Genomic DNA, 144179 nt, shown 5'->3' with positions numbered 1-144179 from the left:
TCATGTCCAGATCACATAAACTGCTTGCTTCTCAGAGTCCACTAGGAACAATATTTATTATAATAAGATAATGTCTACAGGCCTCAAAGACTGAGGAGTTGCAGAGGATTTCTAAGTCATTCAAACAGAGCACCTGTTGTGTCCTGAGGTATTTGCTCAACTGAAAGGACTTTTGCTCCTCTGTACATTGACTGATCTAAACTCCCTGAAATTCCCCTTTATTGTTTTGTATGGCTTTTAGAATAGGCACGACTAGTCTTCTGCTCAAGGAAGGTAGAGGGAGAAAGCAAGGCAAACGTTGGCAAAAAAAAAGCACACTACAATAAGTTAAATATCAATAAACTTTCTCCAATGAGAAGCTGTTTGATCTATGTAAAATTTGGTAGCCATGAGGTTAACCAATATAATAAATCCCATCTTCCATCATCTTCTTGCACCTTCTTTATAATGTCCTTAAGATGGTCAATTCCCTTTAAGTGGGGTTATTATTATTAGATAAATGTAAACAACACATATTATTAAATTATGATATCCCTTATGATGTAACATCAGAAAATAATCAATAGCCACTTTATTATCAAGAATAGATTGATGGATCCAAGATGGCAGACTAGAGGGTGACTGCATCTCCAGCCACTCCAGAACCCAGGATTCAAGAAAGGGAGGCAATGAGAGACTTAGACTAAAATAGAGCCACAGGGTGAGTCTTCCCCACTGGGTGAAGCTTGGCCTGGTCAGCAGGCACGGATAGGGGCAGCTTATCAGAGAAGGGCAGGACAGATAGACTCTTCCCCAGGTAGCCCTGCACACTCTGGTGGTGGGATCCTCCCACATGGCAAGCTTCTCAAAGCAGGCCCCCCAGTGAGACCCTTTGCGCACAGCGCCAGCTGCAAGTCCTGGAACCAGTAGCGGGGTAGCGGCAGCTTTCTTTGGAGGCACTGCATTATCAAGTTCCTCCAAAACTTCAGGCTACTGAAGGCTGGGAGGTGATACACTGAAAATCTACAGGGACACTGTAAGCCTATAGAGTAAATCTGCAATATCTCAGAGTCCCCCAGACATCAGACCAATATGAGAAAACAAGGGAAGAATGTCCCAAACAAACCGAGATACTATATCAATAAAACCCAATGACAGCACAGCAGAAGAAATGTCCGAAAGCGAGTTCAGAATGTACATAATGAAAATAATCAGGGAAGCAAATGAGGAGATGAGAGAGCAAATGCAGGCATTGAAGTAGGAGATGAAAGTGCAAATGTAGGCATTAAATGATTGCACCAATCAACAGTTAAAAGAACAAATACGGGAAGCAGGAGATCATTTCAATAGAGTTAGAGATACTGAAAAAAAATAACAGAAATACTTGAAATGAAGGAATCAATAAACCAAGTTAAAAACTCCATAGAGAGAATAACCAATAGGATACAACACCTGGAAGACAGAACCTCAGACATTGAAGACAAAATATTTCATCTTGAAAACAAAGTTGACCACACAGAGAAGATGGTAAGAAATCATAAACAGAATCTACAAGAATGATAGGATATCATGAAAGGCCAAATTTAAGAATTATTGGGATTGAGGAAGGCTTAGAGGAACAAACCAAAGGAATGAACAATCTAGTCAATGAAATAATATCAGAAACTTTTCCAAATATGAAGAATAAAATGGAAAACCATGTACAAGAGGCTTATACAACTCCAAATATACAAAATTATAACAGACCCACACCAAGGCACATTATTATGAAAATACCTAACACACAAAATAAAGACAGAATTTTAAAGGTCAAAAGAGAAAAGAATCAAATTACATTCAGGGGGAAAACAATAAGAATAACAGCGGATATTTCAATCCAGACCCTAAAAGCTAGAAGGGCCTGGAACAACATTTACCAAGTCCTGAAAGAAAACAGATGCTAACCAAGAATCTTATACCCAGCAAAACTTACTTTCAGATTTGACGAGGAAATAAGATCCTTCCATGATAAACAAAAGCTGAAGGAATTTACAAAAAAAAAACCGGCATTATAGAACATTCTCAGAAAAATATTCCATGAGGAAGAGATGAAAAACAATGATGCAAATCAGCAATGGGAGAAACTAGCCTAAAGGAATAGCCAAATAAAGGAGAAACCAAATCATGTCAAAAAACAAATATGAGTCAAATGACTGGGAATACAAATCATATCACAATAATAACCCTAAATGTTAATGACCTGAACTCTTCAATCAAAAAACATAGACTGGCAGATTGGATTAAAAAGAAAAATCCAACAATATGCTGCCTGCAAGAGACTCATCTCATAGAAAGAGATACCCATAGACTAAAGGTGAAAGGATGAGAAAAAACATACCATGCACACGGACACAGCAAAAAAGCTGGAGTATCCATCCTCATTTCAGATAATGTGGACTTCGAGCCAAAACTAGTCAGAAGGGATAAAGAAGGACATTACATACTACTTAAGGGAAGCATAATCAGCAAGACATAACAATCATAAATATCTATGCCCCAAACATTGGCTCATTCATGTACATTAAACAAATCCATCTCAATTCAAGAAATCAAATAGACCACAACACAATAATACTAGACAATTTTAACACACTTCTCTCACCACTGGATAGATCTTCCAAACAAAAATTGAATAAAGAAACCATAGATCTCAAACACAATCAACAACTTAGACTTAACCGACATATATAGAATATATGATCCAACGAAGAACAAATACACTTTCTTCTCAGCAGCACATGCATCATTATCTAAAATATACCATATTTATGCCACAAAGCTACTGTTAGCAAATAGAAGAAGATAGAGATACTACCTTATACTCTGTCAGATCATAATGGATTGAAATTAGAAATAAATGACAGAATAAAAAACAGAAGCTTCTGCAATACGTGGAGATTAAATAATACAGTATTATATGATGAATGGGTAACAGAAGACATCAGGAGGGAAATAAAAAAAATTCTTAGAAGTAAATGAGAACAAAGACACATCATATCAAAATCTCTGAACACTATAAAAGCAGTACTTAGAGGAAGATTTATTTCATGGGGCCCATTCAACAAAAGAAGAAGAAAACAACAAATAAACGACTTAACACTACAGCTCAAAGCCCTAGAAAAAGAAGAACAGACCAACACCAAAAGTAGCAGAAGACAGGAAATAGTTAAAGTCAAAGTCGAAATCAACAAAATTGAAACAAAAGAAACAATCGGAAAAATTAACAAAATAAATAGTTGGTTCTTTGAAAAAATAAACAAAATTGATAAGCCCTTAGCCACAGTAATAAATAGAAAGAGGGTGAAAACTCAAAGTACTAAAATTCAGATTGAACAAGGAAATATCATAACAGACACGAGTGAAATGCAAAACATAATTAGAAGCTATTTTGAAAATCTATACTCCAATAAAACAGAAAACCTCAAAGACATCAACAAGTTTCTAGAGAAATATGAATCACCTAAACTGAACGAGGAGGACATACACAACTTAAATAAATTAATTTCAAGCAATGAAATAGAAGAGGTCATCAAAAGCCTACCAAAAAGGAAAAGTCCAGGACCAGATGGGTTCTCAGTGGAGTTCTACAAAACCTCTAAAGAAGAGCTAATTCCAATATCTTCAAAGTATTCCATGAAATAGAAGAGGAGGGAACACTCCCAAACTCATTCTATGAAGCCAATATCACCCTAATAGCTAATCCAAACAGAGACACATCGAGGAAAGAAAATTTCAGACCAATATCCTTAATGAACATCGACGCAAAAATTCTCAACAAAATTTTAGCAAATCACATACAAAAATATATTTAAAAAATAGTGCACCATGATCAAGTAGGATTCATCCCAGGACTGCAAGATTGGTTCAACATCTGGAACTCAATAAATGTCATTCACCATATCAACAGACTGAAAGTTAAGAATCACATGATTATTTCAATAGATGCAGAAAAAGCATTTGATAAAATACAGCATCCTTTCATGCTCAAAACAGTAGAAAAAATGGGGTAGTGGGAATATTCCTTAACCTTGTAAAGGCCATCTATGCTAAGCCCATGGCCAATATCATTCTAAATGGTGAAAAACTGAAAGCATTCCCCCTAAAAACTGGAACAAGGCAGGGATGCCCTCTTTCAACACTTCTATTCAACATCGTCCTTCAGACTCTAGCCAGAGCAATTAGACAAACCAAAGAATTTAAAGAGATACGAATTGGAAAAGAAGAACTCAAACTATCCCTGTTTGCTGATGACATGATTATATATTTAGAGGAACCTGGAAATTCCACCAGAAAACTTTTAGAACTCATAGTGAATTCAGTAAAGTAGCAGGTCACAAGGTCAATGCTCATAAATCCAATGCATTTTATACATAAGTGATGAATCTTCAGAAAGAGAAATTAGGAAAACTACCCCATTCACAATAGCATTGAGAAAAATAAAATACTTGGGAATCAATCTCACAAAAGAGGTGAAACACCTCTACAATGAGAACTACAGAACAGTAAAGAAAGAAATTAAAGAAAACCTTAGAAGATAGAAAGATCTCCCATGTTCTTGGATAGGCAGAATTAATATTGTCAAAATGGCCATACTACCTAAAGTGATATACAGATTCAATGCAATTCCAATGAAAATCCCAGTGATGTACCTTACAGAAAGAGAGCAAGCAATTTTGAAATACATCTGGAAAACTAAAAAACCCAGAATAGCTAAAGCAATCCTCCATAGAAATAGCAAAGCAGAGGGTATTGCAATACCAGATCTTCTACTCTATTACAAAGCAATAGTAACAAAAACTGCTTGGTATTGGTACGAAAATAGACAGGTTGATCAATGGTACAGAATAGAAGACATGGACACAAACCCAAATAAGTACAATTTTTTCATACTGGACAAAGGGGCCAAAAACATTCAATGGAGAAAAGATAGCCTCTTCAACAAATTGTGCTGGGGAAACTGGAAAACCATAAGAAACAGAATGAAATTAAACCCCTATCTCTCATCCTGCACAAAACTCAACTCAAAATGGATCAAGGACCTCAGAATCAGACCAGAGACCCTGCATCTTATAGAAGAAAAAGTAGGTCCAAACCTTCAACTTGTTGGCTTAGGATCAGACTTCCTTAACAGGACTCCCATAGCACAAGAAATAAAAGCAAGAATCAACACCTGGGATAGATTCAAGCTAAAAAGCTTTCTCTCAGCAAAGGAAACTATCAGTAATGTAAAGAGAGAGCCTACAGAGTGGGAGAATATCTTTGCCACTCATACTTCAGATAGCGTGCTAATTTCCAGAATCTATAAAGAACTCAAAAAACTCTACACCAGGAATACAAATAATTCAATCAACAACTGGGCTAAGGAAATGAACAGACACTTCACAGAAGAAGATATACAAGCAATCAAAGGATACATGAAAAAATGTTCAACATCTCTAGTAATAAGAGAAATGCAAATCAAAACTACCCTAAGATTTCATCTCACCCCAATTAGAATGGCGATTATCAAGAACAGAAGCAACAATAGGTGTTGGCGAGGATGTGAGGAAAAAGGTACACTCATACATTGATGGTGGGGTTATAAATTAGTGCAGCCACTCTGGAAAGCAGTATGGAGATTCCTCAGAAACCTTGGAATGGAACCACCATTTGACCTAGATATCCCATTCCTTGGCTTATACCCAAGGACTTAAAATCAGCATACTACAGAGATACAGCCACATCAATGTTCATGGCTGCTCAATTCATCATAGCCAGATTGTGGAACCAACCTAGATGCCTTCCAATTGATGAATGGATAAGGGAACTGTGGCATATATATACAATGGAATATTACTCCACCATGAAGAATGATAAAATTATGGCATTTGCAGGCAAATGGATAAAACTGGAAAATATCATGCTAAGTGAGATAAGCCAATCTCAAAAAACTAAAGGAGGAATGAGCTCGCTGATAAGCAGATGATGACATATAATGGGGGTGAAAGGAGTTAGCATTAGGATTAGAGTTAGGTTTCGGTTAGGGATGAGGAGGGTGGTAAGAATGGAGGAAGGACGACTGTATAGAGGGAAAAGAGGGTTGGGAGGGCTGGGGGAAGGGAAAAAATAACAGAATGAATCAAACAACATTCCCCTGTGTAAATTTATTATTACACAAATGGTATGCCTTGACTCCATGTACAGACAGAGAAACAACATGATCCCTCTTGTTTACAATAATAAAAAAAAGAATAGATTGATGATACAAACTTCAAAATAATTAACAATTTTTGCTAAGTACTGGGGCACCACCAACAAGGATACAATAACACAGAAATAGCACAACAATAGTCAGCATAGTTGTAGAATTCTGGGTAAGTTTGGTAAACAGAACTATAACCTAATTTTCCAGGCTACATTCTAAATCCATCTGGGCTAGTAAATATTGAGCAGATGTTGTTAAAATCTTTATATTCCCCAAAGTCACTAGATGGTAGAAGACTGAGGTTTTCTTGGGCCTCTTATTCTTATTGGATGTTTCTTCTTTAAATTAGGGTCCTCTTCCTCCAGGATCAAATAGAATTTGGGAATCAGATTGAGAAGTCCTTGCTGCCAACTCATGATGATGGATGGATCTCACACATCTGGAAGGAATCCAGACAGGACCTATAACAGCAATAATAATATCAGGAATAATAACAGACAGGACCTATAATAGCAATAATAATAACAGGAATAATAACAGCAGCTTATTCCCTTCCTTTTGTAATTAAAGTTACAGGGTCCTGCCATATTGGTTATGGTGGAACTTGGTATTTTACCTAAATCTTTGTAGGAGTTCCTTAGGGGAACAGTACCTGTCCAAGACAGAGGACCAACAAAGTGTATTATCTTCATACTGTGCATTAGGAGCATTTCTTGTGAACAAGGCAATATTGAGAGCATTATTAACATGAGCAAGTCTATGTTCCCTTTTTGTTTTCTTTAAAAAGGCACATTTTAAGTGTGCAATGTGCATGCTGAAGTAAAGCCTGCCCAGTAGAATTTTGAGGAATTTCACAGGATAGAATTATATTCCATTGATATCAAAACTTAGCAAAGGAATTAGAAGTATAAGTAGGAGCATTCTCAGTTTTTAAACAATGAGGTTTGCCCATGGTGCAAAGGAGCATGTGAGAGATACAGGCTAAGACTTTCTCTGAACAATGAGCACTGGCCCATTTAAGACCTAGCGATTTGTCTGTTGTAACATGTAAAAAGAAATAGGGGTGAAAAGGAGAAAAATGAGTTACATTTACCTGCCAAAGAGCATTATAATATAAACCTCGAGGGTTTACAGCTTCCCAAGTGGGGAAACAAAAGAGTTTGAAATGAGAACAATTATTAACAATGATATGGACGTGTTGAGAGGAAATGGAAAAGCATTTCATTAAACAGTGAACAATTTGATGAAATAAATGTGTGATACCATGGCATCTGAAAAGAGAGGAAAAAGGGATTTTATAGCAGCATCAGCATGAGTGAGTTGTCCAGAAATCTTAGTGTGGCTACATATATGAGGAAGAATACTGGAGCTGTATAATCCTGTAAAAGAAATTGAAGAGTAATAAACAGGGATAACAAATTAGAGTCCAAATGAGGTGACCAAACTGAAAGAGGAAATATGAGGTATCAGTTTGGCTATATACTGAGAATCTGTAATGATATTTAGTGTTGTGGGATACATATAAAGGGCCAAAATAATTGCAGCTAATTGCTCACTGAGGTGAATCTTGAGGCAATGTGTAATAATCAGTCTATTTTTGTCAGTGAATATAGATTATAATCCTGTTGTTTTCCTCCATCAGTATAGACAGTAATCCCACTGGAAAATGGAATGGAGGAGATTATAGAAGGAGCATGAGAGGCTTGACACAAGGAAAGGTGTCCATCCTGAGGTACATAAAAAGCAATAGGATCTAAAAATTTAGTTAAGAAAGCTTGAGAATTTGAAGAAAATTGTAAATACTGTAAATGTTGTCTTTCTATAAGTAAGATAAAGTACATGAATATCTGTTTTTGTATGAGATAAAATATGATGACCACTGTCTGAGATCAATTGAACATGTATATCAGCATAAGGGAGGACATTTTTTCCTGAAAAGTGAGAAGAATATGACCATTCTATTACATACAAGATTTTATGATGAATGGCAACAACTGCAGTAAAGGCATAAGGCTTTCCTGTAAAGATTATTAGAGATAAAAGAACATTGAGTGTTGGGAGTCTAACTATAATAAATGTGAATAACTTCTCATTAACATGCTGAAGAGCTGCAGTGAGTGAAGCAGTTAACTGCAAAAAACTGGTGGGATTATGTTGTTTACTCAACAGCTGAAAAAAAGGTGACAACATATCTGTAGTTAAAGAAATATATGGTAAAACCCAATAAAATGTCTTAATAGTTGCTGTAAATGAACTAAGAAGAATTTGAAAGAAAGAATTAGTTTTGGAACATGAAGAATGGAATAAAATTGGAGCATTTTATGTCCTAATTAGTTAATAGAGAGTTGTCATTGAATTTTTTCTGCAGCCACATAGAGGCCAGATTATAATAGAATGTGTTGTAATTTAGTTAAAGTGTGTTCTGTAATTATTGGCCTGGAAATCAAAATATAATCCATATAATGATAAATGAGAATATTGGGAATAATTGTCAGGAACACTGAAGAGTCTTATTCACAAAATGTTGATATAATGTTTTTCTACTGAACATACTTCGAGAAAGAACTTACCACTGATATTTATCAGCAGGCTTATGATGATTGAAAACAGGAACTCTGAAGGCACATTTTTCTCAATCATCAGGAAGAGAAGAATAGTAAAAAAAAAAAAACCAGTCTTTTAAGTCTATTACATATAAAGAAAAATCTAGAAATTAAATTAGGATCAGGCAATCAACCCACATTGAAGTGGACCCATATGTTGTATACATTTATTAATTTATCTTAAATCTTATAATAATCTCCATTTCCCTGATTTCTCATTTATGATAAAAATGGGTGTATTCCATGGACTAGTAGAAGGGTCAATATGTCCCTAATTTTAACTGATATTGAATGAGAGACTCTGCAGTTGCCACCTTCTCCTTATACAATGGCCATTGTTCTACCCAGACAGGAGTGGTGACCTTCAATTTAATGGCAAGGTGGTCATTTCCACAGAGGCCCCTATAAAAAAAGGTGACTCCATAGGCATTTGTAACTTGTGTAAGATGTCTTTGCCCCTTATAGGAAAGTGAATAGCCATAATGTACGGATAAATGTGAGTAATAACTTGTGTGTTGGAAGGAGTTAAGCATTGCAACCATAGAGATCTTTTAGACACTCGTTTATTATTTCCTCCAATGCCCCAAACTGGGATAGCCCTCTGAAAGAGCCATGCATAAGGCCACATTGAGACAGGTACAACTGTTACATCAGCACTGGTGTCCAATAACCCTGTGATTGACTACTCATTAAAAAAAAAAGGGTTAATTTTCATCTATTTTCAGTAATAGGTAAACATGATCCTACAGTACTGGAACCAAATTCTGTATTTCCTCTTTCATTTAGGGGTTGTTGGGCAGTAATATAAGGAATGACAATTAATTGAGCTACGGAGGATCCTTTGGGGAGAATTAAAGGCATATGAGACCAAACTTGAATGTATATTACACCGGTGTAATCAGAATCAATCACTTCAAGAATTATAGATTTTCTTTATTTAGCACAGTGATAGAGGGGCAAAATTAAGCCAAAATTATCTTTAGGTGGAGGTTCTGGAGTTTGGGTAAGAATTTCATAAACTTCCCTGGGGAGACATATTTGAGCATCCTCAGGAGTAATCACATTTAATCCCTCTAGCAAAAAGGAAGTATTTGTGGAAGGAGCTTCTCTTTAAAGTGGAAACATCTGTGAAGGAGACATCTGCATCTGCAGATGAGAAAGGTTCCTCCTCATTTGGCCTTGGGTCGGAAGGTGACCCATAATTAGGTTTCTTGACATGTCTGTTTTAGATCTGCATTAATTAGTCCAATAAAATACTTTATGACAGATTGGACATTTCTGATTGGGCTGTATTTGCAGGTCCCCCTTTCTTATCTTACAGTCCTTTTGAAGATAACCTGGTTTTTTATAATTGTAATAAAGTTTATCAAAGTCATGTCCACTCCTGGGAACTTAGGTGAGTGCAACCAAACTCTCTGGTCTGGCAAGGGGTGAAGGGGGATTGGAAAATAAATATTCACAGACACAGACCTTGAAGATTAAGCTGCGATCAGGTGGAGCTCTGCTCTCTGATGGAGATGCAGCTCTAAAGAGTTATGCCAGCAATCTTTATTTATATATGTCCCATTATCAGATTAAAGACTATGCAATTCTTTATATTCAGGAAAGTTAGAGAAATTAGAACATCCTATGTAGTTTTTCTATTGTTGCAATCCACAGTTGGAAAGTGCAAAGATAGGAGTGTTGTATAGCTCTCAAGAAAGTCCATTGTTAAAAGTTACTATATGGCAGGCAGCAATCTGGAAAGCAGAGCTGGTGAAATAGTGTGGTGGTCTAGCATAAGAATTTCTTCCTTTTCTGGAGCTGTGTACCTGAGATGAAGGTCAGAGCTAATAGGACTCTTGCACAGAACCTACTCATGCAAGGCATTTCCACAGCAGCTAAGCATCCTGTGCCTTGCACAGAAACATTACCAGGCTCTGGGCATGCCACAGCTATGTGGTTATCAGAGACACCCAATCTCAGTGACTGTTCTCCCATCCTCTGTCATGGCTCTCCACAGTAGGGGTTGGGACTCATGGTGCCTCTTGTTGCTAGGAATGAAAATACCATTTGTATTAATTTCTCATTAACAGTTACACCAACTTTGCATGTCACTATCAAGCACAGAGACTGCAGGTGCGTGCAGAGCAATTCCCTGGGTACATGCAGGGGCAGGCCCACAAGCCCTGGGTACAAGACCCACAGCATTCCCTCATCCTACCTTACCTGTGAGGGTCCCACCTGGCCCACAGCACCTGGGCACCCTGTCCATTCAAGCCAGGCCCTCAAGCCCTGCTCTGAGCCCGACCTGAGATGCAGCTGTCTGCAGTGTGCGCCCCAGTTCCCTAGTGTTTAAGCCTGCATGGGTATCTGCCAGATGAGTGCCAAGTTGCAGGTGGGCAGGAGGGAATGAGTCTGGGTGTGAGTTGCCTCTCTGGGCCATCTGCTTCGGCACAAGTGTTGCCTGTGAAAGGATCCTGAATGGGGATTGGTGACTGCTGCCCAGGGAGAGGCAACAGTGATCCAGTGCTTTCTTCTCAGCACTGGTCAGGGTGAGGGTGACTGGTGGTGGCTGCCAGTAGTGGTCAGGCAACATGATCTCCTGCAGGGAAGCTGCTGCATCCCTGCCCACTCTGGCACCAGGGCGCAGGGCTCTTGGTGGTTTGATACAGCATGGTGCACCCCAAACTAGTGGGCTGGAAAGGCTTCGGGGAACCTCCTGGCCACAGTCCAGCGCCAACACCTGGGATGCTAGTGCGAGGTGGTGGGTGGCAAAATTCAGCCCTGGTGGATTTTGGGTGCTGCTGGCGCTTCAACTGCTATTGTTCTGGGAACCCTCAGAAAGTTGGTGTGTACTTGACACTGTCACCACTAGGGGGCATGGGCCTGTTTGTTGGCCAGGCATGGTGGATGGGGGTGGGGTTCACAGGCTGGGGCATCACCTGAATGGCATAGGGTGGGTATAGACTGGGTGGATTCTCTATCCAGGTTGGTCTCCTGGGCGCAACATCAAGAACTTGGTGCGCATGAGCTTCTGGGTCCACACCTTTTCTTCAGAGTCACTGGGTCAGGATAGAGTATCACTAGGTCTGGAGGCCATGGGTTGGTTAATGCAGTGTGCCTTTAATCCGAGAGGCATCTGCCAGAGGGAAACTGAGAAAGTAGTGTGTGCCATGTTGCTGCTTTTTTTCCTTAAAACCAAAAAAAATCTTAAAGCTGCGACCCTGCTCTCTGCTCCCTCAAAGAATGTGGGAGACCCATCCCATTACTCTGATTAATTGTGGGTTGATTAGTGTCTGAGTCTCAAGACTGCAGAGTTGTTATCTAAGGATGACTGACATTCAATGAACTTCAAATATCAAGTGCCAGTCATCACCCACCATTTCAGTCCTCTCCACTGGGTCCTGTCCTCCATGTCCCCCAAGGTCTGGTTTCCAATCACAAGTAGGTAATCCCTGGATCAAAATTTTCAGTCTGCAGCTTTGCCAGTCCACTTTTTCTCCCTCTGTTGACTTCTATTTAGAAAACAGAGGTGAACTCTAAAATAGAGAAAGAGGATCTGCTGATTTCAAATGACCTTTTGAAAATAGAGATGGCAATCTCTTGTGCAAGAGCTTTCCAAACTAAATCTGAAATTCCCATCTCAACTTTACCAAGTCTGTTAGGTTACATTTTCTTTCACAGAAGTTCACTCTTAAAAAAATGTTAATACTTCTCTTTGGTTGGGTCTTGGAAATGCATGAGTGAACGTGTTTTGCTGCTACCTGCTTTAGAAAAAATAACTGTAGTATATTCATTATGTGTATTCTGAAATACTGCCACACTACAAAACTGCTTACTCTGGGTTTAATGGAAGTTGCCAGCATTGGCTTTGTTCTGTGTCAGGTGAAGCTGTTTCAGGTGAGTCAGTGATTTCCTTTTTAGTAAGTAGAGGCTATCAGGTTATAGAGGATATGCTGACCATAGAGGCTGTGCATATTTTGCAAGATACTCAAGAAATAGAATCTTTGTAGTTCACAGAGGCTACACAGGTCATAGAATTTACCTAATGCCAGGGTCCAGCCCTAGCAGGAGTCCATGGGTTCCACACCGGTAAACGGGGCATGGGGCAAGAGCGTCAGCAATGGATGGAGAATGAAAGACACAGACTCTAGTTCTGGTGCAATCAATCCCACTTTATTCTGGGGAAGGCTGGTTTTATATACATTTTTCTTCAGGCTATAATGGCAGTCTTGTGTTTAATATTAAAGAAGTTTCCAAAGCATAGGCAGAAATTGTTTTTAACAAGGAACAGAAAAATTATGAGAAAACAATAACCTTACAGATTATCCTTACCTAATCACAATTGTTTTAAGAATATCTAACTATGTCGATGAGCTAATACAATATTTACTTCCTTAATATCTAAACTCTATGTGACCTAAGACTATTCTTATTATTCTCATGGTTAAAACAATAAACAAGTAATCTCATGTGACTATCTCTACTAGGTCCATCTGGTTAATATCTAAATTGCTGAGTTAAGGGGTACAGTAGGGCAGTGGTCCCAATTGTAATTGTGTACCAACGCTTATTATAGGAGTGACATATTCTTTGTAGGAAAGAAGGAATGTTATGAAACCTTATTCTCTTACCTCACCACCACACATGAACAAAACCATTGTTAAAATTTAACCAGCCTGTTGGAGACAAAGGCAGATCTATAAGTATTTTCTACAGAGGCTTTCAGGGACTCATTGCACGGTTGCAAAATTATTTTTAATTTTGTTAGTGGTAAAGACCCATTGTTTTTCAGATTGTAGGTAATATTTTCTGGAATTTTTGTTGTAGTCCCCTTGTCCCCTTAAGCAATCCGTTCAAACTGAAATGAGTAATATATTATCAGAAAAACACAGCAGAAAAAACACCATGCTTCAGAGCAAAACATCCAGCAATTCCTTTTAGGATGAGCCTTTGCAATCATCCTCCAGAGGATCTTTGTCAAGCACTGGATGGAATTCCGGACGCCCCCGCAACCTAAGTCATAGATGGTAAACAGGTCATAGAAATAACCCATTGAAGACACAGTGACTATGCAGTTTGTTGAGTCAACACAGATCACAGAGGCTACCAGATCATAATTGTTCATAGGGTATCAATATTACAGAAGTTATTTATACTACTCAAGCCATGAAGATGATTTATACCATATTGTTTATGTGCAGCATAGGTCATGGGATTACATAGACCATGGATACAATGCAGGTTATTGAGACTACTCAAACCTCAAAGTCTATACAGGTCATAGAGTCAATGATGTTCATAAAGCCTACATGGGTCATAAATACAGTGCAAGACATATCATCTAATCATGTCATAATTTCAGGGCTTTTCATGAAAAAGAGGCTACTTTGTTCATAGAAGAAGCACAGGTCAGAGAAATTACATTGGTCATAGAGACTACTGAGATTATAGGACAACTAAAATATTAGGCTACTCAGGTCAAAGAGGCTACGAAGGTCATAGTGTCCACTAAGTCCATAGATATTAGTGAGGTTTTTTTAAGATACTCAGTCTGTAAAAGTTTTGAAGGACATCAAGTCTACTCAGGTCATTTGTCTACTCAGACCATACAGGCTGGGGTCTTAGATATTGAAGAAGGCATAGAAATTACCAAGGCCAAAGTATTTACTAAGTTTATATAGGCTACTTAAGTCATAAAGGTTGCATAAATTATAGAGGTGACATGGAAACAAAGGCTAAGCATATAATAGAGTTTATGCAGATCATAGAGATTTTTCAGGTCATTAGAGACTTCTAATGTCATTTTGGTTACTCAGGTCTCAAAGTCTACAGAAGTCACAAAGTATATTAAAGGCATTTAGAGTTCTGAGGCTGCAAAGGACTATGGACCTGAAAATTACAGAGTCTACTCATACCCTGTATATAAACAGGACATAGGATATTCTCATGTCATGAAAGATACATAAGTCATAGATGTTGTGAAGGTTATACGGGCTACAAAGGACAGAAAGGCTCTTCAGGTTATAAAGTCTACCCAGATTATACAGGCTATGGTGTCCATAGAAGCTTCACAAATCATAGTCACTACTAAGGACATCGAGGTTACTCAAGCCAATGAGGGTACTCAGGTTAGAGTTGTAAACCATGCCTCATACTACCCAGTCATTAGGAGTCAACAAGATCATAGAGGCTACTGAAGTAATTTATGCTTCTTTGGTTATAAAGCCTATTCAGGTCAAGGGTCCTTGGTCATAGATGTTACAATTTTATAAGGTATTAAATAATAGAGGATATTCATTTCATTTAGAATACTGATACCATAAAGATTTTGCATACCATAGAGATTGTACAGTTCATAGAGTCTCCTCAGGTCAAAGAGGTTACTAATGTCACTTAGTATATTTAGGACAGATAATTGAAACAGGTCACAAGTGATATACTTATGCTAGAGAATATTAAGGCCATAAATTCTCATGGGTTCTCATGTATTTAGGCCATGAAGTGTAGACAGGTCATAGGAGTTGCTAAGTTAATTTTAATATCTGAGATTATAGACACTATGCAGGATATAAAACCCACTAAGAACACAGAATCAATATATCACATAAGCTTCACCGATCATGGAGGTCTCATTGGTCATAGCGCTGCTAAACTCTTTAGACTTATCATGTCATTAAGTCTAAGAATCTCATAGAGTTTGAGTACATTTTAGATAACACTCAGTTATTGAGGATCCATGGGTCAATAAAGATGCACAGTTTAGTGATGATACACATACCAAATAGACCACAGGAACTACAATTGAGATAGAGATGAAGCAGGCCATGACATTATGTAAGTCTTAGATGACACTCAGATTATATGATATGCATTGGAAAGTAAAACTGAAGAGGTGATGAGAACTTTCAGTCTACTCAGATAATAGAGGATCTGGCTATTCAGGCTATCAATGTTCCCCAATTAAACAACCTATGCATATCATAGAGATTACACAGTAGATAGAATCTACTACATTCTTTAAGTTACTGAGGTTGTAAAGGTTACACATGTTATAGAACCGTCACAAAACAAAATCTACTCAGGCCATAGATGCTTCAGATGGTATAAGGTCTACTAAGGGCATATACAGTATAAAGTTTATTTAGGTTATTGAGAGAAAAAAGAAACATATTTCAAAGAGGTCTCACAAGTCATAGAGGCTACATATGTCATGGAAATACATAGGTAATAGATGTTATGAAGGTTATAGATGCAACCAAAAAATGTAGAGGCCATGTAGATTATGGATGCTAAGAGAGTATAAAGGGGACAAAAACATACCTTTGACAAAGCAGTCTTTTTAATAAATTGTGCTTGGAAAAATTGTTATTCATATGTACTTTAATGTGAAAATAATCTTATCTGTCACTGTGCATAAAGTCAATTCAAAATGGAATAAAAGCTTTGAAATGAGGCCAGAAACTATGCAACTCTTTGAAGAAAACTTGGGATCAACACTCCAACCTATAGGCACATGTAACAGTGCTCTCAGTAGTACTCTCAAGACTGAAGAATTAATGTCACATATTAGTAAGTATCACGGAATCAATGTTAAAATGTTTGAACAGCAGAAGAAGAAATTTAGAATGTGGAGAACCAACAGAATGAGAGAAAATCATTGCTAGGTACTTTTCTTAAAGAAGATTAATATTCAGTATATAACGATAACTAAAATTACTTAACATGAAAACCCCACAAATAACCCAATTAAAAAATGGTCAAATGACCTATACAGTCACATCTCAAAAGGAAAAAATATGTCCAAGAAATACATTAAAAATGCTCAAAATCATTACTAATTATGGTATGCAAAAAAAATTATACTGAAATTTTATCTAATTCTAGTCAGAAGGGACATCATCCAGAATGCAAATAAAAATAAAGGCTGAAGAAAATGTGGGAAAAAAGAAACACTTTTCACAGTTTTAGTGTGATGGCAAATTAGTACACCATTAGTTCCACATCATGGAAATTTGTGTGGGAATTTCTAAGACTAGGAATAGAACTGCCATACAGTCAAGCTGTATCCCCCCTCAGTGTACATTCTAAAAAATTATTCATCATAATATAGCAAAATCTATGTGCCCCAAATTTGTAACAGCACAATTCACAGTAATCAAACTACAAAACCAGTCAAGGTATCTATCAGTGGATGAATGGAAAAGAAAATATGGTATATGTATGCAACACAATTTTATGTCAATAAAAAAAAATAAAATTATAACATTTGTATGTAAGCGGATGGAAATTGAGAACATTATGTTATGTACAATAAGCTACACTCAGAAGGTCAAGGACCATTTTTTTTCTCATATATGGAAGCTAGAGAGTAAAAGTGAAAAGAAGGTATGTATCTGTGTGAATCTCATGAAAATTAAAATAGTTGAATAATTTAAGGAATGCAGGTGGGAGAATAGTATTGATCAAATCATAGTGTTATATTGTGTGCATTTTTGAATATGTAAAAAATCCTACCATTATGACAAATATAGGCACAAATAAACAATTGAAAAATTTTGCTTTAAAAAAAGAAAGATATAACATACACAGAGTTTACAGTACTAACACTGGCTACTCCATTAATACAAGGTTCTTGTTCATAGAATATATACAGGCAATAAATGATATTCCATCCATGCTAGGAAGGTCATATTGGCTACACAGACAAAAATTATACATAGGCTTTAATGGCTAAAAGTATCAAAAATATATGCAGGTCATGGATGGTGTGGTCATAGAGTCTAATGAGGACAAAGAGGCTACAGAAATATGTAGAAGGTCATAGAAATATAGTGAACACAGAGTCCACACAGGTCATAGGGGATTTCAAGTAAATTTAGGCTATTAAGGCTGCAGTAGTTGCTAAGCTCATTTATGATACTGAAGCCAAAAGGGCTAAACATATACTATGTTGGTTAAAGAGCCTCTGGCACATATACAGGATAGGCAGGTCATGCAGGTTATATAGATTAAATTTGTCACTCAAGGATGTGGAGGTTATGCAGGCCACAGGGGTTATTCATTTCTTAGAAGATAATCAGAATGTGAATGCTACAAGGGGCTTACAGAAATATATCAGTGATAGAGATTGTATACAACATAGAAGTGATACTGGCCATGGAGGATTACTGGATCATAGAGATTATGCAGGACAATGAAGTTACATAGATAACAGTGAAAACACAGTCTACAGAGGCACCTGATAACATAAAAATTATACAGTTTACAGAGGCTACTGAGGCCAAAGAAGCTATGCACAGCATACATGCAATGTAACTCACAAATAATATTCAGGTTATAAGCCATGAAGAACAAAAAGGCTACTCAAGTCATAGAAGCTATGCAGGTCAGGGGCTGTTAAGGTAATTTTGGCTACTCATGGAATAAAGGATATTCATCCTCCAGTGCATATCTAAGACATTAGGCTGTAAGTTTATAGAGGCTACTCATTTTTTAGAAGCTATTCATGTCATGAAAGCTATAAAGCCATAGAAGTTAGGTTGATCATAGAGTCTGTTTATATCATAGAAGGAACAAAAGACACAGAGGATATTCTGACTGTACAGGATATACAGACAATGCAAGATATATATCTCATAGTGTAGGACCAGCATAGAGGCTACAAAGACCATAGCGACTGTGCAGTTCATAAAGGTTACTGAAGGCATAAAGATTTCAAAGGTCATAGAGTATACTGAGGTCAAAAAAGGATACTAAAGTCATTTAGAATACTCATGTCATAAAAACCATGAGATCACAGAGCTAAAAGGCCAAAGAGGTTATTTCATCCATAGAAGTTATGCAAATCATAGAAGCTATTCATGCTAGAGGCCTCAAAGTCATACAGTTTACCCAGGTAATAGAGACTACTCATGGCACACTGGTTATGCATGTCATAGAGAATAGTAATGTTATTTAGGATACTAAATGTCTTGGAACACAAAGACAGCACAGAAAACATCCAACATATACTTACAATAAAGACTTTTCAGGTCACAGACAATACATAGATCACAAATGCCACTCAGACCATTAAGTCTAGGAGGATCATAATATCTATTCTGACATAGAGTCTGTGAAGATAATAGTGAATATTTTAGGGTAAAGATGTTGCACAGATAATAGAAGCTATAAGGTCATACCAGGTAAGCAGTAAATAGAATCCATTCAGGACCTAGAAAATAGGCAGGCCTTAGGGGTGCTTCAACTCCAAGAGACTAGGCAGGTCATAGAGTCTATTCATACCAGAAAGTCTGCTCAAGACATGTTTATTGAGGTCATCCAGGCTCTACAGATCACAGAGGCATTGAAATTTGTAGAGAAAACATAGGTCAGAGAGGCAACTGAAGTCATAGAAGCCATGTAGTTATTAGTGTTAATTCAGGTCATAGAGTTTATGCAGTTCTACAGAGTATACAGATTATGTTTGCTCATAGATTTGAGACACATAGGTGCAAAGGTAATCCTGAACAACTGAGATAATAGAGGCTAATAAGTTCACTTAGAATTTTCAGGAAAATAGTCTGAGGCTATGTAGGTCATACAGACTGTAAATACCACAGAGGATATATAGATCATAGAGTCTATGTAAATCATAGAGACTACACTGAGTATAGCACCTACAAAGTTTATTTAGCTACTCTTTTTTAATTTTTTTCCTACTTAGTTATACATGACAGAAAAATACAGTTTGATTTATTTAACACAAATGGAGTACTGTTGAAACATAAGATAACTAAGGATGGCAGGGTGCCCCACCTATGAAGCCAGAAACTCAGGAATCTGAGTAGGTGGATCAAATGTGAAGCCACCCTGAGCATCATTCAAAGACCATGTCTCAAAATAAAACAGGAAGAGAGCTTGGGGATAGCTCAAAAGAGGACCCTGGTTTCCAGTCATGGGGTCTTCCTCACACTGACAAGGGGGAGGAGCAGAAGTGGTGATGGACACAGGGATGGGTACAGGATGAGATTGCACCTGGGACCTGAGGAAACCATGAGCTTGGGGCTTGAAAACTTGAGGTTTGGGGACACTGCAACAATGATCATCACCAGGTACCAACAGTTTTTGATAAATTCCAGAAACACTGATCAAGAAGGAACAGGGAGTGAGGAGGGGAGAGCATCTGGACAACACTGCACCAGGCACCAAGAGGTGTGCCTCTGCCAGGTAAGAATTGAAAAATGGTAGAGGAGAATGGGGAGACCAGGGGTCCCTGGCTGAGCTCAAGAATACAAGGGTTGGGGCTGGGGAGATAGCTCAGTTGGTAGAGTACGCGCCTTGTATGCATAAGGCCCAGGTTTGATCCCCAGCAGCAAAAAAAAAAAAAAAAAAAAAAAAAAAGAATACAAGGGTTAGCCTTAGGTCCCTGTGAACAAGGTGGGACAAAGAGAACCCTGGCTTCAGCAGGACTTGGATGTGAAACTGAGCCTCTATTACCATGTCTACACAGTTACACAGTCAAAGTGTGACCCCACCCCTGATGCCTAGGAAAACAGCCCCAAACCAGAATTTTCTGAAATGGGGACAAATGGATCAGAAAGAGAACTGGAGCCAGGCTCTTCAGACTTCTGACTTCTGGCAGTACAGTCAGAGACCATTAGGTCCATGGAAAGGTTATGCTGGAAGACACAGTGAGTCCTGAGGGCCCCACACACTCTTCAAGACCTTGGTAGAAAAAAGAACTGTTCCTGTCCCTCCCTCTAGGCCACTATGACATCACAGACTGTATGGACATTAAGGAGAGAGGCTGAGCAGTGCACCACACACTGCTGGACACTGTTCCCAGACCACCAGGGGGATATAAAACTGAGGAGTAGAGAAGTCAGAGAAGATTTCATGAGACCAGAGAGCAGCAGCAAGGTCACATAAAAAGGGGACAATTAGACAATAGTTAATGATACATTCACATGAGTATGAAGGATATAAACTGTCCTTTGAGCCAAGTCAACACTCTTCACTGTCCTGGGCCCTGTGGGTGAACAATACTCACCTAGGAGTTCTCAGTGTGCTCTGTTCCTACCCTTAATTTCCCACTCACACCATTGATTAGGGTCCTATGTCCTGTGGGTGAACATCCCTGTCCAACCATTGCTCAGTACCCTGTGGATATTGTGAGTGAGCAGACTTCTGCCACCAATACTCACTCTCCAATGAACACTGGGCACCTCAGTACTCTTAGAGATTTCTCTGGGTGAGCCCCATTCTGGCTAATGTCAGTACAACATCTCTGGCCTTATCTGCATGTCCAGGGCAACATTAATATGAAAACTTGGAGAGATGTGGATACTTATTTTTCCAACAATCTCAATAGCACTTTGGTGATGCCATGGATACAGGCTCCTCACCAATATCTGAAAAACTAAGCCAGTTTTAAAAGACGTTAATGCCCAAAGCACTGAGGACTTTATTTCAATACTCATCATCCACAATTTCCACACAATTTCTCAAGTGACTGAGATTGTATGAGTGATGTAGCAAACCCAGGTTTTTGACATCTTTCTGAAAAGTGGATGGAAACATATATTTAATTATTTTCAGGATCTTGACTGATATGTCAGTGGTTAGTCTATTTGACAAGAGAGGAGGAATTTTAAGTCTACTTAGTGAGGCACAATGCACACCTTCAAAATATAGTGTGAATTGTGGCCAAGGACAATTTCCATCTTTATGGAGGACTTCTTCAGCACTTCAAAATAGGATCATTTTGACCATAAATGAGGTCAATAAAACTTTGGACCAAGGAATTACTCTACAAGAGGTTCAAAAGACTCAGAATCCTATAGGTGAGAATCCTCTGCAAAGACTTCTGTCTCCTCTGAATCCTGTATTCAAGCATTGTTTATCTACTTTTGCCTTGTCTTCTCATGTTTCTACCCTAAACCTCCTCCCAACCACCTTCGTTCAGAGTCTTCTGATTGAGCACCCATCTCACAACAGTTTTCAGTCTTCTCTGGGTCCTGCCCTAAGTTTTTTATAATCCACCATTGTCCAGGGTACTCTGATTCCTTTTGATAAGCATACTCACCCACTAGAGTTCTGATTCCACTGGGAACTCTTGGTGATAGCCCCTCTCCTAAAATGCCTCCTTTCTTTGCTTAAGCCACTGGGTTCAAATAACTTTTTCTAACTAACTCTTCTTTGGCTACCGTGGGTACGCAACACTCACCTAACAGTACTCAGTCTTTTCTGTTTCTTTTTAATTTTTTTTTTGAGTTCCCTAAACATTCTTTACTCATACTTACCTGGGTCCTTTTGTTGAGCACCCCTCATATTTTAACATCCAACATACACTTACAATAAAGACTTTTCAGGTCACAGACACTACATAGGTCACAAATGCCACTCGGACCATAAAGCCTAGGAGGATCATAATATCTATTCTGACATAGAGTCTGTGAAGATAATAGTGAGTATTTTAGGGTAAAGATGTTGCACAGATAATAGAAGCTATAAGGTCATACCAGGTAAGCAGTCAATAGAATCCATTCAGGACCTAGAAAATAGGCAGGCCTTAGGGGTGCTTCAACTCCAAGAGACTATGCAGGTCATAGAGTCTATTCATACCAGAAAGTCTGCTCAAGACATGTTTATTGAGGTCATCCAGGCTCTACAGATCACAGAGGCCATGAAATTTGTAGAGAAAACATAGGTCAGAGAGGCAACTGAAGTCATAGAAGCCATGTAGTTATTAGTGTTAATTCAGGTCATAGAGTTTATGCAGGTCTACAGAGTACACAGATTATGTTTGCTCATAGATTTGAGACACATAGGTGCAAAGGTAATCCTGAACAACTGAGATAATAGAGGCTAATAAGTTCACTTAGAATTTTCAGGAAAATAGCCTGAGGCTATGCAGGTCATACAGACTGTAAATACCACAGAGGCTATATAGATCATAGAGTCTATGTAAGTCATAGAGACTACACTGAGTATAGCACCTACAAAGTTTATTTAGCTACTCTTTTTTAATTTTTTTCCTACTTAGTTATACATGACAGAAAAATACAGTTTGATTTATTTTACACAAATGGAGTACTTTTCATTTCTCTGGTTGTACATGATATAGTTTCTCTTGCTATAAAGGTCACATAGATCACTTAGTCTACTCAGGCCTTAAGAGCTATGAAAGTCAAAGGCTATGCCAGACATAGACAGTTGAATGTAAGAGACTATGCATGTCACATATGTACAAAGAGGATAGAGACTATGCAATCATAGAGGCTTTGCAAGACAAATTTTACTCAGAAAATACAGCCTACTGAGGCAGTAAAGTCTAAAGATGTGTCATAGAGACACCAGAGGTCATACAGTCTACACAGTTCATAGAGACTTTTGATACTACAGAAAGTGGGCGATAGAGAAACTTGTCAAATCTTAGAAACTATGTAGATCTTAGAGATTACTCAGAGTATAGAAGTTATGAAGGTAGCAGAACTGACAGAGTGAAAACTATTAACACAGTGAGGTCACAGTGGATACTGTGTAGATAAAGTCTATTGTTATCATTTAGATTTTTCAGGCCATAAAGGCTATGTAATTGTTATAGTCTGTGCAATCAATTGAGTGTCAGGGACCAAGAAGAAGTTCTCATTCTGAGAATGTTCTGACCTTTACAATAAGCAGCAGTGCCACTCCCCCCTCCTGGCTGATAGTTCTGACAAAATGGCCCCTATGGTCCCATCCCTGCTTCTCTTCCGGGATTTCACCTTCCTGCCGGCACAAACTTGCACCCTATCAGGAACCCAGTAGAAGAACACAGTCAACCAACCTGCACCTCATCATACCCCTCATTCCCTCAGCATAAATACCCGTGAGAACAATAAAAATTTGCAGCTTGATCAGAATTCCTATCTTGCTGTCACTCCCTGTGTCTCTTGTCCCTTTCATTCCTTCTCTCTTAGGTTCGCCATCCTGCATTAATGTCCCGTGGGTCGGGACAATTGAGGTTGTACATGTTGTGGTGGTTACACTGTTCATAGGAACTGCTCAATTTATTGAGGGGACTTGAATCAAAGAAATGCTGGCATTATGGGCTACTAAGTCATACATACTACCCAGACTATATGAAATACTGAAGCCAAGGAGACTTTGTTCATTATAAAGTCTACACAGGTCATAGAGGCTAAGGCCATTGAGGCTAGAGGATCAACTAAGGAGCAGGCTTCTTTATCCTTGTCTGGACAGGCAGTTGGATGGGTATGGAGAGCAGATGTCTGTCCTGCCTGAGGCCATTTGATTTTCACAAGACCCCCAGCTCTGGAGGATGAGACTGGGATCCCAAGTCACTCCTGACTACCACATGTGTGGTCACAAGGTGTGATCAGATAATAAACACTTCTGGAGTTCAACTGGATTCCACAGACTGTGAGGGGACCTGAGCCATGGACTCAGGACCAAGGAATCAGGACCTTAGTGGATGTCACCCTCCCTGATCCTGTGCACCTCAGGAGCCAGAGGAAACAGGCAGCTTGCCTGCTTCTGATCATGGCGACTGTCAGTGAGCTCTTCCAGCCTCTCCAGGGACCCCCACCCCAGTTGGGGGCTCTGGGAATAAATTGCAGAACACTGCTCTTTTTCTGTGTGTCCTTGGTTGACTATATTTCTGGTTTCTGCCAAGACTCTCAAGGCTGACTGGGGTCTGAGCCTCCTTGTGCTTCTTGCCATGGGGTTGGGAAGAAGTACCCAACTGAACTGCTGAAGTGTCTTTCTTCTTTGTCCTCAGGGTCCTTTCTTGATGTCACAATGTCTATCCAGGAGTACTTGAACCTGTGTGCAGTCACCTCACCAAGTGTCCCATGGATCTAGACCCTGCCCTAGGCCATGCAGCTGGCAAAGTTTGGTGGGCTGGTGCAACCCAGGTCCTCAACTTTCCCAATACAGGTGGCAGAGCTATTTCTCCTGACCAGTGAGTGGACAAAGATGAATCCTTCAATACATGACCTCCACAATGGGAGAGAAAAGGTTAGAGGCAGCCTCATTTGGGGTGTTGAGAATAAGTGTCCCTTTAAAGTTTTCAGTTTCAACCAGCCCTGTGTGGCCTGACTGGTTTCTGGTTCTGTCAGTCAAATAAATATTCCAGTTGCAGAGTGTGGGAATTTGATTTTTCTTTCCAACTACAAGGATTCTCCATTGGAGTAAGGGGCACATTTCATGGGAAAGTAAACTGAGGACTTGGGGGAATGTGACTAGCCAGGTCCCACCTGGGGTGAGGTCTTCCCTGCACTCATAGGAGTGAATCCTCCAGTCTCTGAGGAGACAGACTTCCTCATTGTTGTGGGCTCTCCTCTGTTCAGTTTGGGGACACTCACCACCTTCCTGGAACCCAACTGCAATACAAACACTGGTGACCTCAACAACAACTGAGCCTGCCACATGCTGATAGACTGGTCTATACTCCTGGAAACAGCCTAGCTGCAACCTCTTGACAAAGCCTTGAACTTGGTCAGCAACCAGTCTCAGTGGTGACAGGATGGACAGACCAGTTTCCAGAACCACCCCAACTCCTTTAGTCCTCCCAGTGTCCCAGGAGAAGGGCTGTCTCCATTGTCTTCCCTGACAGGGAGCTCCAGCCACCTTGTTATGTTTATGTGCCAGTGGGAATTGCCAGGGGTCATCCAGGAGGAGCAGTATTCTCCTGTAAAGGATCAGGACAAGAGGTGGACTCATCACATTGACCCGTGTACAAGTTCTGCTTGTTTTCTGTGTTGTGACTAAGCTTCTCCCCAGGTCACCTGCATATTACACCAGGAAGCTTACAATTGTGCAAAAAAAAGAAAAAATGCCCCAGAGACATTCCGGTTCTGATCCTCAGGACCTGTGATCATCATCTGACCCCTCAAGGAAACTTTGTAGATGGAATGAAGTTAAGGTTCTGAATGTGGGGAGGTGATCCAGGAGGCCCAGGGGGCCTGTTGTCACCCAAACTTCTTACCACATGGAAGCAAGAGGCTAGAGGTCAGAGACAGACCAGATAGCTGCTCTCCTTGCTCCAAAATGATCCTTCCCACACCTGTGTCTTCAGACCTGTAAGGACAGGAAGCCCAAACCAGCCTAACATGTCTGGGTCTCCCTCTTCCTTCATTGGCTTGGTCCCAAAATTCCTTCCACCCAGAATCACACCTCTTCTTTCTGCTACTGGATCTGCTCAGAGCAGCTCTGGTGTGGCAGGGACCCTCCTGTTTTGGTCTCAGTACCCCTATCCCCTTCTATATTACTGATGCATGGCCTCAGACATGCTGGCACAGAACCTCTTGGTGTCCCACTCAGGGCACAGGGTCCACCACTTGTTCTGTGTGCTTAAAGTCCTGATTTCTTGGTTATAATTAGGAGATGGAAATCCAAATCCAGTATGCCTGGTTCTACCCAGCTCTGCCACTTACTACCTGGGTGAAATTGGGTTGGTTATTGAACTTCCCTGGACCTCAATGGCCTTATGTGTAAATGGGGTGTCATGAAAGAACCTAATTCCTGGGTCTTGGGGGAGTAAGTCTGATGCATACAATCCCTCTTAAAGTGTCTCTGTCCCCTGGTGTACCCTATACAAGGTGTATAGTTCCAGCACCACAACATGACAATTCCCCAAATTCTGAAGGTCTGCTGCTAACTGACAATCTGGGTATGGGTGTGAGGGTCTTACTCAAACCCCTGCTGTCCAGACTGTGTAGGCCACTTGCTCTGCTGTGGCCCTGGAACTTGGTTGGCAGCACTGTGATGAGCACAGAATCTGGACTGGTCTCAAGAACCTCCAGATCTTGAATGGCCCTTTCCTGGGAGGGGTGCCTTCAGCATGCTGCACCACAACCAAACACTGTGTGCCCAGCCATATCCAAGGGTCCAAGGAACAATCTTCACATGCAACCTTGGCCACTCAGTCACTCCATATGCCAAGGAGGCAGGGCCTTTCCACAGCTCTAGGGCAGGACTCAAGGTCAGTAGCCTCAGGAGCATTTCCTTTACCTCTGGCTCCTGTCCATTCCTATACCCCACTGCTGAACACAGACCCAGAGGACTTTGAACCCTGGCAATGCCAGAGGAAACTCAGCACACCCAAGAATGCCCAGGGTACCTTGGAACATGGGGTTGTCCACATTACTGGGGATGCACCCTCTCCCTTTGGATGAGACCTGAGGCTTCAGAAGTAGCCCAAACACCACAGGCCCTTAAGTTTACACTGTACACCCACACCTCAGCCCCTCCCACAATGGCAGAGCCCTCTGGCCTCACCCAGGCCCTATGCCCACACTCCACACCCAGTCTCAACTGCAGAAGGAAAAGGACAGCCCAGAATCCAGAATCACAGACTGTGGTTCACTGAGGGTCCCATCCTGGACAATCACCTGCTTCCGTGTGCTTGAAGCCTGTGCTGTGTCACCTGGGAATTGCAGGTGACACAACATCTAGGAGGCTATGCAGCATGGAGAAGCAGGAGTTCAGCAGGGAGTGTGGCTGACTCAAGCCCTGGACATAGGTTCTGTTCCTGGACACAGAGGGCTGCCTGTGGAGGCACTCCCTCTCTTCCCACCCCTGCCTCAGCTCCTCCTTCCTCTCTTCTCCCTTCCTCTTTCTTTCTGCGCTCCTCTCCAGGTGGCTTCTTGCCTCCCACCAGAGTGATCCCAACTCCCAGGTGTCTGAGCAATCTTCCAACCCCTTTGAGGCCTGAGCCCCTCTTGCATCTTTTCTGGATATTTCTCTGCATCCTCTGATATTGCCATGGTTTCTTCTTCTCATCACTTAAAAGAAAAAGGAACAGAAATGGGAAACACAGGAAAACCCTAATTAACGGTACCATGGACCTTCACCAGGATACACCCAGGAACATTCTCCTGAAGTCCTCCTGCCGACCCTGCCCAGTAAACTCTTTTTAGGATATAGCGTCAGCCCATGTCTTCTCCATTCTGGAAACTTCCATGAGTAGAATCAGGAGTGGTTACTGCTCTGAACTGGAGAGGGCTTGGTGATGTGCAACTGAGTTGAGGGCCTGTCCACATTCTGCACTATGCTACTGTGTGACCTGCTCATGATGAGTATGTTGAAAAGGCTCCTCCTCTCTCCTCTTGGACATATTGGACCCACCTTCAAGAGTCTCCTGTCTCTGTGGTTTGGACAGCAAGCACTGGGCACAGGGAGGCTGCTGTGGAGGAAAAAATCCAACTTCCCAGTCTGTAACAAAATGCCAGAGATCTGTAGGTGGAAGGGTTTGCTTTGGCTCTGAGTTTTAAAGATCTCAGTCCAGGGCTGTTTGTGGCCAGGGGTGAGGTAGCGCATCATGGAGGATTTCATGGCAGGGCAAGAACCCCACCTCATGTCTGGGATGCAAGAGAGAAACAGGACAGTCCTCTTCAAGGACACACCTCATGGCCCTGAACCTGCACCAGGCCCCACCTTCTACGTAATTCATCTTCCCAGGAGCACAATCTGGTGACTGGCCTTTAACAGGTACTCTGTGGGCACTCTGTCCTGGAAGCATTCCTGCTAGACTTCACTTCTGTTGCTGCCTGAGGCACACCCATGCTGAGAAAATTACTAGGTTTCACCAGGCTCTGACTGACCAGCATCCTGTCAGCAGGGTGTGGAAAGCAGCCCCTGGTCTGTGCAGGGTCTCTGTCAGAGTCACTGGCCAACTGACAGGGTGCTGGTCAGCAAGGAAGGAAGGTCCAGCACCATCAGTCTAGTGCTTGGTCTTTATCCTGGGACAAAGTCTGAGTCCAGCTCTTTAGGGTTGAGTGGATCTAGGGGCAGGACAGAGGCCTCTGGGACTTGGCCAGGTCTCCGACTCCCCTGCTGTCCTTGGCATGCCCCATCTGCCCCTTGGTAGATGTCCTGCTCTCTGGGTCAGAGCCCACCCAACCACCTAAATGGGGGCTCAGACTCTTCTCTGGGCAGTGGCAGGACCCCCTACTCTCAGCCATGGCACCCACCCTGCAAAGTCCACAGGAAGACAGGTTTTGGAGACAGTAGAAAAGGATGCAAAGAAGGATTCAGAGCAGGTGGGCATCTGTTGGGGTGTCAGTTGTGGTGTCCCAACCCCTGTCTCTTCTTCATACTCCATGGCAATCCTAGTATGTAGGTGTTCTGGGGCTGCCCAGTGGACACCAAGAAAAACCATTGAGAAAGAAGACATTTCTCTCATTAGAGAGCACCCTGGCTTAGGAACCCAAAGAAGGGACCCTCTGGCCCTGTCCTGTTCAGCAACATTTACTTGAATAGGTTTCACACTGGATGCTGTGGGTGAAGCTACCATGCTGGACAGCCCCCTGGGACTCCCTTCTGGAACCTGGACAGTGCCATTCTCTATCTCAACTGGGAGGCTTTCATGGTGGAACAAGAGAGGGAGGGTGTAGAAAGCAGCCCCTGGTCTGTTCAGGGTCTCTATCAGAGTCACTGGCCAGCTGTGAGCACCCTCACTTTCTACTCTGGCTTTCTCTCCTGTGTGTGGGCACTGGAGGCTGCAATGTCAGAATCCAAACACTACAAACATGGCCACTGAGTTCACAGCATGGTCCTCAACACTGTGGCCTTCCCAGTACCACAGGAGAAAGCTTCTGGGGTCTGAGATCTTGGATTGAGAAGAGTTGTGGGTGGCATTTTTGGAACTGCCACAGAGAGGGCAGGGTGCTTCCAGCCTGTGCTACACTGGGTAGAGAAAGTCAGGCTCCATCTGGGTACTAGCCTTACCAGCACACTACCATCTGGACACTAAAATTCTGTGGAGGAGACTTGGGCCTTGATTATATGGCAGGCTCAGAGCTTCCTTGTCCTGTCCCAAACTGTCCTGTGCACACAGGTACAGGGGTAATGCCATTGTCATAATTACCCCTGGCCACAATAGGGCAGGGTGACAACAGCACTGGGTGATCCTGAGGGCCTGGCACTGCAAGGCTCAGTCACCTTGAATTGAGGGACAAAACATATAACACATACTATGTGCACACACACCTCCTTACACATCACAGAACACACAGCACACAAAACATGCACACACACACCCTTACACATCACACATCACATAGCATACACCACATGCACATATACCTGCTTACACATCACACAACACACACAACTCAACTCAGCAGATACAACATGCACATACCTCCTTACACATCACACAAGAAATACAACACAACACACCACACACCACATGCACACACAACTCCTCACGTATCACAGAACACACAACTCAACATGGCATGCAGCACATGCAAACATAACTACTTACACATCACCCAATACACACAAGGCAACACAGCACTCACCACATGCACATACACCTCCTTACACATCACACAACACATGAAATGCAACACAGCACACAGCACATGTACACACACTCTTCACATTACAAACACACTTGATACTACACAGCACACACCACATATGAGCAACCTTCTTACACATCACACTGCACATCCACTATACAACAAACAGCACATATCATGTGCACACTCGCCTCTTTACATATCACAAAACACACAATGGAACACACATTACACACCAAATGCACACACAGCTCCTTACATATCACAGAACACACAAAATGCAACACAGCACACACAAGTCCTTACACCTCACAGAATATATAACACACAACACAGGACAACCACATGCACACACCTCCATTACACATCACAAAACAGCTACAGCATTACACAGCACATACCTTAGCACACACACTCTTACACATCACACAACACAATGCAACACAGAGCACACACTGCATATTCACAAAGTTTCTTCTCTTCAAAAAACACACATGATGCAACATAGCACACACCACATAGAAAAAAAATCCTTACATATCACATGACAAAACCACTATACAAAAAGCAGCATACATCACGTGAACACATACCTGCTTACAAACCACAAAACATACACAATGAAACACATAGCATATACCATGGGCACACACACCTTTTCACACATCACACAGGACACTCCCAATGCAACACACAGCATACCTGATGTACACACATACCCCTTTACACATCAAACAACACATTAAATGCAAGGCACAGCACACACCACATGTGGAAAACCTCCTTACACATCATATAACACAGAGAATGCAAAACAGCACACAACATGTGCACACAAACATCCTTGCACATCATACAATGTATATCAAATCACACAGCACACAACAGTTGCACACACATCCCTTAGACACCACACAACATTGATCTGAAAATAGCACCTGCCACATGCACACACACTTCCTTTCATATCACACAATGTACTCACAACACAACACTCTGCACACAAAACATGTAGACACACCTCCTTACACATCACACACAGACACTCAACACAGTAAAAATGCCACACAGGAACACAAAATACACAAAAATGACACACAAAATGTATAGCACCCACTGTCCACAACAGAGCAAGCACAACACATGTACACCCACTCACACACTATACACATATCAAGTACACACACTTCACTACACACCCACAATGTTTTTTGACTTTACTGGAGATTATCATGGCTCATCACATTGTCAGTGTTGGGAAAGGTGTGTGACATGTGACCTCTGTCTTCCACTGAACATAAGGTTTCTCTGCTATGGGGAGGCCCTCAGTGGCCTTGAACTCTGGAGAAGGGGCTCAGTTCCCCTTGGGCTCCCCACCTGGCCCTACTGAACCCCTCACTGACAGTGGCCATTGATGATAAACTGAGGGCCCAGAGCCCAGTCCAGGTGATGCCACTCAGCCCAGACACACCTGGGTGCCCACAGGATAATAGCCATGCCCCATGGCTTAGCATCACCACAACCTAGAGCTGTGGGGTCCATTAACCCCTCACCTACACAGACTACATCTGCTGGCCAGGTTCATGGAATTCCCACGAAGGACTCTGCCCCAAGTCCTTCCATTTCTCCCCTGGGCTGTGCTCCAGATGTGGCCTCCCAAAATGAATGGGGGAGGGGAGACTAAGCATGCGGTAGACCACCAGGCTCACAGTTCCTTCCCTCCAGAGTCTCTCTCCAGCCCTGACTGTGTCTAGTAACCTACCCTGAAGGTCAGGAGACACTTGGGGTGGGCTGTGAAGGTGGGGGCTACAGCTCATTAGCAGGAATCACTGTGGGGACTGGCACAGGGAGAAGGAGTGTGGGGAACCCAGGAGGGAACTAAGGAGACACTGGCAGCTGGGACACCCCTGTCCCAGGCTGCTGATGGCCATTGACTGTGAACAGGACATGAGCAATTCCTCAGTGAGGAGCTGAGGGTCTGCAGGTTGGGGACCCACTGGAGTCCCCACAGGGAAGTAGGCCCTGGGGAGGATCTTGTCTCTTCCTGGGGCCAAAGAATCTGGAATCTTTACTGACAGGAGTAGGGCCTTGCCATCATCAGAAATTAGATAAAAATGAATTTAATCACAATTTGGTCAAAGCGAGGAAGAAACTGTCCTGCCAACACTGTCCACAACAGCACTGCTATGCACATGACCAGAACTGGGAGACTCCCAGGGGCCTGTAAGGAGCATATCAGTGCCCCCAGCACTGCCTTTCTTCCTTCGTGGGCCAGGCTGTAGTCATCCCAAACTTTTCTCCTGGGCACGGGATGGTTGCCTGCAGGGAGTTGGGGCCTTGGCAGCAAATGTCAGGCATGGACAAAAAAACAATTTGGGGTTTCTTTGAAATTCTTTCATTTTAATCAGACCTTGTCACCACCTTCCTTCTAGTCCATTCTGCAGTCTTGAGGAGTGTGGGGCTCCCTGTCATCTGGCCCATTAAGTGGGGTTGGTATGGATATCCCCGCAAGGACACCCAGAATTTGGGACTGTGAAGAGCCAGCAGAGAGAGCTGCCTGGAGTTTTCCATAGGGAGCAATGGGGGAACCTGCTTGGGAGCCTGGGTAGCACCTGGTTTGGTAGTGTTGGCACCGAGATAGCCTTACTCTCAAAATTCCTCCCTCCTGAGCAACTGTTTTTAAAGACATTGCTGATTGTCCACCAAATAATCTGGGCCCATTTTGCCTGGATGGACATATCATGTCCTTTGGTCTAAATGGGTTTCTGATCAAAGAGGAAGTGACAGACTGTAGGATTCAGTAGAAAAGATGCTTTGAGACAAAGTGAGCACCAAAACAGGCTCAGAGAGAGTGGTTATTCAACTGATCATAACCTGGAATTCTGTAGCATGTGTCTAGGGTGTGCCTGGTGGTGCAGCAGGTTGGGCTTGCAGTGGAGAGTGGCCCTGGTCAGCACCTGCCCTCTTACCCATCACAGACTCCAGGTACCCTGACTGCAGTCTCTCTCTTGTCCAAATGCCCAGGACCCCCTTTCACTTCATGGGACCTCCCTTCTCCCACAACTCTTTGGGTGTCCAGCATAAAGGTCCCTGTGATGCCTCTGAGGACTTTGGAGTCACAACAATTTTTCAGAAATACCTACTATCTCACTCCCTATCCTCCCCAACCTGTGTGCATCCAGGGATTTGCTATCTGAGCCCTTCCCTCTCCTCATCCACACCAGGGTACATACACCTGGGTGCAGTCCCAACCCCAGACACTTTCTCTAAAGGTGGAGCTGAGAGCTCCCACATCTCTTCCTCATCTACCCCTTCAATCATGTGACTCCTGCAGTGCTAGCTGGAATTCTGTCTGTGATGGCATCAGGCTCCCAGGTGGCACACCTGTGAGGTCAATGAGGCATCAGCATAGTGACCAGGTGACACTAGCTGCTACCTCACACTGAGGACCATTGGAAAGGATTACAAAACAGCAACCATTGTCATGAAAACATTGGGGAATGTGGAGAAGATAAGGTATGAAGAACCAATGTCCTTCATGCAACTCACCCAAGAAAAGCACCATGAACCATGGGGCATCTCTGTGGCTTGCAAGAAGAGAGATGGAGGCCAAAGGAAGCAGCAACACCTCACATATTCCACTGCCAATGCTAAACAGAAAGGCATATGCAGATGCTCAACTCCACCTATAACCAGCCTGGACAAGAACTTGACCTCACTAACTTGGCAGTGCTGAGCCAGGTTAATTTCAGGGAGTTCCAGGTACTCCTGCCATCTGGGTTTACCAAAAAAGTTCACACTGCTTTGCACCTGAAGGGAGACATATATTTCTATTGAACTTTCACTACAACCTTTTTCTCCCTGCCTGGGTGGGAATGCCTCAAGTCAGTGTCATTCTTCAAACCATCAGGGTCAGATATTTTTCTCCAGTTATGGTCCCCATCATTCTGTCCATTTCACCTATGGACTGGACAAACTGCCTCAGACCTGGGCAGGAGCAAAATCTGTAGTCACATTCCCAGCAAAAGAAAAAAATGCTTCACATCCCCACTGTCTTTCAGAGACTCAGAAGATCCAGAACCTGCCAGAAGGGCACACTACACAAGAGACCTCAAACCTCACCCTGCCATGTGCATGAGTCTTTCCCTGAGTGTGGTCACTGGGTTACAACATCCACAGAGCATTGTGCAGTGGCCATGTCAGTAATGCCAGCTACCAGGAGTCTGAGTTTCCAGGATCCCATGTTTGAGGACTGCCTGGGTCACTTAGTGAGACCCTATTTTTAAATTAAAAAAAGAAGCCAGCAGAGAACCCCTGGGATCAGCACACCATACCTCAAATCAAGAAATGCATGCATGTTTTTAAATATCAATAGATGGATATACCAAGAGCCAGCATCAGGGCCCAGGATGATGCCAGACCTCCTGTTGGGGAGGTGAGTCCACAGAAGAACCAACCTCAACCTGCCTCACACACCTGGCCTTGCCCCTGACACAGCTGTCACCTGAACTCTGCTGGTTGACTGTAGATGGGGTTGCCCTGGTCCTTATCTAGGTGTTGGCCTCAACTTGTCAAGTCTAGGCTCAGCCCTGGATGAGGTCTGCAACTGACCTCTGGCCTTGGTCTTCCTCTCCTTTTTATATACCAGCTTATCTGTGCTCCTGGAGTTAAAGCTAGGAATGTCCAAGTCTCTGAATGAGCCCACTATTCCATGGGGCTTCCTCTAGGACAATGATTTGGCAGACCATGCCTCTCATCTCACTAGCCAGGAAGAGCAAAGTTGCAGGCCATAGGACAGGCCCAGACCTCACCGACCACCTCCTATCTGCATCCCCTGGAGGATGCTATACCAGGCAGATTTTGGTCCCCCGACAGATAAACCTGAGTTATGGTACCTGGTCTGCACCTCATTGCTTGGGTACCACTCACCAAGGGACATCAATCCCCTGAGTGTCCTCTGCCATTTGGAAACTGAGATGATCAATACTCCCTTACAGACTTAAGGCAGATGTTCCATGACCCCAGGTGTGTGGAGCATCGTGCAATACTCAGGGCAGAACAAATTCAGCAATTAAAACTCTGCCCTCGTGGCTCCCCAGCAGGATGGATGTGGGAGCCCATCCTTCCCTTACACCTTCAGGTGGGATCTCACACGGATGCCCCTGTCCCTCCACAATTCACTTCCTTCCCCACACCCCCATGTGCTGTTTTCCCACCTTTTCTGCCTCTCCACCCAACCTCCACAGCTTGGCTCCCCCTGGAGAATCAGAACACCCCAAAGGAGGCTGAATCCCACTGCTTGGGTTTGTCTTCAGGAGGAGGCCAGTCCTGCATCTCAGAGGGGACACAGTCTGGCCTCAGGGGTGATGGTGCCAGCTTTGTTGCTATTTCCCTTTAGAGTTGGCACACAGGCCTGGACTGGGCAGGGCTGAGGTATTGGACCTTTCAGAGGAAGTTCCAGGGTTGCTGGGAGAGTGCAACAGGGACTGGCAGAAAGCAATGCAGTGCTCTCTAGGAAGAGGCAAACAGTCAGAGCAGAGCACTTTATGGATGACTACTGCCTATTGTGCAGCATACAAGCAAACGTTCCCCAGAGACCCAGCTTAGGAATGCCAAAGTCTTCCACTACCACTTACCTATACATAAATGTACACAAATCCAGGGTCAAACTGCAGAACCACACATGTGCAGAACCATGGATGCTTCAGCAGAGTCCATTCCAAAGCACCTGCTACAGCTCCCAAGTTGTTCTCTGTAGCTGAACTGTGGGCCTGCACTGCATCCAGTTTCTCTGCTGCTTCATCTTCACTCTTCACCACTGGAGTGCTTCCTCCCTGGTCTGAAAAACAATTTCCACATTGTGTTGTACTGCACTTCATGGAGCCCTCTTGCCTTATGCAGGAACACCTTCTCCTCCCCTTTCAAGTGCTTCCCAATTTCTAGACGTGATACAGTGGCAGAGCTTCATCTGATTGCTCTGTCTATGTCAGTGACCTCAGAATGCTAAGCTTGGGTCTGGGGCATGTGCTTCTCCAATTTCCAATGAGCTTTCCAAATTCTTCCCACTGGCTCCTAGGACTTATATGTTTGCAAATGTCCCTTTCATCTCCTCCTCACTGGCATTTGGTATTTTTACTTTAAGAAAGCACTTTTCCCACCAGGAGGGTGCCATATGTCTTTCTGGCCCTATTTCTATTTGTTGCCAAGGGTTGGTTCTCAGGCCTCACAAGGTTGGACACCTGTGCCTTTTCTCTCAGTATTCAGTGAACTCTCTTTATCCTGAAGTCCCTGTGGATTGCTCTGTATGGAGGCAAGTGTGATATTCTAAAGCTCTGACTTCAGGTCCAGAGGAGGTGAGCAGAGCCAAAGTCCAGCTCTGACCAGAATTTGTGTTTCTCAAGAGGAAGGCACCAGGAAGGGCACAGAAGAAGAGCAATGGGAGGAAAAAGAGAGTAAGAGGAGCCTGGGGAGGACAGAAGCCCTGGACCCTGTAGGGGAGCAGGAAATTCAGTGGCTGGAGTAGGCTCCACAGTTGGGATATTGACAGTGATTCTTACAGCAAACCAACCCATTTCTGCTGCACATCCCTAGGTGCCATGTGTGCCTTGAAACTTGTGTACAGAAGCCAGTGCTGTCCATGAGCAGGACTGAGCTCTTGGACCTGTCAGCTGACTCTGAGCTTCAGAGGGAGGAACTGAGTGAAGATTCTCTGGCCTTCTAATCTCAAACCTGCAACCTGAGGATTACTGCACACAGTCCTGCTATCACCTCTGCTCAGGACTCACCTGAATCACATTCACTTACACTCAGTCTTGCTATCACCCCTGCTCAGGACTCACCTGAGTCACATCCACCATCAACCAGTCTGGCTTTCATCCATAATCAGGACTCACCTGAATCACATTCACAGAAAAACATGACACTGCTTTATTCTGGTCCCTTTTTGGCCATGCCTAACCCAGGTCACATGAGGATTCTACAACCAGCCACTGCCTGCTGTGGGCTGGTGTATTCTTCATTGCATTAACTCCATTGAAGCAGTGATTGAGAAAAGGCTAATACTGCAGGAATGTGTGCCTAGAATTTGCTTCCTGCACTCCAATGTAGCAGCCATTTCATCAGGAAGAGCCAATTGTCCTTCAAAATGGAGCCAAATACAACAAATGTTTCTTTGATTTGTTTTATGTTATTTATAAATGACATTATCCACCAACATTCTTGGCAGAACTGTACTGACCTATAAGTCAGTGACTGCTCAGGGCAAGTCTCTGTAAATAGAGAACAGTGAACACTTTCTATGATCCTGATCTTGTCCTTGGTGTGTCCATGGACACCATCAGCTAACTACAGACTCAGGAGTGCAGCCAACAGGGAAGCAGGTGGTGATAAGCACTTGATCCTTGGAATCCACCATGGAGAGATGGTGTCTTAAGTTAATTAGTGAAGCCAAGGTCACACATTATCTACACCAGGGAAGTTAATAAGGAGTTTGCAACTGCTCTCAGAGAGCCTAGTGATTGACATCCATTCACACCCAAGTAGGTTCAGGTGAGGAAACCTGGGGGTCTCTGAAGTTCCAGTAGGACTATGGGGCATGGAGCAGCACAGGGAGAGGCCCAGAAACTAAGCAAGTCCTCCATCCAGCAAAATCACAACTTTTCTCAACACGTGTGCTTGGTCTGGGTATCTGTAGCTCTCCTCAGTGCTGCTTCTCCCACTGGGTCAGAGCACAACATGAAATGACCCCAAAACACTGTAACTAAACATGGGAAAGGAGAAAACACACTGAACACTCAGAAACTTCTGCAGGGAGAAGCTGACCACTATGGGAAAGAGTCCAGGAGGATGAGGAGGTAGACCATAAGGACAGTGGCTCTCATCACCTTGAATCAGAGCTCTTGAAGGACCACAAGAGGGTCTACAGGAGAACAAAGAGCCTTCTCCCAGCCTTTCCCAGGGAAGGCTCTGGGAAGAAGGCAGACTATTCAGAGGGAGTGTCAGTTGTGGGTGCAGGAAATTTCTACTTCAGGGTTTCTGAACCTCAGCACAGCCAGATCTGGCAGAACTAGGAAAGACACCCTGCCTGTCAGCAGACTCAGATCTATCCACTAAGTGAGAGGACAGCCTGGGGGGCCAATGTCTCCATGAACCACCACAAGTTGGGCCATGAAGTGCACCATGGATTTAGAAGCACTCCTGCCCCACACATGAAGAAAGCAGGACAGAACATTAAACAGAAGCCCAGAGTCAATCCCCCATCCAGCTCCACCAGGGACAGGCAAGACAGGAAAGACTCACTGAACCACAAAGATCAAGGGTGCCCAAGGAACTTGAAGAAGACCCTAATGATATTTTCATAAAGAAGTAACACTAGAGAGAGGGTGGTACTCACGATCAGGTGACTGAGGACAAACCGCAATGAAGAACAACTGGGTCTTGCATAGGACAGGGAGGATCCTGGACTTTGCTAGGTGAAGGCACTCATCCACAGACCCAGAGGAGACTGAGCCCTGGTGGGTAAGTGGCACAAATGCAGAGGACCCAGAAGATCCTGCGTAGTGGTGGTCAAGGGGGCACTAATCAGATGATGAAGAAAGAACTGAGAACAGAAGGTAGGAGTTTATGGGTGATTTTATTAAGGGAAATTGAGCAACTGTGTTCAAGGGGTTCTCACCACAGGACTCAGAAGACCCTGAGCAATGTTGGGGAATGTGAGTTTAAGGGAGAAACCAGAAAAGACCAAGCATCAGAGAAGGTTAGGCTCTATACACTCACACACGGTAGCCAGATGAGGCAGAGAAAAGACAGGGAAACTTGGCATATGGTCCAGATGAGAATGAGGACTGCTGGATGACAGTGTTCACTCAGAGGTCCAGGAGAATACTGAGCACTACTGGATGAGAGAACATAGAGGGGACATGGTACTGGAGGGTAAGGGGCACTCCATAACAATATTCAGGGAGAAAAAATGTGTACCTGTGTGAGAGAGGCACTCATCACAGGACTCAAATGACACTGAGAAATGTTGTGTGAAGGGAGATTAAGCACAGACCCCAAGAACATTAAACATTCTCAGGTGAAAGGTGCTCATCCACAGGACCCAGAGGTCTCAGCAAGAATTACCTTAGAGAAGACAGAATAAGACAGATAAAAGACTGAGTAGTATTAGGTTAGGGTGCTCATCCAACTGATCCAGAGAAGAATGATCAAGGAATGTTTAGGGAACTCAGAAAAAAGTAACAAAGACTGAGCACTATTAAGTGAGGGACACTCATCCTCAGAACCAAAATAAGACTAAGTAAAGATAGTTTAGGTGAACTTAGCAGCTTAAACAATGAATAATTAGCCACATCAGGACAGGGGCAATCAACTGAAGGACCCAGTGTAATTGAAGCACAGTGGATGAGGGGCACTACCCACAGAACCCAGAGCACCCTCAGCAATTATGGGTGAGGGAAGACTTAGGACAGGACCCAGAGAAGCCTGAGCAATGTTAGGTGAGGTGTTGTTTACCACAGGAGTCAGAGGGATATATTTCTTGTTCACTTTAAGCTTTTATAGATTTTCCACCTCTGGGATGATGGGACAATGTTTGTTGGGACTAATGACATGTTAACTAACTCAGACTGACTTCTTACTCCCTGGCGAGTGAGCAAGATCAAGGCCTCAAAGGTGATAGCAAAGGTTAATGAAAATAAATCAGACTACCGTCAGGGATTGGTTAACAATAGTCTTGTAAATGCGATCAGCTTGTGCTTGCCATGTAGTCCTATGGGACTCTCACCTGTGTGAACCCCCCCATGCCTTTCTGACTTTTAAGCTGATTGGTTCCTGCCTAGACTTCACCCTACATAAAAGATGTGTGATTTCCTCAATAAATGAGTTCCTGCTGTGACTGGTCTCCCTGACATGTCTGATTGTCCTCTGCCTGGAGGGCTGTGAGCAGGCAGTCAGTCGGTCCTACCTATCCTGGTCTGACCTTGTTGGATAGTGTTCCCTTCCCTTGCCGCTGGTCGAGAAGAGCAAGGGGACTTAAGACCCTGAAAAATGGTGAATTTGAGGCCTGTCCTTTGTTGAGGGACAACTGGGTTTGAGATGGCTGGAGAATCCATTATTGGCAGGCTAGGTCCACAGGATAGGTGGAGTGAGGGGCCTGGTTGTATAAGAGCCCAAGGTTGATTGGAAGGAGATACTGGTAAGTGCTTAGGGTTAGAGGGACCCCAGCTTAGCCCCAGGGGAACATCTAATAGGGAAACTGTGCACCCTTTTCTCCCTGAGAGGAGGAAGAGGGGAAGCAGGTGATGAAGAAGATTGGTGAGAAGACACGGACCACCAGGCAGGATGGGCATCATACACAATTCCTTCCCTGGTCTGCTGTTCTGGGTGGTGTCTCTGGAGGCCCCACTGGGAGATTAAGGCTGATGCTGTCTGGTCCTTCAAGTCTCTGAAGAGAGAGCCAGCTATGTGTTTTGCTGGGTGGTAGCCACACTAGAATAAAGAATGGATGGTATCTGAGGGTGGAAAAGCTCACCCTAGAATAACTGTATGGACAAAGAAGAAAGACACATCAGCAGTCCAGATGGGTACTTCTTCCCAACGCTATGGCAAGAAGTACAAGGAGGCTCAGACCCCAGTCAGCCTTGAGAGTCTTGGCAGAAACCAGAAATATAGTCAACCAAGGACACACAGAAAAAGAGCAGTGTTCTGCAATTTATTCCCAGAGCCCCCAACTGGGGTGGGGGTCCCTGGAGAGGCTGGAAGAGCTCACTGACAGTCGCCATGATCAGAAGCAGGCAAGCTGCCTGTTTCCTCTGGCTCCTGAGGTGCACAGGATCAGGGAGGGTGACATCCACTAAGGTCCTGATTCCTTGGTCCTGAGTCCATGGCTCAGGTCCCCTCACAGTCTGTGGAATCCAGTTGAACTCCAGAAGTGTTTATTATCTGATCACACCTTGTGACCACACATGTGGTAGTCAGGAGTGACTTGGGATCCCAGTCTCATCCTCCAGAGCTGGGGGTCTTGTGAAAATCAAATGGCCTCAGGCAGGACAGACATCTGCTCTCCATACCCATCCAACTGCCTGTCCAGACAAGGATAAAGAAGCCTGCTCCTTAGTTGATCCTCTAGCCTCAATGGCCTTAGCCTCTATGACCTGTGTAGACTTTATAATGAACAAAGTCTCCTTGGCTTCAGTATTTCATATAGTCTGGGTAGTATGTATGACTTAGTAGCCCATAATGCCAGCATTTCTTTGATTCAAGTCCCCTCAATAAATTGAGCAGTTCCTATGAACAGTGTAACCACCACAACATATACAACCTCAATTGTCCCGACCCACGGGACATTAATGCAGGATGGCGAACCTAAGAGAGAAGGAATGAAAGGGACAAGAGACACAGGGAGTGACAGCAAGATAGGAATTCTGATCAAGCTGCAAATTTTTATTGTTCTCACGGGTATTTATGCTGAGGGAATGAGGGGTATGATGAGGTGCAGGTTGGTTGACTGTGTTCTTCTACTGGGTTCCTGATAGGGTGCAAGTTTGTGCCGGCAGGAAGGTGAAATCCCGGAAGAGAAGCAGGGATGGCGCCATAGGGGCCATTTTGTCAGAACTATCAGCCAGGAGGGGGGAGTGGCGCTGCTGCTTATTGTAAAGGTCAGAACATTCTCAGAATGAGAACTTCTTCTTGGTCCCTGACACTCAATTGATTGCACAGACTATAGCAATTACATAGCCTTTATGGCCTGAAAAATCTAAATGATAACAATAGATTTTATCTACACAGTATCCACTGTGACCTCACTGTGTTAATAGTTTTCACTCTGTCAGTTCTGCTACCTTCATAACTTCTATACTCTGAGTAATCTCTAAGATCTACATAGTTTCTAAGATTTGACAAGTCTCTCTATTGCCCACTTTCTGTAGTATCAAAAGTCTCTATGAACTGTGTAGACTGTATGACCTCTGGTGTCTCTATGACACATCCTTTAGACTTTACTGCCTCAGTAGGCTGTATTTTCTGAGTAAAATTTGTCTTGCAAAGCCTCTATGATTGCATAGTCTCTATCCTCTGTGTACATATGTGACATGCATAGTCTCTTACATTCAACTGTCTATGTCTGGCATAGCCTTTGACTTTCATAGCCTTTAAGGCCTGAGTAGACTAAGTGATCTATGTGACCTTTTTAGCAAGAGAAACTATATCATGTACAACCAGAGAAAAGAAAAGTACTCCATTTGTGTAAAATAAATCAAACTGTATTTTTCTGTCATGTATAACTAAGTAGGAAAAAAATTAAAAAAGAGTAGCTAAATAAACTTTGTAGGTGCTATACTCAGTGTAGTCTCTATGACTTACATAGACTCTATGATCTATATAGCCTCTGTGGTATTTACAGTCTGTATGACCTACATAGCCTCAGACTATTTTCCTGAAAATTCTAAGTGAACTTATTAGCCTCTATTATCTCAGTTGTTCAGGATTACCTTTGCACCTATGTGTCTCAAATCTATGAGCAAACATAATCTGTGTACTCTGTAGACCTGCATAAACCCTATGACCTGAATTAACACTAATAACTACATGGCTTCTATGACTTCAGTTGCCTCCCTGACCTATGTTTTCTCTACAAATTTCATGGCCTCTGTGATCTGTAGAGCCTGGGTGACCTCAATAAACATGTCTTGAGCAGACTTTCTGGTATGAATAGACTCTATGACCTGCATAGTCTCTTGGAGTTGAAGCACCCCTAAGGCCTGCCTATTTTCTAGGTCCTGAATGGATTCTATTGACTGCTTACCTGGTATGACCTTATAGCTTCTATTATCTGTGCAACATCTTTACCCTAAAATATTCACTATTATCTGCACAGACTCTATGTCAGAATAGATATGATCCTCCTAGGCTTTATGGTCCGAGTGGCATTTGTGACCTATGTAGTGTCTATGACCTGAAAAGTCTTTATTGTAAGTGTATGTTGGATGTTCAAATATGAGGGGTGCTCAACAAAAGGACCCAGGTAAGTATGAGCAAAGAATGTTTAGGGAACTCAAAAAAAAATTAAAAAGAAACAGAAAAGACTGAGTACTGTTAGGTGAGTGTTGCTCACCCACAGCAGCCAAAGAAGAGTTAGTTAGAAAAAGTTATTTGAACCTAGTGGCTTAAGCAAAGAAAGGAGGCATTTTAGGAGAGGGGCTATCACCAAGAGGTCCCAGTGGAATCAGAACTCTAGTGGGTGAGTATGCTTATCAAAAGGAATCAGAGTACCCTGGACAATGGTGGATTATAAAAAACTTAGGGCAGGACCCAGAGAAGACTGAAAACTGTTGTGAGATGGGTGCTCAACCAGAAGACTCTGAACGAAGGTGGTTGGGAGGAGGTTTAGGGTAGAAACATGAGAAGACAAGGCAAAAGTAGATAAACAATGCTTGAATACAGGATTCAGAGGAGACAGAAGTCTTTGCAGAGGATTCTCACCTATAGGATTCTGAGTCTTTTGAACCTCTTGTAGAGTAATTCCTTGGTCCAAAGTTTTATTGACCTCATTTATGGTCAAAATGATCCTATTTCAAAGTGCTGAAGAAGTCCTCCATAAAGATGGAAATTGTCCTTGGCCACAATTCACACTATATTTTGAAGGCGTGCATTGTGCCTCACTAAGTAGACTTAAAATTCCTCCTCTCTTGTCAAATAGACTAACCACTGACATATCAGTCAAGATCCTGAAAATAATTAAATATATGTTTCCATCCACTTTTCAGAAAGATGTCAAAAACCTGGGTTTGCTACATCACTCATACAATCTCAGTCACTTGAGAAATTGTGTGGAAATTGTGGATGATGAGTATTGAAATAAAGTCCTCAGTGCTTTGGGCATTAACATCTTTTAAAACTGGCTTAGTTTTTCAGATATTGGTGAGGAGCCTGTATCCATGGCATCACCAAAGTGCTATTGAGATTGTTGGAAAAATAAGTATTCACATCTCTCCAAGTTTTCATATTAATGTTGCCCTGGACATGCAGATAAGGCCAGAGATGTTGTACTGACATTAGCCAGAATGGGGCTCACCCAGAGAAATCTCTAAGAGTACTGAGGTGCCCAGTGTTCATTGGAGAGTGAGTATTGGTGGCAGAAGTCTGCCCACTCACAATATCCACAGGGTACTGAGCAATGGTTGGACAGGGATGTTCACCCACAGGACATAGGACCCTAATCAATGGTGCGAGTGGGAAATTAAGGGTAGGAACAGAGCAGACTGAGAACTCCTAGGTGAGTATTGTTCACCCACAGGGCCCAGGACAGTGAAGAGTGTTGACTTGGCTCAAAGGACAGTTTATATCCTTCATACTCATGTGAATGTAGCACTAACTATTGTCTAATTGTCCCCTTTTCATGTGACCTTGCTGCTGCTCTCTGGTCTCATGAAATCTTCTCTGACTTCTCTACTCCTCAGTTTTATATCCCCCTGGTGGTCTGGGAACAGTGTCCAGCAGTGTGTGGTGCACTGCCCAGCCTCTCTCCTTAATGTCCATACAGTCTGTGATGTCATAGTGGCCTAGAGGGAGGGACAGGAACAGTTCTTTTTTCTACCAAGGTCTTGAAGAGTGTGTGGGGCCCTCAGGACTCACTGTGTCTTCCAGCATAACCTTTCCATGCACCTAATGATCTCTGACTGTACTGCCAGAAGTCAGAGATCTGAAGAGCCTGGCTCCAGTTCTCTTTCTGATCCATTTGTCCCCAAATTCAGGGAATTCTGGTTTGGGGCTGTTTTCCTAGGCATCAGGGGTGGGGTCACACTTTGTGTAACTGTGTAGACATGGTAACAGAGGCTCAGTTTCACATCCAAGTCCTGCTGAAGCCAGGGGTCTCTTTGTCCCACCTTGTTCACAGGGACCTAAGGTTAACCCTTGTATTCTTTTTTTTTTTTTTTTTTTTTTTTGCTGCTGGGGATCAAACCTGGGCCTTATGCATACAAGGCACGTACTCTACCAACTGAGCTATCTCCCCAGCCCCAGCCCTTGTATTCTTGAGCTCAGCCAGGGACCCCTGGTCTCCCCATTCTCCTCTCCCATTTTTCAATTCTTACCTGGCAGAGGCACACCTCTTGGTGCCTGGTGCAGTGTTGTCCAGATGCTCTCCCCTCCTCACTCCCTGTTCCTTCTTGATCAGTGTTTCTGGAATTTATCAAAAACTGTTGGTACCTGGTGATGATCATTGTTGCAGTGTTCCCAAACCTCAAGTTTTCAAGCACCAAGCTCATGGTTTCCTCAGGTCCCAGGTGCAACCTCATCCTGGACCCACCCCTGTGTCCATCACCACTTCTGCTCCTCCCCCTTGTCAGTGTGAGGAAGACCCCATGACTGGAAACCAGGGTCCTCTTTTGAGCTATCCCCAAGCTCTCTTCCTGTTTTATTTTGAGACATGGTCTTTGAATGATGCTCAGGGTGGCTTCACATTTGATCCACCTACTCAGATTCCTGAGTGTCTGGCTTCATAGGTGGGGCACCCTGCCATCCTTAGTCATCTTATGTTTCAACAGGAGACCTTCTTTCACAAGGGCCTGCTGTTGTGAAAGCTGTAAATCTGACCCACCCTGAAGCCAGTCAAGAAGCACAGTGTATCTAAGACTACACACAAACTCTTTTGTGTTCTGAGCCTGAAGTCAAATTGTCCCAATTTGAGGGCCAATTGCAGAACCCTGTAAAACTGCCCACTCCAAGTAGGGCTCCAGGTGCTCATGTGGCTTCCACCCACCTTCAGTCCCCACCTCAGTGAACTCTAGGATTTGGGCTAGGGTTCTCAGGAATCTGGTCAACCTGGTCATACAAAACTCCCCACAGTGGTCTGGGGCACAGAAAGGAAGAAGACATAGACTGTCCAGTGTGGTTCTCCTGATGTGGGCTCCCACAGAGTATCCCTCTAGTTGGCCTCCACCTCAGCTGGGGAACAAAGCAGGTAGATCAGAAGTGCTTTCCTCTCTGGGTTTTGCACCATCACATATCCTTCTATCCTAATATGCACCACCAACTGGGCTCCTCAAATCAGGTGACCCAGCTGGAGGCTCCAAGCAGGGCCACAGACTCACTCAGTAGGACTCTATACAACTCTGCCAGCTTGAAGAATTTTCTGTTCTTTTTAGGAAGCCTGATAGGACTGTTTCCTCCCAAGGCTACTTCTAGGAGCCCACCAGGATACCCATAGAACACTTCATGTTAGGTACCCCAGAGGGGCAGTTGTGGGATGGAACTTCACAGCAGACAGGTAGTGGTAGGTGGGAGGACATATATCTCACTTGGTTCTTTCCCTCCCAGAGCCAGCCCCCTGAGTGGGCTTTGGGGGCTACTGGAATGGAATGAATATGTTTGGCATGTCTGAGAAGGATGTGTGTTTTGGAAGAAACTGTGTTACCTTAATGCTTGGTGACCTCTCCCCCATGTTTAATGTCCAACTCTGAGGAGTATCAAGGGGGATTTTGTCAGGGGACATAGCCTTGGTGCTCTCATGAGGAAGAACCATGGAACACAGGCTCAGACATATTAAACACAGCTAGTGGAGATGACCAGCACCCAGAAAGATGCACTGTCCACACAAAAAGTCTATCATATTGTGATCTTGGATTATGGGACTGCAGAACTGAGCTGGAAGTTCAGGTACCCGTTGGTCAGCAAGAAAACACTGGAGTCAGCTGACTATATATAAGAGATGAATTTCCTCCTGTTTGGTGTGCCTAAGAAATGGAATCTGCCTCCAGGCAGTTCTGGTGAGGGCCTCTTGATCAACCCATGGGAACCACAACAGCAGGATGTGTGCAGCAAGCTTCCCATCTCCAGGTGGAGCAGACAGGCTCTGTCCTATATAACCACTCTCTCTGAGGACCTCCTGTTGTCCCTGAGGACCCCATTCTTGTAGTCACTGCACTGATCCAGTAGTACCCACTAGGCCAAGCTCCAAATGTGCCCCACCTCCACCTGGTGTCATCCTGCAAAGCTCAAGTCTTTACTCACAGTGGACCCTGCTGGGCTTGCCAACCACAACCAAGCCACAACAATCTGCACGTGAAATCCCAACAGCTACCAAGGACCACACACCTCCCTTTTCTTCCTGGGATGGAGCAGAGGGCAGTGGGAGGGATTTCCTTTCTGATAGCCAGAGAACGTGCTGAAAGATCAGTCCCAAATGCACATCTCCTGCTCTCTGCTGGCCACATAAAATAGAAATGTCCAGTTTCGTTTGCTTCAAGCAAATTTTCCTGTTGTTCCATCTGGAGTCAGGATTGAGGCAGCCTGCTTTCAACTTATTCTTCTATGTCTTCAGAGTTGTGTCTCCTGGGAGTTCAGTTCAAATGGCACCTACAAACAGGGGAGCACACCCCTCTCCACCACCCAGCTGGGCCTCATGGTTGAAGCCAGAAACCTGAATGACAGCACCTGGCATTCATAGGCAGTGTGCTAGTGATGCCTTCTGCTCCCACCACCTATGGGCACACACTGGGCTGAGGTGAAAGTCACTGCTGACACCTGAAGTGCACTGCTTGTAGATTCTCACTATCTGAGAATTTCTCAGCTCTTGTGGAGAGGAGGAGTGCATTTTGACTGAAGGCTGGGCAGGGGAGTGATTTCTCCCAGGGTAGTGAAGTTTGGAGAGTCCCTTTATCCCAAGAAGTTACCAATTCCATGAACATAATAAAAACTCAAATAACACTTTGAGTTTATCACAAGGGTTATATATCTTGCTCAATTTAAATTTTTATAGATGTCCCACCTATGGGATGATGGGACAAATGTGATTTTGAGGCATGTTCTTGTGTGAGTGTCAACTGGGTTTGAGAGATGACAGCAGATTCCAGTCTTCCCAGGTTAGGTCTCCAGGATGGATGGAGTAAGACCTGGTTTCAGAAGAACCCAACTTTGCTAGGAAGGAGGTGCAAGTAAGTGCTCATGGTCACAGGAACTTCAGCCTAGCCCTAGGGTAGCAGCAATTGGGGAACAGTGCACCCTTCCCTTCCAGAGAGGAAAAAGAGGGAGACAATTGGTGACAGGAGTCAATAAGAAGCCATGGACCACCAGGCAGACTGTGGGCCTTTTACAACTCCCTCCCTGACCTGCTTTTCTAGTCAGTGCCTCTAGAAGACCAACTGGAGGGATCAGGGCAGGTGATTTCTGGGCCTTCAGGTCTCTGAGGAGAGAACTGACTACATGTTCTGCTGGAAGATAGCCACTCTAGAATAAAGAATGTTTGGTTTTTGAGTGTGGACAAGCTGACCTAGGCATCACTGTGACTGCAGGAAGTGAGGGAGGGAGGCTATAGGCTGGCTCTGAAGGTTCCTCTCAGTCAGGTGAGGCCTGGCCCTTGCCCTCTTTATCCCCAAGTCCTTGGATCAAGTGTGTAATTAGGTCCTGGCACCTGAGATTCTGGTGGGGTTGGGGAAACCCAGTTTGTAGTGCAGGGAATTCTGGGCCTGCCTCTGAGGCCACCATCACAAATCCTGGTCAAGCAGTATGCATCTTTTTCCATGTGGGTGACACCCTTCCCCAGCCACTTGGGAAACCAGGATGGTCTCTGGCCTACCTCACCACAGCTCACTTGAGTGCAAACTACACAGAACTGGTATCCATGCAGGACCCTACTCACCTCTGGTTGTGCAACAGGGTGCAGTTTCTCTCAGACTGCTCTGGGCTTGAGTCCTGTAATAATAACTGAGCTGAGTTGTGGCTGGGAGTCCCAGAGGCTCCTGCCTCAGCTGGCTTGACAAAGCATCTACAATCAGGATCATCTAACTTTATGGTCCTTGGAGGTTGAAGGGGTCCAGCTCTCAGCTGGTGAGCAGTGGCATCACCCTGGACTGAAGCCATGTCCTTGCTTACTCTGTTTAATGTCCTGGAAAATCCAATTTGGTGTTTATTTTCTCCTGGAATCCTTGCAGTTGGAAGTGTGGGGATGCCACACCAAGACAACAAAGCATGTCAGTCATCAGGGGGAATTGGCTTCAGACTCCTAGCCCTGAACTCTAACATGCCTTGGCCTAATTCCCACCACTTCTGAGGCAGGTGCCAAGACAGTGAGAACCAGCACTCTAGGTGGCACTGAGTCTCTTGGCACTATTGCAGAAACCTGTGTTTCATTAGAAGGCCCTGGAGTGAGTCAGTCTCCTGTGGACACCAGGACAGGTGTAAGCAAGAATTCTGTGAAAAGTGCTTGCTCTTTGGGGAACCTGGAAAAGGCAAGAAAAACAGCTGTTCATTGAGGTCTGTGAGATGCACTCCTTCCCTCTCAGCACACTCAGGCCTCCTGATAGCCTGCCTGATGCTTCCTCCTCACTCTCCCACTCCACAGCTAAGTCCAGCAGGGGTTACCAGGGCCAGGGCCAAGTATGTGAAAAAGGCCAGTGTCACAAGGTTCATGACCTAGTTTGTAACCATGGCCAGGACCAAGAGTGTGACCAAGATAATTTCCCAGAGTGTGACAAGTGTCAAAGTGACTATGTGACCAAGGCCAGAGTCCAGTGTGTAACCATGACCAGTGCCCAGAATGTGGCCAAGATCAAAGCCCATAGTTTATCCAGGATCAGGGTACAAAATGTGACCAGAGCTAGTGACCACTCTGTGACTTGTTCAGGACCACATTGTGACAAGGTCAGGTCCCAGTTGTGACAAGAGTAGGACCTGTTCTTGACCAGGACCACCAGGCAGACTGTGGGCCTTTTACGACTCCCTCCCTGGCCTGCTTTTCTAGTCAGTGCCTCTAGAGGACCCACTGGAGGGATCAGGGCAGGTGATTTCTGGGCCTTCAGGTCTCTGAGGAGAGAACTGACTACATGTTCTGCTGGAAGATAGCCACTCTAGAATAAAGAATGTTTGGTGAAAGCACAGAGTGTAGCTAGGTCAGGACCCAGTTGTGACCAGGTGAGGGCCCAGTTTTCACCAGGTGAGGGTACAGGATATGAACAGATTCAAGGATTAGAGTGTGAACAGATCAGGCCCCAGATTGTGAGTAGTGTCAGAAACCATAGTGTGATCAGATTTAGGGCCCAAAGTGAGATCAGGGTCAGGGTCCAGTGTATGACCAGATCATTGCTGCATTGTGCTAGGCCAGGGCCCAGTGTTCACCAGGGTCACTGACCAGTGTGTGACCAGGTAAGGGCTAATTGTGACCAGGTCAGGGTTCAATTAGGACCGGCTCATGTTACAGAGTGTGAGTATGTTCAAGGCAGAGTATGACCAAATTTATGACCTAGATTTTGACCAGTGTATGGGCTCAGAAATTGACAAAGGCCTGAGCTCGGTGTGTGACCATGGTCAGGATACAGAGTATGACCTGAGTCAGGCCCAGTTGTGACCATATCAGGGCCCTGTGTTTGAACGGTTCAAGTTCCTGTGTTTGAACAGGTCAGGACCCAGATGTGACCAGGCAGGATCCAGTTGTGACAAGGTCAGGGCACACCCTGAGTACAATCAGGGTTTCTACCTATACCCTTTTTTCTTATCTTTCTTTTTAAGTACTTGGTGCCCTTGGGAACAATCTGAATCCAGCATTTTTCACTGTGTGTGTAGTGGACAGAATATCTGTTTATTTTTCTGATGCCCTCTGGAAGAAGGCAGCCCTACTGTTCCTGTGTTGCAGTGTGGGGACAGGGCCAGAGCAGTTACAGCATATGCTGAGTAGTTATGGCCAATCTCACTACCCAGATTGGAAATGGACATCTTCCTGGGCCTGCCCTATTGCTGAAGGCCCTGGTGCCAGATGCACATTTCCCACCACATCACATGTCCCTCCCCTCCAGGAAGGCAGGCACTCACTTTCTCAGGTATTCAGAAAATATCACACATAAGTCTGGCAAGAGGAGGTGGGAAGCAATTGATTACCTGAGGCCAAGTATTCCTGACACTTTGGCCCTTGATGGGGGAGACATACCTCAGTTCAGAGACCCAGACATCCCACTCTAAAGGCATCCACCCACAGGCATGTACCCTGGAGTTTGGAAGGACCAGTCTACTAAGCCCTCCATCTGGTTCTGGACAATCCCCTGCCTGTTCACCTGGAAGACAGTCTGCTGATTTTTCTGGGAGCCCACCAATCAGTATCATGGCAACTTGTCCTCTCTCCAGGGCAGGAAACAAAGGCCCTGAGGAAGGCTTACCCTGTGATCTGTTCCTCCCCTGTGCAGCAGATGCATGTCTTTCTATGGACATGCTCACCTAGGTCAGCCAGATGCTCAGGATATCAGCCATGTCTTCAGAGTCCCTGGGCACACAAGGCAGGGCACCCACAGTCTCACCTGGCCCTTCTAGCTGGAACAGACACAGCAAATGGAGCAGACATCTCAGCCCTGGTCTGGGAAGGCAGGTAGGTGGGCATGCAGAGCAGGTGTCTGGCCTGCCTTAGGGCAGCTGACTCTCACAGGTCCTGCAGCTCTGGTGGGTGGGGCCCAGGTCCCAGTTAACTCCTGACTACAACATTTGTGGCCACAAGGTGTGGTCAGATAATGAACACATCTGGAGTTCACCTGAATTCCACAGCCTGAATGGTGACAAGATCCATGGTCTGAGTGCTAAGGACCTTGGAGGATGCCACTCTGCTGACCATTACTGGTCAGAACCAGCTCACTTCAGAAGCCCAGAGGACAGAGGCAGCTTGCCTGCTACTGAGCATGAAGACTGTAAGTGAGCCTACCCAATCTCTCCAGGGTCCTCTGCCCTAGTTGGTGGCTCTGGGAATAAATTGAACAGCATGACTCTTTCTCTTATGTCCTTGAGCAACTTGCACTTCTGGGTCTTGCCCACACTCTCAAGGGTTTTTGAGGCCTGAGCTGTGATCTGCTTGGTTCCAGAGGACTTGGAGGAAGTGACCATCTGGGCTGCTAAAGGGTCTTTCTTCCCTGCCTCTAGGGACTGCATATGATATCACAGTACCTAGTCAGAAACTCTTTGCCCTGGATGCAATCACCTTACCAAGTACCCCATGGATCCAGATGCCATGGTGGCCGTCAGGTCCAGACCCTGTCCTAGTCTACACAGCTGGCAGAGGTGGGTAGGTGTGTAAAACTAAGGTCCTCAGCTCCCCCAACATGGCTAGCAGAGCTAATTTCCCTGGCCAGTGAGGGCTGAAGATGAGCTCAGGAATACATTGCCTCAACAACCAGAGGGAAAACAGGGGTGAGGGGCAATATCAACTGGGGTCCTGGGGACAAGGGTCCCTGGAAGGGTTTCAGTTTCCACCAGCCCTGTGTGGCTTGACTGAGTTCTGGCTCTTTTCATCAGATAAATATTCCAGGTGCAGAGTGTGGGAATTTGAACTCTATTCCTGGCTATCAGGATTCCTGATGGGAGTAATCACCTCATTTTATGGGAAAGTAAACAAAGGACCTGGGATATGTGACCAACCAAGTCACACTGGGGTGAGGCCTGCCCTCCACTCAGGAGACTAATTCCTCCAATCTCTGAGGAGACAGAATTCCTTGGTGTTGTGAGCTTATGTCTGCTTTGTGTGGGGATTATCTCCACGCTCCTGGGATCCAGGTGAAATAGAAACACTGGTAGCCTCAGACCCCACCACAGCCTGCCATGTGCTGATGGGCTCATCATGGCTCCTGGGAGAAGCCTGAGCATTCCCCACATGATGGAGTATTGTCCTTGGCAAGTAGCCAGGCTCAGTGCTGATAGAAGGGGCAGACCTATTCACAGCACCACCGAATCTCCCCAGGAGGAGGACTGCCTCCACTGTCTTCCCAGAAAAGAAACTCCAGTCATCCATCCTGTCCTGTTTATGTGCCAGCATGAAAGGACAGGGCTCACCCAGGAGGAGCAGCACAGTCCTGAAAAGAAGACAGGACAAGAGCTGAACTCGTACAGTGACCAGCCTGCATGTTTGGCTTGGTGTCTTTATTGTGGTTAAGCTTCACCCCAGGTCACCTATACAGTAAAGCAGGCAGCCCACAGTTGAGTAAACAGAAAACTGGCCAGAGTCATCCTGGTTCTTATCCTGGGGATCTGCACCACAAATGAACTTTGCAGATGGGATACAGCTAAGGTTTTGGATGAAGGAAGGAGATCCAGGAGGCCCAGGGGCCCTGATGACATCCCAAGTTCTTAGAAGATGAAAGAATGGGGTCAGGGGTCAGAGACAAACCAGTTAGCTGCTGTCCATGCCCCCAGATGATCCTTCCCACACCTGTGTCTTCAGGCCTATGAGGAGAGAAAGCCCACATCATCCAGATGTGGCCAGGGCTCCATCAGCCTACATCAACTTGGTCAAAAAGTTTCTCACACAGAGAATCACACCTCCACACTCTGCTACCTGGTCTGCCCAGGGCAGCTCTGGTGTGGCAGGGATACTCCTGCATTTGACTCTGTGCCCCTACCCCTGGGTGCACAGCAGCCCTGAACCCTCAGAAATGCTGACCCAGAGCTTCCCAGTGCCACACTCAGGGCACAGGGCTCACTGCTTGTTCTGCGTGTTTGAGGTCCTGGTTCCTTGGTCATGATGAGGAGATGGACACCCAGATCCAGGGTGCCTGGTACTACCTGTTCTTCCATTTATTTACTGTGTGACCTCGGGTTAGTTATTGAACTTCCCTGAGCCTCAGTAGTCTTATGTGTAAATGGGGTATCATGAAGGCACCTATTTTATAGGTCCTGGAGAGTAAGTTTGATGCACACAAATCCTCATAGGGTGTCACTGTCCCTTGGGGGTCTCTAGACCACATTTATAGTTCCAGCACCACAGTGCAGCACCTACCAAATTGTGACTCTGCAGAATGACTTTCTGTGTAGAGGTGCAAGGGTCTTCCTGGACCCCATGCTGCCAAGGCTGTGCAGATAGACTGGTCTTCTATGGCCCTGAAACTTGTTTGCCAGCACTGTGATGAGCACAGTTTCTGGATGGGCCACCTGAGTTTTCAGACTCAGCACAGATCTCTTCTGGAAGGGGTGACTGCAGTATGCTCTACAACAACCTGCCACCCTGCATGCCTAGCAGCATCCAAGGGTCCCTATAACATCTTCACAAGCAGTCTTGGCTCTTGAGTCACTCCATGTTCCTGGAAGGCATGGCTTTCCCCACAGCTGCAGGGCAGGACTCAAGGACAGCAGATGAATGCCACCTCCCATTTCCTGTGGCTCCTGGCCATTTCTCCCACCCCAACACTGAGCAAAGACCCAGAGGACTATGGACCCTGGCAAGTGCCATAGGAAGCTCAGCACACCCAAGTCTGCCCAAGGGATGTCATGCAGTGGAGCTTTCCACATTACTGGGGATGTGCCCTCTACTTGAAGATGAGGCATGAGGTTTGAAAAGTATCCCAGATACCAAAAGTCCTGAAGCTCCCACTTCACAACAACAGCACAGACCCTGCCAAAACAGCAAAGCCCTCAGGTCCACCCAGGTCTTCTCCCCACCATCCACAAACCATTTTCACCTCCTGGAGGAAAAGGACAGCCCAGAGGCCAGGAACACACATTGTGAGCTACTCAGGGACACATCCTGGACAGTCATCTGCTCCCATATGCTTGAGTGTTGTGATGTTTCTCCTGGCAAATGGAGGTGACAGAGCATCTAGGAGGCCAGGAAGCCTGGAGAAGAAGATTTTCTGCAGGGAATGTTACCAGTTGGCTCAAGCTCTGGACATTGGTGCTGTTCCCAGATGCAGAGAAGTGCCCATGGAAGCTCTCCATCTCTTCCCATCCCGGCCTCTCTCCTCTCTCCTCACCAACTCTCCCTCCCTCTCCCTTTCCAGTATCCCTGCTTGAAGGGCATATTGTCCTGCCCTCTCCCCTCCCAATCTGTCCCTTTTATCAGCCTCTTTTTCTTCAGATCCACCCAGGCTGTCCTCCCTTACTGCATGTGGCCCCATCTTCTCTACCAAACCATGGTGACTTTCTCCTGTTGCAAGGCTGCAACTCCCAGTGCCCCTGAGATATCAGTGTACCTGATCTCAGCAGCAGCCCTCTGGTGCCCCAGCCCCACAAGCTGCCATTGGTGGACTGATTCTAATATACCCGGCCTCCTTGTCCAGCCCTTCATCCTACTACCCTGGCCAAGACTAGAGTCACATACCCTCTGTCCAACTTCCACTCTCCTGGCTCTACTGCATGGCATCTCTAACAGGGTCACTGCCCTGATCTGCTACAGGGTCTCATCCACAGGAGGGTTCCTTCCTCCCGCCAGAAAGAGTCCCAACTCCCAGGTCTCCTTTCAAGCTCCCAGCCCCTCAGAGACCCCAGTTTCCTTCCTTCATCTATGGACATTTCTCTGAATGCTCTGCTGGTACCAATTTTTTCTCACCACTGAGAAGAAACACTAACTGGAATGGGAAGCACTGGAAAACCCTCCTCTAAGGTCATCCTGGACCTTCACCAGGATACAGACTGCAATATCCTATTTATGTCCCGGGTCACCACTTCCCATTAACTCCTCAGGATCTAGCACAAACCCACATCTTTTCCATTTTGGAAAGTTTTATAAGTACAATCAGGAGGGGGCGCTATTTTGAAATGGAGTGGGCTTGGTGCTGTGCATCTGCATCCAGGGCCTGTTCAAACTCTGCTCTGTGCTCTTTAGTGACCTGTTCATGATTATTTTGTTGCAGAGACTTCGCTCTCATGTTGATGGACACAGTGGACATGACCCAACTTCGAGTGTCCCCCAGGTCCTTTCCTGCCTCATGGCTCTGTGACTTACACAGCAAGTGCTGGACAAAGTGAGGCACCTGTGGAGGGTGAAAATCAGATTCCCAGGCTGTAACAAAAATGTCAGAGTTACAGGAGGAAGAGTTTGCTTTGACTCTGGGTCAGTCAAAAGGACTCAATCCAGGCTTGCTTGTGGCCTAAGGTGAGGCAGCATATCATGGAGGAGTGTGTGTCAGGGCAAACTCCCCACCTCATATCTGGGATGCAAGAGAGAAGCAGAATGAGACCAGGTCCCACAGTCCTCTTCAAGCACAAAACTCAGGTCCTGGAATCCCAAACAGATCTCACCTCCTATGTACTCTTGGGAAGAGGATGATTCAGGGACTGACCTTGTACACTTGGTCTGTGGGTGGACTGTCCTGAAGGCATTTCTGTTGGGCTTCACTCCTGGTGTGGCATGAGACACACCCATGCTGAGACAATCACTAGGTTTTCCTGAAGACCAGACTGGCCAGCACCCTGTCTGCAAGGAAGGCCCAGAACCATCAATTTGGTGCCCTTGCCTTATCCTGCTGCAAAGTATGAGGCCACCTCATGAGTGGAGAGTGGATACAAGGAGTTGAACAGAGGCCTCTGGGGTGTGACCAGGTCTCTGACTCCCCTTCTCTCCTTGCCATGTCCCTGCTGCCCCTGTGCAAATGTCATTCTCTCTGTGCAAGAGCCCACACTGCCACCCTGATGGGGGCTCAGCCTGTTGCATGGGCAGTGGTAAGGCCCCAACATCAGCCAGCAAAGCCCCCCTGTCAAGGCCAAAGGAAGACTATAAGCCTTAGAGACAGAAGGAAGGAGTGCAGAGCACTTGGGCTTATGTTGGTGTGTCAGTTGGGGAGTGTTAATCCCAACTCTTTTCCAAACCCCATAGCAGTCCTAGCATGTAGGTATTCTGGGGCTACCCAGGGAACCCCAAGGATAAACATTGAGAAGAAAGGCATTTCTTTCATTAGAGAGCACTCTGTCCCAGCAGACCAGAGAAGGGACCCTGCAGCCCTATCCTGGTCAGGAAACATCCCTTAAACAGGTGTTTCCCTGCATGCCAGGAATGCCCTCCATCTCAGCCAGGAGGCTTTAGTGGTGGAAAAAGAGAGGGAAGGTGTGGAGAATGACCCTTTATCTATGCAGAGCCTGCCCTGGCATCCTAAAGCAGCCTTTTCTCCTGCACATGGCACTGCAGGCTACAGGCTCATAATCCATGCACTACAAACATAGCCACTGAGCACATGGTGTGATCCTCAACCCTGAGGTTTTCTCAGTGCCACATGAGCTGCCTGCTGTGATCCCTGACCTTCACATGAGCAGAGTCATGGGTGACTTTTCTGGGGCTACCACAGGGAGGACAGGATGCTCCCAGCCTGTCCTCCCCTGGGTACAGGTAAGCAGGTCCTACTGGACACCAACCCTACCAACCCACTGCCATATGGACACTAGAATTTTGTGGAGAAGAATAGGATATTTACTTATATGTCAGATTCAGGGCTTCATTGTCTGCCCCAGCTGTTCTGTGCACATATGAATCATGTCACTGCCATAACTCCCCATGGTCACCAGAGGACAGGGTGGCACCAGCACTGGCGATCCTGAGAGCCTTGATCTGAAAGACTCAGTCAACTCTAATTGAGGGACAAATTCCACAGCAGACACAACATGTACAAACACCACCTTACACATCACACAGCACAATGAAAAACAGAGCACACACCCCATGCCACACAACCCACAAACTCAACAAAGCACCCACCACAGGCATCCACACCTTCTTACACATCATTGAGCACACAGAGCATAACGCAGCACTGACCATGTGCACACACACCTCCTTACACATTATGGAATACACAAAATGCAACACAACACACAACACATGCACACAACGCTTTACATAGTAGACAACAACCACAATATGACACAGCAAATACAACAGACCTGCATTCTCTCACACATCACACAACACAAAAAATGCAACACAGTACCCACCACAAGTACACACCTCCTTCAGTTTTAAATCACACATCATGTAACACAGCATACACCACATGTAAACAACCTTCTTACACATCACACTACACAACCACTACACAACAAGGAGCATACATCACATGCACACACACCTCCTTACACATGCTAACTATGTGAGTAAGGAGCACTTTGAGGTGTGTAAGGAAGGCCTCTGTGGTGAGTAAAATGTGGTCTCTGAGGTGTGTTGTGTGCTCTCTGAGATGAGAATTACACTACATTTTTTATGAGGACTGGTAAAGGAGTAGAATAAGAACTCACTGAATTGTTATAGGGTTTTCTGAGGTGCAAATGGACTGCAGTTAGGGTGAATAGTGAGAACTTTCTGAAGCATGCAGTGAGGGCTTTCTGAGGTTTGTATGGAAAAGCTTCTAAGCTGTAAAGTGAGGGTTATATGATGTGTGTAGGTGGGTTATGTGAGGTGTGTCAAAGGGCTGCTTCCTGTGTGGAAGGGCCCCATTTTGTTATTAGTGAGAACTCACTGAGTTGTATAGGGAGGGTGCTCTAAGGTGAAAGGAAAGAGCTCAGAGAGGTGTGTAATGAGAGACATCTGAGATGAGTAGTGACCATTCTCTGAGATGAGTATGGAAGACAGGTGTTGAATGGAGGTCTCTCTATGATGTGTAAGTAGGACTTTCTGAGATAAGTAGGGTTGGCACTGTGAGATTTGTAGTCTAGGCTCTCTGAGGTGCTTAGGGTTTTCTCTATGAGGTGTTCAGGAGAAATCTTTGAGGGATTTAGGAGGATGTTTTGACTAATTAAGAGTGCTGTGTGGGCTGGGTTTGTGGTTCAGTGGTAGAGTTCTTACATAGAACACTCAAGGCACTCAGTTTGATCTCAGGACCACATAAAAAACTAAACAAACAAAATAAAGTTCTTGTGTCCATCTACAATTAAAATATTTTTTTTTAAAAAAGAGTACTATGTCAGTTGGGTAGAAGCAGTCCATGAACAGTCATGAGATTCCTCTGAGGCTAGTAGGGAGATTACCCTTGGGTGTAGTCGGTGGGATTTTGAAGAGAATATAGAAATTTTTGAGGTGTACAGGAAGGGCACTCAAAGGAGTATCACAAGGACATTTAGGTATGTGTCAGTAAGTCTGTTGGTTGTGTGCAAAGGGATATGTGCTGAGTAGAGATGGGTATCTGAGATATGTAGTTGGTATTTTCTTAGTTTTATAGGAAGGGAATTCTGAGGTTTGTGTGCAAGGCTCTCTGTGAATGTGAAGAAATTGCTGGTATGTATTGAGTGGGCAATTCAAGGTATTTATGAATTGCTCAATAAATTGTGGAGAAAGTTCATCTATGTTGTGTTTTCAACAACCCTCTGAGGTGTTGAGAAAGTGTGATTGATGTAAGCAGGAAGGGAACTCTGAAATGTGTAGGGAGGTATACTTGAGTAGAGAGGACGACCTGAGTTATGTAGGCAAGCATTTTTGTGGTATGTAGAAGGGACTCTCTGAGATGAAGTGTGAGGGTTGAGGTGTGTCAGAATGGCATGCAAAAGGGTAGATTGAGGACTGCGTAAGATTTATTGGGACATATTTGTTACATGTGTATAGACTGGTCTTGAGGTGAATAGTGAGGGTTTTTTGAGATGCGTAGGGGAGCACTGAGGTGTGTAGGGAGATCTCTCTGAGATTTGTAGGGAGTGGATTCTGAGCAGTATAGGAAAGGCTTTATGATGTGTAGGAGGGCTCTATAAAGTGAGTCAGAGTGCTTCTAGATATGTGTAGGTGGGCCCCCTAATGTTATTAGGAATAGCTCACTAAGGTTTATTGGCAGGCGCACTGAGGTATGTATAAGTGGTTCAGTGAGTTGTGTAGAGGAACCTCTGAGATGAGTAGTAAACATTCTCTGAGGTGAGTATGAAGGACACACAGATGTTGCAGAAAGCCCTCTCTGAGTTTTGTAGAGAGAGCTTTCTTAAGTCTGTAGGAGCTTTTCATGAGTTGAGAAGGAGGGCACTTGACCTGAGTGGCAGTGTGCACTTCAGTAAATAAGGAGGGTTAATTAGGTGTGTAAGGACATACTCTGTATAGAATAAAAGACCGTTCTGTGGTCCATAGGCAGTTGAACTTGAGCTGTGCACTGGAAACTCTTTGAGGAATGTAGGCCTGGCTTTTGATCGATGTATAGAGGGTACTATAAAGTGTGTACTAATTCTATGTGAGGTACATAGGAGTTTTTTTATGATGTGAGTGGGAATGTTCCCTAAGGTGAGTAAGGTTTATTGGGAAGACTTCTGTGGTGAATTGAAAGGGCTCACCATGGTGTATAGTTACCTCCATCTAATGTCAGTAGTGAGAGTTTTCTGAGATGACTAAGGAGAAAATACTAAGATGTGAAAGAAGTACTCTATTAGACTTATAGCAGGTCTTTCTGAAGTGTGTAGAAAGGGCATTCTGAGGTGTGTATAGATTGCCCAATGATGTGCAGAGGAATGCTTTCTAGGGTGTGTATTGATGGTCATGTGAGATGTGTAAAAAGGGCTATGAATGGAGGAATATCTTGTGTGTAGGTAGGAGTCTTTCAGTAGGAAGGGTTCTCTGTACTTTGCACTATAGAATCTATGAGGTGTGTAGAGATGGCTCCCTGAAGTGTGAAGAATGGACTCTTTGAGGTGTGGAGGGAAGGTGCTCTGTGGTGTTTAGGAAGCATATTCTGAGACAAGTACAGTGAGCTCTCTGACTATTATGGTTTTGGTTCTCTGAGGTCTGCAGGAACAACTCTCTAAGATGTAAAGTTAGGGTTATCTGGGGTTTATAGGGAGGGATCACAAGAAATGTTGTGGGAGCCATCTGAAGTATGTAGGATGTCTTTATGGAGTGTGTAGAAGGAATCTTTGATGTGAGTAGGAGTGTACCATAAGGTGCATAAGAAGGGTCACTTGAGGTATATAGGAAGGCCTGTGTGAGTAGGAAGGGCTCTCTGAAGTGAATGATGGTGCTCAGATGTGAATAGAAAAGCATTCTGATATGTCTATAAAGGGCTTGAAAAGGTTCAAGTGAGAATTCACTGAGGTGAATGGGTCATGATTTTGGCCTGAGTAGTGAAGGCATTCAGAAATGTGTAGGGAGAGCACTCTGAGGTGTGTTTAGAGGGATCTCTGGTTAATAAGGGAAGAGGTTGTAACCTGAGCAGCAAGGGTTCTATGATGTGTGTAGAAGTATTCTGTGAAGTTTTTTAAAGGCTGATTGAGGTTTCTGGGAAGGGCAACTACTGTTATTAGGGAGGACTTCCCAAGGTGTATATCGAGGGCAATCTGAAGAAAGCAGAAAAGGCTCAGATAGTGGGCTCCAGAAGGACATCTGAGGAGAGTAGTGAGAGTTCTCCAACATGATTATAGAAGACAGCATGATGTTGAAAGGAGGGTGTTTCCAAGGTGTGAGATGATTACTTTGTGTTGTGCAGGTAGGATTCACTGAGATAAATAGGGCAGTTTTTATTTAGTTTGTATTTTGGGTTCTGTGATGTGAGTAGGGATGATCATGTGAGGTATGTAGGAAGAGCTCCAGAGATGTGTAGGAACAGTAGGTGATGTCAGTAGGGAGAGCATTCTGAGATGTGTAGGGAGGTATTTTTGTGGTGTTTAGGAAGGTCTCTTTGAGGTGTGAAGAGTTGGATCCCTGAGGTTTGAAGTGAGGGCTCACACAAGCATGTAGTGTTTGCCCTCTGAAGTGTGTATAAGGGCTATATGAGGTGTGTAGAAGGGCTCCTTGAGGTGAGTAAGAGGGTACTCCCTAAGGGGAGTAAGGAGAACTATTTGAGATGTGTATGGAAAGCTTGTATTTTCAACAGAAAAGGCAATGTTTGGTGTAATGAGGGTTCTTGGAAGTACATAATAGGGCACTCTGAGGTATTTAGTGATGGTTTGCAAAGGAGTGGAGTGAGGACTCAATATTGTAGGGACATCTATCTAAGGTGGGTAAAGACTGCAGTTGGAGTGATTAGTGATCACAGTCTGAGATGTATATGGAGGGTACTCTGAGTTGTGTGAGGAGGGATATCTTAGGATTTTATGGACAGGCATCTGAGTTGTAGTGAGGTCTCTATGACATGTGTTAAAGCATTCTATGAGGTGTGTGAGAGGGCTCCTTTATGTATGAAGGTGGGCCACTTGAGATAATAAGGTAGGGCTCACTGAAGTATTTATGAGGGGAAGTTTGAGGTGAGCAGAAAAGGCTCAGGGAGTTGGGTATGGTGACACTTCTGAAATGAGTAGTGAGAGTCTGGTTGGTTCTTTTAAAAAATATTTTTAGTTGTAGATGGAAACACCTTTATTTTATTTATTCATTTTTATGTGGTGATGAGGACAAAACACAAGGCCTCACAAATGCCAGGCAAGTGCTCTACCACTGAGCTGCAACTGCAGCCCCAATATTTGTTGTTTTGTGACTGACAGTTTAGTTACAATAACATCTTCAAGGTTCATGAGTGACTCCTTCAGACATTTACTTTTCTGTTCCAGGATGAAAAATATTTTATCGTGTGTCCACACCACATTTTGTGCATATGTTAATTTGCTTTTGGGATTTAAGATTTTTCCTATATAGATTATTATTAGTAATGCTACTCTGAGGACTGGGGTATATATAATAACATGAGTTTCTACATTAATTTATTTTTAACAGATCAATGAAAGGATATTGATTAGGTGGTAATGCATGGCAATAAATATTGACATATTGAGGTGGACAAAATACAGTTCATTGGAGCATTTATTTAAAGGTACTCTACACTCTTAATGTCTTTACAAGTGGAGAACCCATACCCTGAAGGTGACACCCACTTTATAAGAATCACTTGCTGAAACAAAGCAGATATTTGGCCTTTCTGTTAAATCAGAAAGGTCCATAATTGACATTTACATGACAAACTTTTATTCACATACATTAAAGCAAACAGATAACAAAACATGCATGTTTATATTTATTTAATTCAGAGAGCATATATTCTTTGCCATGATTTATTTTTCATAAGCCAGTTTATTGGCATATTATGAAAACTTATCCATTACTTAGTAGTTAAATATGTTCTCTATTCCTCAAAAATATTTCAACAAGTTAATAATTTGTTATTTATTACAGAGGAGCAGGAAATAACTTGTGCCATAGCCAGTGGATACCATCATCTGGATCTAATGACAAACAGGTTCATTGTTACACATAGTTCTTGAAGAGGAGAAGATGCAGTCCAATTGTACATGAACACAAAGAACCTCATGATCAGCCAGATAGTCCAGGTGGCCCTCTGTATAAGGGATGCTTTTGGAGAAAGGCAGGTATGGTGAAGGTGCTGGAAGTGACTCCTTTGCCTGGCAAAGAGGGTCACAATGTACCCACTCAAGAAAGCCATGCACCCTATAAGAAAAATATCCTATATAACATCTAGTATAAAAAATAGATGCTGGATTAAGTAACACATGTTAAAATTATGCAGGATTTAGTAATAAATACAAGACAATGTGAAGTCATATTGGGGATGGCAGTAGAAGATAATGAGAAGTGAGCACTAAAGAACATGTAGAATACCAAGAGGAACACAAGGTTCTAGGGCTAATGTTGGTGGACTTGAAGGATACAAGCAGGCAGATGGCACAAAGAGGACCCTCAAAAACTCATACAAATAGATTAGTGATTTACATTTTATATCATTCCAAATATTCTGAGGTACAAAAACATCTGTAGTTATGAACTCCATAATTATTAGGTGTACTAGGTCTAAGAGACAAATGATGAATTTGGTGGGCTTGAGCACATTCTGAAGAAGGAATGTGAAGATGTGGGAAAAGAAGGATGTTGTCAGCTGAGATCTCAGTGCCAAATTCAGAGAAAAATGCATTTATTATGCTAATAAAATCATAGCTTGTTGGTCTTTTTCATCTTTTGAACAAGAAATTATTGTGGGAAGCCTTTTTATTCTATCAGAATAAGGCAGTTCGTTGTCTAGTTTTCTTAAGAAAATGGCTCCACTAACTCCATCCTTTCCTGTTCATCACAAAAGAAGATCCTCCCAGCTTCCTTAAATAATAATAATGTGAGAGGTTACTGCTGGTATAGCCAGATTTGTCACAGTCCCTCTCATTTAAAAAAGTATCAACTCATTGACTTGTGTGTTTATTGAGTAGATAAATTTATTGCTAACAGATTTACAGTTAACATAATCCTGGAGCAGTTAGATCTTTTCCCATCCATGTTGGAGGTTGATGAGAGATCCCCATATTTGGTGCCTGAACAATGACTTTTCTGGAGGGTTTTACAAGAAAAAATAAAGTTAAGGTGTTGGCCCCTTTCCCATGGGAAGAGCACACATATGAATAAGTTTAGTAATAATAAAGGAAAGGAAATTTGATTGTGTTATGTTAAGTCTGGGGAATTTGCTCTCTACAGAGAGAAATAAAAATAATTTTTTTCAGCTACATTAAATACTTAGCCTGTTCAGTGGCAAGAATGCAACTCCCACAGTTACTGAAATGTAAATGGAGAACTGGTAGATTTAAATACTACAGATTTTATAAGGCAGGTCTGCCTGCATCTCTGACTGTATGAGACAGAGTCCTACCTTGGCTGAGATGAGTGCAAAAGTTTAGAATCCTGGGAAGAAAAGATGCTAATCAGTATTTAAGGGTAAATCTCTAAGGAGAGAGAAAATTGCTTAGATATCCTGAAAACCATCTTAACACAGAAGGGACAAGATGTACAAAGAGATGATATTGCTCAAATTTTTTAGGTAATTCAGGTGGTTTTCTGAGGAAGAATCACTTGATTCACATGCTTGTGAAAAACCAGGCCAGAAATTCTATGTACATTGTATCTCCACTAACATGCCTTGGAGCACAGTTGAAAATGTAGAGAAAGTTTGGACTGCAATAGAAATTTGCTTTTATTTGGACAAAGATGCTGATTTATGGACTCTGAGAGATTTAATCATGGTACTTAGAAATGCTGTTAAGAGCTTTAAATCTAAGAGTCAGTAATATCATCCACCTAGACCTCATTGTCTTCTGGGAACATATTTTAAAAGTTTTTAGTAGTTAAGCAGTTCCCCATTGAAAAGAGATACTGAATGGTGAGGGCAAAACTTTTATTCAGAGGACTGAGAGGCATTCAGATGTAGAGGAAGATGAGTTAGTATGGCACCCCTGTAATTTATATTTGAAAGATCCTGCTCCAGTGACCCACCATGGCCCTAGAAAAGGACTTAAACTCACAAGACCAAGAATTTCTACCACTGTTAATAAGGCAAAAAAGGAATTTTCAAAAGTCAGTTTACACCCCATTTTTGAGCAAGCTGACTCTCAAAGTTGTGATGTCACAAAAAGAACTCATGTGTCTATTCCTTGTATCTATTCCTTTTACAGCTTTAAAGAAGTGAAAATTGGCATGCTCTGTGTATGGATCAAACATGCCATTAATACTTAACCTCTTAAAATAAATAAGTAATGAAGCCCTACCACTTAATGACTGGCTCCTGCTAACTACCTTCTGCCTTTCCAAAGGACTGTATTTAACATGAAAATCCAGTATGACAGAGAATTGTTCAGATCAGGTACAAATCAATATATTGAATGGAGTTCAGATTGCTTTGGATATGCTTCCTGGTTCAGGAAAATTTTCTCATTTGGGACAACAATCAACTTATGATTTTCAAACTTATGCTCAAATTAGTGCATGTGCAGAAAGAGCTTCGAGAGAATTCCCTGCCCAGGGAGAGAAAACTCAAGATCCCATCCAAATTTGGCAGAGGCCAGAGAAAATTTTTTCAGACTTTATAGCACATTTATATCAAGCAACAAACTGTCTAATCAGTGATCTGAGTACCTCTGAAACTTTAGTCAATTGGCTTTTCTACATGCTAATAAAGCTTGCAAAGTAGTGATTTGGCCAGACTGTAAGAAAGGGAAAATAATAGAATGCATTTGTATTTGTTCTGATGTTTAATTAACATGCTCAGAATTTGTAGTGATGACTGCCTCTGTAAAATAATTCATACAGCCTCCTCTAAAGGAGGAAAATTCTAGGAAATGATGTTTTAGCTGTATCAAAAAAGTTCAGTCAGGATCCAAGATGGCAGACTAGAGGGTGACTGCATCTCCATTCGCTCCAGAGTCCAGGATTCAAGAAGGGGAGGCATTGAGAGAATCAGACTAAAATAGAGCCATGGGTGAGTCTCCCCCACCGGGAGAAGCTCGGCCTTGGTGGCAGGCCCGGATAGAGGTGGCTTATCAGAGTAGGATAGGGCAGCTAGAGTCTTCCCCAGGCAGCCCTGTGCACTCTGGCAGTGGGCTCCTCCCACACAGCCAGCTTCTCCAGCTTCTTGGAGCAGGTCCCCAGTGAGAACCTTTCTGAACAGAACCAGCCAGTGTGGCGAGCTCCGGCCCACAAGCAGCTTCAGGGACCAGGGCAGGACAGCCAGGGACTTCCCCAAGTAGCCCGGCCCCCTCTGGTGGGAGGCACCTTTCAAGGCTAGCTTTTCAGAGCAGACAGCCCAGTGAGAGCCTTTCTACACAGAGCCAGCCGCAGGGCAGCTAGAGTCTTCCCCAGGCAGCACTGTGCACTCCGGCGGTGGGCTCCTCCCACACGGCCAGCTTCTCCAACTTCTCGGAGCAGGACCCTAGTGAGAGCCTTTCTGCAGAGAGCCACCTCTAAGCCTTGGAACCAGTAGCGGGCTAGGGGCAGCTTTCTTCGGAAGCACTGCATTATCAATTTCCTCCAAGACTTCAGGCTACTGAAGGCTGGAAGGTGATACACTGGAAATATAGGGACACTATAAGCCAATAGAAGAAATCTGCAATATTTCAGAGTCCCACTGACATCTGTCCAGTATGAGAAAACAAGGGAAGAAAATGTCCCAAAAAAACCTAGATACTATATCAATAAAACCCAATGACAGCACAGCAGAAGAAATGTCAGAAAGGGAGTTCAGAATGTACATAATTAAAACCATCAGGGAAGCAAATGAGGAGATAAAAGAGCAAATGCAGGCACTGAAGGAGGATATGAAAGAGCAAATGCAGGCATTAAATGATCGCACCAATCAACAGTTAAAAGAGCAAATATGGGAAGCAAGAGATCATTTCAATAAAGAGTTAGAGATACTGAAAAAAAAACAACAGAAATCCTTGAAATGAAGGACACAATAAACCAAGTTAAAAACTCTATAGAAAGCATAACCAATAGGACAGAACACCTGGAAGAGAGAACCTCACACATTGAAGACAAAATATTTCATCTTGAAAACAAAGTTGACCAAACAGAGAAGATGGTAAGAAATCATGAACAGAATCTACAAGAATTATGGGATATCATGAAAGGCCAAATTTAAGAATTATTGGGATTGAGGAAGGCTTAGAGGAACAAACCAAAGGAATGAACAATCTAGTCAATGAAATAATATCAGAAAATTTCCCAAATCTGAAGAATGAAATGGAAAACCAAGTACAAGAGGCTTATAGGACTCCAAATATACAAAATTATAACAGACCCACACCAAGGCACATTATTATGAAAATACCTAACATACAAAATAAAGACAGAATTTTAAAGGCAGCGAGAGAAAAGAATCAAATTACATTCAGGGGGAAACCAATAAGAATATCAGCAGATTTTTCAATCCAGACCCTAAGCACTATAAGGGCCTGGAACAACATTTACCAAGCCCTGAAAGAAAACGGATGCCAACCAAGAATCTTATACCCAGCAAAACTTACTTTCAGATTTGACAAGGAAATAAGATCCTTCCATGACAAACAAAAGCTAAAGGACTTTACAAAAAGAAAGGCAGCAATACAGAATATTCTCAGAAAAATATTCCATGAGGAAGAGATGAAAAACAATGATGCAAATCAGCAATGGGAGAAACTAGCCTAAAGGAATAGCCAAATAAAGGAGAAACCAAATCATGTCAAAAAACAAAAATGAGTCAAATGACTGGGAATACAAATCATATCACAATAATAACCCTGAATGTTAATGGCCTGAACTCATCAATCAAAAGGCATAGATTGGCAGATTGGATTAAAAAGAAAAATCCAACAATATGCTGCCTGCAAGAGACTCATCTCATAGAAAGAGATACCCATAGACTAAAGGTGAAAGGATGGAAAAAAACATACCATGCACATGGGCACAGCAAAAAAGCTGGAGTATCCATCCTCATTTCAGATAATGTGGACTTCAAGCCAAAACTAGTCAGAAGGGATAAAGAAAGACATTGCATACTGCTTAAGGGAAGCATAAATCAGCAAGACATAACAATCATAAATATCTATGCCCCGAACATTGGCTCATCCATGTACGTCAAACAAATCCTTCTCAATTCCAGAAATCAAATAGACCACAACATGATAATACTAGGCGATTTTAACACACCTCTCTCACCACTGGATAGATCTTCCAAACAAAAATTGAATAAAGAAACCATAGATCTCAATAACACAATCAACAATTTAGACTTAACCGACATATATAGAATATACCATCCAACAAAGAATGAATACACTTTCTTCTCAGCAGCAAATGGATCCTTCTCTAAAATAGACCATATTTTATGCCACAAAACTACTGTTAGCAAATACAAGAAGATAGAGATACTACCTTGTACTCTACCAGATCATAATAGATTGAAATTAGAAATAAATGACAGAATAAAAAACAGAAACTTCTCCAATACCTGGAGATTAAATAATACACTATTATATGATGAATGGATAACAGAAGATATCACGAGGAAATAAAAAAATTCTTAGAAGTAAACGAGAACAAAGACACATCATATCAAAATCTGTGGGACACTATGAAGGCAGTACTTAGAGGAAGATTTATTACATGGGGCGCATTCAACAAAAGAAGTAGAAATCAACAAATAAATGACTTAACACTACAGCTCAAAGCCCTAGAAAAAGAAGAGCAGACCAACACCAAAAGTAGTAGAAGACAGGAAATAGTTAAAATCAGAGCCGAAATCTATGAAATTGAAACAAAAGAAACAATTGGAAAAATTAACAAAATAAAGAGTTGGTTCTTTGAAAAAATAAACATAATTGATAAACCCTTAGCCACACTAACAAAGAGAAAAAGGGAGAAAACTCAAATTACTAAAATTCGGAATGAACAAGGAAATATCACAACAAACACGAGTGAAATACAAAACTTAATTAGAAGCTATTTTGAAAATCTATACTCCAACAAAACAGAAAACCTCGAAGACATCAACAAGTTTCTAGATATGAATTACTCAAACTGACGAGGAGGACATTCACAACTTAAATAAATCAATTTCAAGCAATGAAATTGAAGAGGTCATCAAAAGTCTACCAACAAAGAAAAGTCCAGGACCAAATGGGTTCTCAGACGAGTTCTACAAAACCCTTAAAGAAGAGCTCATTGCAATACTCCTCAATGTATTCCATGAAATAGAAGAGGAGGGAAACCTCCCAAACTCGTTCTATGAAGCCAATATCACCCTGATACTGAAACCAGACAGAGACACATTGAGGAAAGAAAATTTCAGACCAATATCCTTAATGAACATCGACGCAAAAATTCTCAACAAAATTTTAGCAAATCACATACAAAAATATATTAAAATGATAGTGCACCATGATCAAGTGGGTTTTATCCCAGGGATGCAAGGATGGTTCAACATCCAGAAATCAATAAATGTCATTCACCATATCAACATACTTAAAGTTAAGAATCCCATGATTATTTCAATAGATGCAGAAAAAGCATTTGATAAAATACAGTATCCCTTCATGCTCAAAACATTAGGAAAAATAGGGATAGTGGGAACATTCCTTCACATTGTAAAGGCCATCTACCCTAAGCTCATGGCCAATATCATTCTAAATGGTGAAAAACTGAAAGCATTCCCCCTAAAAACTGGAACAAGGCAGGGATGCCCTCTTTCACCACTTCTACTCAACATCGTCCTTGAGACTCTAGCCAGAGCAATTAGACAAACCAAAGAAATTAAAGGGATACGAAATGGAAAAGAAGAACTCAAACTATCCCTGTTCGCTGATGACATGATTTTATATTGCTCCAGACATTTCTCCAGTAAACTTTTAGAACTCATAAGTGAATTCAGTAAAGTAGCAAGTTACAAGATCAATGCTCATAAATCCAATGCATTTTATACATAAGTGATGAATCTTCAGAAAGAGAAATTAGGAAAACTATCCCATTCACAATAGCATTGAGAAAAATAAAATACTTGGGAATCAATCTCACAAAAGAGGTGAAACACCTCTACAATGAGAACTACAGAACACTAAAGAAAGAAATTAAAGAAAACCTTAGAAGATGAAAAGATCTCCCATGTTCTTGGATAGGCAGAATTAATATTGTCAAAATGGCCATGCTACCTAAAGTGATATACAGATTCAATGCAATTCCAATGAAAATTCCCAATGATGTACCTTACAGAAAGAGAGCAAGCAATTGTGAAATTCATCTGGAATACTAAAAAACCCAGAATAGCTAAAGCAATCCTCAGTAGAAAGAGCAAAGCAGAGGGTATTGCAATACCAGATCTTCAACTTTATTACAAGCAATAGTAACAAAAATGGCATGGTATTGGTACCAAAATAGACAGGTAGATCAATGGTACAGAATAGAGGAAATGGACACAAAGCCAAATAAATACAATTTTCTCATACTAGAAGGGGCCAAAAATATGCAATGGAGAGAAGATAACCTCTTCAACAAATTGTGCTGGGAAAACTGGAAAATAAAGTTCTATACAGATTCAATGCAATTCCAATTAAAATCCCAATGATGTACCTTACAGAAATAGAATAAGCAATTATGAAATTCATCTGGAAGAGTAAAAAACCCAGAATAGCTAAAGCAATCCTCAGTAGAAAGAGTGAAGCAGGGGGTATCACAATTCCAGATCTTCAACTCTATTACAAAGCAATAGTAAGAAAAATGGCATGGTATTGGTACCAAAATAGACAGGTAGATCAATGGTTCAATACAGAGGACGTGGACACAAACCCAAATAAATACAATTTTCTCATACTAGGCAAAGGGGCCAAAAATATGCAATGGAGAAAAGATAGATCTTCAACAAATGGTGCTGGGAAAACTGGAAAATCATATGCAACAGAATGAAATTATACCCCTATCTCTCCCCCTGCACAAAACTCAACTCAAAATGAATCAAGGACCTCAGAATCAGACCAGAGGGCCTGCATCTTATAGAAGAAAATGTAGGTCCAAACCTTCAACTTGTTGGCTTAGGATCAGACTTCCTTAACAGTACTCCCATAGCAAAAGAAATAAAAGCGAGAATCAATAACTGGGGTAGATTCAAACTAAAAATCTTTCTCTCAGGAAAGGAAAGTATCAGTAATTTCAAGAGAGAGCCTACAGAGTGGGAGAATATCTTTGCCACTCATAATTCAGATACAGTGCTAATTTCCAGAATCTATAAAGAACTTAAAAAACTCTACACCAAGAATACAAATAATCCAATCAACAAATGGGCTAAGGAAATGAACAGACACTTCACGAAGAAGATATACAAGCAATCAACAGATATATGAAAAAATGTTCAACATCTCTAGTAATGATAGAAATGCAAATCAAAACTACCCTAAGATTTCATCTCACCCTAATTATAATGGCAAGTTTCAAGAATTTAAGCAACAAGAGGTGTTGGAAAGCATTTGGGGGAAAAAGGTACTCTCATACATTGCTGGTGGGGCTGCAAATTAGTGCAGTCACTCTGGAAAGCAGTATGGAGATTCCTCAGAAATCTTGGAATGGAACCACGATTTGACCCAGCTATCCCACTCCTTGGCCTATACCCAAAGGACTTAAAATCTGCATACTACAGAGATACAGCCACATCAATGTTCATAGCTGCTCAGTTCACAATAGCCAGATTGTGGAGCCAACCTAGATGTCCTTCAATTAATGAATGGATAAAGAAAATGTGGTATATATATACAATGGAATATTACTCCACCATGAAGAATGATAAAATTATGGCATTTGCAGGCAAATGGATGAAACTGGAGAATATCATGCTAAGTGAGATAAGTCTATCTCAAAAAACTAAAGGTCGAATGATCTCACTGAGAAGCAGATGAGGACATATAATGAGGGGTGGGAAGTGTTAGTGTTATTGTTAGGGTTAGGTTTAGGGTTAGGGATAAGGAGGGTGGTAAGAATGGATGAAGGAAGGACTATATAGATGGAAATGTGGGGTGGGATGTGTGGGGGGAAGGGAAAAAATAACAGAATGAATCAAACAACATTGCCCTATGTAAATTCATGATTACACAAATGGTATGCCTTGACTCCATGTACAAATAGAGAAACAACATGTATCCCATTTGTTTACAATAATAAAAAAAAGATAAAAAAGAATACAGGAAGAATGTAAAGAGAGATTCTAAGATTCTATAAAAACAAATAAATCCCAACTATACACTGTATGCAAGATGTGTGAATTAGATGTAAAGATACAGATGGGTTAAAAATAAAAGAAAGAAAATCCATACTATGCCAATACTAAATACAAGGAAGTTACAGTTACATCTTTATAGCTATATTAATGTCAAATATTTTTTAGAATAAGGATTATTGCCAGAGACTAAGGAATATTTTATGGTGATGAAGTGGTTAATTTATTAGGAAAAAATATAACATAAATTGTGTATGGACTAAATAGCTTTACAAAGTACATGAAGCAAAATTTATTGAAATGAAGATGAAATAGACGATTTAAGAATTATACTTGGCACTCTACTGTCATGTATATTTTCAAAGGACAAATTTAAATACAAAGGAAAAAATAGATAATAGTGAAATAGTCAATATTCCTTCCCCAGTAAGTGTTGAAGTAAGATATAGAGGATTTGAACAACACTACAAGTCCAACACATCTGGTTTTTATAGAATACTATACCTGACAACTGAAGAAAACACATTTTTATGTAACATTCACAAAAAGGAGCATATAATGAGCCACAAAACAAATTTAAAAAAAATTTGAAGTCTTTTTATAATTCTGAGTATGCTATCTAACCCCAACAGAATTAACATGATAATTAATGCAAGAATGATATCTGGAAAATATCCAGATATTTGTTAATGTAAAACATATTTTAAATAACTAATTGGTCAAAGAAGCAAGAACAAGGAAAATTAGAAATGTTTTTTAACTGAATGAAAATTAAAACCCAACATCAAAATTTGTGGGTTGCAGCTCTCACAATACTTGGGAGGAGATTTATAGCTCAAAATGTTTACATAGAAAGGAAAAAATGTTTAAAAACCAGTGATGAAAACTTCCTTCCTACAAAACTGAAAATCAAATTGAATGAAAAAAATCATAATGAGGTAGATAATATAAGTTTTTATATCATGTTGGTCAAATAGTGCAGTTTCAATTAGATAATAAAGACTATTAGAGAAGAACTAAATTTATAATTAAAAATGTTCTCATAAAGAAAATTTCAAGCTTAGTTTTAAGAGTATTTAAAGAAGATGTAGTAATTTTCTATGAAATTATTTTATGAGAACATTGTAACATGATACTCAAACCAGAACATAATTATATAAGAAAATAATATCATAGTCCAATTTCATTCATAAATATAGAGGCAAAACCCTAAGCAAACCAGGCAAGGTGGCACATACTTGTAATCCCAGTGGCTCCGGAGGCTGAGGTAGGAGGATTGCAAGTTGAAGACTAGTCTCAGCAACTTAGCAAGGCCCTAAGCAACTAAGCAAGACCCTGTCTCTGAATAAAATATCAAAAAGGGATAAGAATGTGGCTCAGTGGTTAAGCCCCTTTGGGTTCAACCCCCAGCACCCAAACTCAAACAAACAAAACCAAAACTGCCACTGCTACTACCACAACAAAAATGCCCTAAGCAATACATTAATAAATCAAATCCAGCAACATATAAAAGTAGACTATGTAATGGTCAAATGGGGTGTATCTAAGAATTCAAGATGAGGTTAACATTTGAAAATCACTTCATGTAATTCACACAATATCAAAAGATAAATGGAGAGAAATCATGTGTTTTGAGTAGATGAACAGAAAGCATTTGACAGAACTTAACATCCACTCAATGGTACCAACTAGGAATTAGGTGTCAGGAGTTCCCCTGTTGAAGGGGACATCTGGATCACCTCTGTATGCTGTTGACCATACACCTGTATGTGTGTGGTATTGAACTGCCTGTGCAGAAGTGGATCAGAGGATTCACACATTCTTATTTCCATCAGGCATTACCAGGATGCCCTCCAGAATAAATGTAGCAGCTGGCACTTCCCCAGGGATGGGTGATGTGCCTGACTCCCCTCAGCCACAGGGACATGTATGCTATCACCTTTCTCATTTTTAACATCCCCATGGATTTAAAGTAGAACAGGTTTGCTTTATGTTGTATTTTTCCCATCACTAGGGAGTGTGATCATCTCTTTGGACTTTCCCTTATAGAAATTACTTCCTAACATGTTTTATTTATTTTAAAATGGGTTTCTTGTCTTTTTCTCTTGTTGATTTGCAGCAGTTTCTAGTCATTTTTTCCTCAGATTTTGTTGTTATCAATAGAATAAAAATCCATCATATTGATCATTCATTTTGAAAAGTCCAATGAATTATTTCATTTTGAAATAAAATCCATCCATTTTGGTGGCTCTTACCTAACTCTATCTTAGCCCTTAGATCACAGAGATTTAAGTTTTTTCCTTGAGTCTGTGGTTTTTCTGTCATCTTTAGGGCCTTAATGCACTACACTTTTTAAAAAAGAAAGTGACTTCATCTTTCTGTTTTTTTAAATAATTGCATAAGAAGGACTTAATTATTAATAGTATCTGTTACTTATAAATGTGCTTGGTAATAGTTCTTGCTTTCTTCTGTGCCAGATACTAGTCTCTTTATCCTTTCAACTCCTTCCAAGTTACTTTTTATTGTCTTTTTTGCCCTTTGAAAAACAGAGGAATAAATTGATGCTCAGAGATACAATTAGCAAGAGGAAAATTGGAATCCAGGTTTGTTCAACTTCAAATTGATGTTCATTTTACTAAACCAGGAGTTACCCAATTTTTTTTTCTCTGAAGGGATAAATAATAAATATTCTAAGTTTTGTGGACCATATGGTTTCTATCACAATGACTCATGAAAGAAGTGGTACATAATATGCATTGGTATAGCTGTGTTACAAAAATTTAGAGACAGTAGTTTGGATTTGACCCTTGGGTAGTATTTTGCCAACAGCTTCAGCAAACCATATCATCTCTCTTTGAATAGGGTTTTTAAAATGAAGCTCATCATTTAAACATACATTCTCTTCATATAGATGCAGGTCATGTGTGAATGTTGGCTTGCAACTAATAATGATGTTGTTGCTTAGTTATATCACTACATTCTCCAATGAATTATTTATTTGTGGTTTGGGTTTCCACTTGGGATGCAGATACTACAATAGAGTAGTTCCACTAGACACTAGCACAGGCTGCTCCCCCAGAGTTTGTTGGCATACCTTCAGTTCTATTGTTCAACTTCTCCATTAACAATTTCCTATAAATTAGCAAAAAATATTTTTGTAATCCCAAAGACTATGCTATTTATCTGTCTTCCCTCCTTCCTTCCTTCTTTCCTTTATTCCTTCCTTCCTTCCTTCCTTCCTTCCCTCCTTCCTTCCTTCCTTCCTTCCTCCCTTTTTCCCTCCCTTCCTTCCTTATTCTTTCCCTCCTTCTCTTCCTTCTGTATTCTTTTGGTTTCTCTTTCCTCTTGGAATTCCTGTACTTAATTCCAGAACAACTAAATTTGATTTAGAAGAATATGAATGGCAGTTTTTTTTTCATGAAGATACTATTATTTAACATAAAAAAACAAAGGACTCCAAATACAATTTGGTTTTTAAAATACTTTAAGTTGCCAATTTCAATTTGCATAAGAGCAGTACACTAGAAAATTTAATACATTTTTCTCTTAGGTGTAATAATGAATAGCATTGTCTGCATCACTCAAGCATAACTTTGGTATGATTGTATTTAAGACAATTAAATACATTTTCTATTCAAGGTTGGCAATAGAATCCATGTTACCTCACTTGGGCAGAAGCACTTGTGTGACATAAAACAGCCTCAAGTGTGGAGGCAGGCAAAGCATCCAGGACACCATCCTGGGCCCCTGAACCAAGCTCAGTACCCTTGACATCCACCTTGCTCTCTGGAAGATTTTGTGCCATAATTGATCATGCTCAGGTTTTCTCAGACTTCCAGAGAAAAAGTGAAGTGATCTGTGCTGACTTCTGTGCTAAACCTTGCCATCACCCTCAATCCACCAAGTGCCAGATACTAGTCCGGATCTGCTGTGCACTCCCTGCCACTGCTGTGAAGACATGCAGTCCTCCTTTGGCAGGTGCACAGACACAAGGTTAACAACCATTAATGTTTCCATTCTCTCTGCTCAATTTGGTCTCTCTGTAGTGAAACCTATCAATACCTCAACCTGCCATTTTCTGTCTCTCTCCATAATATGTGTCTGAGAATATATCAGAATTTGCTTCTCCCCTAAAAGCAAGCTGCCATGACTTTGTCAGCTCTGAATGGACATAGGCATAAAAGGGAAGGGCTGGAGAAGGCATGGGTGAGGATAGTCAGGAGGGTAGATACAGAACAAAACCCTCCACAAGCTCCCTGCTCAGGATTTGGCTCTCTGAAAGAGTCCATACCCATCTCCCTGAACCCCCATCCATTGGCCTCCTCCTATGGGACACCTCTCCTGTCCACAACCTTGCCAACAGAATCAAACACACAGAACTCAAGTATTCTGGCTGAGGAGGACCCCTAAGTAATGTTCTGGTGTGCATCTCAACCTATCTCACACCTCTGAGGGCACCCCTTCTGCACTACTCAGCACAGGCCTCTTGAGGGACTGACCCCCACCTCATTTGCACTTTCTGTGAAATGCCCTATCCACTCTTGTCCTGATTTTGGCCTCCTGAGCACAAGCCCTCTGTCTCCCATGCCTTCCCTTGTGGCCTCACATGGCCCCTCATCCCTTGATTCTCCTCTCATCTCAAGCCCCTCCCACCAGGACACCTCACCTCTGATGACCTGCTCCTCCTGTCCTTGAGATGGAACATCTGTCCCACAACACACTTCAAACACAGGAGGTCTCCTTATGCCTGGCCATTTGTAACAGACTTGTCCCACAACCCTGCCTCCCTGAGACTCACTGTCACTTTGCCACTAACTCCACATAGACAAGCCTGTGAGCAGGTGAACACAGTCACATGTCTCACCTTTCCTTCCCCTCCCACTGCTCCCCTGGGTGACTTGTACCTGTTGCACCAGAATTGCTCCCCACTGATGCCAGCTCACCCGTGCCCATCTTCTGGTCAAACTGAAAGTCACCTCCCAGTCTGCTGCTTCTCTGCCCTGTTCACTCCTGGAAACTTCTCCACACACCTTGCTGCTTCTCTCCCTGTTCTGGGCTTCAAAACCTGAGAGCTCAATCCTCCAACCCAGAAATGGCTGAGGTGCTGACTCAGACTCTTCTCTATGCACCCTGAGAGGTTTCATTACAACTCACAATGCAATCTGAACAAGGGGTGTCCAGACTGCTGACTGCTGGCTTTATTTCTGTTGTGACTGAACTTGTTTGTAAGGAAAATGTGGCACACACAAGAGCCATCCCTTTGTGGTAGCCTGAATATCCAGATGCTGCTTTCAAAACTCACACACCCTAATAACCCTATTGTGGTTCTGACCACACTGCAGCCCTGTGAATGCTGGACAATAAATAGACATGCTCCTGGGTTTCCACACTGAGCATGGGACACTCGCATCTCACATCAACCATTCTGCAAAACATCGAAGTCTGGCCAACACCAGTCAACTGAAGTCTTGGGACACATCTTGCCACTGAGCATCCCCTCCACACCACCCCTCTGGGTCTCCAGCATAGTGGGGACAGCACCCTTGTTGTCCTGCCCACCCCCCATATTCTCCCACTCTCATTCATCCTCCTGTAGGATGCTGATGTAAGAATGAGCAAACCCAACTACTGCCTGTTTCTACACTTGTCCAGGGTTGCCACACTGCACCAGATGGTTTCCATGTGCTCCAGGCACCAAGTAACCTTCAACCCCTGGTCTATGACCTTGACCTTCCACCTTGGCACCTGCTCACGTGGCCAGCTGCCTCGTCCTGTTTAGGACTCTTCCAAGGCTTGCCTAGAGCTGCACTAGCCACAATTCTAAACAACTCCTTGCTTTACAACAAAGACCTGACCTGTCCCGGTCCTCTGTTGAAGGTGTTCTTGCACAGCCTGTTTATTGTTCACTGCCCATGGCCTATGGCCAGCTCCAGGGAAGAAGGGTCATTCACACCCAGTACCTCCCAGCAGAAGACAAAACACCCCTCATAATCATGCTGGGAAGGGCAAATGAACTGGTGTACTGGTCTCTGATGAGCCATACCCTAACATTCTGTGAGCATCTTCAGGACCTATTGGCATCTGAGTCATAAGCCCATGATTTGCTGGATTTCTGAGGACCCGTCTCCTGCTTTCACAAGTTCATGGGTGGCACACAAGAAAATCTGTCTGATCCCTAAAGGCATTCATCTCTTCTTACTACAATGTGAGGCCCTGGGACTCAGCAATCTTGGTGTGAGACATGCATTGCACCCCCAAACATCAGTGACCCTCGGATGAAGAACAGAGGCTTTGAGCTCTACATGTGGCCATAATCTTGTGCACAGCTCTCATGTGAAATCTCAGCAGCTGGCTGAATCTTTCTGTGTCTCACACATGCATGGTTATGAAGGTAGTAAACACTCATTAGAATAAAATTTACTTACCTCTCATCACATTGACAAAATTCCATTGCAGTTATGGTACCTACCCTGTGGCCTTCAGACATCACACATAACTCATTTTAGTCCTTGCCACACATTTATTTCTGTTACCCTGAGCAGCCCCCTGGGGCTAGATGTGGGACACAGGCCCAGAAACCCCCACTTGTCTTTCATGTCCATTGTCTCCATTCATGGGCTCTGTCATCCTGACAGGCTAAGGGAGCATATGGGAAGAGATGATCATGGTGTCCACTGCTGACATGGCCTCAGTCACCCAGCATGAGGAGGCAGGGAGAATGCAGTTTGGGGCCTAGTTCACAGTCAGCAAGAAATGCTGATGCCATACCACTGACGGTATCATGGCTGTGACCTTCTGCACCTAACACTAGCCCCTCTAGAGGCTTGGTGGTACATCCACCTCTTCAGCACCCTGGTGGGACCATGTAGACACATGCCTGCCTTAGGTTTTCCTACAGCAAAACCTCTGCATTTAGTGCCACCACACCCAGCCTCTGTGCTGCCACATGGTAATGGAGGTCATTCCAGGGTTACACCAGCATCTTGATTCATCCTTGCTCCTGACAACTCAGAAAGCAGAGCATGCTGAGACCTGGCTGTCCTCACAAACACAGATTGCCACCCACATAAATCAACCTTGGGGAAGGCAGTGATGATTGTGGGGAGAGAGGTGGTTTGGGTTTGAACTAAATGATCAGCAAATTCACAGTGTGTTGATAAAGAGCAGGGATGCCAGTGTCCACCAGGCTCTGAGGAAGGGGTCTGACATGGAGGCAGGTCTCAAACTCTGCCTTGCCTTAGCCACCAAGGTGTCAGACCCAATAAGCTGCCTTGGAACCTTTTGACCATGCTATCAGAGCATGATTCTAGGCTGCACAGGTGAAGAAGAAAAGGCATGGAGAGATTGCACAACCCAACTTTGGGTGCACAGCAAAGGTGACATCACAGTTAGGGTCACAGTGTTCTGACCCCAGGAACCAGTGTTTGACAAACACCTTAAGTGCTCAACCACCATCTCCCAACCAGCAGGACCAGGCCTTCAGTTGTGAGGCATGTTCTGAGCTGAGTGGAATAAAGCGGTCCCTGTCTATGTTCAGTGACAACTCACTCACCCCAGAATTAAACTAACAAGCTTCAGAAAATGGGGTGGGGAAAACACTGTTGTGTACATTGTTAATCTAGATGTCTCTCAAACCACTTTGTCTAGCATTTTAATCATTAGAGCATTAAAAAATGATCTTACTATATGCAATTAATACTAAAGCTGAATTAAGAATGAATTCTTCTGCAAGTCCACCTTTGCAATCTCCATTTCTTCTGTTTTTGCTTCATGAGCTTTTAAGTTTTTCATTTGCACTGTTGGTGCATATGCTAATAAACACACATTTTTCAAAGTGTTATAACTTAAAGTCTTAAAACATAAGAAACTTGAAACTACCAGTGATGTATAAAACAATATTAGCTGAAATTTATAGAATCTTTAAAATTTAATTTTAGGAGCTGAGGTATAATTCATTGGTAGTTTGTCTTGCATGCATGCAACCCTGGGTCAAGCATCAAAGCACCAAAACTTGTAAAATGATAAATAATGCAATTTAAATCTTTAAGGCCCCAATGAGTTAACTTAAAAATTTGCCAGAGATGTGGATGCTAAAAAGGGGTTAAAAATGAAAAGCTGCAGATGAGCTGAAGTCAGCCTAGCTAGATAATAGGATGACCTTGGCAGCTAATTTAGGCTGTTGCTAGGGGTAATGGGGTATCTCTTCCAAATGCGGTCAAGCTGCCCTCGGCACTGACCTCACATAGACCAGTGGTTACTATGATGACTAAAACTTGGCAGCCAAAATGTATCCTGATATGCAAACAAGGAAACAAAACCTCCAATTGTAAAAGAGAAACTGAGTCCCTTTTTCTCAAGGGTATAAAACAGCTTGTAAATTTGTGCTTAGGGTACTTGGCATTGACTGCTAAGCTGGGCTGTGTTGAGTGCCTGAGGAGCTTCTTGAATAAACTGGCTCTTTCTGTGGTTGCATATGACTTGGTCTCCCTCGTGGTCTCTTTGGTTGTGGTTTGGGGCTTGGGCACAACACCTACCCAGAGGTCCAGGCACAAAAAATCCTACCAGCATGGCATTTGATATAACTTTTGCCAGTCAGTAATAGGGTCTTGAAAGTTAAGACTAGTTTTATATTATTTTCTGTAGTTGACTCTTTCAAGTTTATTTTTTCCTTCAGAATTTGTAAAATGTAATGGTGAGATTTTTCATCTTCATAAGATTTGAATTATGCTCATAAGGTTTTGATGATATGAGATTTTTGTATTCTTTGTATAAATTAAATATTGCTCATTTTGAATAGGCAAAATCTTCAAAATCATATTATATTCCATGAACATTTGGATAAGCAACAGTTTTAATCTAAATATTAATAATTTCTTAAGCATGCAAATAGGTTATAATCATAAAAGATATATCATTGAACCATAATTATACTTAAATTAATAAATGTTTGGTTAGGATCCCAAACTCACTGTTAAATGAAGAAACTTTGACAAGTTAAACAAAGTAGCTTATTGAACAAGTATATAAAAAAAGAATGATAAGTGATGAATCTTCAGAAAGAGAAATTAGGAAAACTACCCCATTCACAATAGCTTCGAAAAAAATAAAATACTTGGGAATCAATCTCACAAAAGAGGTGAAAGACCTCTACAATGAGAACCACAGAACACTAAAGAAAGAAATTAAAGAAAACCTTAGAAGATGGAAAGATCTCCCATGTTCTTGGATGGGAAGAATTAATATTGTCAAAATGGCCATACTACCAAAAGTGCTATACAGATTCAATGCAATTCCAATTAAAATCCCAATGATGTACCTTACAGAAATAGAGCAAGCAATTATGAAATTCATCTGGAAGAATAAAAAACCCAGAATAGCTAAAGCAATCCTTGGCAGAAAGAGTGAAGCAGGGGGTATCGCAATACCAGATCTTCAACTCTACTACAAAGCAATAGTAACAAAAACGGCATGGTATTGGTACCAAAATAGAAAGGTGGATCAATGGTACAGAATAGAGGACGTGGACACAAACCCAAATAAATACAATTTTCTCATACTAGAAAAAGGGGCCAAAAATATGCAATGGAGAAAAGATAGCCTCTTCAACATATGGTGCTGGGAGAATTGGAAATCCTTATGCAACAGATGAAACTAAACCCATATCTCTCACCATGCATGAAACCAAACTCAAAATGGATTAAGGACCTCGGAATCAGACCAGAGACCTTGCATCTTATAGAAGAAAAAGTAGGTCCAGAGCTTCAACATATCGACGTAGGACCAGATTTCCTCAACAGGACACCCATAGCACAAGAAATAAAAGCAAGAATTAATAACTGGGATAGATTCAAACTAAAAAGCTTTCTCTCAGCAAAGGAAACTATCAGCAATGCGAAGAAAGAGCCTACAGAGTGGGAGAAAATCTTTGCCAATCATACTTCAGATAGAGCACTAATCTCCAGAATCTATAAAGAACTCAAAAAACTCTACACCAAGAATGTAAATAATCCAATTGACAAATGGGCTAAAGAAATGAATAGACACTTCACAGAAGAAGATCTACAAGCAATCAACAAACGTGGAAAAATGTTTAACATCTCTAGTAATAAGAGAAATGCAAATCAAAACCACCCTAAAATTCCATCTCACCCCAATTAGAATGGTGATTATCAAGAATACAAGCAACAACAGGTGTTGGCGAGAATGTGGGGAGAAAGGTACACTCTTACATTGCTGGTGGGGCTGCAAATTAGTGCAGCCACTCTGGAAAGCAGTGTGGAGACTCCTTAGAAAACTTGGAATGGAACCACGATTTGACCCAGCTATCCCACTCCTTGGCCTATACCCAAAGGACTTAAAATCAGCATATTACAGAGATACAGCCACATCAATATTCATAGCTGCTCAGTTCACAATAGCCAGATTGTGGAACCAACCTAGATGTCCTTCAATTGATGAATGGATAAAGAAACTGTGGTATATATATACAATGGAATATTACTCAGCCATAAAGAATGATAAAATTATGGCATTTGCAGGCAAATGGATGAAACTGGAGAATATCATGCTAAGTGAGATAAGCCAATCTCAAAAAACCAAAAGATGAATGATATCGCTAATAAGTGGATGATGACACATAATGGGGGGTGGGAGGGGTTAGTGTTAGGGTTAGAGTTAGGGTTAGGGAGGGGGGCAAGAATGGAGGAAGGAAGGACTGTATAGAGTGAAAAGAGGTGTGGGAGGGGTGGGGGGTAAGGGAAAAAATAACAGAATGAATCAAACAACATTACCCTATGTAAATTTATACACAAATGGTATGCCTTTACGCCATGTACAAACAGAGAAACAACATGTATCCCATTTGTTTACAATAATTAAAAAAAAAGAAAAAAAAAAAGAATGAGACACATTCCAGGAGTATGAGAACAAAAGAGTAGGCTCGTAGGATCAGGCAGCAGTTGGAGATAGAGAAGAGATGCAAGGTCAAAAACAGCTCACTGGTTAGAGTCAGCTTTGCAGGTTGCAAATGGTGTCTGTTTCAATTTTTCATTTGAGAATTTGCTGCTATGATTTGCTGGGATGCTTTGCTGGTTACAAAAGAGTTCTCTTAGCTAGGCTTTCAGTACTAAAATTGTTGCAAATGGGAGTTAATTTCACAATAACATTTGGGGAGGGAGAGCCAGAGAAGAAGTTGTACCCAGAAGATATGGAGTCATAGTAACTAATCAAGAATCTGTTGTCTACATGGAATTGTAAACAACAACCCACAACATTTTGCTTAAGGGAACAGGATGCTAAGGAGGTTTTGACTGAAGATGACCTACCCTCACCTAACAGTCAGTCATGTAGAGTAGCAGAAATGTCCAGGTGTAGGCAGAAGATCATCCTCTGGGGAAAGATGGGCTGGGTGCAACTGACTTCATCACATACCTTTCTGCAGACAAACTGAGCAAATTTCTCAGGTCCTACAATGGTGGAACTCAGCTCCAGTCCTGGGATGTGAGAGAAGTCAGCTGTGCTTTCCTTGAGCTGGGTCACCCTTTTGATTTTGCTGAGTTTAAATGTTAAATATTTATGTCTCTCAGGAGTTTAGGGTGTAGCAGGTCCTCCATGTATGCAGGTTCCACAAACTCATATTCAACCAACCTTAACTGTAGAATATTTAAAAATATTCCATCTGCACTAAATAAACAGGTACATTTTTCTTTGTTATTACTACCTAACTTGTTACATAGTGTTTATGTTCTATTTGTTATTCTATGTAATATGCAGACTGTTTATAACATGCAAGAGGGTATGCCTGTATTATATGTGAATACTATGCCATATCCTAGGATTTACTTAACCTTCCCAGTTTTGATATCTATGGGGCATGGGATGAGATGTGGCTTTACAAACTAGTTAGAATGGGTGAACCTCTCCTGATTGGAGAGGGGCCCTGAATTGTTGGAAGTTAAATTTCTGTGAATGAACATTAAGTCAAGCAGTTCTCTGACCCCAACCTGTCTACTTTCTATGAAAACTCCATCTGCCATAAAGGGATGTGACTCTTCCCCTTTACTCCTCCCCTTTCCTCTAGAGCCAGAAGGTCTTCAGCATCCTCCCACCTGCTCAGCGGTGCACATTCATTTCCACAGCAACCTGAGGTAAGTGTCAAGTGTGTTGGCTGTGCGCACCAGTTTGGTGCATGTCTTCTTTCCCCACCCTGCCCTGTCCCCAGCTTGGCCCCAAACTCTACTGGTAAGGCAATCTAGACAGGCCCGCATGGATAGTGGAACTGGCTGAGGAAATCACCCCCAGAGAAAAAAGTTGCTACTACGTGAGTGCCAGAGGGTGCTGGGGAATCCAGAAGATTTATGGGCCATAGGTGGGGACAGGTGGGTGATTAAGTGTTGATGGGAACATTCTCTCCAAATTTTCTCAGCCAGTCTCCCTGGAAACTCAACCTATTTTAAAGTTATATTGAGGATTTGGGAGGAAAAGACTGGATTTCCAGGAATGTGGGCCATAGTTACCATGGAAGTTTATGCTATGTTCTTTTGTCTTCTCTGGGTTTCTTTCTGGGAAGCAGGAACTCTCAGAGGTGCTGAAGACTGACATGGGCCCACCTGCATCCACACACACGGAGGTTACCTCTCTTCCCCTGGCTGATTAATACTGAGGATACATTATCAGAGCTAATAGGACTCAAATGAAGAAAACTGGTCAAGTGAAACCTGTAAATTGATTTGTGTTCTTCCTCTGTCTCTTTTAATACCTCATGCTGGGGATTTTCATCCTTGTCCAGCCAGACTACAAGGGAAAGGATTAACATAAATAGCTCTTATGGCAGCGATAAGGTGCAGCCAGCTGCTTCCATGGTCCATTTATTAACATGACAAGAATTCAGATCTCCAACAGAGGCATCTTTTCTTTTCTCCAGAAACACTGGTTTGCTTCAGAAAATTGACTGAAAACACATCCCTCTTGCTCCCTGGTTTTCTCTTTTTTATTTTGTTCTTTTCCTCCCATTTCTTTCTTAGTTTTTTCAGACTGTTATAACAAAACATCATAGACTGGGCAACTTGTAAAGAACAGAAATTTCCTTCTCACAGTTCTTAGGCAGGTAAGTGCAAGGTTCACAGACTGCTTCCGGTTTCACAGATAGCTTCCTTGTTCACAGGCAGCTTCCTGGTTCAGAGACAGCTTTTTCTTTCTGTGTCCTTACGCATGACCAAATCTCATACCAAAGGCATTGCCTCCTCATGCCATCACACTGCAAATGGGTTTCAACAGAGGAAATTTGAAAGGACACAAATATTCATACACAGATTGCTATGATTTGCGTGCAGTTTGATGCACTGAAGCTTCATGCATTCAAATTCAGTCCCTACTGTGGAAAGTAAGAGGGTGGAAACTTAGTCCCTTTGGAAAGTGATAAGAATAAGATAAGGTCAGTAGGGTGGAGCCCTATGATTGAATTCTGGTTGCTTTCAAAGGACAGGGAGAGAGATCAGACACACACACACATGCTCCCTGGATCTTGCCATGAGTTTCACTGCACCATCTTGCAACATTGCCATCCAGAAGTTCATCACCAACTGTGGTGATGTCAGATCTCCACAACAGGAGCCAAAATCTGTAATGTATAAAGTTGCTCCCCTGCCCATCAGGTATAACCATTTTGCCTGCCTCCCAACCACTTGTCAATCTGTGAACATCCTAGCTAGCTATTGGTTCATCAGTCAGCTTGCAAGTATCCTTCTCCGATATTGGTCCCCTGTTAGCCCAGCGGAATTCAACTGTTTTACTGTAGCTTCCCCGCCATCTTTTTTCACTTCCTTCTGTCTGTCCTACTCACTTTTCTCTATCCTCCTGGCTTTCCACTCTCTCTAGCATGCGCCCTTTCTTTTCCTTTCTATTTTCCTCTCATTTTCTCTCTTACCCTGCAGGGAGACACTCTGTTTGCTTAATAAATTCCCTTATGTGATTTTCCATGTCTGGCATGGTTTTGTGGGATTTTCTTACAAAATCAACTTCCTTATGAAGTAGACTGCCTCAGCTATTTCATTATAGGAAAGAAAAACTGGCAGTTTTTGGTGGAAATGAAATATAAAAGGTTGAGAGCAACTCCTGGTACAGAGCATGTGTTTTGTTCATCTTAATTATTATACTAGAGAAAGGGCCCAAAAACACAGAAGGCGAACTTTGTATCAGTGCCCTCTACAGCTGTTCATTTGTTTTGTTTGTGTTTTCTGTCAGACGTCCTTGTGGCTCAGTTTTGGCTGTAGGGTCTGTTTTGGTTTGAGATGCCCTAGATACATGGTCACTGAGTGGCCCCAGTCTTTGCCTTCTCTTCAGATTGGTGGCATTTAGGGCAGGTTCTTGGAAGAGCCCAGGCTTGTGTGTTATAAGATGTGATCCATTTGGAGAAGAAGAGCTTCCACTCCCCAAGAGGCAACAAAAAGTGTGACTTTACAAAACCTACTGTATTTTTCTCTGTTCCTAGGTTTCTAAGATACATGTAATTTCTCAGAGGTTGAGTTCTTGGGCATTTGAATCTGGACCTGCCTTAGCCATGCTTTGTGGAGGTCCTAAGAGTGCACAAGGTTTATGACAATGTTCCAAGCTTTGCTCCATCCTCCATGGGTCTCCAGATTTTGGACCATAAGGAGGATTCCTTTTTTTCACCTCTAGGTAGGCTTTTCCTGGGCCTGCACTCACTTACCTTCAATGGAGGGGGCAGCCAGTCCTGGGGAAATCTTAAAAGGAGATCATATTGTATGCCAATATGTGCAGTGGTACATGCCTATAACCCCAGTGATTCAGAAGGCGGAGGCAGGAGCATGGCAAGTTCAAGCCTAGCATGGGAATTCAACAAGACCCTGTTTTGAAAAATAGAAAGGACTGGGGATGTAGCTTAGTTGTAGAGAACCCCTGGCTTCAAACCCCAGAACCATAGGAAAAGTGAAAGAGAGAGAGAGAGAGAGAGAGAGAAAGAAAGAGAGAAAGAGAGAGAGAGGATCTCATCTCTGAAGGAAGAATTTTGTCCCTCTTCCCAGAACAGAGCTGGTATGGGCAATCCATCAATCCACTCAAGGACTACTTCAGGACTTCTGGTGAAGAAGGTAAGGGTAGGGGGCAATCTTTGTCCTAAATAACTTTTTAAAAATGTTTTAAATGAAAACAAGATTCTTCTTTCTTTCTCTCCCTTTTCCTTTCTCCCCTCTGCTCCTTAGGCCATAAATTCTATTTAATTAGGACTCTTCTCTTATGAACTCATTTAAACTCAATTACATTGTAAAGACACTATTTTCAAATATAGTCTCATTGGCATTAAGACCTCAATATATGAATTTTGGGAATACACAATTGAGTCCATAGTAGACTATGTTAAATTTTATTTTATCTCACCAATCAACTCAATTTGTCAAAATAAATAGTTGTTTACAGATCTAACCCTGAAATTATTTTTTAAATATGTTCTTAATAGTTATAGGGGATGGCAGAATGAATTTTGACACATTGTACACAAATGCAGCATAACTTCTCATTCTTCTGTCTCTACATGGTGTTGAGTTACATCAGCAGTGTAATCATATATGTATACAGGGTAATAATATATGTCTCATTCTACCATCCTTCCCATCCCTCATTCCCTCTGCACAATCCAAAGTTCCTTCATTCTTCCCCCTACTATGGATCAGTATCTACTTATCAGAGAAAACATTTGGCTTTTGGTTTTTTGGGATTGGCTTATTTCAGTTAGCATGATATTCTCTAGTTCTAGACATTTACCTGAAAATGCCATAATTTTATTCTTCTTTCAGGCTGAATAATATCCCAATGTGTATATCAGCCATATTTTCTTTATCCATTCATCTGTTGAAGGCCTTCTAGGTTGGCTCCATAATTCAGCTATTGTATATTGAGCTGCTATAAAAATTGATGTGGCTGTGTCACTGTAGTATGTTGATTTTAAATCCTTTATGTATAAACTGAGGAGTCCAACCCTGAAATTTTGAATCCAAAGTTTACTGGCAAATATATCTTCCACACACTAGCTTGTCATTAAAAATTAGAGATAGACTGGGGATATAGCTCAGTTGGTAGAGTGCTTGCCTCGCATGCACAAGGCCCTGGGTTCAATCCCCAGCACCACAAAAAAATAAAAAATAAAAAAATAAAAAAATAGGGAGATTTTTCTGGGGCAAAAAAAAGCTGTCTTGATGTTTTATTCTAATTACATAATAGAAGCTGTAACAACATTAGGCAATGATTCATACTGATAAGCTGCTATTTTAATAAATTTTCCATTGATCAGATATTTTGAGAGAAATCAAGACACTGGTCAAGAATATGAAACTGAAATGCTTGAATTTAAAACCCAAATTCACCACTAACTAGTGAACAAACATCTCACCTTTCCATTTTACTTTCCAGTTATTAGAGTAAGGTAGCACATCTAGATCGGAGAAGTATTGTTGAGGATTAAAAGGCTAATAAACACAAAGCATTTAGAGAAGTGCCTGGTATATAATAAATTCTCAATTAATGTTAGCTGGTAGTGAAATTTTATCAGGACAGACAATGTTAAATATAACCACAGAATTAAGTAAAGAATAATTCATATGTCATCTATCATTAACATCAAATTTATTAGCAGTTACTTTGTTCACAGGATATTTTAGGCAGACCAATGTCCCCAAACAAGTTTCTACCCAATTCTCAGAACCTTTGAATATGTTACTTTTTGTGTCAAAAAAGACTTTGAGATGGGATTATTCTGAATTATCTGAGTGGGTCCAATATATTTACCTGAGTTTTTAAATGTGGAGAATCTGTTCTGAATATAATGAGAAAAAGGTGGAGTGATTGCAGATGGGTCAGCTTTACCAAGGTGTTAACACCCAACTAGCCATTGCTGATTTTGAAGATAGAGGAATAAAACTGAGCCAAGGAGTGTGAGCAGACTGCAGAAACTGGAAAAGACAAATGAACTCTATTCTGAAGACTAAAGTAATTTGTTCAGCCTTGCTAACACATTGACATTAGCCCAATAAGGCCTGTAGCAGTCTTCTGCCTACAGTAAGACAATAAGTCATATTGTCTTGAGCCAATTAGTATTTTACACAGTGTTAAAAAATGAATATGCACTCTAATTCCTCTAATTCATTTAAATATGGGTTTTAGTAATAGATAACAGGGAATGAAGAGTATAAGCAAACCACAACTTACTCTCAAAAACAGGCAAATGAAAATTATCTGAAACTAGAACTGGATGAAATGATGAGAACCAATTATGAGAGTTCATCCAACTGTGAAATATGTGGCAGAACTCTATGCTTAGATCTGAAAAGTTAAAAAAATAGCAAGTTTGTTGTCTCATGTGCTGCATAGTGCAAAGAAAAGCTGACCTTCCTATCGTTGTGTGCATAAGAGTCCCTCTGCCTCTCTGCCTCTTCACCACAGGGGTCTCCAGTTGCAGCCCTAAAGATTGTTTAATGCTGCCCAAATTATAACTGAGAGGGAACCAGGAATGTTAGCAGTAATTAGGCAAGCAAAGGAGGCAATCCAAGTTGGACACTGGAGGCATAAACTTCTGAGAACTTCAGACTCAGGCCTAGGCTTCCTGGAAATGACTGTTAAAAGGTAATCAACAGCAACCACTCCTTCAGCATTGCAGAAGGAACAAATATTGCTGGGGAACTCACTGCTCTTCCTGCCACTAAAGGTGGCAGGAAGGGATTTCTCTTGGGAAGTCACAAGGTGGTCATAGCTGCTGTGTGGAAAAGCAGACACAATGACATGCTGAGGACACTCCTGCACCAGCTCCATTGACAAGGCCACAAGGGTTGGCTGCCATGCTGCCACAGAAATGTGCCTCATCAGTGTAGTCACCCAATGATACTCAAGAAGTCCAGTAGAGAATTTCTATCATCTTGAATCTGCTAGTCTTTGCATTGGTCACCACTCATGGGGGCTCTTCTGAGTTTTTCACATATAGAAATAGTTAATTATATATCAAATCATCAGTTGCTTTGTGACCATGAGCTAGATATTATCTTTAGTGATGAGTCTGAAAATAAATATCTGAATCATTCATTTGAAAAGAGTGAAGATGGTAATTTGCATGTTATGTGTGTTTTATCACAATAACAATGTAATAATGAACAGGAAAACACCCTTGCCCTAAAGCATTCACAGTCTGATGAGGGGTTTGTGTCAAGATGGTGGCAGATCCCATAATGGAAATAGGATACAAGAAGGAAGGCCTTGTTTCCAGGGAGACTTGGGGGTCATGAGACCTCTTAAACCTCAGATGGCTTCTGTGTTCTGGACTCCACAGTTATGAGTCAGCCTGGGAGTTGTTCAAAGTTTCTTCCTGTTGTTAAGGGCCAGCATTCAACAGACAGCCTGCTGGTAATTGCATTTCAAAGAGCAGCCTCTGCACAGAGGAACACCCTCCATCAAAATAACATTTCCTCTGTCCTTGCTTTAAGTGATGTAATTGAGGCTGAGATGATGATATTGTATCTGGACTACAGGACATAAATTTGCTGTGTGTTCCTGCTGGATCAATTGTAAAATTGATATTTTGGCATGCCACTTATTCTCCTGTAGGCAGTAACATAGATGTAAGCCTCAGAAAGTGCTCAGAGACTTTAGGCTTTGAAATGCACTTCAGGGACAGCAATGCTGCTTGTGCTATTGACAGTGTCAGTGGTTGGGATGTGGGAAGGCTCAGAGACTCATGGGAGTGTCCAAGGTGCTTTGTGTTTCTGAGAGTTGCCCCAGTACCAGTAGCAGTCCAACCTCAGGGTTGCAGATGCTGTGTACACCACATGTGTGAAGTGGCTGCTTACACAGTTACCCCAACCAGGTATGGTCCTACAGAGTGGCTGGAATGAAGATGGGTGAAGGCATGGGTCCATTAGCCTCAATTCTCTTCAACTGCAAGCCAGGTGCTGCAATGTTGGTCAGTTCTGGGATCTGTCACATGGGATTTGCCATTCTGGTCCTGCTGCTAGTCAGCTGTGTCACTGTGATCCCCATCCTTCATCACTGTGGGCCTCAGCTTCCTCTCTATGCAAAATGAGTTTTGCATATCCATGATTCCACCATGCCACAACTGTGAGGATGGAGAAGACAAAAGATGACTGAGAAATGGAACATAAAATTACCTTTCTGTAGCAAGTCAACTCTTTCCAACTGAAGTGTTTTCTCACATCTCAAAAAACACTGATTTTTGTTTTTTGTTGTTGTTGGTTTTGTTTGTGTTTTCATATTCCTCCTATTCTTGAACTCACAGGCTCAATTGAGACACCCACCTAAACCTCCTGAGCAGCTGGGATGATGCAAGAATTGCACTCTTTTCATTAAAGAAGATAATGTCAGGTAAAAAGAGGTAAGTCAATAATCTAGTATACATTTTGGATAATTATTCCCTGTAAAAATGGTATTACTTCTCTTGCTCTCTATGTGAGTGTGCTTAGCCCATTGTAGCCCATTTGAAAGCACAGAATTCTTTCAAAAATTAAAAAAAAACTAACCTTGTAATTTGAAGTCATGAGAAAGTTCTTGGTGGTTTATTAGAGGTTTTATCATACACATGGGATCCCCAGTCAACTCCAGTACTCTGTTCCTATTCATGTGGAACAAATATCCCCTGATCCACAAGCATCTTGATGTTTTCAAAACTACAGTTAAAGTTTTAGACTTGAGACTCTGATATGGACCATTGAACTTAACTTCCTTTTCTTTCCCCAATCCCAAGAAAATGACCCAAACAAGAGAAGCATATTTATGTGAGGTAAGAAGTTTACAGGAACTATGGATTCACCAGAAAATTTGAGAACTTACTGAAAGATACAGAAAAACCAACAGACTGGTTTTGATGCATGAACCCTGGCCCAGGGCAGTAGGGAGCCAGTGCTGTAGGTCTGAGCAGAGGTGCCCTGGCCGGTGTAAGCTGGGGCTTGCTCAGGGCCTGCAACTGCATGTGGGGTGAGGAATACTGTACCCAGGAAAGTCTGGCCACTCCAGGTCCTGGAGCCCTGCAGCCCTTCCTCCTGACCATCTTCAGGCACCACTTAGTCTCTGCTGCCTTCTTTCACAGGTTGTGGTGCTGCTTGTACTGAGTCTGCTGCTTTCTCCACCCTGTGGGCTGAGTACTTATCCCACTGGTACAACTGTACCTGTGGTTTCCCCTTGCACTTAGGGGCTTCCAACTACAGGAGTGCATTGCTGTAGATCATCGCAAACTCCACCTTGCACATCCAGGTGTTCCACTCTGTGGTCTCAAGATTGTGGACCTGCCCTTCATCCTGCTGCCTGTGCAGAATTTCCAGTGGGCCTTGCTGAGCCTGCTGGCACTCCAGCAACTGCAGTCAATTCTTGAGAATCACTGGCATAACGATCCCCTTCATATTCTGCTGCTTCTCTTTTCTGCAATGGGCCTTGCTGGTTGGTGCCTCCTCACACACCTCTAACTTAATAAAGATGAGGGCCAGTTCCCATGACTCCTTGCAGTTCACCTCCAGAGAAGCTTTGCTGCCTCCTTTTTCTGTGTTGCCTTCTCTGCCCTCATAAGGACCTTTTTGTCCCACTCCTGTTTTCTCCATTGCCTTTTATGCAGAAGAACAGTGAACAGATTCTTTGGTCTACCATGGTCCCTGGCTTGCTGGGTCTTTTCCTGTAGTATTGTTGCAGGACATCCAGGGCAAAGAGAGTTGACCTCTGCCATTCCTCCATCAGCCTCTTTATCTTTGTTTACTGCTGACTTCATTTCCCCAGAAGTCATTGGAGACTTCTCCCCAAGGAACTTGTCCTTGCTGCCTGTCTTCTGTTTCTGTTCCTGGAATTTGTTTTGTATTTTCTTCCTTTGCATATTTTAGGGCCAATAAAGTTCTGGGCCCTGAATATTACCATTCTGTGTGTGCCAGAGCAACTTGGGGCTGGGCAGGTTGCAGGTCTTCCTGTCCAGATCCCATGTAGTCATTTGGGTTGCCTCCCATCAGGCACCTGCAGTGGTACAACTCATGTATCTTTTGAAAAAATGTCTACTTAGGACTTTGGCCCATTGTTTAGTGTGGGTTTTTTTTTGGTTTTGATTTTGATTTTTGTTGGTTGGTTGCCATGGAGTTGTTGAATTTCTTATAGATTCTGGGCATTTACCCCTTGTTAAAATGAATTGCTTGCCATTATTTTTCCTCTTTCTGGAGGTTGTCTCTTCACTCTGTCCATTACTTTTTGGGAGTTCAGAAGCTTTTTAATTTGCTTTGATCACATTTTTTAGTTTTGTTTGAGATGGTATCAAAAAATCATAGATTGGTTTTCCAATGTGAGCTCTCTCATATTAGATTGCCTGCTTCAATCTGGGGGCACCAGACAACCTCTGGAGAGATCTTTCTTCGGGAACAATATCTCCATCAGGACTGTTGACTTCCTGGATGAAAGATGAGAGCTCCATTTTGGTTATTTGTAGGATGGGATGCTAGCTGGCTACAGGTGTGCTCAATTCAGGCACTTTCCTCTGTGTGCATTCAGGACACCATATCCTCAATGAAGCAAAGCTGACACTGGTGGGGTGGCACACACCAAGTTCTTGCATTCTGCTACTGTCTATGAGCCAAGGCCCAGAGTACATTTCCCCTTGGTCCATATGGTGGTCCCTGTCCAGGATACATATCTAGGCTTTACCCCTGCCCCTCTGAACTGGGCAGTCACCTGTGTTCTGAAGCACTGAGGGCTGAACCCTCCCAGCAGGTAGCTCTTCCCTTTCAGCTCATTTCAAATAATGACTCTTCTGAGGTGTTCACAGGGCAATTGGGTGCAAGCCCTTGCACAGAGGAGAAGCTGTGAATTTTTCCAATGTGGGATCTTGTTCCTCCAAGGAAGTTACAGTGGTTGAGTGGGGGGCCTCTCAGGTACTCTTCCTAAGTTGTGGGAGTTGTGTGGGTAGAACCAGCATGGCACAGAATCACAGAAGAGGAGCTAATCTGGTCTCATGACTTTCCTGCCCACCCCTACCAAGTAGGGGAGGGAAGGAGTGGACAGATTCCTCTTAGAGGGAAGGAGCATGGCCAATTTTACATAAAGGGGAGGAACATGGTGAATACCCCATAGAGGGGAGGAGCACATGGAGCCCTTTATCTGCCTGTTGCAGGGCCTGAGGTTCCACTGTCTGTATCCACTTCTGGTTGAGAGAGGGGTCCTTGCTTTACTGGACAGATGTGTGTGAGGAAGCTGCTGGCTCAGCTAGCCATGGTGGTGGCCTGATGTTTGGCAGATCCTGATCTCACTGTACACTAACACTGGTCTAGCTCCTCCTAAATGGGGAGGAGACCCATGTCCTCAATGAGGAATAGGACTAGACTAGGTAACTGCAGGGTCTGCACGAACTGGGTCTCTTACCTTCTGGGAAGTGTAACTGTGACTCAGGTTCTGTGTTTAGAACTATGCTGGTAACTTGTGAAATGCAACACCAAGGGGAGAGGATTTTCACTCATGTGCACAGTGAATAAAAGCACAACCTGACTGGTGCCAGGATGGGAAGACCTGGATGGAAGAGCTGAATGGCAGTGAGGACAGAATAAAGTGGAAGCAGAGAGGGGAGGGAGGGGAAAGGATCTCAGGTAAAGCCATGCCCAATGAACACTGCACATGCTACCCTGTCAGGCAGAGACTTTTAGGTCCTAAGAAGTCTGAGCTTCCTAGAACACCTGCTGCAATCACCACCTTCTTTCCTTCTCTGTGAGAACCTGGAGAGGTGGAAGGTGGAATGGTGATCTCCACTGGGCTGGATTTGGACATAGACCAGTGACTGGATGAGATGGCAGTTCCCTGTGGCTGCAGCTCCTGCACCTCACTCCTCCCATGAATATCACCCATCTCTGTAGCTGGAGAGGAATTCTGAGTGACCCTGAAAAGCCCTGACCATCATCCTGACCATCCTCTCTTGCACAGTTGAACAGCGGGAAGCAGGGTTAGAGTGGGCACCAGTGTGCCATGAGGGGCTTTCTTCTCCTGCTATGGGTGGAGCTTGCATTTTGGCCCCAAGTTCCCCATCCATGGAAATGTCAGAGAACTCCTTTCTACTGTGACTGAGAAACATGAGCCAGCAGACCCTGGTACATTTCCATTTAACAGATCAGAGAAATGACTCCTTAGCAGAGGACTTATTCTTGCTCCCAGACAAGAAGATCACCTGACTTCTATGAGTGTGACATCAGCCAAGAGTGGCACACTGGCCTTCCTGGGATCATTTGGGAGAGGACTCTGAGGTGACACCATGTTGAGAATGTGTGAGCCATATGTGGCACCATCACAACTCAGCCTTGCCCAGGATGGGTTCCACTTTCAGCCTCTTCAGGCAAGATGGGCAACCCCCTGTGGGTGGCATTTCTAAGGGTCTGCAATTTCCTGTATGCTCCTAGTCAATGCCTCATATCACCACAAAAAAAAAACCCACTTGAGACTGTTCAAGACCTGAGACCAGTTTCCTTCCCCTCCTGACATGCTTGGAATGGATGGACTCTCATGGCATGTTCAGTCCAGGGGCATCACTGGGGGATAAAGGCCATCAGTATCTGGACACATCTGCAGAATGTTGGTCAGGATCTCAATGTGAAAAGACAAAATTGTCTTATAGGTTGAGAGAAGAACTTCAGAGCACACCTGACTTCGGATGACCTTGCAAGTAGGAGAGGTAGACCAAGTCTTGCCTGGCACCTGGAATGCTGGGTTAAACAGAGGTAAGATGAGCTGAGAAGCACTGGACCCTGTTCTCAGGCCTAGCCCAAGTCCCTGGCCACAGCTCTGCTGGACTTCCTCTGGTCCCACTGCCACACACATGGCTCACTGTACTTGCCACTCCTTCCCTCTGCTCCACCCTGCACCTCGTTCAGCTTTGACCAGCCCCTGTGGCAGTGTTCCTGCATCTGCTGTGTGCCCTCACTTTGTCTCACAGCCTACCAGGAGACTTCCATTGCACTGATTCCCAGCACACTACTGTTCCATGGCCCACTAGGGGAATTCTGCTGCACTCATTATTAGCCCACTGCTGGCCCCAGCACCCAGCCCTGTACCACCTCCATCCACATGCTCTTCTGTGCCTTTTACCACTCCCCAGTCCACAATGCATCATGCTCAGCTTCCACCAGCTCCTCTGCATGTGTCCCTACATCTTCTCTGTGGCCTCACCCTGCCTCACAGCAAATTAGGAAACCTCTGCTGCACTGACTGCCCAGCCTGCTGCTGACTGTGGTTCCAGCACATCACCTCTATCCACATGCTCCCTCCCACACCCCACATGACTGGCATTATTGTACTATAGGTTGGGTGGAGTCCCAAAGGCCTGGGGAAGAGAACATCACCCCAGGGCCAGAGGACAGCCAATTCCAAAGTTCTGGGTCAACCTATGACTGGCAATCTTGTTCTGTGCTGTGCACCATGGCTGTTCCTGCCTGCTGTCTCTCCTCCTCCTTCCTTGTGACACTGGCTGCAATTGCCCAGCCATAACCTCAGATTTTGGTGTCAGTTACTCTTCCACATATGTGATCCTGTCCTTTGCCCTCTGTCTTCCTTCTTAACTCTTCCACTTATTGGCAGCCCTTGTCCCCACCGAAAACTGGGATGAAAAGTTCACTCTGACCTGGTCTGCTGATATGTTCTTCCCAGTCAGAGGGTCAACTTATCCTCTTCTGGGCCTGGGGGCTGAGGGAAGAGGACTGAGTCTGAGAGCAACTTGGGCATAAATCCTGGCCCAGAGCCCAAAGTCATATTGACAGTATCTAGGGTCCTGGGCACCACAGGACAAAAACAATAAGGGGAAACTAATTAACTCTGTCAGAAGGGCAAGAACTTTATTCTACATATAGAAGAGCACACAGCAACCAAAACTGAAAACAAGCACACCAAGAAGGGAGTCTGCTGGTCTCTTTATCCCTGACACAAGTGGAGTTTAGTCATGGGCCACTGATCAGGATGATTGTACAGTCTTTGGTGTGATGAAAACTGAGGAAGGGAAGGTTGAGGAAGTGCAGATTTAGAAAGGCACCCATTGTAGGGAAAGGGCAGTCAGGAAGAGAATAGTTAACATGGAGATTCTCTGGTTTGACAGAAAATACTGATAGGCTTGTTTTTTTTTCAATATTCAGGTCTGGAGGATGGGCCAAGGGTGAACTTTGACAAACATCTCTCACTAGGCTGGTAGAGGTGTTGCTTTGCTGATAGAAATCACACCCATCTTCAGGGGCCAAGGAAGCACTGGGTCACAGGAGTCCTGGGGGCCAAGGAAGCCCTCACCTGGGTCAGCCCTCACCTTCCTAGGCAAGGGTTCTAGTCCCTGAAGTTGAGGCTCAGTGGGCAGGAGGTGTGGAAGGGCAGGAAGCATGGCTATTGTACTGTCGTGGCTTGCTGCCCTTGGCAGGGCCTGGGTACTGATGCATGTCTGCCATCTCTCTCATGGTGAACTGCAGGGCCTGGGCCTTCTCTTAGTCCACCTCAATGTAGTTGTCCTCCTCAGAGGCATCAGATGACCTAGAGGGCTGAGGGGAGCATGACTGAGTCAGTAGTCAGGCAGAGAAGGGATGGATGTGTAGGGTGCTCTGGCTGAAGGGGACAAGAGGTGGCCCTGCCTGCCTCAGGAGCTCTCTTCTTCTAAGCATGAGCTTCATGCCTGACCTCTAAGCATACTGTCCTGGTTTGGATGTGACAGACCCTGAAAGCCTCCTGAGGTCCCAGCTGTGGAACAGAGGCCCTTCACTGGCTGTTGGGGTGAGCCCAGGGTCCCATCTCTCCCCAACTACCCTGGGAAAGGATGCATGGAGTGCTGGGCTCTGCCTATATTCCCTGGCAATGGTGATGAGACCAGGCCTCAGTCTTTGCCCTTCTTGATCCATGGGAATGAGGCTAAGGATGCAGGGCTCTGTGTGTGCTCCCTGCTTCTGGAGATGAGCTCAGACCCATCTCTCCACCACTCATCCTCCAGGAGGAGGCATGGGGTATGGGCCACAGGGTTTTATGTATGCTCCTTTGAGAGGCCTCAACCCTGCAAGACAGAGCTCCATCCTCTGCCTAGACTGGTTGGTCTCTTCTCTACACCACTGTGCCTGAATCCTTGCCCCACAGTGAGTGCCCCTCAAAGCAGAATTCAGAACAGGAGGCAGGATACTTGGGCTTCATCTGTCACTGACTCCACAACCCTGAGCGAGTCTGGCTTCTGCATTCATGTGTGTGACTGTGTGGAGGGAGGGACCCTGTGCCCTGAGGGGGACCCCAGCTAAATCAGGTTGAAGTTGCCACTGCTAGGTATGGAAGGAAAGAGGCCAAAGGCTGCCTTCCCTGAAACACTGATCCCCACAGGCAGCTGAGTGGTGAGCACATGGGGAGCTTGGCTGGAAGTCCAGGGTCAAGTACTCCTCACTGGTAGAGCTCTTCCTGGGGCTAGTGGGCTGCTGGTGAAACAGATAAAAGAAGCCCACACCTGGGATCTGCTATTAAAAGGAGAAAGAGCAGTCAGTGAGCACAGGGAAACAACCCTGGTAGAAGAGCTGCCCATCCTGCAGTCCCTCAGTGTTGTGCCAGTGCAACAGGCACTGCTGCTGCTCCTATAGGTTTGGGCAGGAATAGACTAGTTCACAGAGGTGCAGTGATCTGCCCACAGTGACAGAGCTGTGCAGCTGAAGTCCTGGGTCTTCTTCTTGCCTGCTCTTTGAGAGACAGAAGACAGCACAATGCCCCTAGATGCTGTCTGTAGGGTTTCTGTGGCTTCTCTAATCAGGACCTGATGCTCCCACCCATGACTTGAATTGGATGGTCACACTGGAACAGCCTGGACCCCACTATGATGCCCTGCACTGTGTCTAGAATTCTTCTGGAGTCCTCTGTGATGATACAGGTGGAGCCTGAGCTCTTTGACAGGTACTGGGCAGCTGTGCCCTGTGAGCAAGGACCTCAGGGAGGACCCATATGCTCTGCCTGTGCTCATTTCAGACTGTGGCCTGCACCCTGCACCTCCCTGTGTCCAGCATCACTCTCCAAATACAGGGATTCTTCCACCTGCATCAGAGTCAGGAGTTTTTGAGACTTCACTGGGAACCACACTTTCCCACAGCTAATGTTGGTACTCTGTACTCAGGAAAGATTTGCACCAGATTCTGCCCCAAAGGAGGTAGGGAGCCTGGACTGAGGCAAGTGAGCAAGAGCCACAGGGAGCTGGGAGTGGGCCCTAGAGAGTTCAGGGCAAGGACGTGCATTTTCTCACTGTCTCCCAGGTGCAGCCTGGTGGTGCTCTGTGTGAGGGTGAGGTGTACATTCTGGGTGGAGCTGAAGATTGAGCCACAGCCACTGTGGAAGGACAAGGAGAAGTCTCAACTACCTGTGGTCACGTCCAGCTGGCCTGAGATTTACTCCATCTGCAGAATAATATATGAACAGGATGCAACTATCTATCTTCAAAGATCAAAGTACCCAGCCTCAGGAGGCATATCAGGCAACAGCAGCAGCATTTTATTTCCAGCCTTCCTGATCCTCAGACCAGTAAGAGCCCACTCATCTCACTTCCTCCCCACCAATCCTGCTTACATGGCCCTGTACATGGCCCTGGGTGACCAGGAGAAGAGCTGGTCAAGGATCTGCCACACAAGACCAGTACAAGTACTGGTTTTGCTGTAAAAGGAAAAGGAACTCAGTGACCAGACACAGCAACAGCACACACGTTCAGTCCCATGGCATGTTCATAGAGGGCTTCATGGCCACTCCAGCTTCACATGGAGAAACAAAGGCACAGCCTCACATTGTTTTTCAGGTTTTTAAAAGTATATTTTTTCCTATTTATCTATGCTATTCACATGTCCAGGATCCAGAAAGGGACACATGGTCTAACCACAGGGTTTTCTACCCATGTTCATGATTTTGTAAAATAAATCAAGAGACTTCATTTGAAGTGGAGATGGTCACTGGTACCACTTCTGGGCATGCAGGTTAGCACAGGATGGAGGGAGGGGACTCTGCAGGCCCTGTGGCTTGAGTTCCACAAATTGGGGCTGAGGGCTGTTGGCTAGACACAGGGATCTTTCTGCTTGTGCTGTTGGTCCCGTTCCTCCTATTGGAACCCTGTTGCTGGCCCTGCTCCTGCAGAACCAGGCAATGCAGGCCTGGGCCTTGGAGTCATTCTTCCTGGCCTATGTAAAGGTCAGATTTGACTGCAGTGAACACCTGCAGTGCCCCAATTTCTGTCCTGGGGGCTCTTCTTCCACAAACCTAGGGGCAGGTACTACCCCAATTTCACAGATAAGAAACAGGACTGAGTTTCAATGATTTATCCAATGTCTTAACCCCAAGTCCAGGATCCATCTGATACATAAGCAAAGTCAGCAGACCTGGATGTTGTCCAGGGGTGGGATAGGGATAGAGTGTACTTACCTTTCTGGCCTGGCTTGATGCTGCAGTATACTGGCTTGATGATGCAGTATAAGGTGACTGGATCTCGCTTCTTCTGACAGGGACTTTGTGTGAAGGAAGGGCTTCACATGGGCAGCTAAGAGGGCAAAAGTGGTCACTCCCTGGGCTTCTGGGGTTATGGACATGCTGGGCATTCAAACATGCTCCCCCCCATGGCCAGTAGGGTGGAAGGACCTGTGCATCGGGGCAAGTAGTCATCTTCAGAATGAGCCTCATTCAAATGGTGCACAACTATTCTCACTGGCTAGGGACAGGACAGTGAAGGAAACAGCCATCACTGACCAGAAGAAAGAAGGAGGTGAAAATCTGTATTCATGTCAAGATAGCCACCACTAGGTTGGCCACATTATGACTGTGGTGACTGTTGAGTTCAGGCAGGAAGGCAAAGTGGGAATGGGCAGTAGGGAGGTGGATGGACCTCTTCCAGCTTTCCTGGGACACACCAAGCATCAGTCTAGTGTAAAATGTTCCTGGTGGATGGGTCCACCCAGGTCAGAGACCTGATGGGCAGGGACAACCCTGCCTACAGACTGCATGGGCTGAATGTGCCTCCAGTCTCACCAAACAGGTGAGCCTCTCAGAGCTGATCAGGGGAAGTGACACGTGGGCAGTCCTGGCCCTGAAGGTGAGCCCGGGGCTATGGTATTGGCCCAGAAGATTTCAGGGTAGGCCACACCTGCAGTGGAGGTGAGCAGCTCAGTTGCCTTCTCAGCCCTGGCCCCACAGTGAGGCACAAATCTCAGTTGCTTCTAAGTTGCATGTCACAGTCCTCAATACACCAATCTGATTGCTGACATTTTGGGAGTCATCAGTCTTCCCACCACTTGGACTCTTGCACTGAAGTCATTGTCCTCTCCCACCTGACTCATTCCTCACTGTACCATTCCTCTTCTAGATGAGACACTGGGGGTGAATCTGCTGAATGGGAGACTGTGGGGAGTAGTGATGTGAATCAAGGTATAGGATTACCTTGTGGTTGTGGTGTGCTTTCACTTGGATTCCCCTGTGCAAATGTATAGGATTAACTTTCCCCAGTTGCTATGACATGTCCTCTCTGTGCAAATGTCCAGAGCTATCAGTTTTAACCTTGAGTCACAGATGCTGTCTCCTAAGAATAGAGCATTCTTTACATATTAAGATAACCATAATGTCTCACCCATGTTGTGACCTTCAAGCCTGGCTGCTTTCCATAAACATTCTTACAAAAAACCTCTTGATGATAAAGCCTATATGAGAAACATGTGGAGCCAGCTGTGGGTAAATATTCCTCCATCAGAGGACAGTACCTACCTGATCCCACCTTGCCCTTTAAGTGTTTATTTTTCTTAATCCTCTATCACCTCTTGTCTATTTCTGAATTAATGGTCATGCAGGTCATGAGAGAATACCCCACCCAGCATTCCCCTTTCTGCTCATTAGGTGAGTCAGGGAGCCTGTGCCCCAGTCCACCTCAGAACATTAATTTCTTCCAAAGTAGGGACCCTGCACTGACCTGGGGCCCTGAACTGAGGTAATCCCAGGCAGCATCCTATGAGGCAGTTGCCATCACTGGGGATGTGCTGATACCTTATAGGGTGTGGTCTTACACCTGTCCAAGCATTCTGCAGAGCCAGTCAAAATGTAGTCACCTGGAGAAAGCTGGCTCCAAGGCTCTTGGACTCAGCAGAGGGTCCTACACTCTCTGTGCCACTCTGAGAGTGCTTGAGGGTATCAGGGAAGGAAGTTGTGATGGAGAAAATAAATCACATGTGGCCCCACATGGTCCTGCATGGACATTCTCCATGCCCTTCCCAGTCACTCTTGGATTTACTGGTCCTCCAGATATCACAAGCCCTGATCTCCCAGCATAGGATTCACTTCTGACACATCCTGACCAAGCACAGAGATCTTGGAAGTTCCTCCTGGTTATGGGGTGCAAGCCCCAGGAGGCATCTGCAGAATTCCCTTGATTTGTATACTCACTCCCTCTTCTCCCATCTCACCCCACTGTCCTGCTCACCCAGAGTGACACAACACTGTTGGCAACTCCAGGATGAGGACTTTGCAGCCTCCAGAAGTCACATTGAAAACATGGGTGCTGGTTTATGTTTGTGGGGTTTAACTTCCCAGCTGGAGGTGAGCTATGGTAGTCAGAAGCATGATTCCAAACATCTCTGCCTCAGTTCCAGGCCAGAGGATGAGCCTAGAGCTCCAAACCAGATGCCAGATCCCTGGGGTTGAGTCATCTCTGAGTAAATCTTCTAACTCCAGGCATCATATGAAATGGAGAAAGCTCTGCCCTGAAAAACTTTCATAAGCTGCATTATGGGTGAGAGGAGGCTGTGCAGGTTCTGGGGTGGAGGGTCAATGTGAAGGAATGAGAATATTTCTTGCGTCAAGCATATGAGATACACACATTGCTGAAATTCACTCAGGGAAAATCAGTGACAGTGGAAAGACAGACTTCAAGTGAAATTTCATTCAACCACAAATATGCCAGTGTGCCTTAGAATATCACCTTACTTTCTCATTTTGTTTTAGTAGTCTGTTAGTACCTCTAGGTTTGGCTGCAATTTGGAGTGAGGTAGATTTCCTTTTAAGTCCTTAGTTTGATGTGTAAAATACTATGATTTGAGCCACAATGAATCCTGGAACACACTGTACTGTGGTTAACCAGGAGGGTCTGTTCCCCTCACTGAGTAGGGAGTTCTCCAAGAACCAGCTGGGGTAGCAGAGGAGGCCTGCATCCTAAATGTCAGTGACCACAGATGACTGAAAGTCTGCCTTGGGCCTGGGTGATGAGGGCCTGCAAAATGTGAGAACACTGTGCTACCTCCCTCTCCCCAGCCTTAGCTGCACATGACACTCACCTTCATGAGGTTGGCTGCTGTACAATTCAGGGAAGTCTCTGTGCCAGGGCATGATGGTAGAAAAAGAGACTGACCTATTCTTTCTAACCACAAGGTCCTGGGAAGGGTAACTATGTGCAGGTGTTTCTACATGGCTTGGATTGTGGGGAAAGCATGGGATGGTCATGAGTTTGTTCCCTAGAGCTGTGGCTTCTAAGGTGCTCTAGCTTTTATCCATTATGAATGTCTTGGGAACTGAGAAGGCTGAGAGTGGTGTTGCTATAAGTGTCATGAAAATGTATGAATCCTCACTGTCTGTCTTGGGGCTTGGGGGGCTGTCTGTGGTGTGGCCCTGGCAGTCCAGGTGCTGTGGGAAGTTGCAGCTGTGACCTGTGATCCCTAGGCTGTTCCATTTTGGCTTGGATGGGATACAGAGATCTTGGGCTTGACCACAGATCCCATGAACACAACACCCACTGTCATGGACAACCTTCTGGGCCACCAGGTCACTCCTCATGTAGAATGAGGTCCTTGAATCTTCAAAGAAACCATCACTACTGAAAGAGAATGGAGGGCAATGCAGGACTGAGTCCAGTGAGGATGATGGGTTTGTCAAAGCCCCAAACAGCCCACTGTTTGGAAGGAGCATGCAGAGCATAACCACCTACATTTTTCAGCTGTGACTTACTCTTACCCTAGGATATTATTGCCAACCTGCTTTTAAAAACATACTGGAAGTTGTTCCTGAACTGGAGTCAAGTTCCTCTGCTATGTGGACACTCAATATTGTTTACCTCTGTCCTGCTCACCCAAGGGAGCTTTGATTATTTGTGTCAGGTTTCCTGCACACTGGGGTTCCCACAATATTTCCTGCTTGCTCACTGTGGTTCACTCTTTCCCACACATCAGAAAATGTGATTGCTCACTGTGGTTCAGTCTTCCTTGAACATCCATCACACTGCAGGCTTGCTCATCTGGGTGTCTAGGTTCCGCAAATGTCTCACACTTCCTGCTTTCTCAGCTGTGTCAGTTTTCCTGAACCAGAGTAGGATTACACAGGTCTCTCACACTTCCTACTTATTCAACTCTATCAGACTAGCTTGCATCCCACCAGTTGTCCACATGTCACTCAAACTGATGACCAGTCTTTGGTCACACACTACCAGCTTGCACAATGGCTCTCAAGTCTTCCCAGCTCCCAGCAAGTTTGCACAGGCCTCTCATAGTGCCTGTTTGCTCACTGTGGGACAGCCTTTGCTGTACCACAGCAGTTTTCCTCATCCCCCTCACACAACTTACTTGCCAATGTGGGTGACTCTTCCATGCACCCCAGCAGGATTCCCCATGCCCCTCACACTGCCTGCTTGCTAAGTGAAAGGCAGTATTCCCTGCACCTCACTAGTATTTGGCATGTCCATCACAGTGCCTACTTGCTCATTGTGGGTAACTCTTCTTGCACCCCAACAGGCACCCAACATGTCCTCCCACTGCCTACTTACTCAGTTGGGTCAGCCTTCCCTACAGCCCAGCAGGTTTCTCCTCATTCCTCACAGTCTGCTTACTGAGTTTGGTCATTCTTCCCTACACCTCCTCCAGGTGTCCACACACCCCTCATACTGCCTCCTTGCTCCCTCTGGGTAAGTCTCTCCTACACCCCAGCAGATGTACTCACTCCCCTCACCCTGCCTGCTTGTTCTATGGGGTCAGTCTTCCCTGCACACCAGCAGATGCCCACACTTCCCTCATACTGACATCTTTATTCACTGTGAGTCAGTCTTCCATAAGAGCCACCCAGGTCCCCCATACCCATCACACTGCCTGCTTGCTCATCTGGGTTATTCTGCCCTGCACCCCAGCTGATTTCAACAAGCCAATCACACTTACTACATGCTCAGTTTGATCAGTCTTTCAAACACCCCAACATTTTCCCAAGCCTGTAATAATCCTGTTAGCTCACTGAGGTCATTTTCCCTTACGCAGCAGAAATATGTACTTCTCCCAACTTATAGCTTCAAAGCAAAGGCATGGGAGCTCCTGCACTGATGTCATCATGGTTATATACTTGTCCCATCTTACAGCATGGTACCAAACTTCACCCAACTTAAAGCTCTAAAAAAAGGGCATAGGAGCCTCTGGTCCTGTGTGGTCATGGGACCATGCTTGACCCATCTTACAACTCTAAAGCAGGGACACAGGATCCCTTGACCAAGTGTGGTCACATGGCCATTCTCATCCCCACCTCACAATCTCTAATCCATGGCTCAAGCACTGGTCCAAATGGGGGCACAGGTGGAGGTGCTGCTGTGGAGGACCAGGTGGGCTGTGCCTCCTCCCACTCAGGAAACTTGTCCTGTCATCAGTGCAGGCTGACTGTGCTGTAGGAGGGTAGAGTGACTTTGTTCTTGGAGGTGCTGCAGACATGAGTGGTTAGCTCAGCTCTGGAGGAGCAGGGCTTCTGACTGGCTGCAGAAATGTTTCTCAGGGAGCCTGTTGACAAAAAGTAAGGAGAGGTGGGAAAGTGGCCTCATCCTGAAAGGTGTCATCAGAGGAAGGATGTATATTATGCATCAAGGTCAAACCCAGGGGTGGCTTCCCTCCTGACACAACCCTGCTCTCCTTCTGCCTTCCCTGCAAGCAAGGTAGGTCATCTATTCCTTGCCACCCTGGACTAGCCCCAGGAAGTGTGGCTCCCTGTGGTGCATTGTCAGCCCTTGGAGAGTAAGGACCCCCATCCTGATGTCAGGTTTCTGATTCAGCCTCGTGAGGCAGAACATGGAGTGTGCCCTTCTGCATATGTGGCCTGGATTCCTCCTTCCTGCCCCTTCAAGCCCTCCAGGTACAGCAAAGCTCCCATCAAAAAACAAACCCCAGAAACAAATCCCACACGTGATACTGAATCTTCTTATTTGTTCTGGGAACTGCTCCTTCTCTGTGAGCATCACATCTGGGTCCCTTCAGGGAAGAGCTTTCTGTGAGGAAGTTGTTTTCTGCAACCTGAAGTCAATATTCAAACTGTGTCCCTCCTAGTCTGGTCGTGATGCTGCAGGCTTTATCCTGGGTATATCTGTGTGGATTATGTAAAGAATTGGAAAGTGGCTGAAGGAATAAAGTTGAGGGGTTGCCAGAAGTGTTAAAAAGAGAGACAGCTGGGTGTGGAGGCACACGTTCTTGTCTCAGCACTGGAGAGGCTGAGGTGGGAGGAGGATTGGAGCCCAGAAGGTCAGGCCAGCCTCTATTATACCTGGAGAGCCAATCTAAAAAGCAGAAAGACAAAATCTGTGTAAAGGAGAAAGTCTCCCTATGCCACAAAACTCCTACCAGCTGAAACAAGACACAAGTCTTGTGATGGGTCTCTATGAATCACTTAAAAAAATGAAAAATAACAGGGTGTATCTGCTGGGAGCCCAGTAGGATGGATCTCTCAGAATTGATGTGAAGAGGTCTCCACCTATGAGCTCCACAGTAGGGTCTCATGGGATTGATGGATTCAGGGTCTCCCCCTCCACTGAACCATTTATCAGGATTAGTAACTTTAGCTCTCTGAAGTATCCATAATGCACACATGAAGCACTGGGAGAAAGGAAGAAAGCATTTGATCTATTTAACAGAGGGATCAGAGCCTTGCAAAGACTTGCTCACATCATCTGGGAGGTGATGTGGACTTTGTCAGGTTCACCACAGTACACTAATCCACAGGTGTCTGTGAGGGGGGAGCCAGGGACAGGGAAGGACCCAGTGGGAGGGGTGAGGGGGAGCTCTCAGTCCAAAGGGTCAGAGGCATCTGACACATGTCAGGGGAAAAGAGGCTATGTATCATAACATAAAAGCAGACCTGACTGAGACAGATTCCCACTGTCAATCAGCTATGTGACTTTGGGTCATTCCTGTCTACCTTTAAGAGGTGCTTGTTAGTGGGATTTATACTAGGTCTATGCTTTCAGGGAGATGGTCAAGTCACAGCTGCTGTCACATCCTTCTTTTGGTATGGATGGCAGGTGTGAATGCAGACATCTCCTTACCTACAAAAGGGGTGGATCCAGAGCAAATGTGGGAAATCTCTTGACAGGCACAGCAAGGGAAATGTTTTGTTTCAGGGGATGCAATTAAAAATGGAATGCCTACACAAACACAGTGCAGGTCAACAGAAAGATCTTCAGTTCTGCAAAGTTTCATTGTAAGGCAGGAAATAAATTCCATTTTCTTACTAGAAAAACAGAAAAACTTCACAGAGCAATTAACAACAAGTTCTTTCATGAATAGTGGTCAGATGCTGACTCCTTGCTCCCTCACAGTTCGAACTCAGCTAGGAACCCTCACTGATGTCTAAGCTCAGACTCTTGTGGATGGTTTTGTAGCCACTGTGCACTTTATAAGAAAGTTGCTAACTCAAAACTCTAGATTCTCCACTGAGAAGGAAGACAAAGCACCTGTACTCTTCAGAAAGATCTCACAGTACTGAACCTCTGACATGCAACTAATGACTTCCACCTAGTAACTGAACCTCCTATCAGCTAAGAGAATATACCCTCATGAACAGGAAGCCAAGGGTCCAATGGAACAAACAATTTAGAAGACAAAATATAGACCAACTACTCGATTGTTACACTAAAAATCTTCCTGATCATTTAATAAACTTCCCCTCACTCAGCTCTTGGTGCCAAAGCCAGTGTCCCTGGCCTGATGATGAACTCCCCATGACTGGTTTGGCACCTATCCACACACAAGTTTAGGAGCCCTATGCCCTGGAGTCAGCTGAACACATCTGCAGACTCATCAGATACAACATGGTGGAAAGACATGCATGGAGAATCAAGGAAGTTCCCACCGGAGATAGCACACAAGGCAAATTAAAAGTTGCTTTGAAAATCTGAGCTACTTTTCATGAAAAATGAGAGAAAATGGGCTCATTATTCTTCCCCCAGGAAGGCAAAAAACATCTCCACAGCAGCTCTTCACACCAGGCCCAGCTGGCCACATAATTTCCAGGGCCTGGTGTAACCTGAAAAACCAGTACCCACTGTTGAAAACTTACAGGGTCTCAGGACAGCAGCACCAAGTGCTGGTATGAGTGCAGTAGCCTTCTGGACCTATGCAACAACACAGGGCACAAACCCACATGGCTGGTTCCAAGTCCAGGGGACATGAACCTGGTTTGCCATCAGTAGTAACCTGAGGAAATTATTTTTTTAAAAAAACTTGATATGCTATTCACATTCCATCAATGTGCAAAATTTCAAAGTGCAAAATTCTGTTGTTAGTACCTTCCCACAGATTTACTGATGTCATCACTAAGTCCAGATTGGCTGACCACTCCAAAATGAAACCTGCCATCAAAACCCAATGATAAATTTCTGATTCCCCTTCACCTGTCTTCTCCCAGGGTGATGTAGAGGAATCCTGGATTCTACATCAACAATAATCACACAGGACTGAGGGCCAAGCCTTATTGCAGATGCTGGATAGAAGAGGACTGTGGAGAGCACTGACAGAGGATGGGAGAGCAGTGACTGAGACTAGGGGTCTCTGATGACCTCATGGCTATGGTATGCCTGGTGCCTGTGAATGTTTCTGTGCAAGGGTGCAGGATGCTTAGCTGCTGTGGCAATTCCCTGTATGAGGAGGCTCTGGGCAATAGTCCTATCAGCTCTGACCTTGATCTCAGCACATAGCTCCTGGGAATAAAGAAATTCTTATGCTAGATGACCACAATGTTTCATCAGTTTCACTTCTCTTATTCCTGCTCCATCTTACAGTAACTTTTAACAGTGTACTTTCCTGAGAGCTGCACAAAGCTCCTAACATTGCACTTTGCAACTGTAGATTGAAACTGCAGAAAAGCTATGTAGATGTCCTAGTTTCTCTAACTTTCCTGAATACAAAGAATAATGCTTGCATAGTCTTTCACCTGATAAGACATATATCAATAAAGATTGCTGGCATAACTCTTTAGATCTTCATCTGCACCAGAGAGCAGAGCTCCACCTGATTGCAGCTTTATCTTCAAAATCTGTGTTTGTGAGTCTTTATTTTTCTAATTCCCTTTGCCTCTCAAAAGAACTGCAAGATTGGCCACACTGGTCATGCAGAGGACCCATAGAAAGGCAGATAGTCACCATGTGTGAAAGCTGAAGGAGGAAGAAGTTGACACACTGTTAGATGGAAGTGGGGTCCATGGGCCTGAGGATATGTCATAAAACAGCTTTTGCTTCATCATGACCCATGTTTCTAGTTTTGCCATTTGAGCACAGTGAGGGCCAGAGGTCCCCATGATATCTGGTCTTGACTGGCATCTGCTCTACTTGCAAAAGGTACCTTAGGGGTATTGCAGCCTCTAGAGAAGACTGGTGAATGTGTACCTATGCTTTCAAATTTCTGCTGGAAGCCACAGACCTTGCAGATGCTCTGCACCCACTTATGCATGTCCTCCTTTGTCTCTGCTACCAGGTAAAAAGTGTGATCACTGGTCTTGAAGATGCACACAAAGCCACATGGCAGCCCCTTCTTGTGAAAGGCCACATTGCCATGCACCTGCTTACAGAGGCTCAGGAAGATGATCTGCAAAGGCTTCTTGGACTGGTGATGCTTGTAGTATTCCAGGACACCTGGGTCATCCCCTTCCTGGTTGTTCTTCAGGATGAACCAGCATTTCCTCCAGGCCTGAACTCTACCAGAAGGAATAAGAAGAGGTAAGAAATTCACTCATTATTTCAAAATTTTTTCTCCTTAATTTTATTTTGAGTTGAGGATTTCCTAAGTTGCACAGGTTTTCCTGGAGTTTGTGATCCACTTGCTTCAGCTTTCTGGATTCCTGGGCCACCATGCTAGATGCTCCAAAGTTTTTTCATGGTTCATTAAGATAATACTGGGAGTGTGGAACCTTCAGGCTGCTCATGGCACCAAACCTCTCCTATCATAGTTAAAAACAACAGAGGCTTGACTTGATGTAGTGGTCCTCTCCAGCTATGGCCCAGTTTTGTTACTTCTCTTCAGAGCAAACTCTCAAAGTTTTCTATGCTACCAGTCCTTTGAATGACATTGAAATTTTCATTGCAAGGATGAAGGCCAGAGGAAAGTGGTAAACATTTTTAATGTGCAAAATAATAAGAGCTCTCATAATTCCCCATCCAGTGATAATACCCTTCAGAATAAAGAGGTAAGGGAGATGTTCTACAGTGAAGGCAACCACGGACTTAACACCAGCAATTCTGCCCTGTGGAAGGGCCAGTGGATGTCTCTGTCTAGAAAGGAATGGTGAAAGGAGGGCCTAGGTCATATCAGCATGAAGAAAACACCCAGCAAACAGAAGAGTATGTTGATATAACAGGCTCTTCTCTCCTTTAGTCTCTTGACTCTTGTTTGATTATTGAATCAAAAGCCAAAGCACCACCTGATGTAGGAAAATACTTAGCACAGGGAAATGTGGAACAAGGAAATTCCTCTCAAAACCACATCAAGATCTGGACACATTGATGTGCACCTGTAATCTCAGTGGCTCTGGAGGCTGATGCAGGAGGATCAAGAATTTATAGCCAACTCAGCAAAAGTGAGGTGCTAAGCCACTCAGTGAGATTGTCTCTAAATAAAATACAAAATAGGACTGTGGATGTCACTCAGTGGTCCAGTACCCCTGAGTTCAATCCCTCATAGCTCCCAACCCCTCCAGCAAAACAAATCACAACTAGGCATTTTAGATACAAACACGTTTATCATCAACATTGTATTGGAAGGCAGAAGAAAGATAACAACTAAAACAACTTGAAAACAAAGAATAAGCTGGAGGAGTTAGTCCACCAGACTGTCAGACTCATGGCATGACCATACTCATGAAGACCACCTGTGATGACAGACAGAGAAAGAGACACAGGGACAAGAGACTGGAACAGAGCACTAGAAAGAAACCCAGAGAAATGTGTCAATTGACTTTGCACAAAACTAAGAGACTAATTCAGTGAAAGAAGGGTGACTTGTCAACAATGCTACAGGGAGAGCAGTCATTGACTACTGCCATAAAGGAAATGAGCTGTCTCAAACCTTACACAAAAATTAAAGTGGACTATGGAAATGAAAGAAAACACAACATTGTAAGATGCAGTGCATTGGTGAGCTTCTCATAACTGTGAATAAAACACCTGACAAGAGAAACTCAGAGGAGCACAGGATTTCTTAAATTTATGGTATCAAAGCATGGTCAGTCAACTCCACTGCAGAAACCTCATGGTGGATGGACATGAAACAGGAAAGCTTCTCAGCTCTTGGTAACCAGAAAGCAGGAGAGACAGACAGAGAGTAAGTGGACTTACAGTCCCCCAGGTATCACCCTGGGATCCAATTCCTACAGCCAAATCCCACCTGCTTGTGACTTTCTACATCTCTAAGTAAGTCATTATTTTTATTTTTCTATATATATATTTTTTGCCAGTACAGGGGATGGAATCCCAAGGCCTCATACATGCTGGGTAGATGCTATACCACAGAGCTATAACCCAGCCTGCTCCAAATTATTAATCCACTACATTGGTGAACTCACTGATGAGATGAGTTAACTCACTGATGAGTCCTTGTAATTCAGTTGTCTTACCTCTGAACACTGCTACACTGACACCTGAGCTTTTGGGGGATATTTTAGACCCAAACCATAACATTTAGGAAAACAAAAGTTATATAAATGGGGAAATCTTTGGGACATAGGATTAAACAAAGCATTCACAGATTTGCAAAAAAATTGCAATCTAGAATAGGAAAGATTAATATGCTTATAAACATCTTCTCAGTGAAGGCCCTGGTTCAGTAGATAAAAAAGACAAGTTACAGGCTGAGTGGAAATACTAACATGGTGTGGTGACTATACCTGTCATCCAAAAATGTGGGAGGTTGAAGCAGGAGGAACACCTCAGTCTTAATTCAAGGACAGCCTCAGCAAATTAGTGAGATCCCAATCTTAAAAATAACATAAAATAAATAAATAAATAAAAAAGAACTGGAGATGTAGATCAATTTATAAAGGATCCCAGGGTTCAATCCCCAGGAAACCCCATGATAAAAAAGAAAGAAAGAAAATGCAAAACACACATGGTGCATAGGACTACTATCTTAAGTGTATAAGGTATTATCAAAATTCAATATAAAATAAAACAAACAAAGTGTAAAGAAAATGCCAAAAGACTTGAGGGGGCATGTTCTAAGAGAATGCAATCACATAAAAGGAGTTCAATTCTTGGGAGAAATCCTAGTTCTTGGCTCGCAGCGGTTAATATCTCAATGTGTATACTTGCAGAGAGGAGCATTCCGCTCTGACCACCTAGGAATGTAAACAACTGCCCCAAGTTGACCTAGTGTTACCAAGGAAACCTGTATAGGAGCCTGGTGGTCTGATACCCCATGGCACATTGTGATTGGGCAAGAAACTTATAAAATGTATGGTTTTTCCTGCAATAAATGAGTTTGCAGGCTATTTGTCACAAGTCTGCTCCTACCCAACTACCAGGGTCTGGATCCTGACTCTGCAACTCTTACCTACACCTGAGCTAGCCTGGCACACCCTACATTCAATGGCCTTAGGCATGTGAATTCCTGAACTAAAATGAGTGAGTAAATTGTCGAGCCAAAAGACTGGTACAATTATGGACCATGACACCACATATTAAAGAGAAAATGAACTATTGACATTCAGCTGGGACAAGTACCCAGATGCTTAAAACATTTGGACCATAACACACCACCTGAATCCACTACAGCAACCCTGGTGAGATAACCAGCTCATAGACACAGAGGACAGTTTCATGGAAGTCAGGGGTGAAGGATATGGCAGGGCTGGGAAGGGACAGAGGTGAAGAGAAAGGGAGAAAGGAGGGGTCCTCAGTACTGGAGGCCTTCTGCATCCTGACAGTGCTGCTGATAGCACCTGATGAGGTCACAACACAGGGTTTAAAATGAGGTCACTCAGGAAGGCTGGGTAAAGGGCACAAGGTCTCTCTTCACCATTTCTGACTCAGTGTGGGTCTTCAATTTCCTCAGTACAAAACTTACTTCTTTTAAAGAGCTCAGGCTACAGGACAAAACTAGATGACTCTGCTGGCAGGGTGAAAAAAGTTGAATTAATAAGAGGTGAATGATCCAAGCACAGAGCCTGGCACAGAGATGAGCTCCCAGGTGGCTGTCAGAAATGAGCAATGCTCAGCCTCAAGGTGGTGGGTGGGTCATGCATAGCTGGGGTATTTAGTCTGGTGGGAGTCAGCCAAGGGTTACTGGGTGACATTAGCTCAAAAATGGCTTCCACATTTCTCACCAAGCAAGTGGCTTGCTGGTGGCACCATTTACTGAGCAGGTGTGGGGTGCAGAGTTCTGGATGTGGTGAGTCTGTGCTCACTGGGAGACACTAGAGGCATCATATTTCACCTGGAGATGCAGGTTGGAGTCCTGAAATCTACCCTGAGAGGGAAATTTAATGGAACTTCAGACTCATGGTTGTAGCATAGGAATAAGTCTCATCCAGGAGGTCAGAGGAGAAAAACCATCAGCAAGAATGCAAGGTGCCTTTCTCAAGACAAGAATGAGACATTGCAAGAAAGAGCCACTGGACAAGAGTGGAAAGGTGCTGCTCATCTTCCTTTCACTACACCTTTAAATTAGAAGAAACAAAGGGCACAGTCAGCACTGCTGGTCGACAGCAGCTGTGAACCACTAAAGTGACCACAAGGGTGGGGGAGTGTCGGTCCCTGCTTGATCCTCAGCATAAACTTCCATGGTATCTATGGCCCCCAGGAGTCCACTCTTTTTCTCCCAAGCCCTCAAAATAAACTTTGAAATTTGTTGAGTTTCCAACTGGGGAGAGTCTGTAGAGAAGGCACCCCAGTCTGCTCCTACTGCCTGCCAGCCCCATGGATCCTCCCAGCACCCACACCTGCCCACACTCACACAGAGTTGCCACTTCTTCTCTGGGGGTGATTTTCTCAGCCAGCCAGAGAGCACCACCTGGCTCCTATCCATGCTGCCAGCCTTGATCACCTTGAGTATGGAGTTGGGGGCAGAGCCTGGTGAGAGCAGTCCCATACACATCTATGTGAGCAGGCACTCTCAGAGCCACAGATGTGGTCCCTACCATGACCCCCAGGCCAGTGCTCCCTTGTGCACAGCAGATCACCAGGTTTCTGTGAAAATCACCCTTCCAGTGCTCTCAGAAGGAGGGGGAGGAGGCTGAATGCCCACAGGATCTTGTGGGTTGGGGGGATGGGAAGGGGTGGAGTTAAGAGAAGGAGCCACATCTCTTTAAAGCCAATGGAGTATTCATAGAAAGTGGACAGGTAGGGGTCGAGGATAGCTTGGCTTCCTGTCCATTTCCAGAATATTAAATTCCAGCAGGTCATGGTCCTGCCCCAATCAAAGGAATTTCACCCTTTCAATCAGTTTGTAAAACTGAAACCCTATCCCATTCCTGGCCCTCCCAGCCACTCTGGGAGGATTCTGAGTTTTTTCTCTTGGCTAATTTCCTTCAATAACCAGTGTGATGCTGGAGACACAAAAACACCATATCTATGAGGCTGTAGCCTGGACTAGACATCACCTAACCTTTGCAGAGGGCCAGCATCACCAGAAATCCTTTAACTTCTGGCTTGGATGGGTTCCAGGACCCCCATAGGCACCAAAATCCAGGGGTGGTTATGTCATTAATAGAGAATGGAGTAGTATTTGCATGTAACCCTCACAAACCCTCCTGCATGCTCTAAACCATATGGACATTACATAGAATACCCAGTAGAATACAAACACTATCTAAAAGGTTAGGCAGTAATAACAATAAAAATGTACCTATTTATTTAGTACAGATAGAATTGTTTCTAGATATTTTGCAGCTAAGGTTGGTTGGATATGATGATGTGGATCTGCACATGCAGAGGACCAGGTATATCCTAAACCTCTGAGAGACATAAATATCTGAACATTTAAAAATCTAAACATTTAAACTCAAGAAAAATCAGGAAAGGTGATCCAGCATAAGAAATGTGGTGTTGACTTCCCTCATATTCTAGTGCCTGTGCTGAGTCTGATGGTTGCAGCACCCTAGAAATCTTCATGGTTGTGCTGCAGCTGAGGTGTATGATGAATCAGGTGCACCAGGGCCCATCTTTCCCAAGAGTTTGGTCTTTTGCAGACCCATGGACATTATTGCAACTTTAAAAGACTGGCAGTTAGTTGGGGGTAGGTCACATTCTGCCAGAAGAACCTCAGGGTCATTTTCACTTAAACACAAGGTCCTAGATTGTTGTTTACAATTCCATGTGGAAATATAGGGTCTTGAAAGGTTAGTGTGGCTCCATGTATTCTGCATACACGTCCTCCTTCTCTGGCTTTCCCACCCCCAAATTAATTTCCATTTGCAAGCTAATTTACTATTTAGACAACTGAAAGCCTAACCAAGAGAATTCTTTTGTAACTATCAAAGAGTCCCAGCCAATCACAGCAGGAAGATCTGAACTGACCAAATGAGACAAACACCAATTGCAACCTGCAAAGCTGACTTTGTTAACAGTTGAGATGTTTTGTACCTTGCAACTTTTTTCTGTCTCTAAGTGCTGCCTGATCCTGTGCTTCTACTTTTTCTCCTGTGCTCCTGGATTACAACTTATGGCTTGCTCAATAAACTGCTTTGTTTAATTGGTCAAAAGTTCTTCATTTAAAGTGATTTTGGGATCTAAACTAAAAGTTTATGAATTTAAATATAATTATGTTTCAGTGATAAAACTTTGATATTTATAACCTATTTGCACGCTTATGAAATCTTATAATTTTTAAAGTAAAACTATTGCTTATCAGTGTTTGTGAAGAATAATATGGTATTGAAGATTATGCCTTCTAAAAATAAGCAATATTTAATTTGGGCAAAGAATACATCATCCACATCTTAGGAAAATAAACCAAATCTTATAAACATTAAACATCTCAACATTCTTTTTAAAAAATTATGAAAGAAAAAATAACTCAAAATAATAAACTACAGAAAATTATGTTGAGACTAGTGTTTAACTTTCAAGACCCTGTTACTGACTTTGGCAAGTTTTATGCCACATGACATGCTAGTAACATTCACATTCTATGATTCATAATTTTACATGGTTTTGCTGGGAATTGTACCCAGGACTCCATGCATGCTAGTTAAACCACCACTGAGATACATACCTCAGCTTCTAATGTTAACGTTTAAAACAGATTCTGTTCATTTTAGATAATATAACAAATCACTGGTAGTTTCCAGTTTCCCATGTTTTAAGACCTTAAATTATAGAACTTCAAAAATGTGGTTGTAGTAAGCTCATGCATCAATAGTTCAATTGAAATAATTTAAAAGATCTTGAAGCAAAAAAGGAATAAATGGAGATTACAAAGACAGACTTGAAGCAGAATTCATTCTTAAATCATCTTTAGTATTAATTGCATATGATAAGATTACCTGCTTAATATTTTAATGATTAAATGTTGGACATAGTGGTTTGTGAGACATCTAGATTAACAAAGTGCAATGCATGTTTGTTTTTTTTCTATTTCTGGAGCTTCTTGTTTTATTTTAGTTAATTTGGAATTGCTTTGTAATTAGCTCCTCTATATTCAAATTGTATTTGTAAAATGTCCTTTTCCACAGGTTGGCTTTTCAAACTTCCAATGGCATTTAAAAAAACAATTTTTAAATTGTGTTATATTAAGAAACAGTGATTTTGCTAGTTATGCCTTTTCATTTAAAGAATTACAATAAGTCCATGTAATTTTCAATGTTCTAACTAATCATAAATTGTCTTATGTAAAAATAATTTTATTGAGCAATGTCAGAAGTATTTAAATCTCAATTATATTCTGAATAATGTGCAAAACCTTTTTGCAAATATTGTGCTGATATAAAATCAAGAAAAATAATGCTTTCAGGTAAAGTAAGAGCAAGATACTTCAGAAATCTCCTAAGATTAAACAAAGTGGTCAAGAAATAATAGATGAGAAAATGTTTTATAAACATGGTAACAAATCCATGAAACATGAACCTCTATGAAAAATACTAGACTTTATCCCAAGATGTGACTCTGATCTCCACAATGCTAGAAATGTCAGAGAGGACAGTGTTTATATGGTGCCTGGAGGACACAACAACAATGCATATCTGAGTGGCAGCTCATGTGTGTGCCCACCCAGCATAACATGGGAGCCCTTTCCTCACACTATTGTTGTAGGCTCAAGAAATCCAAAGCATAAGGAGTGCATCATTGATGGGAAATAGAATTTTTGATTCTGTGTATCCAAGCAGCCTGCAGAAGTTCCACTTATTTCTGTATGATTTCCTTTCCTACAATTCAGGTTCAGGACTGTTGCATCTTGGTGACAGATCTGCATGTCAGAAATTTCTCTTACATACTTTGTTCTCATCAATGATGTTAGTGCATGATATCACCCCCTATTCTCTTTACCACACAGCACTGACACATATTGCACATCATACCTCTAAGTCCAAGGTCAGTAATTAGGTCCAACCAAGAGCTGTCCATCACTGTCACTGAGAGCAGTCTCAGGTCTGCAACAAGTACTTTCCTTTTGAAGACTCAGTGACAAATCACAAGCACAGGAATAGCACTTTCATTAATACTCCTTTTTATTAAAATTTCCTAAAAAATGAACAATATCACTGAGGTTCTCAAAGAGAAAAATGTTAGAAGAAAGGACATAAAGATAAAATTGCTTTTAAATGAAAGTTAATATTGTGACATTTATTAGGGCTTCATCCTTCATCCTACCAGAATAGAAGAAGATGGAAAATCCTCTGCCTAGGTGCACCAAAAGCATGGGCCTACCTAGCTTGCCTTGCAGACCTGATTGGGTCACTGACAGCTTGCTGCTCTGGACCCTTGAAAAAGAAGGTAAATCACTACTGAAGCCCAGCTCCAGGGTACTCCTCACCCAGTCCTTTCTGAAACCAGGACCAGGGCAACCTGATGTCCATCTGGGACAGAACAATCCAGGTGGACCTTCCTAAACTCACTATGATGGGCAAGAAACCCAGCAAATGCCTGAAATCCCCTTGACTTGCCCTCAGCATGATAATCAAAGTGTGAACCAGACTCCTGAGGCCTTTGCCATGTCCCTACCACACTCTCTATCATCCACCCTCTATTCTTGCTGCTGAGTCCCTGGGATTCCTTCATCATGCAGCAGGCCCCTGGGCTTCTCCCATGATGTCCTCTGGAAAAATCCCCTCCCACACTCCCCACCTTATTTTGTCATCTTCTGATGGTACTGCACCACATGGTCCAGCTGATCAAGTGCAGGACACACTGCCCTGTGTCTCCATAGTAACATGCTCTCTCTCTGTTCAGCATATTGGATGACAATTGCCTGCTAGTCCTCTTTCTCCCTTGGTAGCTTGCAGCTCCAGAGGACCCACAATTCTTAGTACTGTTGACTTTCAAGTTTGGTATACCTTCAGTAACTATTTGTGAAAGAACACCTCTGTGGCAATGGGAGACAGAGACAGGTCTCTAATCCCAGTTGGAATCTGCAAGAGAAAGCTCAGGATGAGAATCCTCTGGGGATAATCCCTGACAGTGGGCTGACTCAAGAGCAGGACAAACCTTCTCCTATCAGAGGACAAAGGCAAAAGGCTCACTGGTTTTGGGCTTCTTTTTAGGGAGCATAGACACCATCTGATGAAATCATTGACCCTGGAACCTGCAGGGATTGCAGATACTGTCTACTGAAAGAAGGAAACTTGTACATGTCAGAGTTGATTTCCTGACAGCATGGTGACCACCCATGCAAAGCCACTGCTGGTGGCAGTAGGTTATCATGTTCTCAATAGGCTGGCCCTGTGGCTGCTCAACAGAAGGGCTCTGCCCCTGTGAGACACAAGGATAGTGAAGAAATGGGTCATTTTCCAGAGGACCAACTTGCTTTTAACAATCAGAATAATCCTCCAGGGTTCATAATGTAACTCACAGATCAGCCTGTTTCTAGAGAAGTGTCTAACCTATGCTTGGGTGGCAGGAAGACTCCTAGGTCATGGAACTCCTGCCTTTCAGTAAGGTGCTGTGAGGAGGCCACTGTACCCATCATGACTGTGCACTGTGTCCTGAAATTCCAAAATATGGGTTCATCCTGTGTCTCAGTCCATTATTCCTGATAGAATTCACAGAATTCTGGCAGGCTTTGCCTGGAACCAATAAGCCATCTGTACTTCATATGCATTGATAAGATGCACTCTTAACATCAGGCAAGTTCCCAAGTCAGGGGAGTGGGGAGACTCTGAAGAGGATTCTATTTCTAAGACAAAATCACCATCTTCCCCCTCTAAGTGTTCTGCCCCACCAAGGCCATATCCACAGTAAACCAGCAGTCCTGCAATCCTCTCCAGCATGATACTTCTTCACTTTTTCTTTCTCCACATGTTCTACTTGTTTCCATCCATTATTTCTCTTTTGTCACACAGTTTCTAATTTCTATTTCTACTCCACTGCCTCTGAACCTGCAGGAGCATGTAGGTGCATGTTCATGGGCTGCTTTAAAATAAAGTGGTGTGACATCCAATACATAGGTCAAAGACTGACACCAGAAATACCTGATTTCAAATCTCCCTCTCTTCAGTAGCTTTGTGAACCTTAGGTGGTTACAGTACTGTCCTCCCTCTTTGGAAAAGTGGAATCAATTATGCAAACACAGATGGTAGCTGTGGAAAGCAAGAGAGGTTCCACCAGTTTGTCTGGGTCTGGTGGCCCTCCTCCAGTCCCTATCCTGGGTCTGCAGGGACAAGACAGCAGTCTATGAAGCTACTCTTCTGTGCAGGTGGACACTTCATTTTTACATCCAGCCAATCTCAACATTTTGCTCTTTGATGACTTGCCTCCAGAAGAGGGATCTCAACTGGATCACAGGAAGTCTGTGACTTAGCAGTCTCATCTTGAAAATACAGGTGCTTTTTCTGATCAATTTGCCAAAGTTCAAAGGAAATCTTACAACTTTAGAACAAGAAGACTTCTCCAACACCTGGAGTTCAGGTCCAATGCTCCATAATCTCCAGGTCCATGTACAGAAGTGCAGCTTCATGTCCATTGTTGCACAACTCCTCAAGAGATCCCAGGGAGCATGACCTGGAATCCAAGTGTTCTCACAGCACTCCAGGTGACAGGAGAAGAAAGCATATGTCAGTCCCATTCACAGCACCGAGATGACATTTATTCCTGACCATTGGGACCCTAGGAAGTGACTTGCCTGAATTCCCATTGCTGGTCAGTGGTAGAGACAGAAGGAAACCCAAATTGTATGTTCCCAGGTCCAGCTCTCTCTCTGGTGACTTCAGGCCCTCCCTCCAAAGAGTTATTACCATCTAACAATAGTCCTGAGATTCCTGATATGCTCTTCCTAAGTTCCTAATAATGCAAGCTCAAGTGAGGGTAATCATAATTAAATTTTGTTACAGGGAATGAATTCAGATGGCTAATGGCTTTTTTTAGTACTGAGATTTTATCTATATATCTATTTTGGTATCTTATGTGCTTCCTACAGTTGGGAATTGTTCTATCAAGTTTCATGCTTTCACCTGATAAAAGGCTTTTGGACCCAGGAAATCACTTAAAATATTAGCCACATCTGATGGAAAAATTAATGTAATGATGCCACATTTGAGTGCAGTTGAGAGAACAGAGGTCCCAATGCAAGCAGGGCAGAGACTCCAGCCCAAGGGATGAGCTGCAGCTTCCTGAAAAAGCTGTTTGTCCTCCTGAACCTCACTTTCCTCCTTGGAATTACAAGAACATTTGAGTGCTCCTCATATCATAAGCAACAGCCCTCCCTATGCTGGTGCTGCCCCTGGGACAGGCTAAATTTCCACATCACCTTGTGGAGTCTTACCCACATTATAACACAGGCCCTGAGAGGTTCTGAAGTGAAACATTCAGCTTTTCCCAAGCTGAAGTCATTTTCCTCATTCAAAATACATTTATTGAGCATCTATGTTGTACCAGACACTGTTTCAGGACCTGGGGCTCCAGCAGGTAGAATTTATTACAATCCTTTCCCTCAAGACACTTAGAGAGCTTAGTGGGGGACAGGAATCTGAAGCAGAACAAGTAATAAAATGTGGCCATTCTATATGATCAGGTTATGGCTTATGATGCTCTATGGAGGAATGCCAGCTAGGAGACACCCATATTCTCCAAGAATAATTCTGATTAATGCCTTTGAAAATGATCTTGTTCAGAAATATGATCCGGAACACCATACTCAACTGTGCTGAGGGCTGCCTACCCCTGGAATCATCTGCTCCCTGTGAAGGTGCAAATTGACCTATGGCACTCGCAATGGTCACATAATAATTTACTACTCAGTGTCACAATCTAGCATGACTGGGTCTTCTTGAGCTGGTTGCCAAGTTCCAAGCCAGGTGCTGAAGGACAAGCCCTTACTGTTGCCCTGGGTATCTGAGGGTCTTCCTGCACATAATAATGGCAAGATAGGCATAGGTCAAAGTCTGGAGTGCAGTAGGGTGAAAAGGTGGGTGATAGGGGTCCTCAGGCTTGTGCCCTGCTCTTCTCTCCTTGTTTGGTGTCTTTGTGCTGTAACTACCAACTGGACCTTGAATTTTTACAATCATAATGAATACATTCGTCTAGCTGTCTGAAAAGATGCTTCAATTTCAGGACCATCATGCTATACATTTCTGTGAGGCTTTATTTTTTCACATGACAAATGTATCTTAAGTTTCCAGTGGTTCTGGTCCAGGGGCCAAGATCAGTAATCCAGAACATTTCTCTGAAAAAACTCCCTTTTGATAATGGCCTTGGCCAACATTTATTTACCCTGGATGAAGAACACATGAACACACTGCAGATTCAGTTCACACTCTGGCTTTGTGCTTTTTTTAACTGTACCATCACAGGGATATCTTTGGAAGCCCAAGAATTTTCCTGAGTTCAGCAGCTTTCCTCTAGACATAGGGGACAAGTAATTCCCCTGGCATGGTATCATGGGATGGTGTTACATCATAAGGTAAAATGTTTTGCAGATATAACCCAGGCTCCTATCCAGGAAATCTGAAGAAAGGGAGATTACCATGACTTAACCAGCTCAGACATTAAAAAGAACTGGGCTCTTGCAAAGAGATTCAAAGTTGAAGAAGAATTTGGCATGAGGGAGATTTTCCCTTGTTGACCTGCATCATGGAGGGCTACAGTAAGAAAAAAAAAGAACTCTGCAGGAGTGGCCCTCCGGAGGGCCACAGTGCCACAGCTTCCAGGGAAGGATCCACCAAACCTGAGTCAGTCTGGATACTTATTTATTTGGGTCATAGGCAAAAATGCAAATGGTAGATGCTCAGCCTCATGAGACTCTGAGCAGGGAAGCTGTTCACACTCTGCTGACTCCCACCCTGCACAGGTGTGTGCTACTAAGTGGGTGGTGTCAGTAGTGTATGGAAATTGGTTGCAGTGTCTCAGTTCTATGACAGAATATCCAAGCTTTGCTAATTTATTAAGATGAGAAATTTACTCAGGTCATAATTCAGGAGGCTGGAAATCCATACTCAGTCAGGACCTCTTCCAATGGCCTTGCTGCATCATAGCATGACAGAGAAGTAGAAGGTCAAAGCAGGGTGTAGAAGAGAAAGAACAGGAAACCTGACCTTGCTTTTTAGCAACTCCCTCCATGGAAAGAAAACTAGGTCTATGTGAAGAAAACTCCCTCCTAACAATCCAGTTGCTGCTTCAAAGTTCCACTTGCAATCCGCCATGATGGCCATAAACTTCAACACATACAGTGGAGAAGAAGCCATACTCAAAGCACAGTACACAGCAACTGAAAACTCAGTAATGGACCTGTGTACAGAATACTGCAGCAGTAACACACATAATCTCCCAAACAACAAGGACCCAGGGACAGGGTCTGCTTCCAGGACCTTCCAGAGATGAGCCAGCAACCAAATGACCAAGAACTGAGGACTTGGTGTTGGAGTTAGTGGTTAAAGAAACCAGCAGTGAGTGCTCTATCTGGGGAATAGATCAGTGACATCCTCTGGAGGGACCCCTGCAGTAAAGTATTCAGGAATTTTGCAAATGGTTGTTAAAGATTTATCAGTTTGAAACTGTCCATGGTGAGTGTACTTCACTCAGGGACATAGTGATGCTGCAGGCTGGGCTTGGCTTAAGTGGGCAGGCAGGCTTGGTGGCACACAATGGAATTAATGATTCCTCAGATACAAGCACAAAATGGATGAGCATTGTTTGAACTTTGCATGGGGAGGATCCTTGTGTGATGGGCAAGATGGCATTTTGGATCCTTGAAGCCTGCATCTGGTGGTGAAATGCATGCTGTGGAGGGCCCTTCACGCAGGTATGGTTTTGGGGAGTGCTGTTGGGCATGAGCATGGAGCAGAGAGCCATACTGGGCACATCAATCTCCATCATGAGATGCTGGCAATGTGCCTTGTTGAGACAACAGAGTACCTCTATATGGGAGGGTCTGGACAGATCCCAGAAATACACCACCAGATGGGGTGGGGGTTGGACACTCATGACTGTCCATCATATGAGAACCAGAGTCTCAGGGCATAGTACACTAGGATGAGAAGGTGGGTATCCTGGACACATGGCAAAAGAAGAGTGCTAATCTGAGCTCAAAGTCAGGCTCAACTCACCTGGTCTTGGGTGAATGCAGCTGCTTAGGTAATAGATGATAAGCTGAACCAGGGGACAAGAACTGCCTGGAGGAGTTTGCTTTAGTTTCAGTCCTTTGCCCACTAGTGAAAAAAATAAAAATTTATCAACATGTGTTTGCTTATGCATCTCAACCCTGCCATGTGGTATCAAAACAACTGGTTGAAAGGCCATGCATTTATTGTGCACACCAGGTGCATTGAAAACATACACTTGTGCATAGAGAGAGGGGACAGGGAGCATACATATATTGTTTAAATTTCCTCTCAATTTTCCTGTTAACATAAAACTGCTTTAAAAATAGTCAAATAAATGGAAGGCAAAGAGAAAGACCAAATTTACTGGCTTCATTAAAAAATGAGTCCTTGCCCTAAGTGTAGGAAAGAATTTCCAATTTTTTCATTCCTTGAGGATTAATAGATAGAAGTTCTTAGATTAATTGAAAGGTGAAAACATCAAACTGATATATCTATAGTGGACAGACACTTCTGTTTATTATGTGAGATTTCTTCCTACAAAATATTATGGAGCATGAATCATACAATCATAATTTTATTAATTCTGACAAACTCACAATCTCACAAAACAGGTAAGTAACCATAGTATATATAAATGGTGGAATATGTGAGCTGTGAATCATCTTATGTGCCACAAAAGAAAATTCAGTAAACACAATTTTGCATGTCATAAAATCTTTGACATCAACTTCATGTTTAGAAACAGAATAAAGTCATATTCAAGAAGACACTCTTTTTTTGTGATTAGGGATTTAACCCAGGTGTGCTCTACCACTGAGCTACATTCCCAGCCCTTTATTTTTATATTGAGACAGGATCTTGCTAAGTTGCCAAGGCTGGACTCAACCTCAAGGTCTGTCCTCCAGCCTCAACCTCCTGAACTCATAGAAATTCTGGAATTAATAGGTATGTACCATCATATCTAGGTCAAGAAAGAAATACTTAAAAATACTAAAGAATAGTATTGTTGACTGAAACTGAGAAGGGTTGCCTGAATTAGTGTTTCCAGACATAGAGTTTCCTGACTTAACCCATGGTCATTTGTGGCCAGTGTGAATAAAGAACCTGACAGGGAAATTAAAAGAATCAGCAGGGTACCACCATATAAGGATACTCTTGACAATGTTCAGAAAACCCACAATTCCACAATCTAAATCAACACACCAATTTGACCCTGAAGCTTCTCTGTGTAGTCAAGAAACCTTGGGGAGGTGGTCAACAGATTGTGAAGTGTCTGCTTATTCCTTAACCCATTTATTTGTTGGGATATTTGTTTTCTTGGTGTAAAGATTTTTGAGTTCTTTATAGATCTGGGAGACTAGTGCATATCTGAAGTGTGTGTGGCAAAGATTTTCTCCCACTCTGTAGACTCTCTCTTCACATTGTTGATTGTTTCCTTTGCTGAGAAAAAGCTTTTTGTTTGGATCTATCCCAATTATTGATTTCTGCTGTTATTTCTTGTGCATTGGGACTCAAATGAGGAATGGGGAGGGGGGGGAAGGAAAGATAATAGAATTGAGACAAATATCATTACCCTGTGTACATGTATGATTATGCAAATGGTATGACTCTATTTTGTGTACAACCAGAGGTACAATAGTTGTACTCCATTTGTGTACAATGAATCAAAATAAAAAAGAGAGAGTGTGGTTGGTGATCATCCAGAGGATCACTGCCCAGTAATGATTTGGTTTAGGAACTTAGTGGACCCAACTATGATCTGGGTCAGGAGCAATGACAGGGTCTGAAGGACATGCTTGTGTCACAGACTTATAATGCGATGGGATTAGACTTAAAATTTTAAATTAAAGAAAAAATTAGGAGAATGTTAACTTTCAGCATTTCTATATATCCCCAAAGAAGATACTGACACTTCTGTTTACTAAGTTCTGTACAGAATTTCTCATTTACAATTTCATCAAAAATCAAATCAATGCATTTTCCAGAAAAGACATTTGATAGAAAGAAAATAACACACAGACTTTAAGACAACAGAAACTCTTCACCTGATATGCTTAATTGAATTACTCATTCCTTTTGTCATATGATAAACATTAGTTTCTGAACTTTAACTATATTTTCAGTTCTACTGAAAGGTACGTTGTCCTTTGTGAGAAACATTTCTAATAGCACAAAATTTGAATTTTGTATTCATATTTTAATGTGAAATTGCAAATTTAGTATTATTTTAAATCTGATCACTAATGGCAGATATTTCTTCTATATATTTGTTTAAGAAAAACAGTGGTCTCCATTTCCTGGAAGAATTTCCTGTTTCTTTGGTTGAGATGACTTACTAAGGAGGCCATCTCCAGATTGATTTAAATATTAAGACCCATGCTCATGCAGTTGTACATAGCACTATAACCTGCCTCTGTGTGTAAACTGTTCTCATCCTTCTTTATCTTATTAGTACACTTATTCTTAGTGTGGAAACATTATTGTGAACTGTTAGTCTGTTTTCATCATTTCTAGTCAATGGGTTTGCAAGCACCATGAAGTTTTGCTAAGTTTAAAATATATATAAGTGTTATGTAGCAACCTGCATTTTTACACACCTTTTTTATTCCCTAAGGAATATTTCTGAGTTATGTCAGTGTCATAACCTGGTTATTCTATTTAACTATTTGTTTTTCCCTCAAAGAGCCTACTCTAGGTTTCCTTGATCGATTTCATTGCTTCCTTGGTTCTACTTAATTAAGTCAGGAGTTTCTTTCCTTGTCTATTCTGCCTGATATTTATGTAATATCAGTGTTTTTGTTTTGCTTTATTTTGCTGAAATATTTTTTAAATTCCTTTTTAACACTTATGCAGTTCAGATTTTTACTTCTTTCTGTATTTTCCTCATAAATATCATATAGTTTATTTTTTCTATTATTTAGATACCATCTTATTTTCACATCCCTAAACTTCACAAGTGGATTAATGACTGCTCAGATACACATGCACATACTGCAGTACTGTAATCACTAAACCTTCTTGTGTCCTATTCTTTCTCTCTGAATTCCTTGTTTTCTCCCCTAACATACACCCTTTGGGATAAAAACCTTAGAAAATCTTCTAATGACAGGCTTTAAATCAAATTCTGAAATATATTTCCCACTGCCAAGTGTTTACCCAAAACTGCCACAGACTTTAATGTGACTTTGTTATCCCATGTTTATATATATATAACTGCACACTACCGAGAGATTTTTAAAAAAATTTTTCTAAGCTAGTTGCTGCCACTACTCCACTACCCCAGCACCTAGCTGTAAAATAGACTTCTTTGGCTGTTGTGCAACTTTCTTATGAAAGTTTCTTATGAGTCTAAAAACATAATCTCTATATAAAATACCTCCTAATAAAACAATCCTATAATCCAGACATCCACATGTTTTCTCACATGCCTACTACACTGTTATTGGGATTAAAATTAGAAGAGATTTATAAGATAGAAAATTGTTGTTAGATAACTCACCCTAACCCACAAATCATAAGCTTTTCCTCCTCTTTTCACATTCACACACTCAGTAGAAAATGAATCTGACCAAGAGATGCCAACAGTCTGATGGTGTCTTCCATAGAGAGAGCACTGATGGTGTAGGCCTTCAGCAGAGCCTAGACCAGACACCCAATGCCTTCAAACTGACAATACAACAAGACAAGCATGGCCCTCACAAGCTCAGTGTCCTCAATGACTGGCTCCTGGGCCCATCAAACCATGATCTTAGAGATCAGCTGCTGAAGTCTAGCTGCAGAATCATTGTGAGCAATGTTCAAAGAGAAAACAGAGGAGAAGACATCAGTTGGACATTTCAGCACCATATGCAACAACCCAAAGCTGCCACCTCTATTTGTACTGGAACCAAAGTACCTCTCCAAGGAAATGTTTCCTTCTTAATTTTTTATTTTTTAGCTTGATTCTCTAAGAAATGTAAAATAACCATTTATTCATGAACATTCCATTTTTCCCTTCCATTGGGTGATGTACAGAAATTTTGGAAATACTAATGCTTCCTTTCTTCTGTTTTAAAGGTGTGGGTTTGAATTGCCCTCACTAGATATGTTACCTTTTGTGTACTACCCATGTCCTTTCTCACTCTTATTTTGCCCTCTGGGTTATAAATTCTTCAAGACCATCACTGGACTGATAGACATGCTCAGCTGGTTCCAAGGTGAATGTCAGTCCATTGATGGAACCACTGTATAGTGAGTGCCCTTTGGTAATAATTTTCTCTGGGAAATCTTTCCATTTGTTAATCTTTAATATTCCAAAAGGGAATGGCCTGTCAATTGCTGAGCCTCTAGAAAGTATTATGTAAGACATAAAAGTGAACTTTATGTGTCTAAAATTTAAAACAAAGTTCTAAAAAGCAAATTGGTAGAGTATTATAACAAATAATTTCATATAAATCAGTATAATTTTCTATCTCCTGTCATATTCAGCACATTTCTTTATTGTAAATTTCAAGATATATTTTTATAGCATGGTAACAAGCCCACATCTCCCATGATCAGTCTGTCTACCACTTGAGCTTATAAAAGTGGTCACAGTATTTTCTGTTCAGAAAGGACTCCAGGGAGCATCTGAGGGAAGGAGTGTGTGCTTGATGGGACCCACCTGGAAAGGACTGTTGGTCAGTGGGCTCCACTCAGCAAGCAAGTGGTGTGCAATTCAGGGAGATTGGAAATCCCCAGATTCTCAGTAATAATAAAAATAGTAGTAACAATGCTAATAATGACCCTGTTGTTTGGTTCCAAATACTGAACTATATATTTTCAGAAATTTACTTAATGTATCCTTTCCCTTTCCTTCCTAGAGTATTAATATTCATATTATCCCATTTTATTGAACAGAATCAAAGAGATTATTTAATTTCCCTGGGAACCACAGCTACTGGTAGGGTGATGGGCTGACAGATCTGGCTCCATGAGAATGTTATAGGCCAGACTCTAAGGGAAATGACTTTACAGACTCCAGTTTGCTCTGAGACTCCATGTTATGTAGGAAATAAGTTTCTCCCCTGGGAACACCCCACCTCTGTGCCCATCATCAGTTATTTAGTGTGACATGTTTAATAATATACGATGGCAACTCCTATGTAGTGAAGAATTGCTCTCTTTTGATTCCTATTGCTCCTAAACAATGTACCACGTGAACAGTGATTGTGTGGATGTTAGTAAGCATTCTTTAGTTTGTACCTAGGTAAGGGTCATTTTGACCCACTTCCCTCTCTGTTGATGATCTCATGATGTTAATGTGTAATTTTGAATCATAGCAACAGACACTTATGATTGATGTGATTTTGGGTATAAGAACCCCTACAACCCTGTGGTCAGGGCTGTTCTCCCAATAGCCACTTTTTGAGGCATTGTGTGAGACAGTCAGCTGGCCAGCTTAAGAAAGACTCTCAAATTTGGACATCTCAGTGGTGATCGGTCTGCTCTTAAGTTGCACCCCATAACATTTGGAGGCCCCAACGAGATCCTCACTGCCTGGTGAGCAATCACCGCTCACCACTGACCTGGAAACTCTTGCAGAGGGCGGAGGCCACAACGTTGCTCCTAGGGGAAGTCCTCTGAGAGATGTTCCTCAGCCCCAGGCTGCAAGATCTGTGGAGCCCTGCACCAGGACTGAACTAAATTCTCTGAGAGAGTCACCTGTTTCAGCACCCCTGGGGGACCAATAAGTATGTTTCTGGTGGATCTGCATCTGGGGACTCTGAGGAAGGCTGGATGCAGCATTACTTCTGGAGTCTGGGACTGGCAAGACGCTGCTCAGTTCCTCTGGTCTGGAATCTGGAGTGACCACTTGTCCATGTCTTTGGTGTTTTATCTGTTCTGTGTTTGTTTGTCCTTTTCTATTTTTTGTTGCCTTTAAGTGTAAGCATGAGTCAGTCTCCCTCACGTCAGTCATGTACTCTCCTCCAGTTCATGTTAACTAATTTCCAGGAATTCCAGAAGAGAGCCAGTGACTACAGAACCCGCTGCAATGTCTTTTCTCTCTCTAAATTCTGTAAGGGAGAATGACCAACTTTCGAGGTCAGATGGCCCCTCAGGGGCCAACCAAATTGTCTTTGGGAAGCCTGAACATCCTGATCAATGTTTTATAGTCAATTTGGGTTAAAAAATGGTTAAAAATGTTTTTAGCCATGTTCACTGAAGCTTACATTAAAATGTAAACTGCTGCCAATAGGAACTTCCAACTATTGGAGTTGGTCCACCAAAATGCCAGGCTTAAATTTTGGTGACTGCTATCCAAGAGACCAGAAAAACCAGTTTAGAAGAAGACCCCAACCTGAGGGGGCTCTCCCAGGAGACCAATGAAAGCAGCTCCCTTGCTGTCTCTTCGGGAAAGTCCTTTAGGGAGAGATAGGGCATAACATTTGTCTCTCTTAATTTTTTTCATCTCTGATGAGAGGGACTACATTAGGATGGAGACCAAAAAGACTTTTAAAATTCTATTTTTTTGAGTTCATAATTTTGATCTGGTGTGCCTAGGTTAATTTTTAATCAGACCTATTTTATCCAGCTATAAGGTTTTCTTAATGCTCTATTTCATTCAGAGGCCAGTTTACAAGTGTTAACTCTCAGTCTAGTGGGATTTAAAAAATAGCTATAAGGTCTCTGTCCATCTGTTTATTTTGTTTGTATGTACACTGGTGTATTGTCAGGTCTGCATATATTTGGTACCAAAATTGACATGTGAGCTCAAAAATTAAAATTAAAAAAATGAATCAAATGCTTTTGATTTACATGATTTAAAAGGTTTTTAAATTGGGTAAACAAAAATATGGCTTTCAAGTTACTAACACAGGTGGTCAAAAAATAAATAAAAAGTTATTTTTATAAAATAAATAAAATGTTATTTTTATAAAATGTCTAATATCCATTGTTTCTATGTTTTTCTTCAACAGGAAAGAAATGACTGATATGGCTCAATACAATTCTCTGATATCTTGGCTTTTAAAAAATAACTAAATTAGATTTAACATATATAGGATTGATCATGGATGTGTTTGTTAGAGACATCTGATTGGTTCAAAGAGTTAAAATGCTAACTGTTAAAAATAACATCAAGTACTCTTAACACCTTAAATTCCACAGGATAACATACTTAAAACATTTTTGGTGTTTTCATGAATTGGTAAATAAAACAAAGGTTTAAATTTACTTTATGTTATCACTAAAAACATGATTACTAAAAGTCTTAACAGCTATTATTCTGTATAAAGGGTCCAAAAGTTTCAACTGTATTTAAATAGAGTTCTATAAATAACAAAGTATTTCATCAGATTAAAATGGAGTAATTTATCTGAATTAAGAAATTTATAAGGGTTGTTTCAGAATATAAATTTTAAAAAGGGGATCAACAGATTAAAACATTACAAGGTTTTAGGTATAAAAATATATTTAATAAAAATGTTTCTAGATAAAAAAGTCTTTATGTGATAAAATAAGGTTGTAATACATCTAAGTAAACAACAAGAGTGTCTAAGTGATTAAAAAATGTTAATTAAGAGTAAATTTTAAAAGATTTACATGCATATGTAAGTAACACAACAGTTAAAACTATTCAAGTTTTTTCCTAAGGTCAAATATTAATGTACTGATATAAACCAAATTTCAGTCTATATGCTAAAATGACAAATAATTCTGAAAGCATTAATTTACTCTTAACATTGTATTTGTTATGTTTTATTCTCTAGAGCAACTAGTCTTAAAGATTGGGGGTTTGTACAACTCTGGTTAAACAGCAACTGTTAGAGTGTTGTACTACATTACAAAGTCTAAATTTTCTTTAAAAGTTAAACATGGTTAATATAAAAACATCAATGTAATTATGATTCTATTACTTTTGTTTATATATTAAATGTGTTCACATCTTGCAGGTACACACGTATTTAAAAGGTTTATAAGAACATTTTATCAAGCTGGTGTTCTCCAAACTAAAGTTGAAATGGTAAATTTCAACTTATCAAAATAAGAAATTTTATTGGGGATTTACTTATATCATTCAGTGTTCTGTAACTGGACCTGAACCTTATGTTACCTTCTGCACTGGGATAAAAATATAAGTGTATTTCTAAATGATAATGATAGTCTGATATGTTCAAAAGTTAATATCATGAAAAAGGAAAACTTTATGCCACTTTACTAGACAAAAGGAAATCTAAAAGCTCTCTCAGCTTTCTTTGATTCATGTTTTAGGTGCAATATCATACTGTGTTAACTAGTATTCATATGGACTTAGGAAACAATATATGTAAACTTTATTAAATGATATTTAAAAAAATACAAAAATCGGCTTCAGAACTAGACCACTTACCTAAGATTTAAAAAGAGCCCTGCCTTACCTGATATAAGGTTCTGCCTCCCACCTTACTACATGTTACAGTGGCTCCAAAATAAATCAGACTCCCATTAACTTAAGTTATATTCAAAAGATTGTTTTTTTGTAGTAAAAGTACTGTAATCTCAAATAGGAGTTATAATATATAGCTCAGTCAAAATGTAAAACAGCTATTACAGAACTAAATATGTTTTTACTGTTGTTAATTCCATTTTGTATTTTCCTTGTAAACTCTGTAACCATTGACTGATTAATGTTTTACAGGGGTACAGCTTCAAGAACAATCTAAATTAATTTGAGATAATAGGCCATCACCTATAGGACAGATAATATAGACCCCAGTTTAGTAAAAGTTGGTAAAAAACTATAAAGTCATAGACATTAAAGTTAAAACCCAGTACTCTTACTGTATGATGGGTGAAACTGACTTGCTGGATGTTTAAGATCAAAACTTAAAGATTGAGATTAAAATAAAGTGGTCAAGAGAATCAATATTTGGCTCTTGCCCTCAGAGTCAGTCTAAACCCAGGGAACAAGAGAACTTCTCTAAAGAGCTTTGCAACTCTGGGCCACACAACCTTCTGATCAGGGAGACTGATGAGACCACTAGAGAATGAAAAGCCAATCAGTGCACCTGCTGCAGAGGTGGGTCCTTGGGAAAGGAAGCCATCCCTAATGCTTCCAAAGGAAGCCACCTCATCAAGGAGACCCTAACAGGTAAATGTCACTAAAGGAACTAAGAAACTGCTCTCAAGTTCCCCAAGAGTGACCCCTGTGGGAACTCAGCTGACTCTTAAGAACAGGTAGGAACCAGGTCAATTTGACAAGCTTGATCTTAAACACCTAGAAAATACAGTTAAAACTAAAGCACAGTCATTCCTGGACATTTTAAGTAAAACTAGAGGTAGCAAAAATATTCTTAGGCAAAAATGCCTGATAACTATCAAGAGAAACTGCCAGCATTATAAGTTTTTAGTCAGTTTAAGGCCTGCAGATCATCCTAACCTCAGATATAGGTAGACATAATCATGTTTGCTAGTATGATTCTCTAACCCTAAATAACAAAAGTAAAGGGATCTCTACTAACAAAGAGATCATGTCAATAAAAAGATATTTTACAAAAATCAGATGACAGTAAGTAACTTAACTAAATATTATGTTTACATTCCTGATAACTCTGACAGTGTTAAGATTACATTCCTGAAAACTCCTTATTCTCTCCAGTCTTGTTAAGCTTTGTTAGGCCTTTTTGTGGGAACAACCTCTCAGCTCTTCCACCTCCTGGTAAGAGATTATTAATTTCCATCAGCTTCATGATGTTCATCGACATGTTCCAGATGCTATTTATTTTGTACTCATTTTTTTTTGTTTCTTTCATAGAACAAGACTTTCTCCCCTAGAAAGTAATGTTTTACTGCTTGCCCCACCCCACATCGCCCCCTCTCAGTTCGAAGCAGCAAGAGCGGTCATCGCCCTTTTTACTTACAGCAGTAAAAATCCCTAAAATTAGAGAAGTAATAATAAAAATTTTAAAAGACAGTCAATATAGGTACATAAATTATGTTAAATTACAAAGATAAGGGCCAGTTTGGGTCCAGAAAGTTGGAGACAAATGACCTCTGAGAGATTAAAATGTTAATGCTTTCAGAGCCCTTCCTTCACCCTTACCAAGAACCTGCTCCTGTTCTAACCCGTTGTTAAGTCTCCCTAACAGGTTAAACTTATAAGAGAACCCTCCTCAAGAGACCACTGATTTCCAACACCCATTTCATTCAGAAAACTACATCTACATAAAATTTTTCCAGAAAGGACTAATACCCAGCTGAAATGGAAGGGACCTTACTCACAACATGGACTCATCACATCTGAGTCAAAACAATTGAAAAATGGACAGCCCTCAGAGACCCCAAGCACCATCTAAAGATAAGACTGAAAAAATGTTAAACATGTTTTTCTCTTGCTTGGACTATGTCAGAAATCAATGATTTGATTATGTACAAAAAAAAAAAAAAACCAGTGGGGAATGTGATGGGGTGACAGATCTGGCTCCATGAGAATGTTATAGGACAGACTCTAAGGGAAATGACTAAACAGACTCCAGTTTGCTCTGAGACTCCATGTTATGTAGGAAATAAGTTTCTCCCATGGGAACACCCCACCTCTGTGCCCATCATCAGTTACTTTGTGTGACATGTTTGATAATATACAATGGCAACTCCTAGGTAGTGAAGAATTGCTCTCTTTTGATTCCTATTGCTCCTAAACAATGTACCATGTGAACAGTGATTGTGTGGATGTTAGTAACCATTCTTTAGTTTGTACCTAGGCAGGGGTCATTTTGACCCAATTCCCCCTCTGTTGATGATCTCATGATGCTAATGTGTAATTTTGAATCATAGCAACAGACACTTATGATTGATGTGATTTTTTGTATAAGAACCCCTACAATCCTGTGGTCAGGGCTGTTCTCCCAAAAGCCATTTTTTGGGTCATTGTGTGAGACAGCTGGCCAGCTTAATAAAGACTCTCAAATTTGGACTTCTCAGTGGTGATTGGTCTGTTCTTAAGTTGCACCCCATAACAGTAGTAGTCAGGAACCAGAGCTGATTCTCACATGAGGTTCAGGCAGCCTTTGAATACAGTGCTAAAGATGAATTCTAGATACAAACTTTTGTTGGTAATGAGGTTTCTGAATTGGTGCTGGACTTGATTTTCACTGGCCCAAGGACTAGGTAACGCATAGTCTGTGTATTTGAAGACTTTCTATATCTGAAGTTTGGTGCACAAAGACAGATGGATGATGTGACTGAGACCTCCACTTCTCAACTCAGTTTTATGGAGATTAGTTGTTTAGAGTGACTAATAAAATGTTCTTTCTGAAGGAAATCACCTTTCCAAGGTGATAACTAACTGTTGTTGCTTTCTCTTTTACTTCTGCCATATAAGTCAGTAGAATCAAAAAACCATGTATGATTATCTAGTTATTTACTGGAGAACAGTAGTATTGGTCTTGGTAATCAATTGTATGACTTTCTTTAAATTGTAAGATAAAATTAGCATACATATCTCCTTGTAAAATACAACTTTCATGTCAAAAGGGGCATGGGATCTGAATAGATGTGTCTCAAAAGAAGATGTACACATGGTCAACAAGTATGTGAAAAAATATTCAGCCTCAATGCTGATCAGTGAAATGCAAATTAAAACCATAATGAGATATTACCTACACCTGTTAGAATTACCATTGTAAGAAAGAAAAAAAATAACAAGTGTTTGAGAGGATGAGAATAAAGGGAATGCTGTACACTGCTAGAGGAAGTCTAAATTAGTAGCCATTATAGAAAACAGTTTGGAGGTTCTGAAGAACATTAAAAGAATTGCTACCACATGGTCTAACATTTTTCCTTCTAGATAGGTGTGCAGTATGGAGAAGTCATTATGTTCAGGAGCTGTCTGCACTTCTGTGTTCACAACAGCACTATTATGTTGATGAGATGTCTGCTCTTCTGTGTTCACAGTAGCCAAGAATCAGCCTCAGTGTCCATAAACAGACAAGTAGGGAAAGGAAAGTTGGGACATAAGCACAGTGTAATGCTATGACTCCTTAAACAGATGAACTTTCTTACTATCTATATACACCCAAGTGCACAGTATTATATCAGTCACAACAGTAATTTGCCTGTTTCTTTTCTAGAAATTCTCACAAATCCAAAACAGATTAATATAGATACCCTCAAAATGTGGATCAGTTTCTAATAAAATATTTTCACAATTGTATCTCAAAACTTCTAACTACCTAATGGTTTTAATTTTATTAAATTCAACACTTTTTATCAACATGATGTCTGAGCAAGGATTAGCACTGTTGATTCACGTTGCACATATTTTGAAGGCAGTGATTGGAAGTATTCTTTTTCCATGTTTACATCTTGCCTGAGTTCATCTTTTCTTTTGGTTCAGTCTTGCTGTCTTCCTGTTGCTAGGTGAGTATAAGCTGCTTGTGTGAGCAGGTGACTTTGACAGCACAGGAAGCAGCACAGGTGGCATGACCACTCCAGGTAGGGGACTTTGATCTTTTGCAAGTTCCATGAGGAAGATCTTTCAGACCAACACTCTGGAACATGTGTGCCTGTTTGTGCATGTGTGAGTATGTTTTTCCAAAGATACTGCTGGGACAAGATAAGATGTGCACATACACACACACACACCATGCAAACACATATTAAACACAAGAAAGTGACATTTCATATTTACACTTAAAATTACAACTTTTCTTCTTCAAAGTAGTCTCCTGTTGTCTTACTGACCACCAGCCTTGCTCCATACCCTGGGAATGCAGCCACCAGACACACTGGAGAAAAAGCCCTACACCATGGAGCTTCACCCTTAGCCCATGAACAGTGATGCTAACTAGAGGGGAGATTTATGGAATGCCAGACCAGGGCGCATTCTGGCACCTATTCCTGGGAATGTATGGGAGTACCAGACTGCTGTCTTAACTCAGGTGGTCACAGCAGGCTCCTGGCATTACAAGATGACTGGAAAGTGGAGTAAGGCACTGCATAGGGAGAAGGAAAGAGCATCTGGTCTCTGAGGTGAGAGCCTGCTGAGGGCTCCAGGCAGCAGCTGGGAGGGCAACTGGCTGGAGTGCAGTCAGTTGTATCTTAAAGGGCTCCCAAAGTTCACATGTGAGACCTGGTGAAAGAGAGATTCTGTATGTTAATATCACACATTAGAAATTCTTTGAGAATTAACATTTAAATAAATTTTATAAGTAAACAAAATTAAATACTGGATCCTAAGAACACTTGGAGAATTGAGATCTGAAGTAAGAAACATCTGGAGATAGAAAAGAGAAATTTAAAGATCTGCACTGAGCTCTGCTGCAATGGTGGAAAGCATTTAGGAAGTGTTCTGTGTCCTTTGATTATCACATCTCTATTTTTGGTGGGTCAGAGTCCCTGGATAAGACCATGAGAAGTACTTCCCTGCATAACACTGGCCAACTGTTCTGCTTCAGATCAGATACTGCTATGCAAAATATTTCTTTAGGAAGACTGACCTTTGTTACAGGAATGCTATGGATGTGTGGTTACTTTTTATCTTTTCTGCCTAGGGGGAATTTCTCATTTTCAGAGTGAGAAATTGTTGGATTTCCACAAGATGAAACCCACAAAAGTGGGAACCTCCTCAAGTCCTGTCCTGAAGGATGGTGGCTCTCAAGCTAGTCATACTTTGCCTCCATAAATTCATTAAAAACACCCAAAGATTCTACCAGCTACTGGTCCCAGCAGATTCTCTCTTAGGTAGTTGAGCTTAGCAGTGATTATGTACATTGAATTGCTTTTCCAGTTTTTGAATAGGTCACTTGCACTGTGCTCTCAATTCTCTGGTTGGTTATTTACTGATACTCTGTTTTTTTCTCTTGTGTGCTCAGACTGCCATTTGGAGTCATCTGCTTTCAGCCTGAAGAATTTCCAGTAATATTTCTTGTAAGGACAGTCTGCTAGAAAAAATTTCTCTTGCTGATAATTTATCTGGAAAAATCTTTATTTTATCTTCATTTCTCAAAGACAGCTTTGCCAGAGGTAGGCTTCTTGGATGAAGGTTTGTTTGCTCTGAGCAATTTGAAAGGTTGTCCTACTACTGTCTGGTCTCATTTGCTTCTGCTGAGAAGTCAGCTACTAATCTTAATGACATTTGCTTGGAAATAAGAAGTCATTTGTCTCTACCTGCTTCTAAGATTTTTCTCCTTATCTTTGACTTCCAGCATTCTTATTATGACTTTTCTTTTGGGGTACTCTTATATTTATCCTCCTCAGAGTATGCCGAGCATTCTTGAATGGGTTGGTTATTACTTTTAAATAAATTAACAATTTTTTAAAAGCCATCATTTGTTTAAATACTTTTTCTTCCCTTTTCTCCCTCTCCTCTCCTTCTTGAACTCTCATTAGCCAATGCTATTATGTTTAATGGATCTCACATGTCTCTTTCTTTATTATTCTCTCTTTTCCTCAGCTGACATAATCTCCACTCAAATATTTTGAAGTTTACTTATTCTTTGTTCTGCAAATTCAAATCAACTGTTGAGTCCCTCTAATGAATTTTTTCATTTTAATCATTGCACTTTTCAACTCCAAAATTTCCATTTGGTTTTTTATAATTTGTATCTTTGTTAATATTCTCTATTTGATGAAATATTTGGTGCTTCTTTACCTTGTTAATCACTTTTTGATTAGTTCTGTGAATGTGCTTTATTGGCTTCTTTGAGGTCTTTCTTGAAGAATCTGCATGACTTCAGGCCACAGTCACAAGCACTTTTATTTTTATTTTTTTTCTTTTTATTTTTTAGGGGCTAACTGTTAAATATTGAAAGCAACTTATTCAGGTCAAAATACAAAGTGTAGATATCATTATTCAAAAATCTATATTATCCAGATAATTCTCACAAACCACCATCATGTATAAAAGATGGTTGAGTGGATTTATTTAAAAAAATGTATTTGTTCTAATTTTTTATATGTGACAGTACAATGAATTCTGTTGCACGCTTTGTTTTCAGATTCTGTGTGGTAGTTTCTTCTTTGCCTGCCTCAGTTTTCTTTTGCAAATTGGATATTTCAGAAAATATAATGTGGTGACTCTGGGTGTTGCTACCCAGTCACTGTGGAGCTTATTATTTGCTTATTTTCTTGGTGTCTGGTGGAATATTTAGTGAAGTTTGTTCCCTCTAACAGGAAGCTTCTGGTGTTGCTTCTGAGGAGTGGCAATTTTGATCATGCCCACAGACAATATGGGGTTTTTAGGTAGGGTTACCTGCCTTTCTTTGACTTTAACCAGTTTACAAATTCTACTAATTGCCTGCTGACTCCTCTCTTGTTTCCAGTAATGCCCTGAGGCAAACCTTGCTTCACAAACTAATTCAAATTCTAACTATTTTGAAGATGGTTCCTAAAGCCAGTGTAGGACTTTTGTTCTGACCTCAGGGGGGCTACATTCAGGGGAAACCTCTGAGCCCAAGTGTCCAGAGATGGACATGGGGACAATCTCCCACTCTGCCACACATACCCAAACTTGCACCTCTAACTATGAAACCATCACTTCAAGGGAAATTTGGAGCCCTCATGCTCTCATAGTGCCCAGCCAAAATGTCCCCAGTACACAAGCAGAGACTGGGCAGAAAAAGACACCTTCACCCTCTGCTGTTTTTGTTTTAACATGGATGAAGCAACAGGCAGCAATCCTAAGTGAAAATCCTTAGCCCATCTTTTCTCTAACCCCAGCATTCTGAAGGGTGTCATTGCCTGGCTGAGCTGGGAGGATGAAAAGGAAGCAGTCTTGATTTAACTTGGTTTAAACTGCACAAATTTTCATCATTCTTACTGAATCTTTTAGGTTTTCTTGAATAGATGTCTCATTTTGGAGTTATTTATACTCAGAACAATTTCCAGAAGATTTTTTTTGTTCCAATTAGTTATATATGACAGCAGATGCATTTCCACACATTGAACAAAACTGGAGCACAACTTTTCATTTCTCTGGTTATACATGATGCAGATTCACACCATTCATGCAATCATACACAAACATAAGGTAATAATGTTAGTCTCATTTCACCATCTTATCCACCCCCAAATCCTCTCCCTGCTCACTCCCCTCTGCACAATCCAAAGTTCATCCACTCTTCCCCTTTCTCCCATGTATCAGCAACCACATATCCAAGAAAACATTTGGCATTTGGTTTTTGGGATTGGCTTATTTTACTTAGCATGATATTCTCCAACTCCATCCATTTACCAGCAAATGCCATAATTTTATTCTTTGTTAAGGCTGGTAATATTCAATTATGTATATATACCATAGTCTCTTTATACATTCATCTATCAAAGGGAATCTAGGTTGGTTCCACAGTTTAGTTATTGTGAAATTAGCTGCTATAAACATTGATGGCTGTGTCACATCATTGATATGACTGATTTAAAATCATTTGGGTATAGGCTGAGGAGTGGGATAGCTGGGTCAAATGGTTGTATCATTCCAAGTTTCCTAAGAAATCTCTGAACTGCTTTCAAGAGTGCTGGCACCAATTTTCACTCCCATAAAAAACATATGAACATATGAAAATAAGAAACATATGAGTGTACCTTTCCCCCCACAACCTCAACATTATGTATTTTTGTTTATATTTTTGATAATTGCCATTCTGACAGGAGTAAGATGAAATCTTAGAGTAGTTTTGATTTGTGTTTCTCTAATTTCTAGAGATGTTGAATACTTTTTCATATATTTGTTGATAAATTGTATATCTTCTGAGAAGTGTCTGCTCAGTTCCTTAGCCCAATTAACATAATTTAAACTTCACAGACTCTCATGTTTCTTACTGAATCTTCCTAGGTTTTCTTGAATAGATGTCTCATTTGGGAGATATTTATACTTAGATCCATTTCCAAAGGTTTCAATATTTTTTTATTGTAAACAAATGGGATACATGTTGTTTCTCTGTTTGTACATGGAGTCAAAGCACACCATTTGTGAAATCATAAATTTACATAGGGTATAGTTGTTTGATTAATTCTGTTATTTTTAACTTCCCCCCACACCTCCCACTCCTCTTTTCCCTCTATACAGTCATCCCTTCCTCCATTCTTACCACCTCCTTAACCCGAACCCTAAACAAACCCTAACACTAACACTAACCCCTCCCACCCCCCATTATATGTCCTCATCCACTTATCAGTGAGATCACTTGTCTTTTAGTTTTTTGAGATTGGCTTATCTCATTTAGCATGATATTCTTGAATTTAATCCATTTGCCTGGAAATACCATAATTTTATCATTCTTTATGGTGGAGTAATATTCCATTGTATATATATGCCACAGTTTGTTTATCCATTCATCTATTGAAGGACATCAAGGTTGGTTCCACAATCTGGCTATGGTGAATTGAGCAGCAATGAACATTGATGTGGCTGTATCTCTGTAGTATGCTGATTTTAAGTCATTTGGGTATAAGCCAAAGAGTGGGACAGCTGGGTCAAATGGTGGGTCCATTCCAAGGTTTCTGAGGAATCTCCATGCTGCTTTCCAGAGTGGCTGCACTAATTTGCAACCCCACCAACAATGTATGACTGTACCTTTTTCCCCATACCCTCTCCAACACCAATTGTTGCTTGTGCTCTTGATAATCACCATTCTAATTGGGCTAAAATGGAATCTTAGGGTAGTTTTGATTTGCATTTCTCTTATTACTTGAGATGTTGAATATTTTTCAATATATCTGTAGATTGCTTGTTCATCTTCTTCTGTGAAGTGTCTGTTCATTTCCTTAGCCCATTTGTTGATTGGATTATTTGTATTCTTGGTCTAGAGTTTTTTGAGTTCTTTATAGATTCTGGAAATAAGCGCTCTATCTGAAGTATGAGTTGTGAAGATATTCTCCCACTCTGTAGGCTCTCTCTTCACATTACTGGTAGTTTCCTTTGCCGACAGAAAGCTTTTTAGTTTCAACTTATCCCAGTTTTTGATTCTTGCTTTTATTTCTTCTGCTATGGGAGTCCTGTTAACTAATTCTGACCCTAAGCCAACAAGTTGAAGATTTGGACCTATTTTTTCTTCTATAAGATTTAGGGTCTCTGGTCTGATTCCAAAGTCCTTGATCCATTTTGAGTTGAGTTTTGTGCAGGGTGAGAGATAGGGGTTTAATTTCATTCTGTTGCATATGGTTTTCCAGTTTTCCCAGCACCTTTTGTTGAAGAGGCTATCTTTTCTCCATTGCGTATTTTTGGCCCCTTTGTCTAGTATGAGAAAATCGTATTTATTTGGGTTTGTGTCCATGTCCTCTATTTGGTACCATTGTTCTACCTGTCTATTTTGGTACCAATACCATGCCATTTTTGTTACTATTGCTTTGTAATAGGGTTGAAGATCTGGTGTTGCGATACTTCCTGCTTCGCTCTTGCTACTGAGGATTGCTTTAGCTATTCTTTGTTTTTTTTTTTATTTTTCCAGATGAATTTCATAATTGCTTGCTCTATTTCTGTAAGGTACATCATTGGAATTTTAATTGGAATTGCGTTGAATTTGTATAGCACTTTTGGTAGTATGGCCATTTTGACAATATTAATTCTGCCTAGCCAAGAACATGGGAGATCTTTCCATCTTCTAAGGTTTTCTTTAATTTCTTTCTTTAGTGTTCTGTAGTTCTCATTGTAGAGGTCTTTCACCTCTTTTGTGAGATTGATTCCCAAGTATTTTATTTTTTCGATGTTATTGTGAATGGGGTAGTCTTCCTAATTTCTCTTTCTGAAGATTCATCAATTATGTATAAAAATGCATTGGATTTATGAGCATTGATCTTGTAACCTGCTACTTTACTGAATTCACTTATGAGTTCTAAAAGTTTTCTGGTGGAATTTCCAGGTTTCACTAAATATATAATCATGTCATAAGCGAACAGATACTGTTTGAATTCTTCTTTTCCAATTCATGTCCCTTTAATTTCTTTGGTTTGTCTAATTGCTCTGGCTAGAGTCTCAAGAACAATGTTGAATAGAAGTGGTGAAAGAGGGCATCCCTGCCTTTTTCCAGTTTTTAGGGGGAATACTTTCAGTTTTTCACCATTGAGAATGATATTGGCCATGGGCTTAGCGTAGATGGTCTTTACAATGTTAAGGAATGTTCCCACTACCCCAATTTTTTCTAGTGTTTTGAGCATGAAGTGATGCTGTATTTTATCGAATGCTTTTTCTGCATCTATTGAAATAATCATGTGATTCTTAACTTTAAGTCTGTTGATATGGTGAATGACATTTATTGATTTCTGGATGTTGAACCAACCTTGCATTCCTGGGATAAAACCCACTTGATCGTGGTGCACTACCTTTTTAATATATTTGTATGAAATTTGCTAAAATATTGTTGAAAATTTTTACATTGATTATTATTAAGGTTATTGGTCTGAAATTTCCTTTCCACGATGTGTCTCTGTCTGGTTTAGGTATCAGGATAATATTGGTTTCATAGAATGAATTTTGTTGGGTTCCCTCTTCTTCTTTTTCATGGAATACTCTGAGGAGTATTGGAATGAGCTCTTCTTTAAAGGTTTTGTAAACTCGACTGAGAACCCATCTGGTCCCGCACTTTCTTTCTTGGTAGGCTTTTTATGACCTCTGCTATTTCATTACTTGAAATTGATTTATTTAAGTTGTGTATATCCTCCTCATTCAGTTTAGGAAAGTCATATGTATCTAGAAACTTGTTGATGTCTATGAGGTTTTCTATTTTGTTGGAATATCAATTTTCAAAATAGCTTCTAATTATGTATTGTATTTCACTCATGTCTGTTATGCTATTTCCTTCTTCATTCTGAATTTTAGTAATTTGAGTTTTCTCCCTCTTTCTCTTTGTTAGTGTGGCTAAGGGTTTATCAATTTTGTTTATTTTTCAAAGAACCAACTATTTAGTTTTTTAATTTTACAATTGTTTCTTTTGTTTCAATTTCATTGATTTCAGCTCTGATTTTAACTTTTTCCTGTCTTCTACTACTTTTGGTGTTGTTCTGCTCTTCTTTTTCTAGGGCTTTGAGCTGTAGTGTTAAGTCATTTATTTGCTGATTTCTACTTCTTTTGTTGAATGCACCCCATGAAATAAATCTTCCTCTAAGTACTGCTTTCATACTG

This window comes from Sciurus carolinensis, unplaced genomic scaffold (assembly GCF_902686445.1).
Source record: "Sciurus carolinensis unplaced genomic scaffold, mSciCar1.2, whole genome shotgun sequence".
NCBI lineage: Eukaryota > Metazoa > Chordata > Mammalia > Rodentia > Sciuridae > Sciurus > Sciurus carolinensis.
Note: the sequence above shows the minus strand (reverse complement) of the source record.